This window comes from Carcharodon carcharias, chromosome 2, assembly GCF_017639515.1.
Source record: "Carcharodon carcharias isolate sCarCar2 chromosome 2, sCarCar2.pri, whole genome shotgun sequence".
In the NCBI taxonomy this organism is placed as follows: domain Eukaryota; kingdom Metazoa; phylum Chordata; class Chondrichthyes; order Lamniformes; family Lamnidae; genus Carcharodon; species Carcharodon carcharias.
The window spans coordinates 129014013-129135908 of record NC_054468.1 but is presented as its reverse complement, the minus strand read 5'-3'; the positions used below and the strand labels follow the sequence as shown (position 1 = coordinate 129135908).

General features: G+C 43.1%; 1 protein-coding gene across 3 annotated transcripts; it reads left to right on the top strand.

The window, feature by feature from the left end:
• The first annotated feature begins 2304 nt into the window (after positions 1 to 2304).
• Positions 2305 to 108174, top strand: usta (uronyl 2-sulfotransferase a). 3 transcript variants are annotated; one of them, XM_041182742.1, is made up of 9 exons: positions 2305 to 2594; positions 14378 to 14442; positions 25314 to 25357; positions 39553 to 39708; positions 42125 to 42204; positions 52123 to 52276; positions 72369 to 72466; positions 78319 to 78476; positions 107461 to 108174. In XM_041182742.1, the coding sequence occupies exons 2-9, from the start codon at positions 14427 to 14429 to the stop codon at positions 107727 to 107729; spliced, it is 975 nt and encodes a 324-aa protein (XP_041038676.1). In that variant the 5' UTR covers positions 2305 to 2594; positions 14378 to 14426; the 3' UTR covers positions 107730 to 108174. The 3 variants fall into 3 exon arrangements, with proteins under 3 accessions (XP_041038676.1, XP_041038675.1, XP_041038677.1); XM_041182741.1 differs by lacking the exons at positions 2305 to 2594; positions 14378 to 14442 and adding an exon at positions 6721 to 7012; XM_041182743.1 differs by lacking the exons at positions 2305 to 2594; positions 14378 to 14442; positions 25314 to 25357 and adding an exon at positions 25378 to 25527.
• Positions 108175 to 121896: the final 13722 nt, after the last annotated feature.

The following is a 121896-nucleotide window of genomic DNA, read 5'->3' as shown; positions in this document are numbered from 1 at the left end:
TTCACTTTATGAATCCAGTCTCTTTTGGAAAACATGACTTAATCTGCTTCCACCACACTCAAGACAGTGCATTCCAGATCTTAACCACTCTGCTTGAAAAAACTTTTTCCTCAAGCCTCCATTGCTCCTTTTGCCAATCACCTTAAATCTATGTCCTCTGGTTCTGGATCTTTCCACCTATCAACTCTGCCTAGACCTTTCATGATTTTGAATACCTCTATCATATCTTCTGTTCTCCAAGGAGAAAAGCCCTAGATTTTTCAATCTATCCTCACAATTGAAGTTCCTCCTCTCTCAAACCATTCTCGTGAATCTTTATTGCACCCTATAAAGCTTTCACATCCTTCGGAAATTGTGGTGCCCAGACCTGGATGCGATATTCCTGTTGAGGCCAAACCAGCATTTTATAGGCATTTATCATAACGTCCTTGCTTTTGTAGTGCAGGATCCTGTGTGCTTTATTAATCGCTTTCTGGACCTGCCCTGCCATCTTCGATGGTTTGTGCACACATAGCCCAGTTCCCTTTGTTCCTGAACCCCCTTTAGAACTGTGCCCTTTATTTTATCATGTGTATATAGCAAATGTGTTTATACCCCATTCTTTATACTAAAATGAATCACTTCACACCTCAGCATTAAATTTCATCTGCCACTTGTCCACCTATTCTGCAAACCTCTCCATGTCCTTTTGAAGTTCTAAGTCACCTTCGTCACAGTTCACAATACTTCCAAGTTTCGTGTTATCCGCAAATTTTGAAATTGTGCGCTGTATACCATGTTCAAGGTTTTAATATATACCAGGAAGTGCAGGGATCCTAGCACTGACCCCTGGAGAACCCCACTATAAACTCCTCTCCTGTTGAAAAACATCCACTAACCACTACTATTTCCTGTCACTCATTTCGTATCCATGTGGCTACTGTTCCTTTTATTTCACAAAGTCTAACTTTGCACAGAAGTCTGTTGTGCGACACTTTAACAAATGTCTTTGGAAATCCGCGTTCCCCAAATCAACCGGCGAACATCAACCCTCTCAACTGCCTAATCAAAAGACCCAAACAAGTTAGTTAAGGATGATTTGCCCTGAACAAATTCACGCTGGCTTTCCTAAATTAATCGGCATTTGCCCAAATGACATTTTTTCCTGAAACATCATTTCTAAAGGCTGCCCCCCACCACTGAGGTTGAATTAACTGATCTGTAGTTGCTGGGCTTATCTTTACACCCTTACACATCATATAACGTCTGGCAAATCATTGAAGGTGGCGGGGCAGCTTGAGAAAATGGGATTTGTAAACTATCTGGGATCCTGGGCTTTATAAATAGAGGCATAAATCACAAAAACAAGGAAGTTATGGCAGGGGTGGATTTACAATGGAAACAGACCGTGCTGTGGGCGGGGGGCCCGCAATCACCAGGGAGGGGAGGAGGGGGCCAAAATGATGAGCGAGTGCTGAACTGTTGGGAGTGCCGTCTTTCAGCTGCGTACAAAAACATCTGGCAGTCCCCCGCCCTCCCTCTCAAGACACTGAAACAAACCATCACAGGGAGTCGAGGTAGAACTTGGGCACAAGTCTGCTGAGTCTTTGCAAGAGCGCGACCCAAGAGTCTCAGGACGGCCAGTTAGGGCAAGAGCTGTACGGTCCAAGCCGCCGATTTAAAGAGCTTTAACTCAGCCCACGGGCAGTGTGAACTGCAGCCCCTTGGCTGAGCTGGGAGATGGCGGGTGCGGGGGTAAGGATGAGGAAGTGACCAAGGGAGAGTTGGCAGACGGGCATGGGCTATTGGTTTCCAGGATTGGAAACCCAAAACTCGACCTCACCCCCGCAAGTTAGGAAGCCGGAGCTGACGCCAGACTGCGGGCGCGGTTGAGAAGCGCTAGATTCGACCCGGCTTCACCTACCATTGAATTTGTATCTGAAACACTTACATATCTCTGTCGCTCCTACGACCCCTTTCCCCCTCCTCCCCAGCTACGACCCAACCAGTTTCTTACTACAGAATAAAGGCGCATTTTAAAGTATTATTGGGCAAGGTGACCAAATCAATCTCAGGCAACAAAAACTAATGGCAGGGAGTCTTCTTGGAGATCCTCTTCCTCCCCCACCAAAAAAACACTCTCTTAGACCATTCTGAAGAATCATCTTTCACGTCAATGCTTTCAGAGCAGTTTCAGTAAATAACTGAGAACATGCACACAATAATCAATCGATTGTGTTTTATACAACATTCCTGAAACCAGGCGACCCATACCCGTTCCTGTTAAAACCTCCCAGTCCTGATTTTAACCCTTCACCCTGCGAATTTCCGACGCTGACAGCTTGGAAAGTGGAAGTTGGAGATTTCCATTCGTTGCCGGTTCTCGAATCAGAGGGAACGAGCTGTTTTTATTTTGTTTTGGGCGCGATATTGGATCTACACTGAATGGAGCATGTTCTGGCTGCGGACGGTTATTAGCCATAAGTCTGCACAGCCACAGCCTCACCCTTCCGATATTTCGCCATTGCTGACACTCCGCCGAGCAAGGTTCAGATAAAATAAGCAGAAAGAAACAGGCTCAAACGGCTAAAGGATGAGCAGAAACAGATTTCAAGGTAATGGGTAAAAAAAATCCACAGGTGACAGTGGGGGTGGGGTGGGGTGGGGGCGGGGGGGGGACAGAAAAGACATTTTTACCCAGTGATTTGGGTAGGATTTGGAGTGCACTGCCTGATAGGTGATGGATACAGATTGAATAGTAATCTTCAAAACAGAATTGGATAAATACTTAAATAAGATTCTTAAAAGTTGCAGGGATATAGGGAAGGAAGCAGGTGGCGGGGGTGGGGAAATGGGACCAACTGGATTGCCCTTCAGAGCTGGTGCACACACCATGGGCCGAATGGCCTCCTGTGCTGTATTGATTCATTGGGCAGGATTTTATGTTGGTCAGGCGGGCGCGCGCCTGACCCAATCGGGCGTAAAATCAGGCGGGATGACGTTGGGCGAATGTCCCGACATCTTTCGGTCGGCAGGCGGGCGTGCGCCAACAATTAAAAGGCCCTATTAAGGCACTTCAGCAATTAATTAATTTGTATTTTTTTGCTGCCCGTCCAACCTTTTGGGTTGGTGGGCGAATTGGCCAGGTGGCCTTTGCATTTTTTAACAAAACCTCATCCACGGGCGAGATGAGGATTCCGACAGTAAATGAAAAACACGAGAAAAAATTTCCATGTCATTGTAAACATGTCCCTCGTCGTGTGGGGACATGTTTATATCATTTATTAAAGCTTCATTTTCCCTTGTCCAAATCTTCAGCTCCCTGAGACAGTTCTGCGCCTTCAGGGAGCTGTCAGCGCACGCTCCCCAGCGCGGGCACAGTTTTCTGCTCTCGCCCTCTCCCCACCCCCACCTCGGCAGCACTGGGCCCTTCAGCGCATGCCTTTCACTCTGGCTGGCCATTAATCGGCCAGCCCAGCGGTCAGTTTCGTGGCCATTCCCAGGCCCACCCACCATGCCTATTCAACAATGGGAAAATTCTGCCTTATGTTCTTTCAAGCAATTGTTGCCTGGAAAGAAAGCATTTTACTATTTGGGATAGCCATGTGCCTGCAGATCTAGCACACAGCCCACCCAGATAAAACCAGGTTAAACACATTTTGGAAAGTTAGACACAGATGCTTTCATCGGCACATGTTCCTCACAAGTTATTCTGGAACCAGATACCATGATGGTTGTATTCCTGTTTTGCCAAAATATATTGCAACATTTGGATCTGTGTCGACAGAGCATTGCAATAGAGACAACATCATGCCAACAGTGTCCCTTCCAACTGGGAATCTTTAACTTCCGTATTCCAACATTGTCCCTAGATTGATATCTGATTTAGTGTGATCCATGAAACAAAGACAAGAGACACCACATCTGCAGTGACTTTTTTGAGAACAATTTCCAGTGATATTGTTAAACAGACGTCAAAACAGAAAAAAAAATTATCCTTGAAACAAATTCACCAAAGGTTAAGGGATAAATAAACTGATACATCGAAGAAAGAACCTACTGCTCCAAGGGATTTAGTCTAGGTACATTGACCAACCGTCATAATGATCACATCTTTATTTGTTCATGGGATGTGGCTGTCATTAACAAGGCCAGCATTTATTGCCCATTCCCAACTGCCCTTGAGAAGGTGTTACATGTTTCAGTAAAACACAACCATTATAAGTTAGGATGTCGTTTAACATTAATTTCTTCATTGGACAGATGAAGAACTGGAGAACACACAAATCTAAGTTAGATCACCCTTAAAATAAGCGATTAAGATCCAGCCACGTCCTTGCAGTAGATTGTTGTAAAGGGAACTATGTCTTTGTGCAATGACCTCTGTGCTATTTTAGAGGATAAATAATGTCGGAGGGAATCTTTTGTTACAGCATTAGACCTAATATCACAATTTCATATTGTTGATCATGTAACAAGAACATTGCTAGGAAGTGTGGCAAAAATAATGTTCAGAGGTTTCGATATCAAGGCTGAGATAGACAGATTAGGATCTAAGACAAGGGTTATGGGGAAAAGGCAGGAAAGTGAAGTTGAAGGTTATCAGAGCAGCCATGATCTAATTCATGGTGGAGCAGACTCAATAGGCCAAATGGCCTACTTCTGCTCCTAGGTGTTATATTTGAAGAATTACCATTGACTCTTGTTAGAGCATCTCTATCTCATTTTACTGTTGAAGTAACTAGTTTGGATCCATTCAGTGTATGGTGAGGACCCCAAACCCCCTTGGGGTGAGGCTTTATGGGTTGAACAGTTGGGTGGCGACAACGAGAGAAAGTCTGACCAAATCAGTATTCAAAATGGAAGATAATCCCACTGTATTTATACGGAAATCCCTACAAAGAGAAAACCATCTGATGAGCAATCTCCGGCAAGGGGGTGGCTTATGAAACCCCTGGAGCAACCTTCAGTGTTGGAGCAGTATCCACTGGCTGCAAATGAGTTAAATTTCAAGAGATCCTGGATTCCCTGAATGGAGAAGAAGGAAAGCGGACAACACAATGGGCCTGAGAAACCTGTCCAAGCAAATCATAATCCCGCTGAACTAGGGAGGTGATATTGTCACAGAAACAGGGATGGCCACTGTATATTTGGGTCACTCCTGACCACGGAATAACACAGCCGCTCTCGAAATCACCAGCACATCTGCTGAAGACTTCTCCAGATGCAGTTGATGAGCTTGATGCAACTGAAGTGAAGAGGGGGAAGGGGAGGAGGATTCACAGTCTTGGGTGTGGGGTGCGGCAGCAAAAATGAAGTTGAGCACAGGACCCCACTAACTGTAAATCTGCTGCTGAGTTCAGGTGAACCTTTATAAACCACATATTTGCCTCAACCAGAGCATTGTTGGTGGGCATCACACTTTAGGAAGGATGTGAAAGCATTAGAGAGGGTGTGGAAAAGATCAACAAGAATTCCCCTCATCCCTGGAACCATCAGTTAGGTGGATAGATTGGGCAAGCTGGAGCTGTTCTCTTTAGACAAGAGAAAGTTGAGAGGAGTGAAACAGAAAATGATGGAAAAACTGGGCAGTTCTGACAGCATCTGTGGAAAGAGAAACAGAGTTAATGTTTTGAGTCACTTCAGGGCTCCTCTCAAAGTTGAGAGGATAGACATGTTCAAAGTCATGAGGGGTCTGAACAGAGTTTATCGAAACTGTTCCTATTGACAGAAGGGTCGAGAACCAAAGGATAACAATTTGAGGCAAATGGCAAAAAACTAGAGGCAACATAAGGAAAAACTTTTTTACACGAGTATTTAGGATCTAGAATACGCTGCCTGAGAGTATGGTGGAGGCAAAATTCAATTGTGGCTTTCAAAGAAAAATTGGACGATTATCTGAAGAGAAATATTTTTGCAGGGCTACGGGTAAAAGGCAGGTGAGTGGGTGGGACCAGTCAAGTTGCCCTTCCAGAGAGTCTGCACGGACCCGAGGCGGAATGGCTGCCTTCGGTGCTGTAGCCTAACTTTTAAATTAAGAAATGATCAGGAGAAGGTTGGGTGTTTCCACAACCATCTTTATGTTTATCCATTAGATATGTGCATTTAAAGAGTCAACCACATTGCTATGGGTCTGGAGTCACATGTAGGCCAGACCAGCAAAGATTTAGTGAACCAGGTGGGTTTTTACAACAATAAGCAGTGGTTTGGTTTCATGGTCATCATCAGACTCCTAATTTCAGATTTTTATTTAATTCAAATTTCACTATCTGCTGTAGGGGGATTCGAACCCAGCCCCCAGCGCATTACTGTCAGTCTTTGGAATATTGGGCCAGTGACGCCTCCACTATCCCACCGCAGTGAATGATGAGTGTGGATACGTATCTGCAGAGGGCGTTGCAGAGGACCCGGCGTTGTTGCTATGGCGGAGCCGGAGCAGGAGAGGGCGGTGTAGTTGGAAGATTGGGTGTTGTTGCTGCGGCAGAACCGGAGCTGCAGAGGGCGGTGTAGTTGGAGGATTCGGTGTTGTTACTGTAGCGGAGCTGGAGCTGTAGAGGGCAGTGCAGTTGGAGGGTTGGGCGTTATTTCTGTGGCGGAGCTGGCGCTGCAGAGGGCGGTGTAGTTGGATGACCTGCCGTTGTTGCTGTGGCGGAGCTGGAGCTGCAGAGGGCGGTGTAGTTGAGGATCCGCTGTTGTTGCTGTGGCGAAGCTGGAGCTGCAGAGGGCGGTGTAGTTGGAGGACCCGCCGTTGTTGCTGTGGCGGAGCTGGAGCGTGTTGCCTGTCAGTTTAAGGTTGTGGCCGCAGCGGGTGTGTGGTGGCTGCTGTGGGAGAGCGGCTGCTGCCGGTGCCCGATGGGAGCTGGATCGGTGCGGGTGAGGCAGCTGATCATGGTGCTGAGGAAACTGCTCAAGTGCTCGCAGAGGGACTATGGCTTCTGCCTGGCCTCGGTGCTCTTGTTGAGTTTGGCCTCGCTCTGCTACCAGCTGAACGGCGGGGCCCCGGCCCTGCTCCTGGAAATCCGCAAGTACCTGGGTAGGTGCCGCGACAGGGGATCGGCAGCGCTGCGGCTGGGGGGTCCGAGGCCTTGTCCGGCCAGTTTTGGTCAGACAGATTATATTGTAGGGGAAGAGGCTGAGAGAATGAGGGACTGGGGGCGTTTGAGGGACGGGGGAGGTGGGGGCGTTTGAGGGACGGGGGAGGTGGGGGCGTTTGAGGGACGGGGGAGGTGGGGGCGTTTGAGGGACGGGGGAGGTGGGGGCGTTTGAGGGACGGGGAGGTGGGGGCGTTTGAGGGACGGGGGAGGTGGGGGCGTTTGAGGGACGGGGGAGGTGGGGGCGTTTGAGGGACGGGGGAGGTGGGGGCGTTTGAGGGACGGGGGAGGTGGGGGCGTTTGAGGGACGGGGAGGTGGGGGCGTTTGAGGGACGGGGAGGTGGGGGCGTTTGAGGGACGCGGGAGGCGGGGGCGTTTGAGGGACGCGGGAGGCGGGGGCGTTTGAGGGACGCGGGAGGCGGAGGCGGGGGCGTTTGAGGGACGCGGGAGGCGGGGGCGTTTGAGGGACGCGGGAGGCGGGGGCGTTTGAGGGACGCGGGAGGCGGGGGCGTTTGAGGGACGCGGGAGGCGGGGGCGTTTGAGGGACGCGGGAGGCGGGGGCGTTTGAGGGCAGGGGACTGGGGGTGAGATGGAGCAGGACGCAGAAGGGACAATTTACAGGAAAGTAGGGGAGGGATGGGGGACTTGGGAGTGAGCAAGGGGCAGGCGAATGGGCGCACAAGCGGGTGGTTGATGGGCAGCCGGGGGGAGTGAGTAGGGGGCAGTCGGAGGGGAGTGAGCGCAGGATAATGGTTAGGGAATTTAGTGAGCAAAGGATGGGGGAGTGAGCACGAGGCGCCTGGGATGTTGGTGAGGGAGGGGCAGGTGTGTGTGAGTGGGGAATAAGGGAGGGATTGTATGAGCACGGGGCGAGGAATGTGGGAACAAGTGAACGTGGGGGCGGGCAAGGGAGTGAGCGTGGGTCTAATTGTTGGACTATGCGATGGTGTGATGTGCAGGTTGGTGTGTTTTACATACTTGAGGCACTTAGTGCGAAACTTGGTGTTCTTTAGGAAATGCCATTGTAATGTTGCAGTTTTGTTGTTTTTATCTCTTTGAATCACTAACTATACTTGACTAAAGTTGGGAAAGTGATGTTTAAATAATTTCAAGCTGAGATTCCTTCTTTGGATGTGTTGTGGAGGATGCAAAGCCATTTGAGGAGCTAGGAACAAGCTAGGGAAAAGATGGTAATGGAATTGTTGAGTAAAAGGACGAGAAATGCCAAAAGTGAAGGCACAGATTAACAATGAGCATTTAATTAGAATCCTTTAGAAGCATGACCATGCATGTTATGGGCACACCGTGAAAAGTTAAGACTGGTGATTTTCATCCCAGGAGATTGTGAAGCCTGCTCACTGATATTTTCCAGGACTGGCTGGAGTCTGGTCATGCTCCAGGCAATTCCCAATTAACAGATGGATGAATTGTAAACATTGATTATAAGGAAATTGTTTGGCATCATGATGTGGGACTGTGTAAGAGATCTTGTTAAAGTACAAGACTTAATTAGAAACCAAAAATCGCCTTTGTGAAGAGAGAAAAAGAGGTTAATGTTTGGGATCATGAGTATTGAAAAGGAAATATTTGAATAAGATTGAAACTAAAAGAAGGGCAGACAAACTGACAAATAATCCAGTCATAACAAGCGAATTGAATGACCTGCAAACCATTGGAAGAGCAGGGTTAAAATTGAGCCAGAACCAATGTGAAATGAAATGGAGTCAAGTGCTGGAACAACACAATATTGACTGAAAAAAGGGACTGGTAATCATGGTTGCTCAGAACATGCCATCACTGTAGATCATTCGGGAGATTGTGTCTGTGCAGGCTCTCTGAAAGAGGTATTTACTACATTCTACTCTCTTATAAATTCCCCCCCTTTTAAAAATGCTTATTGATTCCCCTTCCTCCTCTGTTTTTGGCAGAGAATTATTATATAGTAAAAACCCTCTGCAATAATGGAAACTTCTTCACTCAAAGGGTGGTGAATCTGTGGAATTCACTACCAAAGAGGATTGTGGAGGCCAAGCCACTGACTTTGTTTAAGAAGGAAATAGATTTCTATACTCTAAAGGCACAAGGGATATGGGGAGAGTGCAGGAGTATGGTGTTGAGATAGAGAATCAGCCATGATCATACTGAATGGCCGAGCAGGCTCAAAGGGCGGAGTGGCCTACTCCTATTTTTCTATGTTTCTTAACCGGTCTCTTTGTTCTTTTGATTTTAAATGAATGCCAGCCATTTACAAACCCATCAACTAGGGAGCTGAATTTGCTTTATCAAATTCTGAGTATTTAAAACATCTCTGTTAAATCCCTTCTCCTTCATTCTCATGATTCTCATTTTCCTCTAATGTTTCTCATCCATCTAATCTTGGTGAAAATCCTCCATTGTTCCCACTCCATTGATTTGACATCTTTCCTAAAGTAAGGTTGGAAAAGTAGACACAGTATTCTAACAGGTGTCACCAATGATATCTGTAGGTTTAGCATAGCTTCTGCTTTTGGACTCCCTATTCTGATTTCTAAAAGCTGAGAAGATTTGTATACATAAACCTGTGAATTTTGAGCCCTTTTAAAGTTTTACATTTGGTGCAGAATATTTCAGTTCACATTTCTCTGCTTTACATTTCATCTAATATCTATCTACTCCATACATCACCCTATAAACATTATCCTTAGTCAGCTAATCATCGTCTTCACAGCTTGCTTTTGTTTCATCTCTGGCTATTTGTGCTTCCTTTAAATGTGTCCTGTTCATTTGTTATATATTCTTATATGTAAAATTATATAATGTACAGTTCCTATCAATTACAATGGACACGTTGGTGTGAGCACGATTTGGCCATTATACACATTGATCAGTGTAACATAAACGTGCTAAATATATGTTATCGTCGGTATCTGTATCTGCAGCAGTCTGAACCACGACCTGAACTAAAGTCTGTACTGACAGATCCTATACCTGACTAAGGACTGAGTGCTATTCTGTTCCTATCCTTTTGTTGCCTCACATGGGAAGCATAGTTCAATATTGGACAGTGACACTTCATAATCTGAATCGCAACAGGCAGGTCCTTCCCCCACAAGAATCAGATTAGAAACCACAGCTTTAGTGGATATTCCCTAGGATTTTTGGACTAATTCATCTTCTAATGTGTTGCAGATAGGATGTACAACGAGAGTAAAGTTTTTATCCTCTGTTTCATAAATGAATGCATTTAAAAAATGAAGATTGACAGTATCTTCATGTGTAATTCATTTCAGTACCCCAATAAGCACAGCTGTTTCTGCCTAATAAATGCTGCAATTAAGACACTCTATCAGGCAACTTAGAAATTGGCATTAATGCCAATGGTAATCACTTTGTGGCCATAATATGTGACTGTCTGTATTAAATGTGAGCATTATAAGTGATGGGAACTTTAACATAGAGAGGAGGGAGAGCCATGATTCCAACAGTGACACCATTGTTTATATTGCTCCGTTCTCCAGTCATAATCAAATCTCTCTGTTTCTGATCTTCAGCTCACTTCTAATCGATGCCCCCAAATTCCCTTTAATACTAGCAACAACAACTTGCATTAATGTAACACCTTTAACATGGTTAACAAAATATCCTAAGGTGCTTTCACAGGGTTGTTATCAAACAAAATTTTCTATCAAAGCCACTTAAGGTAACATCATGTAGGCAAAGCATTAGGTTTTAAGGGGTGTCTTAAAGGAGCAGAGAGAGTTGGGGAAGGTATTCTAGAGCCTGGGGTCTTGACTGAAGGCATGGCACCAATAATGAGCAGTTAAAATTGGGAATGTGCAAGAGGCCAGAATTGGAGAAACACAAATATCTCAGGAGGGTTGTCGGGCTGGAGGTCATCACAGAAATAGGGAGGGGCAAGGCCAAATAGGAATTTGAAAACATTGAGAATTACAAATTTTGTATGTGGCACCTAATCAGACATGCTTTGAAAATCCAAATGCACTACATCCCCTGGATTTTCCTTCTCATTAAATTGTCATTTTTTAATAAATGCTATTAATTTTATCAGACACAACTTGACTTTGACAAATCCGTGCATGCTGTTTTTAACCCACATGTTTCTGCAGGGTTAATAAATCCCATATTGCGATCATGAGAAACTTACTAATTACCTCAATTAGGTTGACTAGTGTTTAGTTACCTGGTTTATTTCTTTTTCCCTTTTATTAAAAAAGGGGTTAAACTCTCCAATTCTCTGGCACAATTTGTTTTTCCAAGAACATTTCATAGGTTGTATTCAGAGTCTCTGATATTTCTTCAGTCTGTCTGCCATCAGAGCTCCATGCCTTTTTCACTTTCGAGTTCACCATTTTTTCCAGCGCTTCCTGATATGTGTACTACTTTATTTTTTTCATGGGATGTGGGTATCGTTGACAAGGCCAGCATTTATTGCCCATTCTTGAGAAGTGGGTAGGCCAGCCGCTGCCTTGAACTGCTGCAGTCCATGTGGTGTAGATGCACCCACAGTGCTGTTAGGAAGGGAGTTCCAGGATTTTGATCTAGTGATCGTGATGGGACGGCAATATAGTTCCAAGTCAGGATGGTGTGTGGCTTGGAGGGGAACTTGCAGGTGATACTGTTCCCATGTGGATGTTGCACTTGTCCTTCTAGATGATAATATACAGGGGTTTGGAAGGTGCTGTTGATGGAGGATTGGTGAGTTGCTGCAGTGCATCTTGTAGATAGTGCACACTGCTGTCAATGTGCCTCGGTGGAGGGAGTGAATGTTGAAAGTGGTGCCGATCAAGTAGGCTGCTTTGTCTTAGATGGTGTTGAGCTTCCTGACTGCCGATGGAGCTGCATTTATCTAGTCAATTGGAGAGTACTCCACCGCTCTCCTGACTTGTGCCTTATAGATGGTGGACAGGCTTTGGCGAGTCAGGAGGTGAGTTACTCGTCACAGACTTGCTGTTGTAGCCACAGTGTTTATATGGCTGGTCCAGTCCAATTTCTGGTCAATGGTAACCTCCAAGATGTTGATAGTGGAGGATTCAGCGATTGTAATGCTATTGAATATCATGGGGCGATGGTTAGATCCTGTCTTGTTGGAGATGGTCATTGCCTGGCACTGACATATCGTGAATGTTACTTGTCAGTTATCAGCCCAAGCCTGGATGTTATTGAGGTCTGCGTATAGACATCGACTGCTTTGGTATCTGAGTTGCAAATATTACTGAACATTGTACAATCATCTGGGAACATCCCCACTTTTGATCTTATGAGGGAGGGAAGGTCATTATGAAACAGCTGAAGATGGTTGGTCTGAGGACACTACCCTGTGAAACTCCTGCAGTGCTGTCCTGGTACTTAGATGATTGGTATCTAACAAACACAGCCATCTTCTTTTGTAGTGGGTATGACAACCACCAGTGGAGAGTTTTCCCCCGATTTCCAGAGACTCCAGTTTTGCTAAGGCTCTTTGATGCCACACTCGGTCAAATGCTACCTTGATGTCAAGGGCAGTCACCCTCATCTGGTGGAATTCAGCTTTTTTGACCATGTTTGGACCAAAGCTGTCATAAGTTCAGGAGCCAAGTGGCCCTGGCAGAATGTAAGATGAGCATCAGTGAACAGGTTATTACCCTCTAAGTGCTGCTTGATAGCACTGTCAGCAACACCTTCCATCGTTATACTGATGATCGAGAGTAGGCTGATGGGGCGGTAATTGGCCAAGTTGAACTTGTCCTGCTTTTTGTGGACAGGACATACCCAGGCAATTTTCCACATTGTCGGTGTTGCAGCTGTACTGGAAGCTTGGCTAGGGGCGTGGCTAGTTCTGGAGCACAAGCCTTCAGTATTACTGCCAGGATGTTTTAGTTGTATCTAGTGCCTTCAGCCATTTCTTAATATCACAAAGAGTGAACCTGTTTGGCTGAAGACTGACATATGTGATTCTGGGGACCTCAGGAGGTGGCTGAGAATGATCATCCACTCGGCTCCTGATCTTCAGGCTGAAGATGGTCACAAATGCTTCAGCCTTGTCTTTTACGCTGGTGAGCTGGGCTCCCCCATTATTGAGGATGAGGACATTTGTGGACTGGCCTCCTTCAGTTAGTTGCTTAATTGTCTACCATCTTTCATGACTGGATGTGGCAAGATTGCAGAGCTTTGACCTGATCCGTTGTTTGTGGGATTGCCATCTGTTGCATGCTGTTTCCACTGTTCAGCGTTCAGCTGTCCTAATTGTCACCATCTTCAGAAGCACATAAGTTGGAATGGGCAGACTAGTGGCAGATGAAATTTAATACAGAGAAGAGTGAAGTGATTCATTTCGGTAGGAAAAACATGGACAGCCAATATAAAATGGTATAATTCTAAAGGCATGCAGGAGCAGAAGGACCTGGGAGTATACATGCGCATCATTGAAGGACAGGTTGAGAAAGCCATTGATAAAGGGTATGGTATCTTGGGCTTTATTAGTAGGAGCATAGAGTAAAAAAGCAAAGAATTTATGATGAGTCTTTATAAAACACTGGTTTGACCTCAGCTGGAGGGACACCACATTTTAGGAAGGATGTGAAGGCATTAGAAAGAGTGCAGAAAATCACGAGAATGGTTCCAGGGATGAGGAGCTTCAGTTAATTAGAAAGATTGGAGAAGCTGCGGTTGTTCTCCTCCAAGAAGCGAAGGCTGAGAGGATATTTGATAGAGGTGGTCAGAATCATGAGGGGTCTGGACAGATTAGATACAGAGAATCTGGAATGCACTGTCTGTGAGTTTGGTGGTGGCAGATTCAATTATGACATTCAAAAGGGAATTGGATCATTATCTGAAAATGAAAAATCTGCAGAACTACAGGGAAAAGTCAGAGGTGGCACTCGGTGAACTGCTCTTGCAGAAAGCCAGCACAGACACGACTAGCCGCCTCCTGTGCTATAACCATGCTATAATTCTATTTCCTTTACACTATTTATCACCATTATTAGGCCCTCCTGTGCCAGTGCAGGCAAGATAATCGTTTAGCCTGATGGAAGATTGCGAGCTACTATCATGTTTTGAGATTCTTTTCACCACAGAAAAGAATTTGGCAAAGGGGTTCTTTAATTGTTGTGGTTTAAAGTATGCTGTATTCTGAAAAAAACTATTTTAAAAGGCAGTGAAATAATAGATGGTGAATAAACTAATGAAAGTTGTTTTCTCCAAAGACTCTGCAGAGAGCCTACAGCACAGAAACAGATCTAATGTTGGTGTTTATGCTCCACGCAAGCCTCCTCCCACTTTATTTCATCTAACCCTGTCAACATACCTTCTGTTCCTTTCTAACTTAGATCCTTGAGCTCGCGTCGAAGTGGCCACTGCTCGAGGGTTCACGTCGATATGACTAGGCAATCAGGTCAGTGTAGGAACTGCTTTAGGAATTGGAATCAGTGTGGCTGTAGACATGTGGATCAGTGTGGATTGGGCTTTCTGCTGTACGAATCTGCATTAAATGTGAATGAAAAGAGCACAAAGCATGACAAATGTGATGCCCGCTACCAGGTTTTTGGGCAATTATCATGGGAAATCACTTACTGCATCTCACTGCCCATCATTGCTTTGGAAAAAGGGCATACCAAAAGTAAATATTTAACGGTGTATATTTCTGCTCTACATATCTGATCCCTGCAAGGCAGTAATTTCTATCCCAGGAAGTAAATCAGTAATTTTCTGTGCAGGGCAAGAGGCATCAAATGCTCTGCACTCAACAAAGCAAAAAGCAACATTACCATCAGCCATGAAAGTTTTGACAGTGTGTAACCTCACAAGTTAAATTCAACCATTGAATATTTGACATGCCCAGCTTGAGGAGACTTTCCATGTAAATATGTTTTTGAACTAGGTTTGAAGGCTGCCAACAGCAGCCGTGAAAACAAGCTTAACATTTCCAAGATCAATAAATTATTGAGCCTGAAGGACAATTTGCCACGGCATATTCCCTGCACTGTTGTAGTGTTCCTTATAAAGCAGGCTCATGGAGAAGGAAGTAATATATTAGCATGGATAGACGATTGGTTAGCAGAAACAGAGAATAAGGATAAACAGGACATTTTCAATTTAGCAGACTGTAATTGGCATGCTGCAAGGATTAGTGCTGGGGCCTCAGCTGTTTACAGTCTATATTAATGACTTGGACAAAGCAGCTGAGAGTTTACTGATGATACAAAACCGGGTCTTAATGTAAGCTGTGAGGAAAGAGGCTGCGAAAAGAGGGAGGCAGGTTAGATCTGTGGGCAACAAGGTGGTAGATACTCCTCAGATACTGAAGCAGTCCATGTCCATATGCAGCAAGACTTGGACAATATCCAGGCTTGGGCTGACAAGTGGCAAGTAACATTCGTGCCACACAAGTGTCAGGCAATGACCATCTCCAACAAGAGAGAATCCAACCATCGGCCCTTGATGTTCAATGGCATTATCATCACTGAATCCCCTTCTGTCAACATCCTGGGGGTTACCATTGACCAGAAATTGAACTGGACTAGCCATATAAACACTGTAGCTACAAGAGCAGGACAGAGGCTAGAACCATGTGATGAGTAATCCACCTCCTGACTCCCCAAAGCCTGTCCACTGTATACAAGGCACAAGTCAAGAGTGTGATGGAATATTCCCCACTTGCTGGATGAGTGTAGCTCCTACAGTACTCGAGAAGCTTGACACTGTCCAGGACAAAGCAGCCCGCTTGATTGGCACCACACCCACAAACTACCCCTCCCTCCACCACTGACACACAGTTGCATCAGTGTGTACCATCTACAAAATGAACTGCAGGAATTCACCAAGGCTTCTTCGACAGCACCTTCCAAACCCACAACCACTACCATCTAGAAGGACAAGGGCAGATAGATGGGAACACCACCACCTAGAAGTTCCCCTCCAAGTCACTCACCATCCTGACTTGGAAATATATCGCCGCTCCTTCACTGACGCTGGGTCGAAATCCTGGAGCTGTCTTCCTAATAGCACCGTGGATATACCTACACCACATGGACGGCAGCAGCTCAAGAAGGCAGCTCACCACCACCTTCCCAAGGGCAACTAGGGATGGGCAATAAATGCTGGCCTAGCCAGTGAAGCCCACATCCCATGAATGAATAATAAAAAAGATGGAGGGTAGTCTGAGGTTATCCATTCTGGTAATAAGCATAGAATCAATATTTTTTAAAGGGAGTAAAACTTTTAAATATTGATATTCAAGAGAGTCTTGGTTGTACTTGCACAAGAAACATTAAATGTTAGCTTGTAGGTGCAGCAAGCAGCTGGGAAGGCAAAAGGCATGTTGACCTTATTGCAAAGGGATTGGAGGACACAACAGCGTGAGAGAAAGGCACAGATAAAGCAGCATGAGAGGAGGGAACAGATAAAACAGTGCAAGAGCAGCAGAGTAGATAAAACAGCACGAGAGGAGGGAGCAGATAAAACAGTGCAAGAGTGGTGGAGCAAATAAAAGCGCACAAGAGGGAGCAGATAATACTTCTGGTGGTCCCCAGAGCTAGACCAGGAGGCAGTGCAAGAGGAGCGGTGGCCTTAGTAAGATTTAAAAGGAGTGGGAGCTGAGAGTCAGAGCAGAGATTTAAAAAGAGCGGGAGCTGAGAGAGCGAAGATTTACAAAGAGCCGGAGCTGAGAGTCAGAGCGGAGATTTAAAAAGAGCGGGAGCTGGACTTCGGGTTGAAAGCGGCACGAGAACAGAGCGAGAGTCCCGGGGAGACTGGGGGCTGAAAGCAGCGCGAGGATGTCATGATTCAAAAAGGGATGCAATGCAGGGGAGGCAGTTGATTGGTAAGTAGGGTCAGGTGAGTACTTCTAATTTTTCTCCTAATTAAACTGCTGCAGTCCATTAGCTTAAACACAAAAAGTTGAGGATCTTGGACTGTAGTGGGAGTGTTTGGAGTGGAATAAGGCCTCCAGCATTATTAGCATCCTATAAAAGGAGTAACTAGCGAGCTTAATCTAAAGGGAAGTCATGGCAGCAGAGCTCGTACCCTTGATATGCTCCTCCTGCACTATGTGGGAAGTCATGGACACTTCCAGTGTCCCTGGCGACCATGTGTGCAGGAAATGTGTCCAGCTGCAGCTACTGGCATTTTGGAGCTGCGGGTGGATTCATTGTGGAGCATCCACCCTGCTGAGATTATCGTGGACAGCATGTAGTCACACCGCAGGTAAAAACTAAACAGGCAGAAAGGGGTGGCTGACCGCCAGGCAGAGTAGAGGAAGGCAGGTATTGCAGGAGTCCCCTGTGGCTGTCCCCCTCCCTAACAGATATACCATTTTGGATACTGTTGGGGAGACAACTTCTCAAGGGAAAGCAGCAGGAGCCAAGCCCATGGCACCATGGGTGGCTCTGCTGCACAAGAGGAAAGGAAGAAGAGTGGCAGGGCTATAGTGATAGGAGATTCAATAGTAATGGGAACAGATGGGCGTTTCTGGCTGCAAAAACGATTCCAGGATGGTATGTTGTCTCCCTAGTGCCAAGGTCAAGGATGTCTCGGAGAGGCTGCAGAGCATCCTGAAAGGGAAGGGTGAACAGCCAGAGGTTGCGGTACATTTTGGTACCGACGACATAGGTAAAAAAAAAGGGATGAGGCCCTACAAGCTGAATGTAGGGAGTTAAATAGAGACAAATAGGGAAAGGAGGTGGGGTAGATTGTTAGTAAAGGAATAAATCAATGCTATGGTCAGGAAGGATATTGGCTCAGAAAATCATGATGTGGAATCTGTTTGGGTGGAGATAAGGAACACCAAGGGGCAGAAAACATTGATGGTGTCGTCAATAGGCCCCCAAACAGTAATGGAGATGTAAGGGAAGGCATTAGGTAGGAAATTAGAGACGCATGCAGCAAGTGTACAACTCAAATCATGGGTGACTTTAATCTATAAAAAGATTGGACAAACCAAGCTGGCGTTAATACTATGGCGGAGGATTTGCTGGAGTGTGTACATGATGGTTTTTTAGACAATATGTTGAGGAACCAACTAGAGAACAGGCTAACCTAGACTAGGATTATGCAATGAGAAAAGATTAATCAACAATCTTGGGGAAGAGCGACCATAAAATGATAGAATTGTTCATTAGGATGGGGAGTGAAGAAGTTGAATCCGAAACTAGGGTCCTGAGTCTAAATAAAGGGAACTACAAGGGTATGAAGCAGGAGTTGGCAATGATGGATTGGGGAATCTTGGTAAAAGGGTTGACAGTGGATCGGCAATGTCTAATACTTAAGGAACGTATGCCTTTCATAAAAGACATGGTAACGGAACACTTAGAAAGCATTAATGGGATTAGACAAGGTCAGCATGGATTTATGAAAGGGAAATCATGCTTAACTAATCTATTGGAGTTTTTTGAAGATGTAGCTAGTAGAATAGATAAGGGAGAACCATTGGATGCAGTGTATTTGGGTTTCAAGAAGGCTTTTGATAAGGTCCCACATAAGAGGCTAGTGGGCAAACATAAAGCACATGAGATTAGGGTTATATACTGGCATGGATTGAGAATTGGTTGACAGACTGGAAACAAGAGAGTGAGGATAAATGAGTCTTTTTCCGAGTGGTAGGCGGTGACTAGTGATGTATTGCAGGGATCAGTGCTTGGGTCCCAGCTATTCACGATATATATCAATGACTTGGATGAGGGAACCAAATGCAAAATTTCCAAGTTTGCTGATGACACAAAACTGGGCGGGGTTGTGAGGAGGATGCAAGGAGGCTTCAGGGCGATTTAGACAAGTTGTGTATGTGGGCAAGCACATGGCAGGTGCAGTATAATGTGATTAAATGTGAAGATATATGCTTCAGTGTGAAAAACAGAAAGACAGAGTATTCTTTAAATGGTAATATATTGGGAAATGTGGATGTACAAAGGGATCTGTGTGTCCTTGTACACCAGTCAATGAAAGTAAATAGGCAGGTGCAACAAGCAATTTGGAAAGCAAAAGGTATGTTGGCCTTCATTGCAGGGGGGTTTGAGTCCAGAAGTAGGGATGTCTTGTACTCATAGAATAACTGCAGTTATACAGGGCCATGGTGAGACCAGACCTGGGGTATTATGTACAGTTTTTGTCTCCCTACCTAAGAAAGGATATACTTGTCATGGAGGGAGTGCACTGAAGGTTCACTAGGCTGATACTGGAGATGGCAGGACCGTCGTATGAGGAGAGATTGGTTCGACTGGGCCTGTATTCCCTAGAGTTTAGAAGAATAAAAGGGGATCTGATTGAAACGTATAAAATTCAAACAGGACTAGACAGACTGGATGAAGGGAAGATGTTTCCCCTGGTTGAGGAGTCTAGAACCGGGGCCACAGTCTCAGGATACGGGGCCGGCCATTTAGGACCGAGATGAGGAAAAATGTCTTCACTCAGAGGCTGGTCAACCTGTGGAATTTTCTACACAGAAAGCTGCGGAGGCCGGGCCACTGAGTATATTCAAGAAAGGAATTGATAAATTTTTGGATATTAGGGGCATCAAGGGGTATGGAGAGAAAGCAGGAATATGGCATTGAGGATCAGCCGTGATCATGTTGAATGGCGGAGCAGGCTCGAAGGGCTGAATGGCCTACTCCTCCTAGCTTCTATGAGTACAAGAATAAGCAAGTCTTGCTACAATTAAGTAGGGTTTTGGTGAAACCACACCTGGAGCACTCTGCAGCTTTGCTCTCTGTATTTAAGGAAGGATATACTTGCATTGGAGACATAACAGCAAAGTTTTGTTACGTTGGTTTGTGGGTTAAGAGAGTTGGCCCATGATGAGAGGCTGAATAAATTGGGCCAATAGAGTCTGGAGTTTAGAAGAATGAGAGATGATATTGAAGCATGCAAGATTCTGAAAGGGCTTGACCTTCCTCTGGCTGAGGAATCTAGAACATGGGGCACAGTCTCAGGATTATAGGTTGATAATTTGGGACAGAGATCAGGAGAAATGCCTTCACTCAGAGGGTTGTGAATCTTTGGAATTCTCTACCCCAGAGGGCTGTAGATGCTCTATCTTTGGGTATGTTCAAGGCTGAGATTGATTTTTGGTCTCACCGGGATTCAAGGGATATACGGAGTGGGCAGGAAAGTGGAGTTAAGACAGAAGATCAGCCATGATCGTATTGAATGCCAGAGCATGCTCGGGGTGACTTGATCATAAAATATCACTTTCTGCTCCAAAGTGATTCTGTTTCTAAACCAAGATAGCTGTATTCAATTAGCAACTAGTCCACAGCAAGAGTGCCCCTACAGGATGCTGTTTACATTTACTCGTTTGTCTCCATGGGTCTGGTAATTTCCAAACTCCATGCAACATAAGTCATATCCCTTTTCTGTCACTGAGCAGAGAAAATTTAAAAGAACTGTTAAATAAAATCAAATCACAAACCTAGACAGGCATATGGTAGCAGGAGTAGGCAGTATGGCCCCTCAAGCCTGCTGCACCATTCAGTGAGATCACGGCTGATCTGCTACCTCAACTCCTCTTTCCTATCTTAAACCCACTATCCTTGATTCCCTTAGAGCCAAAAAAAAATCTGTTTATCTCAGCCTTAAATATAATCAACAACTGAGCATCCATAGCCATCCACAGTAGAGAATCCCAGAGATTCACAATCCACAGAGTGAAGGAATTTCTCCTGCACTCAATCCTGAATGGCTGACTCCGGCCCTGAGTCTAGGATCTTCAGCCAAGGCCAACAGCCTTTCAGCATCTACCCTGTCAACCTTCTCAAGAATTTTATAAGTTTCAATGAAATCTCCCCCTCATTCTTCTAAGTGGTAGAGAATATAGGCCCATTCTGCTCGATTTCTCCTCGTAGGACAGCCCTCTCATCCCAGGAATCAATCTAGCGAACCTTTGTTCTACCTCCTAAGGCAAGTATAACAACAGATTGCATTCATGTAGTCTTTAACATAGTAAAATGCCCCAAAGTGCTTCACAGGTGTATTATCTAACAAAATTTGACAATTATCTTCCCTTGGGTAAGGATAGTGGATGCACTGGTAGTAATCTTCCAAGAATCCTTAGATTCTGGAAAAGTTCCAGAGGATTGGAAAACTACCAATGTAACACCCTTATTGAAAAAGGGAAGGAGACAAAAAACAGATAACTTTAGGCCAGTTAGCTTAATATCTGTCATTTAGAGACTATTATAAAGAATGGCATAACGGAGCATTTAGAAATACATAATCTAGTCAAGCAAAATCAGCATGGCTTTATGAATGAGAAATCATGTCTGACAAATTTATTAGAATTCTTTGAGGAGGAAACAAGCAAGATAGATAAAGGGGAACCAGTAGATGTATTATATTTGGATTTCCAAAAGGCATTTGATAAGGTATTGTGCATAAGGCACAATAAGAGCCCATAGTGTTGGGGGTAGTATATTAGCATGGATAGATGATTGACTAACTAATAGGAGACAGAACTGGGATAAGGGGGGCATATTCAGATGGCAACCTGTAACTAGTGGAGTACCATAGGGATCAGTGCTGGGGCCAGAATTATTTACAATATATATTAATGACTTGGGAGAGGGAAGTGAGTGTACTATTGCCAAGTTTGCGGATGACACAAAAATAGGTGGGAAGGCGAGTGGTGAGGATGGCACAAAGAGCCTACAGAGGGATATAGACAGGTTAAGTGAGTGGGCAAAAATTTGGCAGATGGAATATAATGTGGGAAAATGTGAGGTTATGCAATTTGGCAGGAAGAATAGAGGAGCTGAATATTATTTAAATGGAGAAAGACTGCAGAAAGCTGCAGCATAGAGGGGTTTGGGGGTCCTCATGCATGAATCCCAAAAAGCTAGCATACAAGTTCAGCAGGTAATGGGGAAGGCAAATGGAATGTTGGCCTTTATTTCAAAGGCAATGGAGTATAAAAATAGGGAAGTCTTGCTAAAACTATACAAGGCACTAGTTTTGATCCCCTTATCTAAGGAGAGATATACTGGCATTGGAGACAGTCCAGAGAAGATTCACTCGGTTGATCCTGGATATGGAGGGATTTTCTTGTGAGTAGAGGTTGAATAGGTTGGGCCTGTACTCATTGGAGTTTAGAAGAATGACAGGCGACCTTATTGAAACTTATAACATTCTTGAGGGACTTGACAGGGTAGATGCTGAGAGGTTCTTTCCCCTTGTGGGAGAGCCTAGGACCAGAACGCATAATCTCAGAGTAAGGGGTTGCCCATTTAAGATAGAGATGAGGTGGAATTCTTTCTGAGGATAGTAAATCTGTGGAATTCTTTACCACAGAGGGCTGTAGAGACTGGATTGTTAAGCATATTTAAGGCTGAGATAGATTTTTAATCTGTAAGAGAATCAAGGGTTATGGGAAAAATGCAGGAAAGTGGAGTTAAGGATTATCAGATCAGCCATGATCTCATTGAATGGGGAAGCAGACTCAATGGGCCGAATGGCCTACTTCTGCTCCTACGTCTTATGGTCTCATGGAGACCAAAACTGCACACTGCTCGCCGAAGCACTGCATAATTTCAGCAAGACTCCCTTACTCCAACCTACTTCCAATAAAGGCCACTGTAACATTTGCTTTCCTAATTGCTTGTTGTACCTGCATGTTAACTTATTGTGATTTTTGCACAGGGGCTCCCAAAGCCCTTTGAATATCAACATTTACTAGTTGCTTACCTTTTAAAAGTATTCTGCTTTTCTGTTGTCCCTACCAATTTTCACATTTCACACATTATACTTCACCTGCCACCTTCTTGTCTGCTCACTCACACTTATCTGTAGCTCTTTGCTGCCTCCTTGTTTCCTCACAGCTTACTTTCCCACCCATCTTTGCATTATCAAGCAAACCTGGATACGTTATACTCTGTCCCCTCACCTAATTCATTGATATAGATTATTAATAGCTGAAATCCAAGCATTGATCCTTGCAGTGCCCCACTAATTACAACCTGCCAACCGGAAAATAACCCGTTTATTCCTCACTGCATGCTAATATACCAACCCCAACCCGATGAGTCCCAATTCTGTGTAACAACCTCTTGAGTTGCAACTTTTCAAATGCCTTTTGGCCTCCCTTATTTACCCTGCTAATTACTCACTTTTTAAAAACTCTAATAGATTAAACACAATTTCCTTTTCATATTAATTGTTTTGACTCTACTGAATCATATTATGATTTTCTAAGTGCTGTTTTACCACATCCTTCATGATAGATTCTCACATTTTTCCTATTACTGATGTCAAACCAACTCAACTATAGTTCCCTGTTTACTTTCTCCCTCCTTTCTTAAATAGCAGGATTACATTTGCTACCTTCTAATCCAGGGGACTGTTCTGGAAAGCAAATACACCCGTTATCTCTGTAGTTGCCACTTTTAAAACCCTTGGATGTAGATCATGGGGATTTGTCGCTTTTAGTCCTATTAATTTTTCAGTACTCTTTTTTTCTTTATTGATATTAATTGATCCTTACTCTCATTAGACTCTTGATTTCTCCACTATTTCTGGTATGTTTTTTCTGCCTTTTGCTGTGAATACATTTAACCAAAATGGATTCTGAGCCTCAAGTATCTTTGGTCCAGGAGAAGACACAAATCGATGCAAAGGAGATAGAGCCCCATGTAAGATTTTAGGTGTGAACTTTGATTTGTAGTACATTCTGGTTTCTTATCTTGCCCTTTCTGCCTTGTTGATCAGTATGGCACTAAAATCTGACCTCTGAGTCATAAAGTTGTGGGCACAAGTGCAGTTGTGAAAGATCCTATGACACTACTTTGGTGAAGAGTAGGCAAGTTCTCCCCTGTGCCTTGGACAACATTTATCCCTCGGTCAACACTGAAAACAGATTAGCTGATCATTATTGCATTGCTTTTTGTGGGTCTTTGCTGTGCACAACAGTGACTGCACTTCAAAAAACTATTGAATTGGCGGTAAAGCGTTTAGGGCATCCTAAGATTGTAAAAGGTGCTATATAAATATAAGTTTTATTTAAATAGAGCTATATTTTGATGGTGCTAGTTATTAGATGCTAATTGAATTATGATTTCCATTTATTGTATATTCCTAAAATTTGCAAGGTAATGTACAGGGCTTTTAGCTTTAATTTTTGAGTTCTACTCTTGTTATCATTTTATCCCTGTGATCAATTTAACAATCTCTCCCTATCTCATTCTAAAATCTCAATGTATGGCTGGTGTGTTTGTTTGAAGAATACATCATGTTAACCAGTGTATCTATTGGTACAGGTAGTAAATATCACTAGTTTAAGAATATTGTCATGTAAAAGTCTCAGCCTCCTAATTCTTGTTAACATGGTGTGGATAATACTTCAAAGTTTAGGGATTTTGCCATCATAGGTTACTATTGTTTTGTTATTTTTCCCCCCTCTTTATCTGATGGGATATTATCAATTCCTTCATCTTGTCTCTGTAAAGTGACAGAAAAGTGGAAGCATGCAAGACTGAAGTGTAAATTATACTGTGGTTCAGCATTTGAAACCAAAAATAATTAATTCTGGAATGACTGGTTCTGGAATGGTATGTATTTAGAATAAATTATTTTTGTCTTCAAATATTGAATCGTGTTAAGATTCAAAATGCTAGAAGGTGGCGAAGAGAAGCATCAGTTTGAGGATTCATAAAGTTTCAGAGGGTGAAGTGAGCTCTTATGGAGCAATATTAATTCCTAGTAGAGGAGGGACTTTAAAAACCTTCCAGTTTATGTGATGTTGGGTATAATTTCCTCTTAAATAATGACAAGTTCATGTCCCATTGTATTCCCACTAACTACTTTCAGCTGTTATAGGCAAGACCATGAGGTTTCAGTTTTCAACAAAAAGACAACCAAACTTGGAAATTTGATCCCAAAAAAAGCTGTAAAAATCCTGAAATACAATATAATAAAAAAGGAATTTCATATCCATTTGACTTGAATCAGTGGCCTTTTGGAGAAATGCATACAGATTACAAGGGGTATTGGAAACCAAGATATTTGAAATAGAGTTCGGCATTAGATTGGAAGAGTTAAGGTGCTGGTATTTCTTGGTTATCACTAGGAACAGATGTAAACCATTCGGCTCCTCGAGGCTATTCCTGAATTCTTATCATTTGTGCTTGATGCTATGGTCACTTCTGTTTTACAAAAAACCTCTATTCTTAGTAAAGTTTGACGACTTTTCAGAATTCCCGCAGCATTGTCACAGCTCACGGTTTTTGTGTGTTTATGTTTCAGTCACCAGATTTATTATAATTTTGGGTTTTTTTTGTCTTTCAGGTAATTCTTCTTTTCTGGATGGGTATCGACATGTACCCGCTAAGGTAAATTTGGATTATTGGGAAGGAAGATTCTGCTGCTACATGTGGGGCAAACAGGAAATTTTCCCCTTGAATGTCCTGTGTATATTTAAATATGCCTGTCTATCTTTTCGGCCTGGAATATTATATTCAATCAAGCCAGGTCACTACTGAAACTGATGGGTAAACATCAGGTAATGGTCACCGTTAATTAATTATCTTCAATTGATTTTTGTTTTTGCTTTCATAATTCAATTGCTGTAGGCCAGTAGATATTCAGAATTAATCAGTGTGTAATATTAATACTTGGAAATTAATCCCTCTGTACTCTGTAATTCAGAATTAGAGAATTTTTATTAATATAGCACCTTTCACATCCTCAAGTCATCACAAGGTACTTGACAGCCAATCAAATACTTTTGGATTTCCTTATTATGTTGCATGGTTACCAAATACAGCAGACGATTTACACAGAGCAAACTCCCACAAATATCAATGAGACAAAGAAAAGTGATAATGAATTCAAAAAAGTAGAAGTTAATGCTACAGTTATATAAGCTACAGTTATACTTCATCTGGAGCAGTGTTCAGCTCTGGGTACCATACCTTTGGAAGGACATATTGGACTTGCAAGGGGTTCAGTGCAGATTCAGCAGAATAATACCATAGTGATAAAGCTTAAATTATGAGGACAATTTGCATTGTCTATGCTTGTGTACTCCCTTGGGTTTAGAAGATGAGAGATGATCTGAGATGTTTAAAATGATTATAGCATTTGATCGGGTAAGTTGAGAGAAATTATTTCTTGTGGTGAGGGAGTCCAAATCAAGCCTTAGAATTAGAGCTAGGCTGTTCAAAGATGCTGTCAAAAAGTACATCTACACACAAAGGATAGTGGAAATCTGAAACACTCTTCCCATCCCCCCAGTTCCCACCAGCCCAACCCACTCTCCAAAACAAAAAGTTATTGAGGCTAATTGAAAATTTGAGAACCCGGGTTGATAGATCTTTGGTAGGCCAGGTTAGTAAGGGTTGCCGAAATGAAGTTAAGAATGTGGAAAAGGCTCGAGGGGCTGATTGGGCTATTCCTATGTTCCTAAGCATTCCATGCTTCAGCACACTCTGCATAACAAAATTTCTCTTGATCTTATTGTTTCAATGGCTCCTCATCACTGATTCCCAAAGAACAAAGTCTTTCCCTATTTACCCTGTCAAAACCCTTTATACTTTAAAAAAATCAAGTCTCCTTGTGGCTAGGCTATGATGTATTCACGAAATATCCATGTTGTTCAGAGGAGAGCTACAATTTAAAAGGGCAAGGACAGCCCCCATCAAGCAACACTGTCACATTTTTGCAATACACAGTCACATTCCCATCTCAGTATCTGTGATACTGCAAGAGACCTCTCAGCAGCTGTTGTTGAATATGCCAGATGTGGAGAAACCTCAGGCCCCACTATTATTGCTAGGTGGTATCATCTGATGGATTGCCTTGCTATCGATTAATACTGGAATATGATTACATTGACACTGCTGGTTTGAACTGGCAAGTCAGGCTATTGACCAAGATATCAGATCTATTATTCTTTGAATAACCTGTTGTAAACTACACCAGTGGCTCATTCACTGGTTATATTTGAGGCTAATAATTCAGGTCAATCACCTTTTGTCAGACCTGTAATGTTCTACCTAACTTACTCATTCCATGCATGCTACCTGACCTCACCAGTGTTTCTTGCATTTTCTATTTTGCTTTCAGATTTTCATCAATCCCAGTATTTTGCTTTTTATCATAATTGCCATATCCCTAATGTCAGCTTTGTCTCAGCGGTAGCCCTGTGCCTCTTGAGACAGAAATCCCACTCCAGGTATTTGAGCATATTATCCATTATCAGACTGGGACTCCAATGCAGTACTGAGGGAGGGCTATATAATCTTTCAGATTTGATATTAAACCAAGACTCTGTCTGCTCCCTAAGGTGGATAAAAAAGATCCCATGGCATTATTTGAAGAAGAGCTGGGGAGCTTTCCCTCGTGTCCTGGCCGATATTCAGCCCTCAACTATCACTAGTACTCAACAATCACTAAAACAGATCTGGTCATCTATTTCGTTGCTGTTTGTGGGGCTTTACTGTGTGAAAATTAGTTGATGTATTTCCCTACATTGCAGCAGTCACTTTGTATCAAAAGTACTTCATTGGCTGTAAAGCACTTTGCAATATTCTTGGGTTGTGATAAGTGTGATATAAATGCAACTCTTTTTTTTTCTTTTTTCTTTCTTTAACTGGCAATGGTATAGCCCAGGGTACAAATCCTGAATGTGCTTTCCCCAACCAAGCAACTAACTTTTGTTTTTAATCTATCGCTCAACGCCTGCTCTGTCGGGCTCTACTTGCTCATCCAGCAGACATCACAGCTCCCAAGCTGTGGCAAAGATGGCAACTGCTAATTGAGGAGTACTACCCAACTGTCAGTCCAGCAATAGGCTGCAAAGATGTTACAAATGAACTTTCATACTAATAATTGCAAAGTATCACTCACAAATAGAAAATGTGGAGCATAACTGGAATTGACTTAGAAAGGGGCACAGCTGATGTTATTGCTGAGTCACTTTTAATATGCAGATAGTGCAGTGAAGAAACAGTTAGAAAAGGGAAGTATAGCAAAATGGTGAATGGTGTATAAATAGAAAGTGAGATACAAGTCTGCAGAACTGTAATTGTTTTGCCAAGGGTATTGAAGGATCTTAGGAATATTCCAGCCTGGAAATGCCTTCCTCCATTTGTCAATCTAAGTGTCTAGGAAGTATTCCATGATATCTCTTGCACCCTTCTATCACATTTTTTTCCTAGATATTTATCCATCTCTCTCTCTCTCTCTCTCTGTGTCATACAATAAGCCACCATGCCACCCCCCCCCCAACCCCCATGGCATTGATTTCAAACATTTAGCACCATCAGCCTAAAGAACTTTAATCTAAATTGCCTTTTCACCTTCCCTCTTCTAAGTTAGAAGCTGTGCCCTCTTGTTGCAAAATCTGCAATGATAACATATTAGGGGTGAATTTCCTCAAACTTTCTCTCGCTGTGATACCATAACAGCAGTGGAAACCCTCGTTGCATGCGTACATTGGCTTTCCACCACAAAGGTGGCGCAGCAGAAAAAGGTCGAAGGGAATTTATCCCATTGACATTAATCTTGCTTGTACCCTTTAGGTTACTCCTGAACCTTCTCTTTAGGGTAAGCATTCCCAGCTTCTTAGAACTTGGGGTGGCTAATCCCAGCTGCCAAGTTAGTTCTCCTTCTCTGCACCTTTGAGTTACTCAAAACAGTACCCAGTGCTCCCTGTTGAAGCTGGACTGTGCTCTGTACAAATTTCCACCGCCTGAGATTTGTGCTCTTTTCCTTTAACTGCCAACCCAACACCCTGTTTGGTATCTCTCCTGCTGCAGCCCATTGTGTTGATGGCTTCAGAAATCAATCCACCAATGTACCACATCATTCTCCTGTTTCATGTCACATTGATCAATACCATTTAGATGATATTGATATATTATCCTTTACAAAACTTTGCATTCATTCACATTAAATACCATTCCTCAGCCCAGCTCGCTATTTTAACCAGACCCTTCTGCATTTGCCCAGCCTGCTGTTTGCAGTCCCTCCCAGTTTAGTATCATCTTCAAACTGAAGTGTTTAGTTTCTGTCTCTGTTTTCAACCAATTTATTTATACGGCAAGCAATATCTTAGGCACCTCCTTTATTGCAATGCAGCTCGCTGTGCTTTAGCCAATTATCAGTCCATTATCAGAGCAATCTAAGATGCTTTCACATTATCTATATATGTGGAGCCTAGGAGACCATTTGTCAAAGTAATGGCTTTTCCTAACTGTAGTATCAGCAATGTATCTATGACCATGAATTTCGCTATGCATTTTCTCAGCTGGGACTTTCCGTTTAGAAAACTTCCCAAAACATACTGCTTCACCCTTCTCTGTGAAGAAGAATTATCTTCAATACCCACCTGTCTGCCCATTCAACTAAACCTGCCTGCTTCCTTTTGTGTTCATCCTCACAAATTGCCATGCCCTCTAATTTGGTATGATCAGCAAATGTTATTCCTCCTGTGTTATTAGAAATCACTTACATAAACGGAAAGCAGGTTCCCCAGCACAGATCCCTGGGGCACCAACCACTACCTCTTACTGCAAATCTGAAACACACCAATTTATCCCCACTCAACGGTTTCTATCCCTACCCATCCCTCGGGTCAAACACGGGCAAGGAAATCTCCAAATTGCCATCCACCACCCTCCCTCAATACTCCTCACGTTGAACACCACTTGGAAGAAGCACTGGGTGTAACAAGGGTTCAGTATGTACTCTCAGGGACTTCATTGTTCATCACTGAGTGGCACAGCAGCACCACAATTAACCAAATAGGCCCAGCACCGAACGACATAGCTGGCAGACTGGGCCTGCGGCAGGTGGCGAGAGACCAAGGGAAAACCTCAATTTGACCTCGTCCTTGCCGATCTATCTGTCACGAATGCATTTGTGTTAATACCATGCACAGCTATCAATGTCCGTATAAAAAGCGGGACACAATTGGTAGAGGTCTTTGTCAAGATGAAGTTCTGTCTTTGCATTGAGGGCACCCTTCATTGTGTTGTATGACACTAGCACTGTGTCAAATGGAATTGATCCAGAACAACATCTTGCAGCACAGAAATGAGCATCCATGAGATGCTATGGGCCATCAGCAGGAGCAGAACTGTATTCACTGCAAGTGAGCATGACTGCCCTTGATACCAAAACAGCATTTGACCTAATAAAATTGAAGTCTATGGGGATTAAGGAAATGAGTTTCCCTGGTTGGAGTCAGACCAGCCCAAAGGAAGATGGCTGTGGTTGTTGGAGATCAGTCACCTCAGCCTCATGACATTGCTACACGGGTTCTTTGTGGCAGTGTCCAAGGCCCAACTATATTCGGCAGCTTCATCAATTACCTTCCCTCCATCATAAGGTCAGAGGTGTTGACGTTGGCTGACAATTGCATGGTGCTCAGATCCATTTAATTCCTGAGGTAATGAAGCAGTCTGCAGCTGCATGCACGAAGCCTGAACAACATTGAAGTTTGAGCTGTTAGGTGCCAATGGTGGTATTACCATTGTTGAACCCCCAACCCTCAGCCCCCTGAAGGTCATCATTGACCAAAACTTAATAGGACAAGGCACATAAATATTGTGGCTACAAGAACAGGTCAGAGGCTGGTTGTTCTGCGACAAGTGACTTGCCTTCTGTTTCTGAATCTTTGCACCACTTACAAGGTACAAGTCAGGAGTGTGATGGAATACGCCCTACTTGTCTGAGTACAGCCCCAACAGTACTTGAAGCTCAACACTATCCAAGACAAAGTAGCCCACTTGAACAGCACCACATCTATCACCTTAAATAATCACTCCTTCCACCACCAAGGCAACATAAGAATGTCAGGACCCTCGAGCTTGCCTTGCCAGTCAAATACAATCAAGGCTAACCTGCCTCATTCTACTTTCCCACCCGCTCTCCATATCCCTTGATTCCCCGAGGGACTAAAAATCTGTCTATCTTGGTCTTAACACCTTTTAAAAATATTCTGCTTTTCTATTCTTACCACCAAAATGAATAACCTCACAGTTCCCCACATTATCTCCTTCTGCCACCTTGTTGTCCATTCACTTAACCTATCCGTATCTCTTTATAGCCTCTTTGTCTCCTCTTCACAGCATACCTTCCCACCTAGCTTTGTGCCGTCAGCAAGCATAGATACATTCCTTTTGGTCTCTTCCATCTGAGTCATTAATATCAATTGTAAATAGCTGAGGCCTCAGCACCGATCATTGCAGCACTCAACTACTCTGACTGACAATTTGAAAATGCCCATTAATCCTTACTCTCTGCTTCCTGTCCTTTAACTAATCCTCTCTTCATGCACCCTTATCTTGTGTATTAGATTTTTGTATGGAACCTTAGAAAATGCAGTTTGGAAATCCAAATAAACCATATCTACTGGCTCTCCTTCATCTATCCACCTAATTGATGTGTGCTTTGCCTGAAGGCAGATCCTGAACTCAGGTCGTCAACTCATTGTCTATTGATGATTCATCCTGATCTGTGTTCTTGGCTGATTTTATTTTTCAGTGGTGGTTTGCTATTGCCTTCCACTTACTACAGGCTAGAGCAAGGAGGCAGATCCAAGTCTGCCTCAGCCGGAAAAGGAATCAAAACTGTGCTGTTGGTGTTTTCTGAACCACAAGCTAGCCACCTAGCCAACTGAGCTATCCAGTCTCCACTGTGTAGTTACATCCTCAGAAAAACACGAATAAATTTGTCAAACACTATTTCCCTTTCATAAGACCATATTGACTTGTTCTAATCATACTATGCTTTTCTAAGTGGATTGTTAACGACTTCTTTAATAGATTCCAGCAATTTCAGGCTAATGGCCTATATTTCCCTGTTTTTCTCTCCCTCCTTTCTTGAATAGCAGTGTTACATTTGGAAACTTCCAATCGCTGGGACCATTCCAGGGTCTAGGGAATTTTGGAAAACTGTAATCAGTGCATCCACCACGTCTGCAGTTAGCTCTTTTAGAACCGTAGGATGTAAGCCATCAGGTTTTGGCAATTTGTTGTTTTTTAATTCCATAAGTTTCTATAATACTTTTCCTCTGCTGATATTAATTACCTCAATTTCCTCACTCTTATTAGCCATCTCTTTCTGGTATGTAATTTGTTTTCTACTGTGAAAACAGACACAAAATATTTGATCAACATTCCTGCCATGTCCTTGTTCCTCATGATAACTTCTCCTGTCTCTGACTTTAAGGGGCCAACATTTATTTTAGCTACTTACTCCTTTTTTAACTTGCAATCTGTTTTTACATTCCTGGCTAATTTACTCTCATTTTATTTTTTCCCTTTTTATCAACTTGTAGGTTGGTTTTTGTTGATTCCTAAAACACACTCAGTATTCAGGTTTACTAAAACAAAATATTTTAAAAATTCATATGGCTGAATTCTTTCCTAGTATTTGTCTTAATATTGCATAACATATTTCTTTCCTGGCACACTGTCAAAATATTACCTGAAAATCCATATGTGTAACATTCCATCACATTGCTTATATTTTCCCTTACTAGTATAGATCTGTAATCAAATGCCTGTGGATAGCTGGTATAAGCTATTGGCACTGTGTGTCTTAACAGTCATGATTAAACTGTTCCTTGAGGCATACCATTAGAGGGATAGGGCAGAGGACCCTGGAAATGGGAAATTTACATGGCACCCACCTGTAAGAAAGAGAGGCTTGCATTTCTTTAGTGCTTTTACAACCTCCAGGCATCCCAAAGTGCTTCACAGCCAATGAATTACTTTTGAAGTGTAGTCACTGTTGTAATGTAGGAAACACAGTAAACAATCACAAACAGCAGATGAGATAATCATAGAATGTTCACAGCTAGGAAGAGACCATTCGGCCTGGTATGTCCTTGCTGGCTCTCTAAGAGCGACTCAGCTTGTTCCACTCCCCTGCCTTTTTCCTGTAACTCTTTCGAGTACAAACACGTTTCCATCTGTTCCTATTCAGATGAAGTTACATTGTTTCATAGTTTGCCATTGTGAGATTTGAACTCTTGATCTTGAGGTTACAAACCCAGTACCATAACCACTTGGCTATTTAGGCCAAGCGCCTTTTTCCTGTAGCCCTACAAATTTTTCCCTTCAGATAATTATCCAATTCCCCTTTGAAAGCCACAATTAAGCCTGCCTCCACCACACTCTCAGGCAGCACATTCCAGATGCTCACCACTTGCTACGTTAAAAAATATTTTTTCTCATGTCGTCGTTGCTTTTTTACCAGTCACCTTAAATCAGCGTCCCCTGCTTCTTGAGCCTTTTGCCATTGGGAACAGTTTCTCTCTATAGACTCTGGCCAAATCCCTCATGATTTTGAACACCTCTATCAAATCTCCTCTCAACCTTCTCTTCTTGAAAGAGAACAGCCCCAGCTTTGGTAATCTATCCTTGTAACTGAAGCCTCTCATCCCTGGAATCATTCTCATAAATCTTCTCTGCACCCTCCCCAATGCCCTCAAATCATTCCTAAAGTGTGGTGCTGTTATGATACAGCGGTTTTTAAAGGCTGAGTTATTTAACATCTCAGGGGGAAACTTTAAACAACTGTCATAACCTATATTTTCAATTGCTAAGTTTTGAGTTGCAGCTGTAAATTCAGGAATAAGACCACCAGTTCTTGAGAGGTTTTTATATCAAACTAAATGAGACACTTATTAGTTTACAACAGGGTATTAAATATATACACATGGCTACAAATTGCTACTGTCATAACTTTTAACAAATTCCCAAACTAATCTCCACTAAGGCAACAACAACCCATAGACTTTAAGCAGACACCAGACAAAACATTTTCACCTTACAGATTCAAATGAGGTGCCTTTCAACTTGGTTCCCTTGCAGACATTTGTAGGCTTACAGGCTATAATCTTACATGCCTGTGCCTTTCACACACAAGCTCCTCTCAGAGTATACCCAGCCTTCCCTTTGGATGCAGATTCTCATTGTATCACCAGGCCCTTTGAACTCCACTTCTTCTAACAATAAAACCTCTTTCATAGTACCAATTTTCTTAGTAATATACACATTGTTTGGTGTCTCCTAGCTAGATGCCAGATTTTACTCCCCTTCTTGACTGCTCTATTCACAAAATGCAAATCTATTCTTTACCCCTCTGTTTACATCTCAAAACTACTATACATCAAAATACCCAGAGTTGCTGGCATTGATCCAATTAACACGCACAGACTAAACCTCTATTTAAAAAAAAAAAAATTCCAATAACATTATATACATTAATAGCTTCATGACAGATGCCCAGAACTGGGGACACAGCTCCAGTTACAGTCAAACTCAGTTTTATAATGGTTCACAATAATTTCCTTGCTTTTGTACCCTTATGCCTCTATTTATAAATCCTAGGATCAAAATGCCTTATTAACTGCTTTCTCAATCTGTCATGCTATCTTCAATGAATCAAGCATGAATACCTCCAGGTCCTATGCTCCTGCACTCCATTTGAAATTCTGTTTTTTATTTTATATTACCTTTCCTCGTTCTCTGCATTAGAGTTCATTTGTCAACATGTCTGCCCATTCCACCAGCCTGTCTATGTCCTCTTGAAGCCTATCACTATCTTCCTCACAGTTCATAATACAAGTTTTGTGTCATTTGCAAATTTTTAAATTGTGATCTGCACCACCCAAATCTAGTTCATTGATAGCTCAAGGAAAGTTAAGGCCCTAATACTGACCCCTGGGGAACCCCACTATATAGCTTCCTCTAGTCCAAAAAACTACCAGTCACCACCAACCTCTGTTACCTGTCCCTTGGCCAACTTTGTCTCCATGCTGCCATGCATGAGCTTTAACTTTGCTAACAAGCCTGTTACATGACACTTTATCAAATGCCTTTTGAAAGACTGTGTCACATCAGCCACATTACCCTCTTCAGCCTTTTCTTGTCACTTCATCAGGAAACTCATATTTTCCTTTAACAAACCCGTGCTAGATTTCCTTAATCCATATTTGCCCAAATGACTATTAATTTTGTCCTCTGTATCATTTCTAAAAGCTTTCCCACTACTGTGGTTAAACTGATTGGCCTGTAGCTACTAGGTTTACTCTTGCACCCTTTTTGAACAAGGGAGGAGCATTTGCAATTTTCCAGACCTCTGGCACCATCTCTTGTATCGAAGGAGGATTGAAAGATTATGGCTGACACTTCCACAATTTCCACCCTTCCTTCCCTCAGTATCCTCAGATGCATCTCATCCAGTCCTGGTGACTTATCAACTTTAATTACAGCCAGCCTATCTAATATCTCCTCTTAATTATTTCTTTAGCCTCCCAGTGTCTCAACTACTTCTTCTTTCTCCATGACTTTGGCAGCAGCATCTTCCTTGATAAAGATAGGTGCAAATTACTTATTCAGTACATCAACCATGTCCTCTGCCTTCATGTGTAAATCCCCTTTTTGGTTGTTAATTGGATCTACTCCTCCTTTTACCATCCTGTACTAATTATATGCCTGTAGAAGGTGTTTGGATCCCCTTTTTGTTGACTGTCATTTTATTCTCATACTCTCACGTCTCATTCCTTTTTATGCTTACCTCTGAACCTGCTAAATTCAGCCTGGTTCTCTCTTCTGTTATCAACCTGACAGCTGTCATATGGCTCTTTTTCTGCTTCATCTTAATTTCTTTCTCTTTTATTATCCAGGGAACTCTGACTTCTTGCCCTACCTTCCCCCTCGTGGGAATGTACCTTGACCTCACTGGAACAATCAACTCTTTAAGACAACCTATTGTTCAATTGGTTTGCCTGTGGTCCTATGATTCCAATTTACCTGAACCAGACCTGTTCTGATCACTGTTCCGTAAAAGCTTCCCAACTGACACTAGATTCACTTGTCCTACCTCATTCCCTAGAACCAGATCCAGCAATGCCTACTTCCTCATTGTACTGGAAATATACTCATGTGGAAAATTCTCCTGAACGTGCTTTAGAAACTATTTTCCCCTTTATGTCCGTTACACTATTACTATCCCAGTCTTTATTAAGATAATTAAAGCCTCGTATTATAACTACTCTATAGTTCTTGCAGCTCTAATTTCCTTGCAAATTTGTCCCTGTGTTGCATTCCTGCTAGTTGGAGGCCGATAGAATACACCCAGTATTGTAATGGTACCTCTATTGTTTCTTAGTTCTAACCAAATAGATTTTGCCCTTGACCCCTCTAGGGCATCCTCTTAGGCATTTTAATAATGTTCTTAATCAACACTGCCACCCTTCTTCCTTTCTTTCCTTCACTGTCTTTCCTGAACACCTTGTATCCAGGAATAGTTAGTACCCAGTCCTGCCCTTTTTTGAGCCAGGTCTCTTTTACTGCCACAAAATCATACTTCATTGTGGGTACTTGTGCCTGCAGCTCACTGACCTTATTTACCACCTTCCGTGCATTCAAGTGCGCACTGAAAACCCACTTTAAACCTTATTGTATTCACTCACACAATCTCACTTTACCTATCTCTCCCAATTCTTTGTACATCTTGTTTTTCCTCTCTAATGTTACTTCCTGGTTCTCACCCTCTGTCATTAGTTTAAACCCTCCCCAATAGCTCTAGCAAAGCACCCCACAAGTGCTTTGGTGCAGGTTCTGTTCAGGTGCAATCCCTGTGGCCTGTACAAGTCCCATCTCCCCCAGAACTGGTCTCAAAGTCCTAGGAATCTTAAACCCCCCCGCCGGCCTCCAGGACCATCGTCTAACACGCATTTATCTGCTGTATCTTCCTACTACTATACTCATTAATACGTGGCACCAGAAATTCTATTTTTAGTGGTGTACTTTGAGGGATTTGTTGGCCAGAACACCGGGAAGAACTCCCCAGCTCTTCTTGAATAGTGCTATGAATCTTTTACGTCCACCCAGGGGGAGAGACGGGTCCTTGATTTAATGATTCATCTGAAAGATGGTACCTCTGATAGTGCAATGCTACCTCAGTACTGCATTCATTTGGCCACAATATAAAAAGGCTATAGAAATTGGGAATATTTTCCCTGGAAGACAGGTTCATAGGAGACTTTAGTGAAGTCTTCCAAGTTTTTTAAAATGAATGTGTATGGAACAGACTGGCCATGGCTGCAAATTCAAGAGGAGACTGTGTAAATATTTGACAGAGAAAGCAAATGAGCACAGAAAATAGAGCAGTGTGGAATGCTTTATATTCTGGATCAGCCTGAGAGACTACGATGGCGTTTTCTGGTAGTGTACATGCTGGGATTACTTGGAAAAAATATGAAAAAACATGAATGCAAGACTGATTTAAGCCAAGGGGAAAAAGCAAAATGTGTCAAAAGGGAAAGACCAGAGGACAGCAGCTCAAAATTAATAAAACATCAAGGCTAGAAAAAGACTAATTAAATAGGGAAGGGCAAATGATTTATGCTAACTCCCTGTCAGCATTTTCTCCAGATGTAAATGGTTTTCTTCCCTTAAAACATGTTTTCTGCTGTTTCCTTGTGCACTGTTGGAGGTTATGAAAATTGTGCCTTTATGACACACTCAGGATATTTTTTTATTACCGCAGTAAACAAAGAATTCAGTTTCAGGGCAAAAGCAGCAGTAAGTTCTTACAACCGGCCAACAAGAAAAATCACAGTCTTGTTCCCTTCGGCCTCAGGTGAGATGGAGACTGTGCACTAGATGGCTGTGTCCATAAATGCTGCCTTGTGACCTCAGTAATCTGTTGCCTTTTCAGCAGACACTGGTTTAGATTTTTTTTAAATTAGCATAGTTGAAACTTTCTGTTTGTCTGCTGGTTCTCAACTCAAATAAAGACGTTCATTTAGCCCCTGCCATGAATGCAGCACATTGGTCTGGAAACAGCAGGTATGCAAACTCCAGCCCTAGATCAGAACAGAGACACAGTGTTTGGTAAGCAGACTGGTTTGACATACGCATTAGGTTGGTTATGGAACTGTGGCTCTCTGTTTCTACATCAAATATTCAAGCCACAAAAGTGACACAGTAATCTTCTGTGGTATTTAATAGTATTGGTTTTTAGGAATCAGCTCACTGTATGTTACTTGTATAAGCTTCAAACACTCTCTGTCTGACTCCTGAAACAAGTCTCGTGAGCATATTTGGGGGTGGGGGGGGGGGGGGGGGGGGGGGGGTAGATCTGGTACTGTGGAAATTACATTTCTCGTCCTGAAGGGGAAGAGAACTTTGCAAAACCATTTCTCCAGTGCTTGTTTTCTTCCTCCTTTTCAGAATTGCATTCAGCTGTGTTCATTGACCTCCTGTGAATCCAAGCAGTGAGTGCTGTGGAGAGAGGGTGTGTCTGAGAGATTGGGCATAGGGCGAACATTACAAGTCCAGCCTTGTACCTGATGTTCAGCAGGAGTCATCTAATGGAGATCAGGAGTGGTGATCAGTCTAATTTTATTTTCCTCTAGCGTAGAGGCATTAATATCACTTGTATTCCAACTCTTCCCCTCCGTGTTTCACCCAACCTCCTCCAGTCCCCTTCCCAGAAACGCAATATAAAGCTATGTTTACCAAGGTAGACTAACTCGATGCAGAATGAAAATCTAACTTGTGATCTTCTGGTCATCAGGGATCTTAGAAAATTCTTTATAACTTGAAGTCACGGTTTCTCGGATCTAAACACATAGCCGTTTTGATTTTTAACTGATCATAAAGTAGTCTTAAATATTTCCCGCTTCAAATGTTATTTTGATTCTGTCCTTTGACCCAGCTGTAGGACTAAATTGAAGAGCTCCCGACTAATTTAAAATAGAACTCTTGAGTCTCATCCAAATTGCAGATGGTGGAAATCTGAAACTAACTAGCTCTCTTTCATTCTGTTGTCAAACTAGAGTAGGCAGAGTGATTAGGAACACATGGAAGATCAGAAAAAAATTGAAGTTTGGAATTTGGGAGTGCATGGTTTTGAAATTAAGTGTCAGATGTGAATTTAGTTCAAATAATATGAAGTAAATTGTACTCTGCAGTCTGTTTATTGTATCTAAAGTAATTCTCAAGGTGACTGGAATTTCTCATCAATTCCATCAACATTACACTTACCTCACTTCATTGGTTATGGAGACCTATGTGCCTTCAATGCAGGAGGAAGGCAACGTGAAAATTTTTATTATTCGCTCGTTGAATGTAAGCATCGCTGGCAATCCAGCATTTATGGCTCACCCTTAATTACCCTCAAGAAGGTGGTGGTGAGCCGCCTTCCTGAACTGTCCATGTGCTGTTGATACCCCCAAAATGCTGCTATATCTGTTAACGGTTCCATGCAACTGAGTAGCTTGCTAGGCCGTTTCAGAGGACCTTTGGTGATGTGATTGACTCTTGATCCGTAGTCTGTGATTGACTCTTGATCTGTAGCCTATGTGTATAGCCTAGAGGTAACGGCTGGGCCAGTTCAGATATTCTGTATTGTCAAGTAGCTGGCTGATATTTAAGTATGAAGACTGACCAAGAGATGAAACAGTGAACAGAGCGCCAAATTATTTCCTGCAATATTACATGGCTGAGGTGCTGATAGAGCAGCTGTTTAATGTGCTGTGCTTTCCCATTCTGAACAGGTTCTGCCATTCCCCAGCCAGCTGGTTTACAACAGAGTTGGAAAATGTGGAAGCCGGACTGTGGTGCAGCTACTGAGAGTCTTAACGGAGAGAAACCATTTCAACCTCATAAATTCAGATGTTCACAACAAAACCAGGCTAAATAGAAATGAACAGGTCAGCATCCCTTTTTTGAAAAGAATGAATTTAACTTCCTTCACCATTGCCAATAACTTAGGATCCTGATACCCAAGATAATTTTCAGTACACACCTCTGCAGTGCCTCATTGGCAGTGAATGATGAGGTAACTAGAACTGCATACAATTCCCTAGTTGGATTCTGGCCAGCAACATTTCCATCCCTCTGCTAATGTTGGCCTAGCTTTTTCTCACTGCAGCTAAGCATGGGGCTGATTTCATGATTTTATCCACCATAATTGCTCGGATTTTTTACCTAATTGGCATGCAATATATTGCTCCATTTAAAAAGATACTCCCTCCTTACTTCTATAATGATTTTATGTTTATCTGTACTGAACTGCATCTGCGATCAATTGCTGATGATGTTAGGCCTGCTTTTTTTGTTTAATTAAGTCATGGGATGTGGAGGCTGCTGGCTAGGCCAGAATTTATTGACCATCCCTAATTGCCCTTGAGAATGCGGTGAACTACCACCTTGAACCGCTGCAGCCCATGTGGTGTAGGTACACCCACAGTGCTGATAGGGAGGGTGTTCCAGGATTTTGACCCAGTGACAGAGAAGGAACATCAATATAGTTCCAAGTCAGGATAGTGTGTGGCTTGGAGGGGAATATGCAGGTGGTGGTGTTCCCATGCATCTGCTGCCCTTGTCCTTCTAGGCAGTTGTGGGTTTGGAAGATGCTGTCAAAGGATCCTTGGTGAATTGCTGCAGTGCATCTCGTAGGTGATACACACTTCCGCCACTGTGCGTCGGTGGTGGAGAGAATGAATGTTAAAGGTGGTGGATGGGGTGCCAATCAAGTGGGCTTTGCCCTGAATGGTGTTGAGCTTCTTGAGTGTTAAAGGAGCCGCACTCATCTGGGCAAGTGGCAAGTATTCCATCCCACTCCTGACTTGAATATGGTGGACAGGCTTTGGGGAGCCAGAAGATGAGTTCCTCACTGCAGAAATCCCAGCCTCTGTCTTGCTCTTGCAGCCTTAGCATTTATAGGGTGGGTCCAGTTCAGTTTCTGGTCAATGGTAACCTCCCTCCCCCAACCCAGGATGTTGATATTGGGGGATTCAGCATTTGTAATGCCACTGAATGGGGCGATGATTAGATTCTCTTTTGTTGGAGATGGTACTTGTGTGGCATGAATGTTATTTGCCACTTGTCAGCCCGAGCCTGAACATTGTCCAGGTCTTGCTGCATATGGATATGAACTGCTTCAGTATCTGAGGAGTTGCGAATGATGTTGAATGTTGTGCAATCATCCATGAATATCACCACTTCTGACCTTATGATGGAAGGAAGTTCATTGATGAAGTAGCAGAAGATGGTTATGCCTAGGATACTACCCTGAGAAACTCCTGCAGTGATGTTCTGAGACTGAGATGATTGATCGCCAACAATTTCATCAATTTTCCTTTGTGCTAGGTATGACTTCAACCAGCGGTGAGTTTTCCACCTGATTCCTATTGATTCCAGTTTAGCTAGGGCTCCCTGATGCCACACTTGGTCAAATGCTGCCTTGATGTCAAGGGTAGGCACTCTTCTTTCATCTCTTGAGTTCAGCTCTTTTGTTCATGTTTGGATCAAGGCTGTAATGAGCCATGAGCTGAGTGTCCCTGGTGAAACCCAAACTGAGCATCAGTGAATAAGTTATTGCTGAGTAAGTGCTGCTTGATAGCACTGTCGATGACGCCTTCCTTTACTTTGCTGCTGATCAAGCGTAGACTGATTTGGTGGTGATTGACCAGGTTGGATTTGTCTTCCTTTTTGTGGACAGGACATATCTCGGCAGTTTTCCGAATTGCCAGGTAGATGCCAGTGTTGTAGCTGCAACGGAACAGCTCAGCTAGGGGCACGGCTAGTTCTGGAGCACAAGTCTTCAATACTCTTGCCAGAATGTTGTCAGGGCCCATAGCCTTTACAGTATTGAGTGCCTTCAGCCATTTCTTGATATCACGTGGAGTGTATTTGCTGACACGTGCACCCAGTGATGGGATTACAAAATGGCAAGTATCTGGGTATTAGGATGTAATGTATAACAAGGTTCAAACTTGTTCTCATCCATTGTCTGTTGACCAACCAGTGACTATCCCTTAGGGAAGAGAGGTCCTTTTGGTGGTCATGCTGGCTTTGTGGTGCCAACCCTCCATTGTCAGACTCAGTAAGCTGATCCCTGAGCCAGGCAGGTCCGCAGTAGTCCTGGGCACTGTCCGTAATCGGTCAGCCTGTTGTCACATTAACAGAAAGCTGCTGTGGGATTTTTATTCCCACTTCTAATAACCCTAGAAGCTGTTGCCCTCCTTGGATAGGGCTGTGATTGCACAAGCAGAGGGAAAACGGCAGGAGCTAAATGACGTCTGTTTTTAAAACACATGATTTTTTTGTCTTCCGTTTTTACAGATGGAATTAATAACCAATATCAGCCTTGGAGAACAACCTTACTTGTATACACGGCATGTTCATTTCCTTAACTTTACAAGGTAATAAATGCAGTTTATTTCTTTGTTTGCACAATTGTGAAATCTTCTGTTAATGTAGTACGGTTCTCTTCTGAACTTACTACCACAAGTGGTCAGAGTTACTAACAGTTGATCCTGCGTGTATTGTCTTAAGTGTTAGCCTTGAGAGGTGGTAACTCTCCTCCCTCAGAAGCTAGTGAGTTCAAGCCAAACTCCAGGTGTTGAGCATAACATCTAAGGATATTTCAGTTTCCCTATAACTGCATCTATCCTATTCACCTTACCACATTAAGTAGTGATGAGTGCCACATTCTAGCCACTCGTTGGTTGAAAGTTTCTCCTGAATTCTCTATTGCATCTATTAGTGACTATTTTATATTCATAGAATCATTGAATGGCCTCCTTTTGTGCTGTAACCATTCAGCCCATTATGTTGGTGCTCGCCCTCTGAAGGAGCAATTCACCTAGTGCCACTCCCCTGCTATTTTCCTGTAGTCCTGAAAATTTGTCCTTTTTCGGATATTAATCCAATTCCCTTTTGAAAGCCTCAATTGACCCTGCCTCCACCATGCTCTCGAGCAGTGTATTCCAGACCCTAATCACTTGCTGCATGAAGAAGATTTTCCTCATGTCGCCACTGCCTCTTTTGTCCATTACCTTGGATCTTGATCGATCCACCAATTGGAACATTTTCTCCCTATCTACTCTGTCCATGCCCCTCATGATTTTGAATACTTCTATCAAATTCCTCTCAACCTTCTCCAAGGAGAACAATCCTAACTTATACTATATTATGGGCCCTAGTTTTTGATTCTCCATCAAGTGGAAACTTCTTTTTACATTTATCTTATCAAACCTTCTCATAATTTTTAAAATCCCTTTCACATCATCCCTTTATACCTCTGTTTTCTAAAGAAAAGAGCCCTAACCTGTTCAATCTTCCCTGATGTGTATAACCTCTCCATTCTTGTGTTGTTATCCTTATAAACCTTGCTTATATCTTCTCCAATGGATATATTACTTTTTTTAGAATACGAAGACCAGAACTGTGCACAATATTAAATACTGAATGCTAGTTGACCTCCCTTGTCATTGTACGTGGGGCATCAAGGACAAATCCAGTTTTTGGGTCCAGCAGGTCATAAAGCAGTGGAAAAGCTGGACCTTAATGGGACAAGCATGTTCAGGCTGGAGAGCAGAAGGAGGGAGATAGGAGGGGGAGATATCAGGCTAGACAAAGAATGGAGAGATATGTATTAGAAAGGGGAAAAGGAGGGGAATAGGACAGGAGCAGAGGGAATGACAGAAGCCAGTAAATGAATATGTGACAGTAGACCAGAGCCCATTTCTTCACAGGTAGTGGGGAAGGAAAAGTTATAGTCAGAAGATAGACAGTGAGGGTGAGGGCAAAGACGCCAGCCCAGAGGAGTAAATAGAGGGGCAGAGGTGGATGGAGGAAGGTTGAATGCCAGCCAAAGCTGAACCACAAATAATTTTCATCTTCAATTGTGCCGAGGGTCCAATTCCACCTCTGAAGGAGGAGGAAGGACCAAGAACATTTGGCTCTGTTGGGTCCAGTGGGGGGGATGCATATACAGAGAGTAGCTTTTCAGCCTCTGGTTTGGGGGTGGTGCTGTTTCCTTGCGCAAGAGGCTGGAAAAGGTTTTTCAGCGTGTAGGGAGGGGGAATTTGCTTCTAATTGGATAGGAAATGTGTTATTGATTATTGCAGGCAAGAATTACATGGGATGTTACAGAACTTGTTCATCCCAAAAGATTGGTGTTTATACTCCACCCGCATCTCCCACCTTGCTTCATCTCGCCCTATAAACTTAATCCATTTCTTTCTCCCCTTAAATCAATGCTATTTACTCCAACTTCTTGTGTTAGCGAGTTCCACTTTCTCACTACTCTGTCCCCATGATTAACTTGAGTATTGTTAACCCAATGTGTGCCTTCCTTTTAAGTTTCAGTTTAGTCTTTCTCTCTCATTCCTTTTGAAGTATCCCCTTTAAAGGGATATATTCATTTTGTGCTCCGTCTATTTTAGACTTGAAGATTTCCCACAGACCTATTGAATGCTTGGCTTGAATTTGTTCGAAGCAGAGGTTAATGGAGGCAAGCTTCTAGATTTGTTCTTTGCAGTAAAGGGGAAAGCTTATTGGGGATAGGATACAAAGCCCAGTTTGCTCTCAGAGTTGAGGGTGTAACAGACTTCTATTGTAAGCTACAACAGGACAGTTAGGATCACCAGAAGAGCTTCCTACTCCTCTTCAAATAGTGCCATGGCGTCTTTTACATTTATCTGAGAGGGCTGACTTAGGTTTAACGCCTCACCCCAAAGTCCGTGCTTCTGAAAATGCAACGTCCATCAGTCCTACACTAGGACTGTCGCTTTGGATTATGTGCTCAAGTTTCTTGAATCTGTGACCTTCTTATTCACTGAGCCGAAGATAGCATGTTAAGAACTCTGCAAATCTTAGAAAACTTGATTTTTTAATATTGACACCTACGTTGAATTTGCCCAACATTCCGTGGAGGTTCATTAAGAACTGGTGCCAACCTATTGAAGGAGTCCCAGTTTCACAAATCTATAGGATGTTTGTGCTCAAAGCTTGAATTTTCACCCCACCTCTCCCTGAAATCCCACCCTAAATAATTGTGACTTTTAAAAAGAATAGTTTCAGATATTTAATGCAGAACAGATATTTATCATTAGTTGGTGCTTAAATTGTACCTTTTGTGTGTGGCTTTAAATACAATGTGTCTCAAAAGGCTATGTTGAGATATAAATAGCAATCATCTTGAAGCAATCCTCCTCCCATTTGCTGCTTTGTTGAAACTGTAGCTTATTGTAAACAACCTCCAATAAAATTTTTAAGTTAATTGGCAAAAGTCAATGGGAGATGAGAATTTTTTTTTTACAGTAAGTTGTTTTGATCTGGAATATGCTGCCTGACAGGGTAGCCAAAACAGAGTCAATAGTAAATTTCAAAAGGGAATTGGATAGATAATTGAAAATGAACAATTTACAGGGCTATGAAAGGGAGTGGGATGAATTGGTTAGCTCTTTCAAGGTACCGTGGGCTGAATCATGTCCTTCTATAATATATGATCCTAAAAGTCAGGGCATTTGCACCCTGTTGTGATGTTTGGGGTTGGATGGGCTGTTGTGCTGTGTAGATGTGTGTTCAGAGAGTGGCATGGGATAACACTATATATGCATTATTCAAAAACGACGCCCTAGGTTTGAGGTATACATTGAGGAAAATTCTGAGCTTGATTCAAGTAATTGTAAACCTTCCTGATAAGATAGTGTTAGGAAAAAGAGATAGTTTAAGTAAGTTATATTTATATTTGTGAGCGTTAGGAATGAGTTTTAGCTTTAAAGTTTAAGTTTGATTTGTATTTCTGTATTTGTGTGTTAAGAAAAGGTCAAGTTGAGTTTTAGTTTCACTTTAAAAGATGCCTGCATTTCTGGTGAGAGTTTAAGACTCCTAAAGAGAAGTTAAGCAAACAGAAGAGTAGACAACAGTCCAGTTTTTTTTTTCTAGCAACAGGGATCCAGAGATGCAGGCAACACACACACAAAACTAGAAACAACAGTTTGATTTGGAAGCTGTTTGAGTTCAGTTGGCTTTGAAGACAGCTGCCAAGCAGAAGCAACCTAGAAGAGGCAGATAGCCAGTCCCAAGCTAAAGTTGGTTGAAAGTAGCTGCCAGAGAGAGACTGGAGCAAAAGGGACACATAGCCATTCCCAAAGCTAACGAAGAAAGTCCCCTAGAATCCAGGAGAATGGAACAGGCGAAAGACCTTCTAGTCGAAGGAAGGACAGGAACCTAGAAAAGGTCATGTTCTGTGTAAAGAAAAGTAAGGAGCAGAGGGAAAGGCTTGAAGCTTAAAGAGATAAAGCCTTGGGAAAAGTCAGAAGGCCCAAAGAGACAACTGAAGGTCTGTAACTCTTTGCCATGGGCATGTGAAGCAGTGGTGTACTGATGATGGCTGAGTCAAAGAGAGAGAGAGTGCATGGAAGAAAGCTTGAATGTATGTGGTGACCCAGGGGAGAGGAACATGGGAAAGAGAGTTCGAAACCCTGGAGGTGACCCCTTGCGGAAGATGTCGGAAAGAGAGCATCAGTTTGGGAGAAGATTCCGAAGCAAGTTCTTGGACAGTGGAGATTGGGAACCTTTGTGTGAAAGATGGAGTTCAGTGAGACTAGTTGGCTCACAGTGTGACAAGCGCCTGGGGGGAGCTGAGGAGAGATCCATAGCATCTGTCTGGGGTGGCATCAGTCACTTGGTTTCAAAGTGTGGTGTGTCTGAACACAGGTTGCCTTACTTACTGTGTACTTACTTTGAACATTAGTGTATAAGATAGTTTTAGTAACTTGTGTTATCCTTATAAATCTGTATATAGCTGTAAAGGTTTGGTTGTGGGTGAAGGAGTATTGTAATATAGCTCATCTTTTCTTGTTTAATAACTTTTATTCTTTTTTTAAAACTTCATTAGCTGACTCTGTTCAGTAGCTACTCTCCACTCATTTAAACAAACTAGAGTTAGGGTCTATCAAGCTGGGTTCCACCTTAGGATCAGGTTTCTCCAGTGGTAACCTCAGCTGGGGATCATAAACAATAGTCAGGATGTATTAAAAACAAAAAACGGCGGATGCTGGAAATCAAAAAAACAAAAACAGAATTACCTGGAAAAACTCAGCAGGTCTGGCAGCATCGGTGGAGAAGAAAAGAGTTGACGTTTTCAGTCCTCATGACCCTTCAACAGAACTGGGTGAATCCAAGGAGAGGGGTGAAATATAAGCTGTTTTTTTTTTTTGGGGGGGGGGGGGGGGGGGGGGGGGGGGAAGAAGTGGAGGGGGGTGGTGTGGTTGTAGGGACAAGCAAGCAGTGATAGGAGCAGATAATCAAAAGATGTCACAGATAAAAGAACAAAAGAACACAAAGGTGTTGAAGTTGGTGATATTATCTAAACGACTGTGCTAATTAAGAATGGATGGTAGGGCACTCAAGTTACAACTCTAGTGGGGGTGGGGTGAAAAGGCTAGCAGGGCATGAAAGATTTAAAAATAATGGAAATAGGTGGGAAAAGAAAAATCTATATAAATTATTGGAAAAAACAAAAGGAAGGGGGAAGAAACAGAAAGGGGGTGGGGATGGAGGAGGGAGTTCAAGATCTAAAGTTGTTGAATTCAATATTCAGTCCGGAAGGCTGTAAAGTGCCTAGTCGGAAGATGCGATGCTGTTCCTCCAGTTTGCGTTGGGCTTCACTGGAACAATGCAGCAAGCCATGGACAGACATGTGGGCAAGAGAGCAGGATGGAGTGTTAAAATGGCAAGCGACAGGGAGGTTTGGGTCTTTCTTGCGTACAGACCGCAAGTGTTCTGCAAAGCGGTCGCCCAGTTTACGTTTGGTCTCTCCAATGTAGAGGAGACTGCATTGGGAGCAACGAATGCAGTAGACTAAGTTGGGGGAAATGCAAGTGAAATGCTGCTTCACTTGAAAGGAGTGTTTGGGCCCTTGGACAGTGAGGAGAGAGGAATTGAAGGGGCAGGTGTTGCATCTTTTGCGTGGGGAGGTGCCATAGGTGGGGGTTGAGGTGTAGGGGGTGATGGAGGAGTGGACCAGGGTGTCCCAGAGGGAACGATCCCTACAGAATTCCGCCGGGGGGGGTGAAGGGAATGTGTGTTTGGTGATGGCATCATGCTGGAGTTGGCGGAAATGGTGGAGGATGATCCTTTGAACGCGGAGGCTGGTGGGGTAATAAGTGAGGATCTTTCTGGGAGGGAGGAGAAGGCGTGAGGGCGGATGCATGGGAGATGGGCTGGACAAGGTTGAGGGTCCTGTCAACGACCGTGGGTGGAAAACCTCGGTTAAGGAAGAAGGAGGACATGTCAGAGGAACTGTTTTTGAAGGTAGCATCATCAGAACAGATGCGACGGAGGCGAAGGAACTGAGAGATTGGGATGGAGTCCTTACAGGAAGCGGGGTGTGAGGAGCTGTAGTTGAGGTAGCAGTGAGAGCTGGTAGGCTTGTAATGGATATTGGTGGACAGTTTATCACCAGAGATTGAGACAGAGAGGTCAAGGAAGGGAAGGGAAGTGTCAGAGATAGACCACGTGAAAATGATGGAGGGGTGGAGATTAGAAGCAAAATTAATAAATTTTTCCAAGTCCCGACGAGAGCATGAAGCAGCACCGAAGTAATCATCGACGTACCGGAGAAAGAGTTGTGGAAGGGGGCCGAAGTAGCACTGGAACAAGGAATGTTCCACATACCCCATAAAGAGGCAAGCATAGCTGGGGCCCATGCGGGTACCCATAGCCACACCTTTTATGTGGAGGAAGTGAGAGGAGTTGAAGGAGAAATTGTTCAGTGTGAGAACAAGTTCAGCCAGACGGAGGAGAGTAGTGGTGGATGGGGATTGTTCGGGCCTCTGTTCGAGGAAGAAGCTAAGGGCCCTCAGACCATCCAGGTGGGGGATGGAGGTGTAGAGGGATTGGACGTCCATGGTGAAGAGGAAGCGGTTGGGGCCAGGGAACTGGAAATTGTTGATGTGACGTAAGGTGTCAGAGGAATTGTGGATGTAGGTGGGAAGGGACTGGACAAGGGGAGAGAGAAGGGAGTCAAGATAACGAGAAATGAGTCCCGTGGGGCAGGAGCAAGCTGACACGATCGGTCTACCGGAACAGTTCTGTTTGTGGATTTTGGGTAGGAGGTAGAAGCGGGCCATTCGAGGTTGGGCGACTATCAGGTTGGAAGCTGTGGGAGGAAGATCTCCAGAGGAGATGGGGTCAGTGACAGTCCTGGAAACAATGGCTTGATGTTCAGTGGTGGGGTCATGGTCCAGGGAGAGGTAGGAGGAAGTGTCCGCTAGTTGACGCTCAGCCTCCGCGAGGTAGAGGTCAGTGCGCCAGACAACAACAGCACCACCCTTGTCAGTGGGTTGATGACAATGTTGGGGTTGGACCTGAGAGAACGGAGTCCAGTAAGTTCAGAGAGAGACAGATTAGAATGGGTGAGAGGAGCAGAGAAATTGAGACGACGAATGTCACACTGACAGTTCTCAATGAAAAGATCAAGAGAAGGTAAGAATCCAGAGGGAGGGGTCCAGGTGGAGGAAGAATATTGGAGGTGGGTAAAAGGATCCGTTGTACGGAAAGAGGACTCCTGCCCAAAGAAGTGAGCCCGGAGACGAAGACGTCGGAAGAAGAGTTCAGCATCGTGCCAAGCCCGAAATTCATTGAGATGAGGGCATAAGGGTATGAAACTAAGTCCTTTGCTGAGTACTGAACATTCAGCATCGGAGAGGGGAAGGTCAGGGGGTATAGTGAATACACGGCTGGGGCTGGGATTGGAAGATGGCGTGGGGACGGAGGGACAGGCAAGGGTGGAGGGTCCTAGATGGGTGTTGGTGTCGATGCATTCCAGGACTGTCACTGACCTCATCTCCTCTGGAGATCTTCCTCCCACAGCTTCCAACCTGATAGTTGCCCAACCTCGGACGGCCCGCTTCTACCTCCTACCCAAAATCCACAAACAGAACTGTCCCGGTAGACCGATCATGTCAGCTTGCTCCTGCCCACGGAACTCATTTCTCGTTATCTTGACTCCCTTCTCTCTCCCCTTATCCAGTCCCTTCCCACCTACATCCGTGATTCCTCTGACACCTTACGTCACATCAACAATTTCCAGTTCCCTGGCCCCAACCGCTTCCTCTTCACCATGGACGTCAATTCACTCTACACCTCCATCCCCCACCAAGATGGTCTGAGGGCCCTTAGCTTCTTACTCGAACAGAAGCCCGAATAATCTCCATCCACCACTACTCTCCTCCGTCTGGCTGAACTTGTTCTCACACTGAACAATTTCTCCTTCAACTCCTCTCACTTCCTCCAAATAAAAGGTGTGGCTATAGGTACCCGCATGGGCCCCAGCTATACCTGCCTCTTTATGGGGTATGTGGAACATTCCTTGTTCCAGTCCTACTCCAGCCCCCTTCCACAACTCTTTCTCCAGTATATCCGCCTTCATGCCTTCTCCTCCCTCCCAGAAACATGATAGGGTCCCCCTTGTCCTCACTTATCACCCCACCAGCCTCCGCATTCAAAGGATCATCCTCCGCCATTTCCGCCAACTCCAGCATGATGCCACCACCAAACACACATTCCCTTCACCCCCCCGGCGGCATTCCTTAGGGATCGTTCCCTCTGGGACACCCTGGTCCACTCCTCCATCACCTCCTACTCCTCAACCCCCACCTATGGCAACTCCCCATGCCCACGCAAAAGATGCAACACCTACCCCTTCACTTCCTCTCTCCTCACCATCCAAGGGCCCAAACACTCCTTTCAAGTGAAGCAGCATTTCACTTGCATTTCCCCCAACTTAGTCTATTGCATTCATTGCTCCCAATGCGGTCTCCTCTACATTGGAGAGACCAAATGTAAACTGGGTGACCGCTTTGCAGAACACTTGCGGTCTGTCCGCAATAAAGACCCAAACCTCCCTGTCGCTTGCCATTTTAACACTCCACCCTGCTCTCGTGCCCACATGTCTGTCCTTGGCTTGCTGCATTGTTCCAGTGAAGCCCAACGCAAACTGGAGGAACAGCACCTCATCTTCCGACTAGGCACTTTACAGCCTTCCAGACTGAATATTGAATTCAACAACTTTAGATCTTGAACTCCATCCCCACCCCCTTTCTGTTTCTTCCCCCTTCCTTCTGTTTTTTCCAATAATTTATATAGATTTTTCTTTTCCCACCTATTTCCATTATTTTTAAATCGTTTATGTCCTGCTAGGCTTTCCACCCCACTCCCACTAGATCTGTAGCTTGAGTGCCCTACCATCCATTCTTAATTAGCACATTCGTTAGATAATATCACCAATTTCAACACCTCTGTTTTCTTTTGTCTGTGACATCTTTTGATTATCTGCTCCTATCACTGCTTGCTTGTCCCTACAACCACACCACCCCCCTCCAACCACACTACCCCCCTCCACTTCTCTTCCCCCACCCAACCACCCCACACCCCCCAACCCCTTTAAACCAGCTTATATTTCACCCCTCTTCTTGGATTCACCCAGTTCTGTTGAAGGGTCATGAGGACTCGAAACGTCAACTCTTTTCTTCTCCACCGATGCTGCCAGACCTGCTGAGTTTTTCCAGGTAATTCTGTTTTTGGTCAGGATGTAATGTTGTTCATTAAGATCATTTTCCGTACTAGGTGGTTTAACGAACTGACCTGATCAGTGGAGAGATCTGATAGCAAACAGAGCTGTAGGGTCACATTTGTGTTGAGGGACAAGCAGTGACTCCTTCAAGTGGTCTTCAGTACAACAGTATGAACCATATTTATACATGGTATGATAGTGCACAAGAAGTGAGAAGACAGTGGTATAGTGGTAGCACCACTGGATTAGTAATCCAGAGGACCAGGCTAATGCCCTGGGGGCACAGGTTCAAATCCCACCACAGCAGCTGGTGACATTTAAATCAATTTAATAAAATCTGAAATTGAAAGCTAGTATCAGTGATGGTGACCATGAAACTATCATTGATTGTTGTAAAAACTCATTTGGTTTACTAATGCCCTTTTGGGAAGGAAATCTGCTGTCCTTACCTGGTCAGGCTCCAGGTAGACTCATGTGACTCCTGACCCAAAGCAATGTGGTTGACTCAACTGTCCTCTGAAATGGCCAAGCAAGCCACTCCATTCAAGGGCAGTTAAGGATGGGCAACAAATGCTGGCCTTGTCAGCAATGCCCACGTCTCATGTAGAATAAACTTTGAAAAGAAGATTTTTTTTCTATAATTGAGCGGTTAGGCTGCGAATTTGCTGACATTTGAGAATCATGCTGTAAAAAGCATTGTAAGTTTTATATTAGTATTTGATGGGCTAAGGTTAATTATTTCTTGACTTAGGTTTGGATTGGAGCAACCTGTTTACATCAATATAATCAGGGATCCGATTAACCGATTTGTATCAAACTATTTCTTCCGACGTTTTGGGGACTGGCGGTCTGAACAGAATCATCAAATCCGGACACCAGGGATGAAAGATGAGGAGCGCTACCTGGTAAGTTTGTATTTCTGTGAATAAGGAAGTCATGGGATGGCTTTTCCTTCAGTTCAAGTGCCGCCAGCTGCATCCTTTTGTATTTATTCTTTCACGGGATGTGGGTGTCGCTGACTAGGCCAACGTTTGTTGCCCATCCCTTTTGCCATTGAGAAGGGGGTGGTGAGCCGCTGCCTCAAACCCCTGCTGTCCATGTTGTGTAGGTACACTCAAGTGTTAGGGAGGGAGTTCCAGGGTTTTGACTAAGCAACTGTGCAAGAATGGCGATATAGTTCCAAGTCAGGTTGGTGTGTGGCTTGAAAAGGAACTTGCAGGCCATGGTGTTGTCATGCATTTGCTATGTCCTTCTAGGTGGTAGAGATTGCAGATTTCGAAGCTGCTGTCAGAAGATGCTGCAATGCATCTTGTATATGAAACAAACTGCCACTTCTTTAGTGGTGGATGGGGTGCCAATCAGGTGGGCTGCTTTGCCCTGGATGGTGTCGTGCTTCTTGAGTGTTGTTGGGGCTGCATTTATCCAGGCAGGTGGAGAGTATTTTGTCACATTCCTGACTTGTGCCTTGTAGATAATGGAGCCAGCAGGTGAGTAACTTGCTGCAGAATTCCCAGCCTCTCACCTGCTCTTGTAGCCACAGTCTTTTGACTTTTTCCGAAGTTTAGTTTAAATAACTTCATGTTGAGATTCTTGCTTTGGATGTGTTGCAGAGGGTGGGAGACCATCTGAGGAACAAGATATAGGGAATGGAAAAAGATGGTAATGGAACTGTTGAGTAAGAGGATGAGAAATATCATAAGTGAAGGTACAGATTAACAATGAGCATTAAATTAGAATCCTTTAGAAACATGACCATGCATGTTATGGGCACACCATGAAAAGTTAAGACAGGCAATTTTCATCCCAGGAGATTGTGAAGCCTGCTCACTAATATTTTCTAGGACTGGCTGGAATCTGGCCATGCTCCAGAGAATTGCCAATTAACAGATGGATGAATTGTAAACATTGATTATGAGGAAATTGTTTAGCATCATAAGACCATAAGATATAGGAGCAGAAATTTAGCCATTCAGCCCATCGAGTCTGCTCCGCCATTCAATCATGGCTGATAAGTTTCTCAACCCCATTCTCCCACCTTCTGCCCATAACCTTTGATCCCCTTACCAATCAAGAACCTATCTATCTCGGTCTTAAATGCACTCAATGACCTGGCCTCCACAGCCTTCTGTGGCATTGAATTCCATAGATTCACCACTCTCTGGCTAAAGAAGTTTCTCCTCATCTCTGTTCTTAAAGGTCTTCCCTTTACTCTGAGGCTGTGCCCTCGGGTCCTGGTCTCTCCTACTAATGGAAACATCTTCCCCACATCCACTCTATCCAGGCCTTTCAGTATTCTGTAAGTTTCAGTCAGATCCCCCCTCATCCTTCTAAACTCCATCGAGTATAGACCCAGAGTCCTCAAACATTCCTCATATGTTAAGCCTTTCATTCCTGGGATTGTTCTCATGAACCTCCTCTGGACCCTCTCCAGAGTCAGAACACCCTTCCTGGGATAAGGGGCCCAAAATTGCTCTCAATATTCTAAATGTGGTCTGACCAGAGCCTTATAAAGCCTCAGCAGCACATCCCTGCTTTTATATTCTAGTCCTCTCGAAATAAATGCCAACATTGCATTTGCCTTCCTAACTACCAACTCAACCTGCAAGTTAACCTTAAGAGAATCCTGGACTAGGACTCCCAAGTCCCTATGCACTCCAGATTTCTGAATTCTTTCCCCATTTAGAAAAAAGTCTATGCCTCAATTCTTCCTACCAAAGTGCATGACCTCACACTTCCCCACGTTGTATTCCATCTGCCACTTCTTTGCCCATTCTCCTAACTTGTCCAAATCCTTCTGCAGCCTCCCTGCCTCCTCAATGCTACCTGTCCCTCCACCTATCTTTGTATCATCTGCAAACTTAGCCAGAATGCCATCAGTTCCTTCATCTAGATCATTAATGTATAAAGTGAAAAGTTGTGGTCCCAACACTGACCCCTGCGGAACTCCACTAGTCACCGGCCACCATCCTGAGAAGGACCCTCTTATCCCCACTCTCTGCCTCCTGCCAGACAGCCAATCTTCTTTCCATGCTAGTATCTTGCCTCTAATACCATGGGCTCTTATCTAACTGAGCAGCCTCCCATGCAGCACCTTGTCAAAGGCCTTCTGGAAGTCCAAGTAGATAACATCCATTGGCTCTCCTTTGTCTAACCTACTTGTTACCTCCTCAAAGAATTCTAACAGATTTGTCAGGCATGACCTCCCCTTGTTGAAACCATGCTGATTTTGCCCTATTTTATCATGCACTTCATGATGTGGGACTGTGTAAGAGATCTTGTTAAAGTACAAGGTTTAATTAGAAACCAAAAATCCTGGAAATACACACTCTTTGTGAAGTGAGAAAAAGAGGTTGACATTTAGGATCATGAGTATTGGAAAGGAAATATTTGAATAAGATTGGAACTAAAAGAAGGGCAGACAAACTGACAAATAACCTAGTCATAACAAGCAAGTTAATGGGTTGAATGACCTGCAAACTATTGGAAGAGCAGGGTTAAAATTGAGCCAGAACCAATGTGAAATGAAATGGAGTCAAGTGCTGGGACAACACAATATTGACTGAAAAAAGGGACTGGTAATCATGGTTGCTCAGAACATGCCATCACTGTAGATCATTCGGGAGATTGTGTCTGTGCAGGCTCTCTGAAAGAGGTATTTACTACATTCTATTCTCTTATAAATTCCCCCCCTTTTAAAATGATCATTGATTCTCCTTCCCCCTCTGTTTTTGGTACGGAATTATATAGTTAAAAACCCTCTGCAATAACAAATCCCTTAAACTCACTCTTCTTGTTTTGATTTTAACTGACTGCCAGCCATTTATGAACTCACCAACCAGGGAGCTGAATTTGCTTTATCAAATTCTGAGAATTTAAAACATTTCTGTTAAATCCCTTCTCCTTTATTCTAAGGAAGGGAGACCCAAATTCTCTTTGAATACTTCTGATCCCTCTAATCATAGTGAAAATCTTCTGTTCCCTCTCCATTGATTTGACATCTTAAAGTAAGGTTGGAAAAGTAGACATCGTATTCAAACTGTGGTATAACCAATGATCTCTATAGATTTAGCATAGCTTCAGGTTTTGGACTCCCTACTATGATTTCTAAAACCTGAGAAACCCATTTTGTTTTAGTGTAAGTCCTCCTGCAGTACATTCTTACTTAAAGTTGTGGGTGCCTTCCTGAAAATCACAACTTTTAAGTGAAACATTGGTTCCCATAGGAACCAATGTTAAAACTGTAGTTGGGTTCTGTAGGACCTTCCTTATCAGAAAACAACAAATATTAAACATTATACCCTCTAAGTTGCAATATTTTACATTGCTAAATCCCTATATTAGTAAATGAAATAAGTAATATTTTTAAACTTACATTTTTCTTTTCAAATAAAATAACTCTACTTACAGTACCTCCTGCCCCCCCACTGATCCCCGCTTCTCAAACCTCCCGGTAGCTGCAGATCCAACCCCTTCCCCGACCCTCCAAGGTGCAGCCCCTGGCTGCGTTCCCGTTCAAGATCCTGATCCGATCCAGAGTTTTGATGTTGTGAAAGTTTGAGTGCTGCTGGTGCAGAATTGCCATGCTGAGACTGCTACTACCATGGTTTTTTTTTAAATGGTCCCACTCGCCACTTCCATCTCCTGAACCCTCACTGTGAGTGGTGGCTCGGGAGAAAAGCAATGAAGCAGGAGCAGTTTCGATAGTCATTTTTTTAAAAAATGGATTAGAGCAGCCCTAGCTCAGCAATTCTGCACGAGCGGGGCTCACACTTCCATAACATCCGAGCCCCCGGCATCAGATCGGATCTGGATCTTAAATGTGAACGCAAGTTCATGTTGTAATCCCCAGCTGAGGTTACCACTGGACAAACACGATCCCAGGATGGAACCCATTTTGATAGATCCTAACTTTTATTTGTTTGTTTAGATACGTGGGAAGGGGCTACTGAACAGTCACTGGAGTCAGATAATGAACTTTTAACAAAAGTATAAAATGTGTTAAACAGGAAAAGATGAACTATAGCACAATACTCTTTCACCCACAACTATACCTTTGCGGATATGTACAGATTTGTAAGGATAACACAAGTTATAAAAGCTATCTTATACTCTAATGTTCACAGTAGACACATTCAGTGTGAACCAATTGGCAACCTGCGGCCCAGTGACAGATGTCACCCCAGACAAGTGCTATAGATCTCTCTTCAACTCCCTCCGGATGCTTGTTACCCCATGAATCAACCAGTCTCATTTAACTCAGTGTTTTACTCAAGGGTTTCCAATCTCCACTTTCCAAGAACTCACCTTGGAATCTTCTCCCAAACTGCGCTTTCTCTCAGATGCCTTCCACAAGGGTTTACCTCCAGGGTTTCAAATTCTCCTGCTGATGTTCCTCTCCCCTGGGTTACCACGTGCATTCATGCTTTCTTCCACGCGCTCACTCTCATTGACTCAGCGGTTAACAGTACACCACTGTTTCATATGTCCATAGCAAAGAGTTATAGACCTTCAGTTATCTCTTTGGACCTTCTGGCTTCTCACAAGCCTTTATCTCCAAACTTTAGCTTGGGACTTCCGATCTATCCCCTTTTGCTCCAGTCTTTCTCTGGCAGCTACTTTCATCCAACTTTAGCTTGGGTCTGGCTATCTGTCCCACCTAGGTTGCTTCTGCTTGGCAGCTGCCTTCAAAACTGACTCAAACTGCTGTTTCTAGTTTCTTGTGTGTCTGTGGGAGGGACCTGCCTCTCTGGACTCCTGTTGCTAGGCAACAGCCCAGTTTTTCTGCTCTTGTGTTTGCTTAACTTCTCTTACGCTTTCATTAGCAATGCAGGCACCTTTAAGGTGAAAGTAAAACTCAACTTGATCATACACTCAGAAGTACAAATTAAACTTGAACATTAAAGCTAAAACTCATCCAAGCGCCCACAAATACCAATATAACTTATTTCGACTGTCTCTATTTCCTAACATTCAGGAGAGGGAAGTGGCAAGAGGGTGTGGTGGGGAGAGGCCACACCAAAATGGCGCCAATTGGGTCACATGGGAAACAGCATTCACACAGGAAACAACCTTGAAACAAATCATGCAACGCTCAACACAATTATAGGCCCCATTAATTTACTGATGTTAAAGGGAAACACGGACTTACTGTACTTTCAAAGATGTATGTACACGAATCCATAAATTTCAAGCCCTTTTTAAAGTTTTACATTTGGTATATGCTTCCCCTCTTTATTCTTTGCAGAATATTTCAGTTCACATTTCTCTGCTTTACATTTCACGTAATATCTATCTACTCCATACATTACCCTGTAAACATTCTCCTTAGTTAATCATCATCTTCACACTTATCTGCTCTGCTTGTTTTTGTTTCATCTGTGGCTATTTGTGCTTCCTATAAATATGTCCCTCATTTGTTATATATTGTTTATATGTAAAAGTATATAATGTACAGTTCCTATCAATTACATGGGGCACATTGGTGTGAGCATGATTTGGCCATTGTACACACTGATCTGTATAACATAATTGTGCTATATACATATTATCGTCAGTCATCTGTATCCACAGCTGCCTGAACCATGACCTGAACTAACCTCCGTACTGACAGATCCTATACCTGACCAAGGGCTGAGTGCTATTCTGTTCCTATCCTTTTGTTGCCTCACATGGGAAGCATAGTTCAACATTGGACAGTGACACTTCATAATCTGAATCGCAACAGGCAACATTCACTCATTCAATATCTCAATAAACACAGCTGTTTCTGCCTACATAAATGCAGCAGTTAAGACATTCTATCAGGCAACTTGGAAATTGGCATTAATGCAAATAGCCAATGGTTATCACTTTTTTGACCATAATATGTGACTGTCTGTATTAAATATGAGCATTATAAGTGATGGGAACTTTAACATAGAGAGGAGAGAGAGCCATGATTCCAACAGTGACTGCATTATTTATATTGCTCCATTCTCTAGTCATAATCAAATCTGTTTCTGATCTTCAGCTGACTTCCAATCAATGCAGCCAAATTCTGTTTAATACTAGCAACAGCAGCTTGCATTTATGTAACACCTTTAACATGGTAAAAAAAAAATCCTATGTTGCTTTCACAGGGATGTTATCAAACAAAATTTTCAAATTATCAAACAAAGCCACTTAAGGCAACATCAGGTAGGCAAAGCATTAGGTTTTAAGGGGGCGTCTTAAAGGAGCAGAGAGAGTTGGGGAAGGTATTCTAGAGCCTGGGTCCTTGACAGCTGAAAGCATGGCACCAATAATGAGTAGTTAAAATTGGGAATGTGCAAGAGGCCAGAATTGGAGGAATGCAGATATTGCGGGAAAGTTGTCAGGCTGGAGGTCATCACAGAAATAGGGAGGGGCAAGGTGAAATAGGAATTTGAAAACATTAAGAATTACAAATTTTCTGTGTGGCACGTAATCAGACTTGTTTTGAAAATCCAAATGCACTACATCCCCTGGATTTTCCTTCTCATTACATTTGTTGTTTTTTAATTAATGCTATTAATTCTTGACTTTGACAAATCCTGTTTTTAACTCATATTTCCAAGGGATTAATTTATCTCGGATTCGTGAGAAACATACTAACTGCCCCAATGAGACTGACTGGTGTTTAGTTACCTGGTTTATTCCCTTTTGTTTAAAAAAAGGTTAAACTCTCCAATTCTCTGACACAACTTGCATTTCCAAAAACATTTCATAGGTTGTATTCAGAGTCTCTGATAATCCTTCAGTCTGTCTGCCATCAGGGCTCCATGCCTTTTTCACTTTCGAGTTCACCATTTTTTCCAGTGCTACTTCCTGATGTACCTTTTTTTTCATGGGACTATGGGCATCACTGGCAAGGTCAGCATTTATTGCCCATCCCTTATTGTTCTTGAGGCAGTGATTGAGAGTTGCTGCCTTGAACTGCTGCAGTCCACCTGGTGTAGGTGTACCCACAGTGCTGTTAGGAAGAGAGTTCCAGGATTTTGATCTAGTGACAGTGAAGGAATGGCAATATAGTTCCAAGTTAGGATGGTGTGTGGCTTGGAGGGAACTTGCAGATCGTGGTGTTCCCATTCGCTGCTCCTCTTGTCCTTCTAGGTGGTAGGAGAATGTGCTGTCAAAGGAGACTTGGTGAGTTGCTGCAGTGCATTTTGTAGGTGTTACAGACTTCTGCCACTCTGCGTCGGTGGTGGAGGGAGTGAATGTTGAAGGTGGTGGATGGGGTGCCAGTTAAGCAGGCCGCTTTGTCCTGAATGGTGTCAAACGTCTTGAATATTTTTTTGGTGTTGTACTCATCCAAGCAATTGGAGAGTCATATCATACTCCTGACTTGTGCCTTTTCAATGGTGGGCAGACTTTAGGGAGGCAAGAAGTCAGTTACTCTGACCTACTCTTGAAGCCAGATATGGCTGGCCCAGTTAAGTTTCTGGTCATTGGTAACCCCAGGATCTTGATAGTGGAGGATTTAGGAATGGTATTGCCATTGAATATCAATGAGGGATGGTTAGATTTTCTGCTGTTGGAGATGATCATTGCCAGGCATTTGTGCAGTGTGAATGTTACTTGCCACTTATCAGCCCAACCCTGAATGTTATCCAGGTCTTGCTGCACATCGACATGGACAGCTTCAGTATCTGAAGAGTTGTGAATGGTACTGAGCATTGTGCAATCATCAGTGAACTTCCCCACTTCTAACCTTATGATGGAAGGCAGATCATTGATGAAGCAGCTGAAGATGGTTGGTCCTAAGACACTATTTTAACAAACCACTGCAGCAGTGTTTTGGGACTGAGGTGATAGATTCATAATTTGTCTAGAATTACTCAAAATAGCAAATGAATTTTGGGTAATTTTTGTGAGCTCTGTTAAAGAGAAAGGAAAGACCTTACATTATTGTAGTGCCTTTCATGGACTTGTGATGTTCCAAAGCACTTTACAATTAATGAAGCACTTTGGAAGTTCAATCACTGTTGTGATGTAGAAAATGGGGTACAGCAAACATACAAACAGCATTGAAGTAATGATCAGATAATCTATTTTAAGAATGTTGCATGATGGATAAAGACTGGAGCAGACACTAGAAGAACTCACCTGTCCTTCTTTGAGTAATGCCACAAGACCCTTAACACCTTTCCAAGAGTCAGCACTTCAATTTAACGGCCCATTCAAACGATGGCATCCCCAATATTGCAGCACTCCTTTGGTACTGCACTGAAAGTGTTAGCTTAGATTTGTGTGCTCATATTCTCTGTTGGGGGACTTGAACCCACAACTTTCTGACTCAAGGTGAGAATGCCACCAAATAATCCACAGCTCTCATTGTAGTGCCAGGTCAGGAGGTCTTATCAATTATTGTGACATTTCAACTCTCTATGGTTTCAACTCTCACTGACATCACCCCATTACATTGCTCACCATTTCCTATAGTAAGGTTATAACACAGTATACATAGTGTTTACCAAACAGAAAACGGATCAGTTGGCCCAATAGACCTGTGCTACTGTTCACATTCCACACCAGACGCCTTCAACTAGCTCCCATCAACATATCCTTCTATCCCTTTCTCTCTCATGTATTTATCTGGTTTCCCTTAAATAGTAGTCACCTCAACTCCTCGTGAGTTCCACATTTTAACCACTCTGGGTAAAGAAGATTTTCCTGAACTCCTATTGGATGTATGAGTGGCTATCTTTTCTTCACCCTCAAATTCTAATGATCTCTGCAAGTGGAAACATTTTCTCTACATCTGCCTTTCACAATCTTAAAGACCTTTATCAGTGCACACCACCTCCTCCCACCCCTCCGCCCAAGCCCCCGTTTTCTCTTTTTTAGAGAATAGAGCCCCAGCCTGTTCAATCTTTCCTGAGATCTTTTTTGCAACTTCTCCAAGTGCTACTATGCCATTTTTATAAAATGGAGACAAGAACTGTGCAGAGTACTCCCATTTGTAAACGAACCAAGATTCTAAACCAATTTAACATTTCTCTACTTTTCAAATCTATCCCACCCAAAATAAATCTGTGCTTTCTCTTTTGGGCTTATTCATCTACATCATTACTTTCAGCAATTTGTGTACCTATATCCCAGGACGCCTCTGCTTCTCTACCCTATTTAGACAATTTTCCAAAGATTATGTCCTTTTCCTACCAAAATATACCACCTCACACTTATCTATATTGAAGTTAATTTGCCAGTTACATGCCCATGCCCATTCTGCAACTTTTTTTTCTCAGTGTACTTCCATTATCCATGCCACCTAATTTAGTAATATTCACAAATTTTGAAATTGCACTTCTGACTGCCTGGTCCAAATCGCTTATGTAAACGGTGGCCAGCCATGCTCCCAGCATTGATCCCTGTGGAACACCATTTCTGGCCCCTTATCAGTTTGTGTAAATACCCTTAAACTCTGCCCGTTGTTTTCTGTTTTGTAGCTAGCTTGCTATCTATTCTCATATTTGTTCCCTGGCTCCACGTGTCCTTGCCTTAGTCATGACTTTACTATGTGGTACCTTATCAAAGGTCTACTAAAAATACAAATATATTAGGTCTACCACAGTACCCTTATTTGCCTGTTTTGTTCCTACTTCAAAGAGTTCAGTAAAGTTGCTCAAATGCAAATTTTCCTTCTGAAATCTAAGCTGACGAGCTTTTATTGTATTTTGATTTTCTAGATGGTCTTCTGTGGGGTAAGTATCTTTGAGTAAGGATTCCATTATATTTTATACCACTGACAAAAAAGCCTGTAGAATTGAATGTGAACTTCATCGCACAATTAGCCTGATGAGTCACATTACTAAGATCTTCTTGGAGTACTGATGAATAGGGGCCAGGAACAAGATAAAGCCAGAAATTTCAGCTCTTCAGTGTGGTTTTGTAGAAGATAGAGAAACAAGAAATGCTGTCCTTATAGTACACATGCTATCAGAAAGAACCATAGAGATGAAAAAAGATGCGTTCATGTGTTTTATTCATTATAATAAGGCATTTGATAAGGTGAAACATGAAGAACTGATGAGCATGTTAATCTCTTGACCTTAATGCAAAGATCTTAGATTGATAAGTAATCTTTATTGGGAACAAAGTTGAGAATGAACTGAGCGATTTTGTGAAGATTAAAAGAGGGGTTATATGGGTGTATTTTCTCCCCAGATTTATTCAGTTTGTATTGTGAAAATATTCTTAGACAGATTGAAGACCTTCCTGGATTATTACTTGGAGGCTACAACCTTATTAATACAAGAAATGCTGATGACACCATTCTTATTGCTGACTCTGAAGAGAAACTGCAAAAGATTTTGCAAAGATTATTAAGTAAAAGTGAGAAGAAATGGCTGAACATAAATTGTAAGAAATCAAAATGTCTACTTGTGTCCAAAAAGAAAATGTTACCCAAATGTAAGATCACAATGAAAAGTTCAAACAGGTGGACAAATTTTATTACCTAGAAAGTTTGTTAACATCAGACAGACAGTGCGACCAAGAAATAAGATAAAGGATTGGAATGGTCAAAAAGATGCATTTCAAAAAATGATAAAGATTACGATCAACTCAAAATTAGCCATGAAAACAAAGCTGAGAATCCTGGAATATTACATCGCATCAATTTTGACATACAGAAGTGAGTGTTGGAAGGTCAGTGAAGCAATAGAGAAGAATTGAGGTCGCAGAGTTATTGTTTTTGAGGTGAAAAATGAAGATATCTTGGACAAATCACAACCAGTAGAAAGATGTTGGTCAAATCTGAGACCAAAAGAACTCTGCTGATCAAGATCAAGAAGAGAGAGTTGGAATTGCTTGGACACTTAATAAGGAATCATGATTTAGAAAGTCTGATGCTGATGGGAAAGATCGATGGTAAAAGAGATCAAGATAGGCAACAATCTTTTTAAAGAGCCTTACAAACTGGATGAATGTACCACTGATTAAGAGGATCCACACCTCTAGCACAAGGTTGACATGGACGTCCATGTTAACCTTCTTAGGACATGGTACCTGAAGCGAGAGTTGGTTCCCTAGACTTGCTCTATCTTCCTTTTTAAGTGTAGGATTAATCTTAAGTGTTCACCTGTCCTCTGGCACTATTCCCCTTTTTTAAAGAGTTTTTAAAAAGGTATAATAGTGCCTCTTTCCTAACTTTATTAATATGCGTGGATGCAATCCGTCTGGACTAGGGGTTTTATCCTCTCTCTTGTTTTTGTTTGCAAGCTATCTTCCCCCTTTAAGCAGACTATCCTTAGCATTGCTCCGGTTATGTCAGCATGTACCTTTTTTGCTATTAGGGTGCACTGATAGATCAAATGGATGAAATTGCAATTTTATCCCAAAGTATTATTTGGAAGAATTGTTGCATTTTAGGGTTTAAATTACATGACAATTTTGTGAATATTGTAAAATTAGTGGCATCAGTAATTTATAACTTTATCTAGTTTTGCAATGAATTTTACATTTTGCCTTTTTTAAAAATATTCCTAGTTTAAGGCGAGTAGCTTTATTGGAGCAGGGATGTTTTTACAGCAGTGTTGGGATGGTGCTAGTGAAGTTGAAGGGTACTGGAATAATGGGAATTCTCTAGGTGCAGTGTATTGGGACAATGGGAGAGGGTATTGGAGCATGCAAGAATGGTCATGGCACAGAGATATCAAGGTGTGAGAGCCTTGCAGGAATCTGGTTATACCACTAAGGGAATCTCAGGGATGGGAGCAGTGGGAAGAGAAAAAGATTTTCATTTTTACAGTACCTTTCACAACTTGGGGATGTCCCAAAGTGCTTCAAAGGCAATGAAGTGCATTATTTTTAAGTGTAGTCATACTGTAATGTAGGAAATAAGACAGCCAACCTCATGCAGTAAGACCCCGCAAGGAGCAAATTTATCACCAGACAATCTGTTTTAGTGATGCTGGTTGAGGGATTAACATTGGCCAGGACATTAGGATGAGATCTTTTACATCCACCTAAGAGGACAGGTTTAACAGCTCTTCGTGAGATAACTGGTGGTCACTGTCCATTTCCTGAAACTAATTTTTAACAGTCTTCCTGAATCGGAGAGCAACTTCCTAGAATTGTCTATTCTCACTAAATTAGTCTTTTTCTTTTGCCTTTCTCAGGACATGACATGACTATTGGCAGGTATGGAGCATTGTGGGAACCCTGTTTCCTAGTTGCAACTTGACTGTGAATGGGACCAATGGACCAGCAGGTCTTTCTCTGTTGCCTTTTTCATATAATTTTGATTCCTTATCTTTAGCTCATGCAATTCTTAAGGTTTCAATTGTTAATCATTTCCACTTGGGGAACCTAAAATTAGTGACTATCAATATAAGGTAGTCATTTATAAATCCAATTACAAATTAGGAGAAAGCTCTTTCCTAGAACAGTGATGAGAATATGGAACTTACAACCAACCACATGGGGCAGCAACAAGCTTAACTGTATTTAAGGGGAAGCTAGATAAATACATGAGGAAGAAAATAACAGAAAAATATGTTGATTGATTTAGATGAAACAACGTGGGATAAGGCTTGTGTGGAACATGTAAACCAACACAGACCTGTTGGACCAAATGGCCTGTTTCTGTGCTGTAAAATACTGTGTAACTCTATGTAATGTAATTCCATCAGAACCATTCTTCTGTATTGCCTTGGAAAAAATGTTGCTTCAGTTTGAAGCTTGGTTTCATTTCACGCCAGATTTCAATCCTGCAGATTGGTTGCAGGCCTTTCTACCAACCCCATAATCATTCCATTTTGCAGCATAACAGGAAGCCATTCAGCTCACCATACCTGACCATTTCTCCATTTCTCTTTTACAAACTATGAAGGATTCTGCATCCATCACTATTTCTGGTAGATTATTCCTTGTCCTAACAAAATTTTTCCCTTCTTTTGATTATCTTAAACGTATCCCCTGTAGTAAGGACTTGTCAATCAGTAGAAATGATTAGGTCAGTTTCCCTTGTCAGTATCCCTCAATTAAAAACGCTTTTATCGGATCTTCTCTGAACCTTCCTTCGAATGAAATGAGCCCTATTTCTCTATTTTCTCCTTATAAAAGAAGCCTCTGATTTTTTTTTTATTGTACATTTATGGGATGTGGATGTTGCTGGCAAGGCCAGGATTTTATTGCCCATATCTTAATTTCCCTTGGGAAGATGGTTGTGAGCCACCACCTTGAACTGCTGCAGTTCATGTGCTGTAGGTACACACTGTGCTGTTCGGGATGGAGTTCCAGAATTTTGACCCGGTGACAGTGAAGGTGGTGTGTGACTTGGAGGGGAACTTGCAGGTGGTGGTGTTCCAGGTGGTATAGGTTGTGGGTTTGGAAGGTGCAGTCGAAGGAACATTGGCGAGTTCCTGCAGTGTATCTTGTTGTTGGTATACACTGCTGCCACTGTGTGTAGGTGGTGGATGGACTGAATGTTTAAGGTGGTAGGTGGGATGTCAGTCAAGCAGACTGCTTTGTCCTGGAAGTTGTCAAGCTTCTTGAGTGTTGTTGGAGCTGCACTCATCCAGGCAAGTGGAGGGTTTTGTATCTCACTTGTCATGGAATCCATGGTTTCAAAGCTTGAATTTTTTGAGACAAAACCTGATTGAAAAGAGAAACTGACCCTTCCAGTTTCTAAGGAAACTAAGACTGAAACTGAGATTGGGAACCAAAACTTCTGGGGAGACTGCAACTGGTTGAAACCATATGAAAGGACACCAAGCTGTCAGAGCTCAGATGGTGATCTCAGTAATGCAGTACCGGCAAGCTGAAGAAGACAGAGGCTAGATCCGTAAGCTGAGAATAGGCAAACATACAGTTTCTGCAGCTGTTTCTGTTACTTCAAGGTAACATTGATGGATCTATGCCATCCAGACTGCCGTAAGCAGAGTTGCGGAAGTTCTGTGGTTGAGTGCCATTTTTGGTGAAGATTGTGCCCATGGAGCTCTGGTTGGTTTGTGCTGCTGTCAACTGAGGATCAGGCTAAATCCTAGAAGAAAAGGGGCCAAAATTCTTTGTGAGGAAGACAGAGTTTTGAAGAACTTTGTGACAGAGAATGAATAACATACATGCAAGTCAATTCGTAAGATCTGTCTTAGTTGTATCTGCCATTTAATGTGTAATTTATAATCGACTGCCTTTTTCCTGTTAATATTTAATATGCGTTTCTGGGTTTTAGCATATAGATGGTTACCTATGATAGTATTTAGTATTTGCTTTGAGTAGCAAATTGGGTTCACATGGGATGGGAATTTGCTTTGGTATACAAGAATTATTATAAATTAATTAAGAAAGTAATTAAATTAAGCCAACTAAACAACAATAGAGAGGCCATAACGCAGCAGGAGTTCAAAGAGAGAGCTCATAAAACAGTGGAGAGTGCAAGCCGTAGGTTTGCTGATAAAATCTGAAAGTGATGTCACAGGAGTCCTGTAAGTTGATCGGTTGGTAAGTAGACCTTCTGGACTCAACACAGAGGGAACACTTAGTGAGTGACAGGTGAGTTATTACATTATACCATACTGTAGTAAGCACTTTATATAAAGTTTAAGGTATGTCAGTGCAACTCAGCCATGTGGAACGTGCATCCTGTGAGATGTGGGAAGTAGTGCAGGCACAAAGTGCCTTTGATGACGACATCTACAGGAAGTGTCACCAGCTGCAGAAACTTGAGCTCCAGGTTGCAGAGCTCAAGCAATGGCTGGACTCGCTTTGGTGCATCCACAAGGCTGAGGTTTAGAGAAGTAGTCACACCGCAGTTAAGATGTACACAGACAGAGAGGGAATGGGTGACCACCAGAGTATCTAAGAGAAACAGGCAGGTAGTACAGGAATCCTCTGAGGTTATCTCACTCTCTAACCACTTTTGCAGTTGGATACTGATGAGCAAGATGGTGCCTCGGGATTGTAGCAAGAGCCAAATTTGTGGCATCATAAGTGTCTCAGCTGCACAGGAAAGAAGGAGGAAGAGTGGAAGTGCTTTAGTGGTATGAGATTCCATAGTTAGGGGAGCAGACAGGTACTTCTGCAGCCTTGGATGTGATTCCAGGATGATATGTTGCCTCCCTGGTGGGTCAAGGATGTCACAGAGCAGCTGCAGGGCATTCTTTTGGGGGAGGGTGAGCAGCCTGAGGTCATAGTCCACATTGGGACCATAGGTAGAAAAAGGGATGAGGTCCTGAAAGCAGATTTTAGGGAGTTAGGAAGGAAATTAAAATGCAGGACCTCAAGAGCAGTAAATCAGGATTAATCCCAGTGCCATGTGGTAGTGAATGTAAGAATAGGAAGGTTGAGCAGCTCAGCGTGGTAGTGGCAGTATTGATTAAAGATGGCATTACAGTACTGGAGAGAGAGGATGTACCAGAGTACAGAATCTCTCTGGCTAGAGGTAAGGAATGAAAAAGGTGCAATCACAATGATCAGTGTAGTATATAGACCACCAACTAGTGGAAGGGATGTAGAGAAACAAAATTGCAAAGAAATTACAAAGAGGTGGAAGAATTTTAGAGTAATTATAATGGGGGACTTCAATTATCCAAATATAGACTAGGATAGGAATAGTGCAGAGCGGTAAGAATTCCTGGAATATGTTCAAGATAATTTTCTGCAGCAGTATTTTTCCAGTCCAACAAGAGGGAAGGCACTGTTGGACCAGGTTCTGGGAAATGAGTTGGTCCAAGTGGATCAAATAACAGTGGGAGAACATTTAATGGACAGTGACCATTGTATCATAAGGTTTAGGTTGGCCATGGAAAAGGACAAGGAGCAATCCAGAGCAGGGATAATTAATTGGTGGAAAGCCATCTTCAGTGGGATGAGAATGCACCTGAGTCATATAAGTTGGAATCAAATGTTGGGAGAAAAGGTAGTGGCTGAACAATGGACTACTTTCAAAGTAAATGTATTGCAGACAATGTCAAGGTATATTCCCTTGAAGGGGAAAGGTAGGACAAATAAGTCCAGAGTGCCCTGGATGATGAGAGAGATAGAGATGAAAATGAAAAGGAAGAAGTGCACATACAACTGATGTCAGGTAGAAAATATAATAGAGAATCAGGCTGAATATAGAAGGAGCAGAGGGGAAGTGAAAAAACTAATAAGGAAAACAAGGAGAGGGCATGAAAAGAGACTGGCAGCTAATATAAAAGGGAATCCCAAGGACTTCTATAAGCATATAAATAATAAAAGGATGGTAAAAGAGAGAATAGAGCCTATTGGGGATAAAAAAAGGAGACTTGCATGTGGAGGCAGGAGAACTAGTGGAAGTATTAAATGATGACTATGCATCTGCCCTTAAAAATGAAGAAGATGCTACCCTGGCCGAGGAGAGAGAGTAGGTAACTGGTACATTGAATAATTGAGAAGGAGGAGACTTTAGAAAGGCTATCTATACTTAAAATGGATAAGGCACCACGACAGGATGAAATGCATCTGAGGGAAGTGAGGGTGGAAATTGCCACGGCATTAGTGATGATCTTCTAGTCTTCCTTGGACCTCGATAATCCAGAGGACTGGAGAATTACGAATGTTACACCCCTTGTTCAAAAAGGGATGCAAGAATAAAGCCAACAATTACAGTTTGACTTCATTGGTAGGGAAACTTCTGGAAATATAATTCAGAACAAAATCAATAATCACTTAAATAAGTGCAAGATAATTAAGGAAAGCCAGCATGGATTCATTAAAGGAAAATCATGTTTAACTAACTTGCTGGTGTTTTGTGAGGAGATAACAGAGAAGGTTGATGAGGGCAACGCTGTTGCTGTGGTGTATATGGATTTTCAAAAGGTATTTGATGCAGTGGCATGCAACAGACTTGAGTAAAATTCTAACTCATGGAAAAAAGGGAAAGTAGGCACTTGAATAAGAAATTGGCTGAGTGACAGGAAACAGAGTGTAGTGGTTAATGGATGTTTTTCAAATTGGAGGAAGGTTCGTAGTGTAGCTCACCAGGGATCAGTGTTGGGGCCCTTGCTCTTCCTGATCCATATTAATGACCTAGACTCTGATGTTCAGGACATGATTTCAAAATTTGCAGATGATGCGGAAATTGGAAATGATGTCAGCTGTGATGAGGATGACCTTGAACTTGAAAAGGACATAGACATGTCAGTGGATTGGGCAGACAAGTGGCAGATGAAGTTCAATGCAGAGAACTGTGAGGTGATTCATTTTGGCAGGAAGAATATGGAGAAACAGTATAAAATAAAGGGAGAAACTCTAAAGGAGGCGCAGGAACAGAGAGATCTCTGTATATATGTACATAAGTTATTGAAGATGGCAGGGCATGTTAATAGAGAGCAGTTAATAAAGCATATCGTATCTTCAGCTTTATTAATAGGGGCATTGAATGCAAGAATAAGGAGGTCATGTTTAACTTGTATAAGACACTAATTAGGCCTCATCTGGAGTACTACATCCAGTTTTGGGCACCATACTTGAGGGAAGATGTGAAGGCAATGGAAAGAGTGCAGAGGAGATTAGAAGAATGATTCCAGGCATAAAGAACTGTAGCTATGAGGATAGATTGGAGAGGCTGGGACTGTTTTTCTTGAAGAAAACAAGACTGAGAGGAGACTTGGTAGAGTATTTAAGATCCTGAGCAGCATGGACAGGGTAAAGAGAAACTGTTCCCACTCAAGGAAGCATGAAGAACTAGAGTATGCAGATTCAAAATAATTGGCAAAAGGAGTAAATGTGATGTGAGGAAAAAAATTTTCAGAGGATGGTTGGAGTCTGGAATGAACTTCCTGAGTGGTAGAGGAAGGTGTGATCGAGGTATTCAGAAGGGAATTGGATTGCTAAATGAAAAGAGAGAATATGCAAGGTTATGGGGATAAGGCAGGGGAGTGGGACTAGGTAGAATGCTTTTTTAGAGAGCCAGTGCAGATTTGATGGGCTGAATGGCCTTCTGCATTGTAAAGATTCTGCAACATTTTTTAAAAAAACAATGGAATCTTGTAGCTTCCCTCTTTCAGTAAATAACTGGGATTTATGATTTTTTTTATTAAGTAACCAGCCTCGACCAACGTCATAACATATGCCTTATGTCTTAGAAATGGTGGGTGTGCTTCTAGGGGAGGTGAGTTACTTCAGAATTTCCAGCCTGTTAACCTGTTCTTGTAATCACAGTATTTACATGTCTGGCCCAGTTAACTACATGGTCGATGGTAATGCCCAGGATGTTGATGGTACAGGATTCAGTGATGGTAATATCGCCGAATGTCAAAGAGGGGTGGCTATATTCTTTCTTTTTGGAGATTGTCATCGCCCACCACTTGTGTGGCGCACATGTTACTTGCCACTTCTCATCCCAAGCTTGAATGTTTTCCAGGTCTTGCTGCATTTGGGAGTAAGCTGCTTCATTATCTGAGAAGTTGCAAATGGAACTGAAAACAGTTCAATCGTCTCATTGATCAATGCCAAGGGCAGTCACTCTCACCTTCCCTCTGGAAATCAGCTCTTTGGTTGTGTTTGGATCAAGAGTCTGATGAGGCTGGAGCCAATGTAAACAACCAATGTAAAAGCTTCAGTTAGTTTCTGTAGGACCTTTTACTGTCAAAAACAAGCACTTTAGATTACTGATGATATTGTCAGAGAAAGTGTTGTAGTAAGTTCTTTTAAACAATTATCTTGCCTTTGAGCTACTCCCATTGCAGAGATTTAAAATTAAAATCTAGGCTGACAGGGACTTAGTGCGATTCAGGGCAAGGGCAACCAAGTTTTGGATGACCTCAAATTCACAAAGGCTAGAATATGTGAGCCGATCAGAACTGTGTTGGAATGGTCAAGCCGAGAGGTAACAAGGCATGGATGAGGGTTTCAGCAGCGGTTGAGGCAGAGGCATCATTAAAACAGATAATCTGGTCATTACCTTATTTCTATTTGTGAAATCTTGCTATATGCAAATTGGCAACAGTTTTTCATACACTACAACAGTGATTACACTTCAAACGTACTTAATTGACTATGAAGCACCTTAAAACATCTTGAGGTTGTGAAACTTGCTAGAGATATGCAAGTCTTTTTTTAAGTATGTTTGGTAAAATGCTTTGGAAAGAATGTGCACCCCCAATCCTCCTCATTTAATGGCCTTGTAATTTACTTGCAGCTCAAATAACCTCAGTTGTGCACAAGAAGACTGCAGGTGTGGTGAACCATTAAGATAGAATGATGATTTATGACAATGAGCCTCACAGCCAAGCATTCCATTACCTGGAGAATCTTGTCTTCCTTTATTAGTGAAAAAGAAGCTTGTAGAATTTAGCTGTGTCATTTTATTTTGAAAAGTTTTCTGGCCTTTACAAAGTATGCCGGTTAGTTTTTGGTCAAGCTACAGCAACATGTTTTCTTAGAGTCCTCAGTTAGAGCATTGTGTTCCATTCTGGGCACCATACTTTAGGAAGGTGTCAAGGCCTTGGAGAGTGCACAAAGGAGAAGAGTCATACGGACTCAAAACATTAATTCTGTTTCTCTCTCCACAGATGCTGCCAAACCTACTGAATTTTTCCAGCATTTTCTGTTTTTATTTCAGATTTCCAACATCCGTAGTATTTTGCTTTTAGCACAAAGGAGCTTTACAGGAATGATACCAGGGATGAAGGTATTCAGTTCTGTGGAGAAACTGGAGAAGCTGGGATAGCTCTCCTAAGAGCAGAGAAGGTTAAGAAGAAATTTGAGTTGGTCATTATGGTTATTCAGTTGGCAAAAGAACCAGAGGTAACACGAGGGAACATTTTTATTAAACACAGCCAGTTGTGTTGTCGAATGCACTGCCTGCTGGGTAGTGAGAGCAGAATTTGATAGTAACATTCGAAAGAGAATTGGATAAATAATTGAAAAGAAAAAACTACAAGGCTTGGTGAAAGATCAAGGGCATGGAATTAATTGGATAGTTCCACCAAAGAGAAAGCATATACATGATGGGCCGAATGTTCTACTCCTGTGCTGTATCATTCTATGATTCTGCCTTCCTTTATCTTGATCTTTTCCTTTGTTCTGCAGGACATCAATGATTGCATTTTAGAAAATTACCCAGAATGCAACAATCCTAGGGTGTTCTACATTATTCCATACTTTTGTGGGCAGCATCCCAAATGCAGGTGAGATAAATTCAGCATTTTTATTCATTTTCAAATTTATTACTACATCTTTTACTCAGCTTTGAACAAGCAAGCTTGAATCATATGAGAAGGCACTAGAATGGATATGCAAACTTAAGACACTGGGTGTCTTGGGTAAAGCCTGGACTTGGATAAGGAATTGGTGGAACAAAATAAGCAAGCATATTGAGTCAGTCATTTTGGGCTGGAGCAATATACTAAGTGGAGTATCCCAGGGATTGGCGTTGAGGAGACTACTGAATAGAGTATCCCAGAGATTGGTACTGAGTGGAGTATTGCAAGAGTAGGTTCTAGTATAAAATGTCATGAACAGATACAGAGGATAATCAAAAAGGCTAATGGAATGCTGGATGAGAATACAAGGGGATAGAAGTTGTGTTACAGCTATACAAAGCCATAGTTAGACCCCAACTGGAATAATGTGATCAGTTCTGGACATTGCATTTTAGGAAGCATGCATTGGTCATGGAGGGAGTGCAGCATAGATTAACTAAATTGATACCTGAATTCCAAGCATTACATGATGCAAACAAGGGTTATATTCTTTAGAATTTCGAAAGCTGAGGAGATTTGATTAAAGTTTCAAGATATTGAGGGAAAAAGAGAGGATAGGTGGAGAGAAATTATTTCAGCTGGTTGGGGAGTCCAGGATGAGGGGACATGCTTTAGAAATTAAAGCCAGACCTTTCAAGAGTGAAGTTAGGAAACACTTCTAAACATAAATGTTGATTGAAATTTGGAGCATGTTTTCTCAAAGGGTAGTTGATAGATCAATTGTTAATTTTAAATCTGATATTGACAGATCTTTGACCAAAGGTATTAAAGGATATAGAGTAAAAGACGATATGTGGAGTTAGGTCACAGGTCAGCCATGATCTCATTCACTGGTGGAATAGGCTTGAGGGACTGAGTGGCCTATTCCTGTTCCTAGAGTCTGTAGTCTCTGAGGCATTATGAAAAGACCTAGACAATTGATCGGAACCCTAGAAGGTAAAATTCAATGCAAATAAGTGTATGGCCTTAAGGAATGTTCAAAACAAAAATGGGAGAAATGTCATATTAGTCAGAGGAGAGGGTGGGAACCTTTTGAGACTGATCATTGAATCAACACTCAGCATGTTAAGTCATTGTAGTGAAGCAATCAACAAAGCAAACAGAATGCTGAACTATTTCACCAGTACAGTCGAGTATAAATCTCTGGCCACCAAGCTGAAGTTGTTGTATAGTACTCTCGTCAGGCAACACCACAAATACTGTAACAAAAACAAAAATTGCTGGAAAAACTCAGCAGGTCTGACAGCATCTGTGGAGAGGAAGACAGAGTTAACGTTTCGAGTCCGAATGATTCCTTATCAGAACTAAAGAGAACTAGAAATGTGGTGAAATATAAGCTGTTTAAGGAGGGTGGGACAGGTGGAGCTGGATAGAGGACCAGTGATTAGTGGAGGCAAAGGAGAGATTGCCAAAGATGTCATAAACAAAAGATCAAAGGGGTGTTGACGGTGGTGATATTAGCTAAAGGATGTGCTAATGGTGACATTAAGGGTAGAAAGCAGGATGAGCAAGTGACAGATGGCCCTAGTGGGGAAATGGATGGGGGGAAGGGATCGAAATAGGCTGAAAAGTAGAGATAAAACATTGGATGGAAATAAATTTTAAAAATAATAATAGAAATAGGTGGGAAAAGAAAAATATATATATAAATAATAATTATTAGAAAAGGGATCAAAAAGGGGGTGAGGATGAAAGAGAGAGTTCATGATCTGAAGTTGTTGAACTCAATGTTAAGTCTAGAAGGCTGTAAAGTGCCTAGTTGGAGGATGAGGTGCTGTTCCTCCAGTTTGCGTGGGGCTTCACTGGAACATTGCAGCAGGTCAAGGACGGAAATGTGGGCATGAGAGCAGGGTGGTGTCTTAAATGGCAAACGACAGGAAGGTCTAGGTCATGCTTGTGGACAGACCAAAGATGTTCTGCCAAGCGGTCACCCAGTCTGCGTTTATGTCCATGAATACTGTGTTCACTCCAGGTCACAGGGAGAATCTCCAAGCTCTGCTAGGGGTGCTGATCACTTGTGTCAGAGGGGCTGAGTTATGGAGGAAAGGTTCAAAGAGAGCTGATTCTTTGGTCATGAAAGGAGGAGGATGAAAGTGGAATAGAAAAGGTTACTCCTGATTGTGGCAAGGGCATGTGGAAATAAAACAGGTAAAAACAAGTTAGTGGTCAAGACCAAGAATGGGCTCCAGGGACGGAAGCAGAAGCAAAACCTGTGTCGTTCAAGAGGCAGGTGAATGCTGTTCTGGGAGATGAGGAAACTTAAGATTACAAGTGAAGTTGGACCAAGTTAGGCAGAATGTCCTCCATCATCTGGACTGATCTTGTGATCTAAAACTTATGTTCTGTAGTAGAAAATGCCAGTGGATTCCCAAAACTGAGAAAAATTTCTGGGGAGGCAATGATGTTGTGGTATTGTTGCTAGACTAGTAATCCAGAGACCTAGAGTAATGCTCTGGAGACCGGGGTTCGAATCCCGCCATGCCAGATGGTGGAATTTGAATTCAGTAAAAATCTGGAATTAAAAGATGACCATGAAACCATTGTCAATTGTCCCTAATGTCCTTTAGGGAGAGGAAGTCTGCTGTCCTCGCCTGGCCTAAATGTGACTCCAGATCCACAGCAATGTGGTTGACTCTTAAGTGCCCTCTGAAATGGCCTAGCAAGCCACTTAGTTGTATCAAACCACTACAAAGCCCCAAAAAAGGAATGAAAGTGGACAGACCATCGACCTAGGCACTGCAACAACAATGGCAAACTCAGCCCTCTCAACACTGCAAAGTCCTCCTTACATCTGGGGGCCAGTGTCAAAATTGAGAGCTGTCTCACAGACTAGTCAAGCAACAGCCTGACATTTTCATCCTCTCAAATCATACCTTACAGATAACGTCCCAGACACCACCATGATCATCCCTGGATATGTCCTGTCCCAGCGGCAGGACAGACCCAGCAGAGATGGTGGCACAGTGGTATACAGTCAGGAGGGAGTTGCCCTGGGAGTCCTCAACATCACTCTGGACCCATGAGGTCTCATGGCATCAGGTCAAATGTGGGCAAGAAAACCTCCTGCTGATTTCCACGTACTGCCCTCACTCAGCTGATGAATCAGTGCTCCTCTCTGTTGAACACCATTTTGAGGAAACACTGAGGGTGACGAGTGCAGAATGTTCTCTCGGTTGGGGTCATCAATATTCATCACCAAGAGTGGCTCGGTAGCACCACTATTGACTGAGTGGCTGAGTCCTAAAGAATGTAGCTTCTAGACTGGGTCTGCGGCAGCCGGTGAGGGAACCACCAAGAGGGAAAAACATACTTGATCTCATCCTCACCAACCTGCCTGCCGCAGATGCATCTGTCCATATCATTGTTGAGTCAAAGTCCTGTCTTCACATTGAGGTTACCCTCCATGTTGTGTGGCACTACCATCGTGCTAAATAGGATAGATTTCTAACATATCTAGCAACTGAAGACTGGGCATCCATGAGGTGCTGTGGGCCATCAGCAGCAGCAGAATTGTACTCAAAGACAATCTGTAATCTCATAGCCTGGCATATACCCTACTCCACCACTAGCATCAAGCCCAGTAGGTCAGCCCTGGTTCAATGAAGAGTGCAGAAGGGCATACCAGGAGCGGCACCAGGCATATCTAAAAATGAGGTGTCAACCTGATGAGGCTATAACACAGGACTACTTGCATGCCAAACAGCATAAGCAGTAAGTGATAGACAAAGCTAAGCGATCCCACAACCAATGGATCAGATCTAAGCTCTGCAGTCCTGCCACATCCAGTCATGAATGCTGGTGGATAATTAAACAACTCACTGGAGGAGGAGGCTGCACAAATATCCCCAACCTCAATGATGGGGGAGCCGAGCACATCTGTGCAAAAGATAAGGCTGGAGCATTTGCTACAATCTTCAGCCATAAGTGCTGAGTGGATGATCCATCTCACCCTCTTCTGCAGGTCCCCAGCATCACAGATGCCGGTCTTCAGCCAATTCGATTCACTTCACGTGATATCAAGAAACAGCTGAAGGCACTGGATACTGCAAAGGCTATGGGGCCTGACAACATTCCAGCAATAGTACTGAAGACTTGTGCTCCAGAACTTGCCGCGCCTAGCCAAAGTGTTCCAGTTCAGCTACAACACTGGCATCTACCTGGCTATGTGGAATGTATGCCCAGGTATGCCCTGTACACAAAAAACAGGACAAATCCAACCTGGTCAGTTACCGCCCCATCAGTCTCCTCTCCATCATCAGTAAAGTAATGGAAGGGGTCATCAGCAATGCTATCATGTGGCACTTGCTTAGCAATAATCTGGTCACTGACACCCAGTTTGGGTTCCGCCAGGGCCACTCAGCTCTTGATCTCATTACAACTTTGGTTCAAGCATGGACAAAAGAGCTGAACAACAGAGGTGAGAGTGACTGCCCTTGACATTAAGGCTGCATTTGACCGAGTGTAGCATCAAGGAGCCCTAGCAAAATTGGAGTCAATGGGAATCGGGGAAAACTCTCCACTGGTTGGAGTCATACCTAGCACAAAGGAAGATGGCTGTGGAGGTCAGTCATCTCAGCTCCAGGACATCACTGCATGGGTTTCTCAGGGTCATGTCCTCGGCTCAACCATCTTCAGCTGTTTCATCAATGACCTTCCTTCTATCATAAGGTCAGAAGTGGGGATTGTGGGGATGATTGCACAATGCTCAGCACCATTCGCAACTCCTCAGATACTGAAGTAGCCCATGTCCAAATGCAGCAAGAACTGGACAATATCCAGTCTTGGGCTGACAAGTGGCAAGTAACATTTGTGCCATACAAGTGCCAGGCAATGACCATCTCCAACAAAAGAGAATCTAACCATTGTTCCTTGATGTTCAATGGCATTACCATGACTGAACCCCCCACTTATCAACATCCTGGGGTTACCATTGACCAGAAACTGAACTGGGCTAGCCATATAAATACTGTGGCTACAAGAGCAGGTCAGAGGCTAGGAATCCTGTAACAAGTAACTCAACTCCTAACTCCCCAAAGCCTGTCCACCATCTACAAGGCACAAGTCAGGAGTGTGATGGAATACTCCCCACTTGCCTGGATGAGTACAGCTCCCACAGCACTCAAGCTTGACACCATCCAGGACAAAACAACCCGCTTGATTGGCACTACAAGCATTCACTCTCCCTCCAGCACCGATGCACAGTAGCATCAGTGTGTCCATCTACAAGATGCACTGCAGGAATTCACCAAGGCTCCTTCGACAGCACTTTCCAAACCCACGACCACTACCATCTAGGACAAGGGCAGCAGATAGATGGGAACACCTGGAAGTTCCCCTCCAAGTCACTCACCATCCTGACTTGGAAATATATTGCCATTCCTTCGCTGTCGCTGGGTCAAATTCCTGGAACTCCGTTCCAAACAGCACTGTGGATGTACCTACAGCACATGGTTCAAGAAGGCAGCTCACAACCACCTTCTCAAGGGCAACTAGGGATGGGCAATAAATGCTGGCCCAGCCAACAAAACCCATATCCCATGAATGAATAAAAAAAAACCATTTTCTCGATAGTGAACATTGGAATGTACAACCTGTCTACACTTCATTTTCTTACCTATTTAATAATAAATATTTATGAATTCATGCCAGATGTTCTGTATATTAATTACAATGACTCACGTTCAAATTAAGAGAGTAACGGGATAGTAATCAACACTTAGGCTGTTTGTAATGTTACTATTTGTGCCTTGATTCAACGTTCTCGCTTCATTTTAAAGGGACCCAGGGGAGTGGGCTCTGCAGAGAGCCAAAGAGAACATGAATGAGAATTACCTGATTGTGGGAATTCTCGAAGAGCTGGAAGATGTACTGCTTTTACTGGAGCGACTTTTACCTCATTACTTCAAAGATGCTAGTGCTGTGTATCACAGTGCAGGTAATTGTTGCCACTGTTTCTATTTCATTAGACTGTTGGAGAATTGCAGTAGCATTCCTGCACAAATGTTTATTTAAAAGATGTAACTAGTGCAAAACTAGTGCCTTGTTTCATTTCTATAAATTCCACATGTTGCAAGCATTTTACTTGAACTTCACTTAAAATCTGTCTTAATTAGATATTTTACCCATCTCCCAGAAAGTTGGAATAAATTGTAAGTTTGTTTATCAAGGTTACTCTTTGGAAGAAAGAATGTCCAAAGCCTGACATGTTTAAAAGTACTGGCTGAGTGAGGGTATCTGAGATAAGTGGTTTTCAGCAGTGAAATGGTGGGATAATTTAAATCCATTGACATAAAGGAACATTACAACCAGGTAGTTTGTGCGCTGAGCTGGCAAAAAAGTTTACAAGCTGATCATGGATGTAAGGAATTAGCTGGAAGATTTCTAGTTTAAAGGATCAGCAATTAGCCAAGGAAAAGGAGGCAGAAACCTACAAATTAGGGCTAGGGCAAATGGGGGCATATCAAAACAGTGGAAAAAGTGCAGTAGAGGTTTCCTAGAATATTATCAGTTATGAGAGAAATCATCTGGGACAGCTTTGAAATTAGTCATTCAGCCCACCAATTCAATGCTCGTGCTTTCACCACATAAACCATCTGGACTAAATTGCAATCGTCTTTCTCCCCATACCACTTTAATATTCCAGATCTAATCGCATTCTTCTCCTCTCTCACCATAATCCTTTAATGTCCCACCCAATCTAATTTCACTTTGTTGCTCCCATCCCATACCCTTTAATGTTTCCAGCTCGTTTTGTTCTGCTTTGCTCAAAATTCTGAAGATTTCTGATCAGATAAATGGGAAATAAACTATTTCCAGGTTTTGGTGAATTTGTAACTTGAGGTCATAAATATACAAGTATCAAACAAACAAAAGGAAAAGCTAGGAACATATTTCCTTGTGTAAAGAATTCTTAGGACATAGAAACAGTGATGAGAGCAGAATCCGTAATGACTTCTAAAAAGGAAAATATTTGAAAATTTAAAACAAATTAAAGGGCACGGGGAAAGGACTCTGGAATGGTCCTAGCAGATTGGAAAACCACAAATGTAACACCACTATTCAAGGAAGGGAGACAGAAAGAAGGAAACCATAGGCCAGTTAGCCTACCGTCTATAATTGGGAAAATGCCAGAATCCATTGTTAAGGAGGTGGTGGTGGGATATTTAGAAAGTCATAGTACAATCAGATAGAGTCAGCATGGTTTTGTGAAAGAGAAAATCATTTGACTAATTTATTAAGAGTTATTTGAGGAAGTAAAAAGCAAGGTGGACAATGGGGAACCAGTAGATGTACTGTACTTGGATTTTCAAAGGCATTTGATGAGGTGCCACATAAAAGGCTACCGCACAAGAGCTCATGGTGTTTGGAGTGATATGTTAATATGGATAGAGGATTGGCTAACTAACAGAAAACAGAATCGGGATAAATGGGCCATTTTCAGGTAGACTAGTAACTAACTAGTGGAGTGCCGCAGAGATCAGTGTGAGGGCCACAACTATTTACAATCTATATTAATGACTTGGATGGAGGGACAGACTACACAGTGGCCAAATTTGCTGATGACACAAAGGTAGGAAAGGAAGTTGAGGAGGGTGCAAAGAGTCTGCAAAGAGCTATAGATTGTTTGAGTGGGCAAAAAAAGGCAGGTGAAGTGTAATGTGGGAAAATGTGAGGATGTCCATTTTGGCAGAAATAGAAAAGCAGAATATTAAATGAAGTGGATTGCAAACACTGCAGTACAGAAGGATCTGGTGCCCTTCAACATGAATCACAAAATGTTAGCATGCAGGTACAGCAAGTAATTAGGAAGACAAATGGAATGTTGGGCCTTATTGCAAGGGGGATGGAATATAAAAGTAGGGAAGTCTTGCTAAAGCTGTAAAGGAGCATAAATGGACAAAACTTGACACAGCCAAATTGGGAGATGTTAGGAGAGGAACTGAAAGCTTAGTTAAAGAGAAATTTTAAGGAGCATCTTAAAAGGGGAGAGAGGTAGAGAGGCATGGATGTTTAGGGAGGGAATTCCTAAATTCTGACGGGATGTGCTAAACAGAGTAATTGAATTCCTCGTGAAGGTTTAAATTTGGCAATCCTTGAGAATTCCATTCCAATTAGTCCCTTTTATTCAGACATGCTTAATTTGAATTGTCTGACAATTCAAAACGTTTTTAGTGTAGAAATTGGCCTGAATAGGCAGAAATCAGTGCAAAGGTTTCTCAACTTAATCTAGGGTTCCGGTTTTTTGAGGAATATAATGCATGCTATCATTCTTCTCTGTTACATGCCCCTATAATGCAGACTTATATTAAGATCTGATTGTGTGCTATCAGTTTTAACCTCCCCCATCCCCTCCACCCTTGTTTCTTAGTAAGATTGCAAAAGGAGCCATGTTCAAACAAGTGCATCTTCTTATATTTTGTGTGTTTGGTATAAATAATTACAAATTAGCAGGACAGTGAAAATCTGTATTGTACTAGTCTTACCTTTGATGCCTACTTTCTTTAGGTGAGGCATATCCTAGGTGGAGGGGTTCCTGTTCACCAGTTATCTCGTAAATTAATGTATTAATGCTCATTTGAAACTGTTCTAGTGCTAAATGCCCATGTATAAAAGTTACAGTAAAGACACCAATTTAGGTTTGGAAATATCAAGTAGCTAGTGTTTGTGCCTGAGGAGAAAATATGAGTTAAAAGCTCTGTTGAAGAGTGCAAGCTCTATATTATCTCTTGCTACAACTTACTTGTTACTTTAATAACCCACTCCTGTAGTTTATAACATATGACTAAGTCTAATAGAATGTTTAATTTTCTATCCTCTGAAGTCCAAGAGACAACAAGAGATCTTGTGGCATATACCATAAGTTAAAAACAGTGAGTTTCTGTTTGACCCTTCAGCAATGCCGCAATACTAGATATTGTATGTATAAATTTGCTGTGTTCCTCTCAGAAGCAAGGCTCACTTACAGGAATTAGGTTTAGCACAGAGAATAAGAAAAATATGTGCCAAAAAGCTGAGATGTATTAGAAAGGGTTCACAGAAGAGTGACCAGACCTCAGGGAACTAAGTTATGAAGAAACTATTTTGTGTTGGAAAAACATGAAGTGAAACATAATACAGGTAAAGATAAGGCTCAACTAAACTCACTGTTTAACTTGGATGTTGGAGACATGGCTAAAGGACATGGGTCCAAAATTCACATTCCTCAAACAGGGTTAAAGGTTAGAAAACCCTTTTACCCCACCTACAGGATAGTGGAACAGACATTTGAAAGAGCCTAACTGGATGTGGAATCAGTTGGAACCTTAAAAGGAATTCAATTCATGTCAATAAACTTGCTCTGGCTTGTAATTTAAAGGGAGATCTTTCTGTGGTACAGGATCAGAGACTGGGAGACTAGAAAATCTGCCTTGGTGTCAGCCATGGCTCAGTTGGTACCACTTTTGTCTCTGAGCCAGAAGGTTGTGGGTTCAAGTACCACTCCAAATACTCGAGTGCAAAAATCTAGGCTGACAGTCCAGTGAGATACTGAGAGAGTGCTGTATGCCAGACTTTTGGATGAAATGTTAAAATTGAGACCCTGTCTATTCTCTGAGGTGGGTTTAAACCATTCCTTGGCACTATTTTGAAGAAGAGCAAGGAGTTATCCTTGGTGTCCTGGCTAATTTACCCCTAAATCAGCATGACTAAAACAAATCAACTGGTAATTATCACATTGATGTTTGTGGGAAGCTTGCTGTGGGTAAATTGTTTCCCTTGTTTTCCCTTATATTACAACAGTCCCTACACTTCAAAAAGCACTTCATTGCCTGTAAAGCCCTTTGGATCATCCTGAGGTTGTGAAAGGCACAAGTTAAATGCAAGTTGTTCATTCTTTCTTTAAATTCAGATAGCCGGACTGTGTCACATTAATGTTGAGCGTCATTTTCCAGTAAGCATTTTAAACCAAACACAACACTCTAGCCAAAAAGCATTTTAGCTTCATGTAAATATTATAATGAATTTAAACAAACCCTAGCTCAATTTCTGTCCATTTACTATAGGATTGAATGGGTGCTGCCTACCTGTAGTGAGACCAAGGGAAGCTCTGTGAACAGTGGAGCCTTTAAAAGTGTCCAAAGTTATTTTAATCAAACTTTAGGACTGGCTGCCGCTATCGATTCTTGTAACTTCAGTAAAATAATTTTCATATTTTGTAGAAACTTTTATCTCTTCTTCCTCTTGATCTGGAAGAGTAGGAAGAGGCAGCAAGTGCAGAGTCTTCTGGGTGTGTGCCGCTCTCAACCAGCACCCAGCATTGGTGGCTGCTGGGAGTGATGACACCTTGAAGTACAGTCCAGACCATGGCAATGATAGGCAAGGCCCTGAATGGGGGAGCAGCAAAGCGTGGAAATGCAGTCATTCAGAGATTCCAAAGTTAGTGGGTCAGGCAGGCATTTCTGGAACCACCTTTGTGAGCCCCGCATGCTGTTTTGCCTCTCTGGTGCCAAGGCAAAAGACGTCATGGAGAGGGTGCAGAATATTCTGCAGGGGAAGGGAGTGAGACAGATGTGTATACATTAGTACCAACAACATCAAAAAGGTAGATATTGAGATTCTAGGATCAGACCTTGAGGAGTTAGGGAGCAGTTGAAAAGTAGGACCTCGAAGGGAGTAATCTCTGGACTTCGGGAGTGGAGTCTGAGAGATAAAACAGCACGGGTCCGGGCGCAAAAACAGCGCCATTCCAGGAGTAAAAACAGCGGGAGTGGAGAGACAGCCGGGAGATTGAAAACAGTGCAAATACAGAAATGTAAATTGCTAAACAATCACAGGGAAAGTAAGAATTTATAAGCACTGGAGAGGAAGCTGAATTGTGAGTAAGGGCGAAGAATTTCTACTTTCCACTAATCTCCAGTTTATACTTAATAATACAAGAGTAAGGTTAAAGTAAGTAAAAGTAACTAAAGTTTAAGTAAAAAAGTGATTTAAAAGTTTAGGGTTAAGGCAGGGCAGGACAGCTCAGCCAAGCAGAATGCCCGTCACATGGCATGTGGTGAGTCGTGAACACTCCTCATGACCCAGACGAGCACGTGTGCAGCAAGTGTCACCGATTGCACAAGCTTGAACTCTGCATTTCAGAGTTTGAGCAGCAGCTGGAGTCACTGAGGTGCATCTGTGAGACAGAGAACTACATGGATACCACATTCAGAGAGGCAGTCACACCGCAAGGGGTTACAGGCACAGATTGCCTTGTGGGATTATGATATTGTGGTGATAACGGTGACCTGGCACAAGGAACGGCAGATCTGGGTGTTAAATGTTCCTGGTTACAAGGTGTTCAGAAAAGATAGGAAAGGGAAAAAAGGAGGGGTGACGTTTTTGGTTAAGGAGAGTATTGCAGTACTGGAGGAAGACGATGCATCAGAGAATTCAAGGACAGAATTGATTTAGCTAGAGCTAAGGAATAAGAGGGGTGCAATTACATTGCTCGGTGTAATATATAGACCACCAGCTAGTGGGAAGGATATAGAGGAACAAATCTGCAAGAGAATTACAGGGAGGTGTAAACATCATAGAGAATATAATGGGGGACTTTAATTATTCATATATAGACTGGGATAGTGGTAGTGTAAGGGGCAGTGAGAGACAAGTATTCCTAGATTGTGTTCAGGAGAATTTCCTACAGCAGTAAGTGTCCAGTCCAGTGAGAAAGGAGGCATTGCTAGACCTGGTTCTTGGGAATGAGGTGGGCCAAGTAAATTAAGTGAGCGGTCTTCAGTGGGTCAAGAACGGAGCTGGGCTGGATAGACTGGAACCAAAGGTTGGTGGGAAAAACAGTAGCTGAACAATAGGCTACCTTCAAAGAGGAGATGGTTTGGGCACAGTCAAGGTTTGTGCCCTCAAAAGGGAAGGGTAGGACAAACAAATCCAGAGCCCCCAGGATGACAAAGGGGATAGAAATTAAGTTAAAGAAGAAAAAGTGTGCTTACGCCAGGTGTCAGGAAGCAAATACAATTGAGAACCAAACTGAATACAGAAGTTCAGAAGGGATGTGAAAAAGCAAACACGAGGAGCACAGAAGGATTAAAAAAAGACTGGCAGCAAACATAAAAGGAAATCCCAAAGTATTCTATAAGCACATCAATTGTAAAAGGGTGGTAAAAGGAGGAGTAGGGCCTATTAGGGACTAAAAAGGGGATTTATACATAGAAGCAAGAGGCATGGCTGAGGTGTTAAGTGAATACTTTGCATTGTCTTTACCTATAAGACAGATGCTGCCCAGGCCATGTTGACAGGGGAGGAAACTCAGTCACTAGAAGGGTTTAAAATTGATAAGGAGGAGGTATTGGATAAGCAGCCGGTACTTAAAGTTGATAAGCCACCGGGACTGGATGAGATGCATCCAAGAATATTGAAGGAAGTGAGAGTGGAAATTGCAGAGGGCATTGGATGATTATCTAAATAGAAACAATGTGCAAGGTTATGGGGAAAAGGCAGGAGATTGGCACTAAGTTAAAATGCTCAGAAACGGTGCAGCCACAATGGACTGAATGGCCGCCTCCTACACCGTAACAATTCTGTGGTTCTGTAACGAGACAGAGCTTCCAAAACTTGGGGCCACTTCTGGTGCCTATTAAAAAAGGACAAGTTGCACCTCAACAGGACTCAGACCAATGGCCTTGCGGGGAGGTTAACTAGTGTGATTTGGGATTTAAACTAAATTGGTAGGAGGTGGGTGTTGAATAGAAGTAGAGAAGGAAGTAGTGACATATTAGAGAGGAGCAGACTGAGAATGATAATCTGGCATACAAAGACAGCTTTAGGATGCATGTATGTGAATGCACAGAATGTGGTGAATAAGGTTGGTGAACTACAAGCACTGATAGCTTTGTGGGGAGTATGAGGTTGTGGCAATAACAGAAACATGGCCTAAAATAGTGAGGACTGTGCACTTAATATTCAGTGTTCAGAAAAGATAGAGAAGGAAGAAAGGGAGATGGGGTAGCAGTACTGGTTAAGAATGATGTAATGTTGGAAAGAGAGGATGATGTCATAGATGGACAAAGGACAGGATCCATTTAGTTAGAATGGAGAAGCAAAAAGGATATGATCATGGATATGATAGACCTTCAAATGGCGAGAGAGAGGAGCAAAACTGCAGGGAAACTGCAGAGATGTGTAAGAACTGTAGAGTGGTGACACGGGGACTTGATTGGGGTGATGTTCAAGTAAAGGGTAAAGAGCAGAGAAAATTCTGAAAACTTGAGAATTTCCTTGATCACAATATCTTCAGTCCAATTAGGAAGGAGACTGGTGCTGGATCAGGTGCTAGGGCGTGAGATGAGCCAGGTGTTTGTGGGGAAGCACTTGGGTAAGAGTGATCATCGTATCATAATGTTTAGATTAGTAATGAAAAAGAGCAAGGAACAATCTAAAGTAGAACTTCTAAATTGGAAGAGGGCTGACTTCACTGGAATAAGAGATCATGCCAGAGTAAAATGGAACCAAAAGACTGAGATGAGAAACGGTAACAGAACAATGGGTGATCTTTAAGGTGGAAATGTTTCAGGTACAAGCTAGGTACATTCCAACAAGAGGGAATGGCAGAGGAACAAAAGCCAGAATTCCTTGGATGGCGTAGGAGATAGAGAATATGATGGAAAAAAAAAAGATGTATGTCAGGTGAATTCCCCAAGCAGGAACCAGGACACACAATAAGTTGAGGGAGAGTGTGAAGAGGAAAATAAGACTGGCAAAGAGAGAAAATGAAAATAGAGGGGCACTTAAAATAGAAACCAAATATCTTCTACTGGCATGGCATGTAAATAGTAAGTGGGTAGCGAGGTGGGTGGGGCCTATTAGGGACTGAGATGGTGATGTATGCTTAGCACAAGGGAAGGCTAGAATGCTTAATGAATACTTTGTATTGGTGTTCACTAAGGAAGAGGATGCTGACAAAATATCAGTAGAAGCAGAGATAATATAGATAATGGATGGAGTGAAAAGGCAGAATGCTTTGGATAGGCTAGAAATGCTTAGAGTGGATAAGTTGCCTAGTCCAGATGACTTGCATCTCATTGCTAAGGGAAGTGGGGATAGAGATAGCAGAAGGGCTTGCCATAATTTTCCAACCTTCCCTAGATATGGGAGAAGTGTCAGAGGATTGGAAAGTGGCAAATGTGATAATGTTATTCAAGAAAGAGCGTGAGGACATTCCTAATAACTAAAGGCCCGTCAGTTTAACGTCAGCGGTTAAGGTTTTAGAAACAGAGATAAAACACGTCAACTCTTTTCTTCTCCGCCGATGCTGCCAGACCTGCTGAGTTTTTCCAGGGAATTCTGTTTTTGTTAAGGTTTTAGAAACAATAGTTAAGAAAAAAATTAGAGGGGCTTGGATAAGTTTGGATTAAGGAGAGACAGCACGGACTTGGAAAACGCAGATTGTGTTTGACTAATCAAATTGAATTTTTTCATGTAGTAACAGAGAAGGTTGATAAGGGGAATGTAGTGCATGTTGTCTATATGGATTTTTAAAAAGCGTTTGACAAAGTACCATGAAGGCTGATTAACAAATTGAGGCTCACAGAATAGAAGAGGGTCAGTGTCAGCTTGGATTAAAAAATGACTTAAAGACATCCTGCAGCAAGTCGTGGTAAACGTTTGTTTTTCAGACTGGAGGACCACTTGAGTAAGTGTTCAAAATTTGCCCATGATACCAGACGTGGAGGTGCAGCAAATAGTGAGGCTGATAGCAATTGACTGCAATGGGCTTAGATAGGCTCGCATAATGGGCAGACAAGAAGCAGATGGAATTTAATGCAGTGAAGGTGAGGTGGTGCTTTTTGGCAGAAGGGATAGGGAGAGACCATACAGGAGCAGATGACTTAGGGGTACACGTGCATAGATCTTTGAAAGAGGCAGAACATATTGAGCAAGCAGTTAGCAAAGCATATGGGATCGTGAGCTTCATAATTAAGAGATATTGAGAACAAAAGCAGAAAAGTTATGCTGAAACTTTATGCAGCTCTGTTTAAGCCACAATAAAGAGTGTTATATCCAGTTCCAGTCACCACATATTCAGAAGGATGTGAGGGTCCTTGAGAGGGTGCAGAGGAGATATACCAGGTGCAGGTTCCAGGGAATTTTAGCCATAAGGTTAGATTAGGGAAGCTGGGGTTGCTCCCCTTAGAGCAAAGGAGATTGAGGGGAGATTTGATATAAGTGTACAAGATTATCAAAGGTTTTAGATAAGATAGACAAAAAGCTGTTCCCATTAGCTGATGGTGCAAGGACTAGGGGATGCAGATTGAAGGTTTTAGACAAGAGATACAGGGCGGATGTGAGGAAGAACTTCTTTACTCAATGAGTATTAATGAACTGGAACTTGTTATCTACGAGGGTGATGGAAGCAGAGGTGATCAGTGATTTCAAAAGGAAATTGGATGGTCACCTGAGGGAAATAAACTTGCAGGGCTACAGGGTTAGAACAGGGTAAAGAAATTTATTAGATTGCTGTACAGAGCCAGCATGGAGGCAATGGGCCGAATGACCTTCTCCTTTGCCGTAATAACTCTATAACTCTAATGTTTACATGGAATCTAAAGTCATGGAATATCTTCACATTAACAAGGCTATCATAGATGACTAAAAACAAAAAACTGTGGATGCTGGAAATCCAAAACAAAAACAGAATTACCTGGAAAAACTCAGCAGGTCTGGCAGCATCGGCGGAGAAGAAAAGAAGAAAAGAAAAGTTCTGTTGAAGGGTCATGAGGACTCGAAATGTCAACTCTTTTCTTCTCCGCCGATGCTGCCAGACCTGCTGAGTTTTTCCAGGTAATTCTGTTTTTGTTTTTATCATAGATGACTGTTGATATCCTTGCACTGACAAAAATCTGGATTATGGCCAGCCTTTCTTTCCCCCAACCTGAAAGCTCCCTGCCTGGATACACATTCCATCACTGATCACACCCAATCCATCCCAGTAGCGGTGTTACCCTTGTTCTGAGTCCCACCTTCATTTCTGCCCAAATCCTTAGCACCTTCTCTTCCTCTAAACAATTCGCCATGCTCCATTCCTTTTGCCCCTCATTCAAAATCTTTGAAATCTACAATCCTCCCTAAGTCTCTCACTCCCTTCCTTCCTTCCTAAGATCTCCTCTCTTATTCTCTGCATCAAGTGTCTTCTTATTGTTGATTACTTCAATTCACTCTTCATGTGAATTCTCACATTCTTATCTGTAGTATAAGGGTCTGGCATAAAAAGAGTTAACATGGGATTGGGTACAGTACCACCCACAATGTGACGTAAAGGAACGCATGACCCGAGTGTAGAAGGCAGTCTTGTACTAGACAGAGACATGTGTAGAGGCAAACATAGAGACAACTCCAAGCTTAGATCTTATATTGTGTATATGTGTATATAACGAGCAGTTAATAAACTATACAAGACTCAGAACCTCTTCGTGAGACCTACCAAACTGGACACAGCATGGTGACAGCTATTGAAACAACTCAAAACCTCACAAAAACTGTAGAATAAATTTAAAACCTGGAAGATTGAATAAGCAGTATTGTGACCTAATGAAAAGCACCAGAAATGAAGGCGCAGAAGGAAATTGCTAGAGAAAAACTCCAAAGCAGGTTTGGAAGCAGAATGCAAAAATAAAATTCCACACTTCAGCAGAAGATTCAATTGAATCCCTTGGAAGTCCAGCTTCAGTACCCAAACAGTTCAGAGTCAGAAGACCTAGCAGGGGTGAGCAAAGAAACTTAAGATGTTGGCCAGAACATGCTTTAAAAAGCTTTTAAGTCATCAGCAGTCAGAATTGCCATTTTAAAATGCACCAGGAATAGCCTGAATCCCAAATCAGCACCTGACCACATGGCGTCCGAGATTGCTCCAGACGAAAAAATTAAACAAATAATCAGCAGTTAAAAGACCCAGCAAAATCTGGGAATCGAGAGTTTCATGATCCGGAAACATTTAGATACTGTGAGGTAGACTCAAAAATGGTCTATCCAGGGAGTCGCTGCTGAAAATTTAAAATGCAAATCGCTACTCCCATTAGTGCGGGAGCCTGCCAAAACCAACAAGTGCGGGAAACCTCGCTGAGAACAAATGCACAGCAGCACAGAAACACCTAAATGATAACCTTGTAGAAGCAAATTCAAAAAGGGTACATCATCGAGTTTTAATTGAAGAACTTCAGACCAGAAGTTTCTAGTAAGCATTGTGGAAAATGCATGAAACAGAAGAAAGAATTGCTGCTGCATCAGAACAGTTACTTAAAATTAGAATTAACAACAAAAATGTTGAAATTCGTGAACTTCGATCCAATCTGAACATGAAGGGTGAGATGCACAGTATGGAAGAGCAAATCCAGACTTTGAAAGCAGACAAGGAAAACTACACAGGTTGAAGATCTAACGAATTAATTGAAAGAGTATAAGGAGCAGTCAGTGACCATGGAAGAAACATTCCAAAAGGAACTGTGTGCCCAGGTGAAGTTCATTAAACTTCTACAAGATTTCCACAGATAAGTGTAAAATAATGACAATTGAACTTAACCAGAGTAGTTGCTGAGCTGAATGAAAAGATTTATAAGCTTGAAGAACAATTGAAAAATAATAGCGATCAAATTTTTGGCGAAAGTTGTGAAACAAGTGAGAGTGAAATTTAAACTTCCGCATGCGTCACAGTGAACCGTACTTGGGAAGAGAAACAGATTGAGCACTACAGATGTGTGGAAAGTTCATTCTCCCCATAGGGAACGGGACAAACTAATGACCATTGATAACACCAGTTGAGAGTTGAGATTTCGGAAATTGAGAAGGAGCAGTTCAACTCCAATGAACAGAAAAAGAGAATGAGGATCAATAGAACATATGCCAGAATGACTACATCCAAAACAACCTCCTATTGATCAAGGTTTGCCCAGTACAACAGTGTCTACCGCTCCTTCAACTGTTTTAAAGACAAGATCTGGAAGAATTATAAAGCTGCAGCAGACCACCTGAACCTGTAAGCATGAACTTGGGGTGGGGGGGGGTGGTGGCAGAGTGGGGCGGGTAGTCGAAATAATGTAAATGTGTTGGGTAATCAGGAATGCATTATACATATGTTGGATAAAGATTTGTGGGGAGGTATAGGATAAAGATCTGGCATAGAAAGGGTTAACTTAGGACTGGGTACAGAACTGTTTATAGTGTTGAAGTACAGGCCTGAGTCTAGAGGGCACTCTTTGTACTGGACAGAGATGTGCGTAGAGGCAAGCATGGAGACAGCTCGTCGATTAGACTTTACACTGTATATATGTATATAGTTACAAGTAGTTAATAAACACTTATTGTTCAACTATACAAGACTCAGAACCTCCATGAATCCTACTGAACTACGCACATCTTATAACACTATCCACAGGCACCCTCTTGCCTTTACCATCTTGTGAACTCGCTGGACCCGAAGACTTAACTGTCAATCATAGTAATAATCTCTATTGGCTCCCTTTTCTCAACCTTCCACAATTCCTCTCCCCTTGCCAACCAGTTATGCAAGAAACTCAGTCCTGACCCCCTCACAAACTCTCTGACTAATATCCTCTGTTCTGGCCTTCCATTCAACACAACACCTTTGATGCCTTCAAACACATAGATTGTTCTCTTATCTCTTGTTGTTTCCCACAAATTGTTAATTGTCTCCCACCCTTGTTGCCCTCAACCCACCCCTCCTAACCATGTACAACCCCCAACCCCAGATGCAGCATATCTTCTGCATAACCAGCTTGGTCATCAATCATTACGTTTAGAATTGTCAAAAATGTGCAACATAGACGGAGGCCATTCAGCCCCTGGTGTCAGTGCCAATTGAAGAAGAGCTATCCAACCTAATCTCACCTTCCTGCCCTTGGTCCGCAGCCCTGCAGGTCGTAGCTCTCTAAGTAGACCTTCAAGTGCTTTTTAAATGCGATAGAGTGTCACCTGTACCACCCTTTCAGGCAGTGTTCCAGGTCCCTGCCACTCCTTGGGTGAAAAATTGTTTCCACATCTTCCTCCTGATCCTTTTACCAATTAGTTTAAGTCTATATCTTCTAGTTTTGACTCACTTGCTACATAGATCAATTTGATCTATTTTTACACTCATGAGATTTAGCCATGGTGTATTCTGAGGAAGTTGGATTTTTTGAAAGTTAATTTTAGATGTCATATTTATTGCCAATTTGATACAACTGAGTGGTTTGCTAGCCATATCAGAGCACAGTTAAGAGTCAACTACATTGATGTGGGACTGGTGTCACATGTAGATCAGACCTGGTAAGGGCGGCTGATACCTTCCCGATAAGATATTAGTGAAGCATTTTGGGTTTCTACAACATCCAATAGCTTCATGTTCATTTTTATTGAAGCCAGCTTTTTTTTTTAAGAATTTTTTTCAACTGAAGTCAAACTCTCAACCTGCTTTGGTAGGGATTCAACTCTTGTTCTTTATATTAGCAGTCTAATATGACCACTATACTACCCTAGATATGCAGCGGTAGTTCATCAGCTATTATAAGAATTTGCGTTACATGCTTCCTGAGTAGTTTGATATTAAAACCTTTCCAAAGATGGTCGCACAATCCAAGTTTATATCTTGTTCTTGAAACTTGTGAATTGACAGCTACCCAACAGATGCGCAGACAAAGCTCTTCTAATAGAAAGAACACTGCGTTTTAATTTACGTTTTCTTCACGCTTCAATATTTTACTTAAACTGACATTCCTTTAAACTTTAATGAATTAACTATGCAGAGAACAACAGTGATCTGTATAATGTACAACACAGAAAAAGGGCTGTTCAGTCCAGTTGGCTCATGGTATTTATGTTGTACATGAGACTCCTTCCAACCCTTTTTCATTTAACTGAAACAGCCTAACTTCTTATTCTTTTCTCCCTTGTGATTTACCTAGCTTTCTCTTAAGTGCATTTAAGCTAATTGCCTCAACTGCAATTTATTTTTTGAGGATATGGCTAGTATTTCTAGAATCAGAGGATGTTCCAGCATACAAGTGGACCACTTGGCCCATCAAATCTATGCCAGTTGTTGCCTCCGCGACCTAATCTAATCCTACTCTCCTCATTTACCCTCCCCCAGCCCCGTGCCTTTCAACATTACTTTTTTCTGAGGATTTTATAGGAATTTAAGTATTCTGCTTCAATAGCAGTTTGTGGAAGAGGATTCTACATTCTAACCAGCCCTTTAATTCTTTTTCATATTTTCGATTTACCAAGGCACAAGGGGAAACCTCTGAGCAGTGGAGGCGATGCAGAGAAGGGCCACGAGGCTGATCCCTGGTGTCAGAGGACTGAGTTGTAAGGAAAAGTTAGAAAAACTTGGACCCTTCAGTCTTTGAAAGTAGGTGAATGAGAGGACGCATTATCGAAGTATAGGAGGCACTAAGTGGAATAGAAACCATTCATCCTGAGCACTATTTCACAACGATGGAGGGCAAAAAGACAAAGATACAAACTGATACAAGGACCAATATCAAGAATCACTTCACACATACAGTGATCAATAATTGAAATGGTCTCTGGAGGTTGAAGTGTCGATAAAAGCTCAGGAGCCATTCAGGCTCTATTTAGATGTTGAGACAGAAGGGACCGTAGACCCTTCAGGAAAAATGAGGTAGATTGACCAAATGGCTCCCTCATCTGTATTAACCTATGAGCACAGTTAGGAAGGCCTAGCATTAATAAAAACAAAAATACCTGGAAAAACTCAGCAGGTCCGGCAGCATCTGCGGAGAGGAGCACAGTTAACGTTTCGAGTCGTAATGACTTTTCAACAGAACAGTTCAAGAGTCATACGGACTCAAAACGTTAACTGTGCTCCTCTCCGCAGATGCTGCCGGACCTGCTGAGTTTTTCCAGGTATTTTTGTTTTTGTTTTGGATTTCCAGCATCCGCAGTTTTTTGCTTTTATACTAGCATTAATATATCCTTTTCCCATCCCCAGGGCATCTCAATGTTTGGCAGCCATTGGGTTGCTTTTTTTCAAAAAACAGTGCAGTGATGTCCTTATGTGGGTGAACATGGCAGCTGTTTGTAAGATGTAAATGAACAGTTGATCTGTTTAGTGGTTCTTAGTTGAGGGATAAGGATAGGCCAAAATGCTGCTCTTCATGAGTGTTATAGGCATCTCTGACAATGCAATACTCCGTCAGTACTGCATTGAAATGCCAGCCCAGATTAAGACCTGAATTGGGGCTTGAACCCACAACCTTCTGACTCGAGGGTAAGAGTGCTACAAATAATGGAGTTGATCTTCATGTAATAGTGGGAGCTGCAAAACACCATGTCCCACGATAAGATCAATATCAGGTTGTCTTCTGTATCCCATGCAAGTTGTCCTTTACAAATAGATGGCTCTTGAGCAGTCCAGTCTCTTTCCTTTTGCGCACCCGTTGCATGTGGGATCTTGCAAATTCAGTATTATAATAGAACGACTGTATGGATTAGCGCTTTACAGAACAGTTGAATTGAGAAATGAGCCTAGAGTTTGCTGTCAGTGTAGTAAAACTTTAGCGTTAATGGTGTAATTTTGGCCAGTGGTTTTGAGGGTACTGCATGGTTTCCAATCATTAAAATTGTAGTGATCCATGCTATGGCACACACTGTATTGCTTTGTTTTGCATGCTAATCGGGGCAATGTTTCTCATTGAGGGTAGTCATTTCTGCCTTCACACAATATGCTAATTTTGCTGTAATAAATAGGTGTTAGAACCCAGGCAGGTTCTCTCAAATTGGCAACAGAAGAGAACTGCAGCAGTTTGAACATTTGGAGAGACTGCTTTCAGTGCTCCCCTGTCCTTTCACTTAGTGAATTTAGAGCAGAAGAGATGGGATGCCACAGATGTTAGCTGACACCAGAGGCAGACTGTCTGCATCAGCCATTATGTTATCCATTGTACCTAAACAGACCTAAGTGGAGCTAGCAGGCAATAACTGAACACTTTCTCTACAGACCCAGATTTAGCAAGAAGGCAGTTACAAACCTTACAGAAGACCACAAACATAGCAATTATACTGCCAGTGGCTCTCAAACTAACCATGCCCTTTATTCTCTAGTTCTTTTTGGATTAGAATGCACAGAGCAAGATAACACTACTACACAAGATAAGGGCATATATTTTTGGAAGTGATATATTAGCCTAGATAGAGGACTGGCTAACGACCAGAAATAGAGAGGTGGGATAAATGGATCATTTTCAGGTTGGCAGACTGTAACTAATGGAGTGCTGCATGGATCAGTACTGGGGCCTCAACTATTTATGACCTATATCAATGACTTGGATGAAAGGACCATCTGTATTGTAGCCAGCTTTGCTGCTGATATGAAGATAGGTGGGAAGGCAAGTTGTGAGGAGGATACAAAGAAATTGCAAAGAGATATATTTAGGTTAAGTGAGTGGGCAAAAAAATTGGCAGATAGAGTATAATGTGAGGTTGTCCACTTTGGCAGAAAAATAAAAAAGCAGTGTATTATTTAAATGGAAGAGACTGCAGAATGCTGCAGTACAGAGGGATCTGGGTGCCCTCGTACATGAATCACAAAAGGTTAGCATGCAGGTACAGCAAGGAATTAGGAAGGCCAATGGAATGTTGGCTTTTATTGCAAGGAGGATGGGTACAAAAGTAGCAAAGTCTTGCTACAACTGTACAGGGCATTGGTGAGATCACACCTAGAGTACTGGGTGCAGTTTTGGTCAACTTAAGGGACGTACTTGCATTGGAAGCAGTTCAGAGAAGATTCGGGTTGATTCCTGGGATGAAGGGTTTGTCTTATGAGAAAAGGTTGAGCGGGTTTGGCCAATACTCATTGGAATTTAGGAGAATGAGAGGTGATCTGACTGAAACATATAAGATTCTGAGGGGGCTTAACAGGGTAAATTGTAAGAGGATGTTTCCCCTCATGGGGGAATTTAGAACTAGGAGACAAAGTTTCAAACTAAGGGGTCTCCCTTTTAACACACATGAGGAGGAATTCCTTCCCTCCAAGAATCATTAGTGTTTAGAATTCTCTCCCCCAGTGAGCAATGGAGGCTGGGCTGTTGCATATATTCAAGGCTAAGTTAGGCGGATTTTTGATTGACAGGGAGTCAAGGGTTATGGGGAACAGGCAGGAAAGTGGAGTTTAGGCCACATCAAATCAGCCATGATCTTATTGATGGCAAAGCAGGCTCAAGGGGCCAAATGACCTAATTCTGCTCCTATTTATGTTTTTATAGTGGAGCAGAGTGATGTAACAGAGCACATAGATCACTACACCAGAGCATACTAATCACTAGATCACTGGAACAAAGCTCTACAGCAGAGGGTGCAGATTACAGAACAGAGTTCCCAGATCGCTGGAGCAGAGTGCACAAAGCTTTTGAGAAGAGATCTGTAATAGAGCGCACAGCTCACCATATCAGCCCGCAGATTGCTGGAACAAAGACCGAAAATAATCTGCATATCACTGGAGCCAAGTCCATGTTTTGTTTTATTCATTTACGGAATGTGGGTGTTGCTGGCTGGGTCAGCATTTATTGCCCACCTCTAATTGCCCTTGAGAAGGTGGTGGTGAGCTGCCTTCTTGGCACCCTTTAGTCCCTGTGCTGTAACTACACCCAAAGTGCTGTTAGGGAGGTAATTCCAGCATTTTGACCCAACTACCATAAAGGAGTAGCGATATATTTCCAAGTCGGATGGTGAATGGCTTGGAGAGGGACTTGCAGGTGTTGGTGTTCCCATGTATCTGCTGGCCTTGTCCTCCTAGATGGTGGTGGTCGTAAGTTTGGAAGGTGCTGCCTAAGGAGCCTTGGTGAATTTCTGCAGTGCATCTTGTAGATGGTACACACTGCTGCCACTGTGCGTCGGTAGTGGAGGGAGAGGTTTGTGGATGGGGTGCCAATCAAATGGGTTTCTTTGTCCTGGATTGTGTTGAGCTTCTTGAGTGTTGTTGGAGCTGCACTTGTCCAGGCAATTGGAGAGTATTCAATCACACTCCTGACTTGTGCATTATGGATGGTGGACAGGCTTTGGGGAGCCAGGAAGTGGCAGGATTCCTAGCCTCTGACCTGCTTTTGTAGCCACAGTATTTATATGGGTAGTAACCCCCAGGATTTTGATAGTAGAGGATTCAGCGATGGTAATACCATTGAATGTCAAGAGGCAATGGTTAGATTCCCTGTTGTTGGAAATGGTCATTGCTTGACACTTATGTGGCACGAATGTTACTTGTCACTTATCAGCCCAAGCCTGGATATTTTCCAGGTCTTGCTGTATTTGGACATTGACTGCTTCCGCATCTGAGGAGTCGTAGATGGTGATGAACATTGTGCCATCATCAGTGAGCATTCCCGCTTCTGACCTTATGATGGAAGGAAGGTTATTGATGAAGCAGCTGAAATGGTTGGGCCGAGGACACTATCCTGAGGAACCCCTGCAGTGATGTCCTGGAACTGATGTGATTGATCTCCAACAACCAAAACCATCTTCTTTTGTGCTAGGTATGACTCCAGCCAGCGGAGAGTTTCCCCCACCCCGATTACCATTGACTGCAATTTTACAAAAGCTCCTTGATGCCACAGTCGGTCAAATGTTGTCTTGATGTCAAGGGCAGTCACTCTCACCTCACCTCTGAAGTTCAGCTCTTTTGTTCATGCTTGAACCAAGGCTGCAATGAGGTTAGAAGCTGTGTCACCTTGGCGGAACCCAAACTGAGCGTCAGCGAACAGGTTATTGCTAACCAAGTGCCACTTAACAGCACTAGCGATGACCCCTTCCATCACTTTACTGATGATCAAGTGTAGACTGATGAGGTTGATTTGTCCTGCTTTTTGTGTACGTGACATACCTGGGCAATTTTCCACATTGCTGGGTAGAAGCCAGTGTTATAGCTGCACTGGAACAGCTTGGCCTGGGGCATGGCAAGTTCTGGAGCGCAAGTATTCAGTACTTTTGCCAGAATATTGTTAGGGCTTTTGCATACCCAGTGCCTTCAGCTGTTTCTTGACATCACGTAGAGTAAATCAAATTGGCTGAAGCCTGGCATCTGTGATGGTGAGGACCTCCAGATGAGGCCGAGATGGTTCATCCACTTGGCACTTTTGGCTGAGGATTGATGTGAATGCTTCAGCCTTATTTTTTTGCACTGATGTGCTGGGCTCCTCCATCATTGTTGATGGGGATATTTGTGGAGCCTCCTCCGGTGAGTTGTTTAATTGTCCACTGCCATTCACAACAGGATGTGGCAGGACTGCAGAGCTTAGATCTGATCCATTGGTTGTGGATTGCTTAGCCCTGTCTATCACTTGCTGCTTATGCTGTTTGGCATGCAAGTGATAGACAAAGCTAAGCATGATGTTATAGCTTCACCAGGTCGACATCTAATTTTTAGGTATGCCTGGCATGCCCCCCCCCCCCCCCCCCCCCCCCCCCGCAGTCTTCATTGAATTGGGGCTCACCCCTGGCTTGATGGTAATGATGGAGTAGGGTATATGCCAGGCCATGAGGTTACAGATTATGTCAGGGTACAGTTCTGCTGCTGCTGCTGATGACCCACAGGACCTCAGATGCCCAGTCTTTAGTTGTTAGATCTGTTTGAAATCTATCCCAGTTAGCACGGTGGCGGTGCCACACAACACGATGGAGGGTATCCTTAATGTGAAGATGGGACTTTGTCTCCACAAGGACTGTGCATGGTTACTCCTACTGATACTGTCATGGACAGGTGCATCTGCGGCATGCAGGTTGGTGACGATGAGGTCAAGTATGTTTTTCCCTCTTGGTTACCTCACCATCTGCCACAGACCCAGTCTAGCAGCTATGTCCTTTAGGACTTGGCCATCTGGACCTGCAGTGATGCTACCGAGTCACTCTTGATAGCTTCCTTGCCCACGAGACTTCATGGTATCCGAAGTTGATGTTGAGGACTCCCAGGGCAACTCCTGCCGCTATGTCTGGAGGTTTGGTGATGGGGTCTGGGACGTGATCTGTGAGGTATGGTTCCATGAGTATGACTATGTTAGGCTGTTGCTTGACTAGTCTGTGAGACAGCTCTGATAAGCCTCCAGATGTTAGTTGCTTTGCAGGGTCTGCAGGGCTGGATTTGCAATTGTCTTTTTAGCAGTTTGATACAACTGAGTGGCTTGCTAGGCCATTTCAGAGGGTATTTTAGAGTCAACCACGCAGATCTGGAGTCATATTATAAGCAGGTGAGGGTGGCACATTTCCTTTCCTAAATTAGTGAACCAAATGGGTTTTTACGACAATCGACTTTTAGTTTCAGATTTTTATTGAATTCAAATTCCACCATCTGCCATGGTGGGATTCGAACCCCAGGTGAAATTCTAAGATTTATTTCACACAGTAGACTTTGAGAAAATGTAATGCTACTGGACTATAACTTATAATTTAAAAGGGATTGGACATCTTTGAAAAAGAAGAATGTAGAAGAATACTAGAAAAATTTGGAGAAATCGAACCAGAATGGACAGCTTAGTTGGATATGGGCACTATGGGCCAAGTGGTCTCCTGTGCTGTATTATTGAGGAATTTTTCAAATTATTAGATATTTCCTGAACAACATGCAATACCTTTAAACACAATAAAATGCCTCAAGGTGTGTAAATTGGACAGAAATTAACATTGAGTCAAAAATTGAGACATTTTGGCCAGGCTTTTTGTGTCCACCTCTCTTAGAGATCAGAATTAAAAGAGAGAGTGGCGGAGAAGTTTAGTAAGAAATCACCACAGCTTGAGACTTGGATGGCTAAAACCAAGGCTGCCGATGGTGTCTTGACGAAAATAGGGTAACGCAGGTTGCCAATTTGCTTAAAGACCACTGCTAATCTTAATCTGACTATGAACTTTTAATGAGAACTGGGATGTTAAACTGAGCTACCTGAGAGATTCTGGTCAATTGTTCTTTTAGCTGCTGATTGATGGGTATTCTGTTTGTCTTCTTAGTAAAGAAGAAAGAGAACTTGCAATCCAAATTGAAGTAAATAACTTGTTTTGATGTTTTGAGTCCTCATGACCCTTCAACAGAACTGAGTGAATATTAGAAGAGGGGTGAAGTATAATACCCCTCTTCTAATATTCACTCAGTTCTGCTGAAGGGTCATGAGGACTTGAAACGTCAACTCTTTTCTTCTCCGCTGATGCAGCCAGACCTGCTGAGTTTTCCCAGGTAATTCGGTTTTTGTTTTGGATTTGCAGCATCCGCAGATTTTTGTTTTTATATATAACTTGTTTGTTGGTTCCTGCTGTACTTGAACTTTCCCTAAACTCTTGCTGCCAGCACCCAAGCTTAATGTGTGACCCTTTGATGTTATGCATACATTGGAATCGTAGAATCTTGCAGAACAGAAGGAGGCTATTGGGCCCATCTTGTCTGTGCAGCATCTTTGAAAGAGCTGTCCAATTTGGTCCCACATCCCCAGTTTATTCCACAAGTCCAGTTGCTTTTGGAAAGTTCCAATGGAATCTGATTACAAGGCCCTTTCAAGCAGTGTGTTTCAGATCTTAACAACCCTCTGCGTGGAAAAATCATTTTTATTTAATGGAGATTTGAAATATTGTGATCAGAGCTTCTGCCATGTTCATCATAGTTTTCCTCAGCAATGTAGGATGCATTCCACCTAGACCAAATGACTTATTAACTGAGTGGTGCCAACCTACATAACACCTTTTTGTTTCTACCCTATCCAAAATCTCCACTCTTCTCTCCTTTAATATGACATTAGCTCCATCATCCTCTTGTGAAGACAGATACAAAGTACTCATTCAAAACCTCAGTCAAGCCCTCTTCCTCCACAAGATGATTTCTTTTTTCAGTTCCAGCCTTTCTTTAACTATTCTTTTACTTCTAATAACATTATAAAATATGTTTGGGTTCCCTTTTATGTTATTCATTAATCTTTACAAATTATTTCTCTTTGCCCTTCATATATTCTTTTTCAATATCCCATGCGCACTGTAGTTGATATTTGTCGTAAGCCTTTTTCTGTTTTATTTTGACCTCTATTTCCTTTGTCATCCAGGGAGCTCCAGCTTTTAATGCCCCGTCTTTCTTCTTTTTGTGAATATACTTGGTTTTTACCCGATCTACAAGTTGAAGATGTGCCATTGCTCATTTACTCTTTTCCTGGCCACTCTGTGTTTCCAGCCCATCCATGGTAGATCTCTAAAACCACTGAAGTTGATCCTCTTCCATTTGGGTATTTTCAGCTTTGATTTTTTTTCAATCTGATTATATTATCACTATTACCTAGATGTTCTCCTAATGAAATACATCTCCACTTGTCCTACCCAATTCCACAGAAATAGACCTACCACTGCTAGCTTCCTTCCTCACTGGGCTGGAAACATAGGCCAGGATTTTACAACCCCTCCCACCTGGCGGGATATTATGCTCCCATTGAACTGAATGGAGATTTAATGGCTTGCTGCATCCACGGGGGGGGGGGGGGGGGGGGGGGGGCGGAATGCCACAGCAGGACTAAAATCCTGGCCTTGCTGATTAAGAAAGTTGTCCTGTACACATTTTAGGAATTCTTCAACATCCTAGCCCTTTAATCTTTTATTCTCTGGTGTTCCATCTGGAGCTTTTGGATACTTGAATCCTTTCACTTCTGCTGCTGGATCATTTCTTATTGCCTTCTGCTGCTATACCATTGTTTCTCCCTTGTGACTGCTTTCCTTTGCATGTCGTTTTATTTCCTTGCTCTGTTATCCCCTCCCTTTCTTTGCTACTGTGTCATTCAGTATCCCCTCTGTTGCTATCTGTTTGTATTGTTGGTATATTATTACTTATCCTTACCATTGGTATGAGCTCTCACTTCATTCTTTTATCAAATCCTTCCATGACCTCGCCCCTCCCTATCTTTGTAACTTCCTCCAGCTGCATTTCCATCAGGAACCCTGGATTCATCCAGTTCTGTCGTCCTCTGAAAGGATTTACCGTATCCAAAAGCTCCAGATGGAACACCAGAAAAAAAAAGATTAAAGGGCTAGGATGATGGAGAATTTCTAAAATGTGTACAGGAGAACTTTCTTAATTAGCATGTTTCTAGCCCAATGAGGAAGGAAGCAAGCTCCAATGGCAACCAACCCTAAGTTGTGGAAGTCCCTCCCTAAACCTCATCTGCTTTCTTTCAAAATGCTCCTTAAAGCATACCTCTTTGCTCAAGCTTTTACTTACCTGTCGCCTTGTGTGGCTTAGTGTCAAATTTTATTTGATTACCTTCCTTTAAAGCATGTGACATTTTACTATGTTAAAGGTGTTGCATAAATGTAGGATTTTGTATCGTGGATGTTGTTGACCTACTGGGCTTTGTCTGAAACTTACCCCATTACTGGAGCTCCCTCACCTGCCCCTTATTACCAAGTCATGTTTCGGCTTCTTCAAGCACCTCGCCCTTTAAAATCTTCTTTGTCTCCCACCTGACAACTCCTATCTCAAGTTTTTCCATGCTTCACCCTCATCTAATAACTGCCAATCAGTTCCTCAAATCCCTCTCTCCTGTCCCTTCTACCGTGATCAACAATATAAGGAGCTCAAAAATAAAAACAAAAACTGCGGATGCTGGAAATCCAAAACAAAAACAGAGTTACCTGGAAAAACTCAGCAGGTCTGGCAGCGTCGGCGGAGAAGAAAAGAGTTGACGTTCCGAGTCCTCATGACCCTTCAACACTTCTTTGTTCCATTGTCTGTGACATCTTTTGATTATCTGCTCCTATCACTGCTTGCTTGTCCCTACAACCACACCACCTCCCCCCCAACTTCTCTTCCTCACCGACCCCCCCCCCCCGCCCCCAACACCACCACCACCACCACCTTAAACCAGCTTATATTTCACCCCTTTTCTAACATTCAGTCAGTTCTGTTGAAGGGTCATGAGGACTCGAAACGTCAACTCTTTTCTTCTCCGCCGATGCTGCCAGACCTGCTGAGTTTTTCCAGGTAATTCTGTTTTTGTTCTTAATATAAGGAGCCCACCAGTTTCTTCTTCCAAACTAAGATCATCCATTCAGCTGTCTCATCTGCTTCCCATTCCCTTGCCCAAGTCTCTGGAGTTAATTCAGCTCCAGCTCACTGCATGCCTTGCCAATGAGACATACCACTAGCTCTCTTGGTACCATTGCAACTCACCACCTGATCACTTCCTTTTCTGGCCCCTCTGCAAGCTGACATTGTAAATGGTTCCCCCATGGGTACAATACTCTACAACTTCAGACCTGAATCCACAATAAAACCCACCCTCAACTCTTCTTTTCCTGCAATCTAGTACCACATCTCCTACTTGCCTTTCCTCTCCAAAGCCCTTGACGCGTCACCTCCCAGAACCACGCCCATCACTTCTGCAACTCCCTGTTTTGGATCCCTTCAATCAGGTTTCTGTTCCCCATGGCATAGAAAGGGCCCAAACCAAAGCATTATCCTTTTCCTATTTGCAGCTTTTAACATGGTCAACTATACCATCTGTAATAGCTTTCATTCCTGTCCCCACACTGTTACCTCAAGAGTCCCTGCAAATATCTTTTTTTTTATTCATTCACTAAATGTGGGTGTCACTGGCAAGGCATTTATTGTCCATTCCTAATCTACAGTGAGAAGGTGTCGTAAGTCGCCTGCTTGAACCATTGTGCTTTGTGTGGTAAAGGTACTTCCACAGTGCTGTTGAAAAGGGAGGTCCAGGATTTTGACTCAGTGACTGAGGTAGCAGCGATATATTTCCAAGTCAGGATGGTGTGTGGCTGGGGGTTCCCTTGTCCCTTGTCCTTCAAGATGGGAGAAGCTGCGGGTTTGGGAATTGCTGTCAAAGAAACCTTACCAAGTTTCTGCAGTACAGCTGTGTGCCAGTGGTGCAGGGAATGATATTTTAAGGTGGTAAATGGGATGCTGTTTAGCAGAATGCTTTGTCTTGGATAGTGTCAAGCCTCTCGAGTGTTGGAACACCACTCATCCAGGCAAGTGGAGGGTATTCCAACCCATTCCTGACTTATGCCTTGTACGTGGCAGAAAGGCTTTGAGGAATCAGGAAGCGCCACTGCCACAGACTACCCAGCTCTGACCTGAGCTTGTATCCACACTGGACTGGCTAATCCATTTATGTTTCTGGCCAGTTGTGACCACCAGGATGTTGATAGTGGAGTATTAAATGATGGTAATGCCATTGCATGCCAAGAGTAATTGGTTATACTCTCTTGTCGGAGATGGCCATTGCCTTGCACTTAATGTAAATGTTAGTTGCCACATGGCAGCCCAGACTTGGATGTTGTCCAGGTCTTGCTGCATGCGCGCACAGACTGGTTCATTATTTGAAAATTGCAAATGGAACTGAATACAATGCAATCGTCAGCAAAGATCCCGACCTCTGACCTTATGATGGAAAGGGAGCCATCAATAGAACAGCTGAAAATGGTTGGTTTAGGACATTACCCAAGGATCTCCTATAGCATAGTCCTAGAACTGAGATAATTGGCCCCCAACAACCACAACCGTCTTCCTTTACGCTAGTTATGACTCCTGCCATTGGAGAGTTTTCCCTTCCCATTGACTTCCATTTTACTGGGTCTCCATGGTGCTAGAGTCTGTCAGATGCTGTCTTGATGTGAGAGGCAGTTACTCACACCTCACCTCTGGAATTCACCTCTTTTCACCATGTTTGGATCAAGGCTGTAAGAAAATCTCAAGCCGGAACCCAAGCTGAGCATCAGTGAGCAGGTTATTGTTGAGTAAGTGCCCCTTGATAACATTATCGACAAGCCCTTCCATCATTTTGTTGCTGATTGAGAGTAGGCTGGTGGGACAGTATTTGGGCAAATTTGATTTGTCCTGCTTTTTGTGGACAGGACATACCTGAGCAATTTTCCACTTTAGCAGGTGGACACCACTGATTATAGCTATACTGGAGCACCTTAGCTAAAGAATCGGTTAGTTTTGGAGCGCTTCACTGCAACTGGAATGTTGTCCAAGCTTATATCCTTTCTGTGTTTAATACACTCAGCTGTTTCTTGATATCAGGTTGAGTGAATCGACTTGGCTGAAGACTGTTTTCTGCAATGATGGGTACTTCAGGAAGAGGCCAAGTTGAATCATCAACTTGGCACTTTGTCTGAAGTTTGTTATAAATGCTTCTGCCTTGCCTTTGCATTTGTTTGTAGGACTCTGCCATTATTGAGGGTGGGGACGTTTTTGGAGTCGTCGTCTCCTGTTGTTTAATTGATCACCACCCCCCCCCCCCATCACAGGAGTACAGTTTTGACCTGATCCCTTTGTTGTGTGATGGTTTAGTTCTTTGTTGCATTATGCTTCCACTGTTTAACATTAATGTAGTCCCATGTTGTAGCTTCACCAGGTTGGCACTTCATTTTCAGGTATGCCAGTTGCTGCTCCTGGCATGCTCTTCTACACTTCTCGCTAAACCATGGTTGGTCACCTGGCTTGATGGTAATGGAAGAGAGAGGAATATGCAGGACTATGAGGTTAGATTTGAGCTGCTAGTTCTGTTTTGAATCTGCCCATTTAGCATGGTGGTAAGTCCCACACAACATGATGGAGGATGTCCTCAGTGCAAAGATCAGACTGGCTCCATAAGGACTGCAGTCATATCTACCAATATTGTCATGAACAGATGCATCTGATACAAGTAGATTGATGAGGATAAGGTCAAGTAGGTTTTTTGCCTTGTGGTGTTTTCACTATTTGTCATATATCCTTTGGGACTTGGCCAATTAGTTCATTCACAGTACTATCGAACAGCTCTTGGTGATGGACATTGAAGTCACTCACTTAGAGTACATTCTGTGCCTTTGCTGTCCTCAGTGCTTTTTCTGTGGTGTTCATCAGCTGAAAGGACAGAAGATGGCAACCAGCAGCAGGCTTCCTTGCTCATGTTATCCCCAATGCCATGAAACTTCATGGGGTCTGGAGTCAATCTTGAGGACTCTCAGGGTCACTCCTTCCTGACTGCATAATATTGTGCCATTATCTATAGTGGGTTTGTCCTGCCAGTGGACAGGATGTATTCAGATATGGTAATGGAGGAGTCTGTGATGTTGGCTGAAAAGTATGATTCGGTGAGTATGACTGTCAGGCTGTTGCTTTGCCAGCCTGTGGATCACTCTCTGGAGTACCCAAGGGTCAATTGGGCTGAATATGTCTTTGTCGTCTTCAAATCTGACGCTAAGGTAGATGCCGAGGAGTCTATCCAATTTTATTCGTAGTGTTATTATTTGTTAGTGATTTGAAACATCTTAAGTGGCTTGCTAGGGCATTTCAGAGGGTCATTAAAAGTCAACCACGTTGCTATGGGTCTGGAGTCAGACATAGACCAGACAAGATATGGACAGTAGATTTCCTTTCCTCAAGGTCATTATTGACCCAATTGGGTTTTTTCAACAATCTGATAGCTTCATGGTCACCATTACTAATGCTAACTTTTTTTTTCAGATTTACTTGGTTAACAATTCAAATTCACAACTACCATGATGGGATCCTGAATTATTAGCCCACACTTTGGATTACTTGTCCATTAATATTACCACTATCTATTCTGGGAACCCCTCATCTTCATTTTGTCCCTAAGCAGACAATCCACCGGCATGGGGTTAGCTTTCATGTGTATAGTGACAGTACCCCTGTACCCCTACTACCTCACTGCAGCCTTTCTTCATTGCCTTTATGCTGTCAGGCTGCTTATTCCAAGATCCAGTTTTGGAGGATCCACAATTTTCTCCCACAAAACATTAGGAAAACTAAAACCACCACCTTTAATCGCCATCATTAGCTCTGTACCCTTGCCGCTGACTCCATTCCGCTGCCTGGTCACTGAGCTAGGCTTTTGACAAACTTTGTCTTTTTTGACCCTAAGTTGAATTTCTATCCCCATATCCTCTCCAAGACAAAGACTGCTGACTTCAACTTCTGTAACATTGCTCATCTCCACTTCTATCTTAACTCATCTGTCACTGAAACACTCACCTGTGATTTTGTCACCTTCAGATTTGATTACTACAATTTTCTCCTGGTTGATCTCCTTTCCCTTTTCAGCCCATCCAAACTCTGCAGCCCCTCTTCTGCTTGTCCCAAGTTTCACTCACCATTGTCCTCACTAACCTACATTGTCTGTCAACCTTTTAACACCTGGAATGAGAATTTGAAATTTATGTTCAAATCTGTTCATGCCCTTGTTGGTGCCTTACTTTGTAACCTTTTCCAGGCCTAAAAACTATTCTAAAGTTTCCATTTCCCCGATCCATTTCCCTATAATCTTCTTGTACTTCACCCCTTCCCCTCATCCCACCATTGGCAACCATTCCTTCAGCCATATTCTGGAATCCCCTCCCTAAACTTCAATCTTTCAACTTCCCTCTGCTCTTTTAAGAACTTCCTTCCTTAAACACGATTCTTTTGTAATGTACATTTTTATTCTATATCCACTGTATTTCTCATCCCCTATTGGTGCTCTTTCCATCCTTGCTATCACTGGTATTATCATTTCAAATTCCTTCTGCTGTGGCACTCCTTTCTTTGTCATTGCTTTATTCTCCCTTATTCTTTTACCTTATTTTATCTTGGTGTGTATTTTGTGGTATTGTTTATTATGTATTAGCTGATTGTCTTACCATAGTGTATGCAGATGCAAATATGGTAGGACTTCCAAAAGTGTTCTGAAATCTATTTTGGTTTAATTTTAAAACAGAATTGGAAAATCTGAGTTCAGTTCAGTTGGCAACAAATAGTTTGTTGATTTGAGAATTTTTTTTACATAACTTAATTGCAGCGTTTTAGCTAGGAGTATTATTAAATAGTTTTTAGTAAATAGCTTATTGTAATAATTCTCATTTGCAACACATTTGATATTTGATTTCTTAGAGCAGCTGACGATACTTTACTTTCTTTGCAGAGTATAGGAAACTCGGAAATGGGACGATCACTGTGAAGAAACAAGTGCCCTCCCCGGAAGCACTAAAGGTGCTGTATCAACGAATGCGATATGAATACAACTTTTATAACTATGTCAAGGATCAATTCCATTTATTGAAACGGAAGTTTGGCCTGAAGACTCGAGGCAGCACACCAAATAAAAAGTATGAGATTTCATCTCGGCTGGAAATTGCAGGACCCAACCATGAAGATGATGACGATGCATGGTTGAAAGATATTTACCGATGATAACAGTGAGCCACTTTTTTGGGGCTTGTATGTGTCCTTTGTATTGGACATTTCACAAGGAACTGTAACTTGGTCAGGAGATACTGCAGTGGTGGTCTGTTCTGGAGATTAGATTAACACATTCAAAATTGCAGTCAGTCTTTGCCAGGCAGATGTTTGTAACTTACACTTTTCATGCTATTGCATGATTTTTATTTTTTTATTTCTGATGTTTCTTTACCAACTGCTGTACCAGCAGGTGAGACACTTTCAATTACTATATCTGCATATTAAAATATATATTGAATGATTTATTTAGTTACTTGTTTAAAAAATGTAAAGAAGATAACACATTATATCTGAGAAAGGTACTAATCCAGTTAGACAGTAGCTCATTTTCCTAAACTGCTGCACCTTCAGATGGAAGATGCCATCCAAGGAAATAAAATTGAACAGGGGCATTTAAGGAAGTGGATTTTGTAGTCTTTGCAGCACTGTACTCACATTTGTGATTTGTCACAAAATAAACAAATTGAAAGCATTATAACAGCAGTAAGACCAGACAAAATCCAAGATCATTTGTTAGTCACATTACCCTTTTCTTTTTTGGCTTATGTAAGTGAAAACATTTTCTATTGACAAATTTAGGCTTGATTGGATAAAATTTCATAGAATCACATAACACCACACCACATGGACTGCAGCAGTTCAAGAAGCAGCGCCCCATCACTTTTTCAAGAGCATTTAAGCATGGGCAATAAATGCTGACCTTGCCAACAACATACACACCCCAAGAGCAGATAAGTAAAATATATACAGCACAGAAACAGGCTACTTAATCTAGCCAGTCCATCCCTTTCATATATTCTCCACTCAAGCCTCCCCCGTCCTTCCTCATCCAACTCTTATCAGCACAATCTTTTATTCCCCCTTAGCTTTTGTTTTTAGCTTCCCCTTAAATGCATCTATACTATTTGCCTCAATACTCCCTATCTTTCGCATTCTTATCACTCTCCTGAATTCCCTATTTGACTTCTTGGTGACCCTCTTATATAGATGGCCTCTAATTTTACTCATCTCCACAAGTGAAAACACTCTATCCGCCTCTACTCTATCAAAACCTTTCATAATTTTAAAGATCTCTTTTAGGTCAGGTATCAGCTTCCTATTTTCAAGAGAAACCTGGTCTGTTCATTCTTTCCTGATAGGTATTACCTCACATTTCTGGTATCCCCCTTGTGAATCTTTTTTGGATCCTCTTCAGTATCTTTTTATCTTTTTTTATAATAAGGGAACCAGAACTGTGTGCGGTACTCCGTGTGGTCTAATCAATGTTCGAAACAAGGTTAGCATTGAATTACCTGCACATAATATCAACGTACAGTGTCAAATGAAGCTTTGTCAGGGCAGATATAACACAGTTGATGCAGAGTAAAACCCCCTCTACACACACACATTGTAATTCCCAGGGCAAGTATACCACTAGTTAGTTCACTTTACTCTGCCTCAGCATGTGATTTAGCCCAGATCTCATAACAATGCTGCTATTACAGCAATGTGACAACTTGCTATTTCATAACCAGTCATTCTATAGTTCCTTCGACATAATTAACAATTTAGTACCCTGCAGAACATGGGGGAGGTTTAATCTCATCACTCACTGGATTTAAACCTAAATCTGAGCTGAAGCGCATGACAAAATCCTTGGTAATCTTCATTTCTTCATTTTATCACAGTTAAGGCGTCAGGTCCTGCTGGCAAAAGGAGTAGCTACTTTTGCATAATTTTGTATCTGGAAATTATTCTCACCTCTTAGCTCGTGCAGCAGCTCTCCAGTTGTTTCTTCTCTTATCTCACGTAAACTACAAATCTGCTCCTTGGCATGGAAACTCAGCTTTCCAACACTTTGATCATGCTATTTCCATGGCTTGTTGGGGATGTTCTTAGTCTGCTTAGAATGCCTCGGTGTCCTGGAGTTATGTCACACTATTATTATCACTGCCTTGAACTCCATTTCCTTTGAATCTTCAGCTACTTTAACTTTTTCAATGCCTCAAAAACAGGCTTTTATTCCTCCTTTAACCTGTGGACTTTGAAAATGCAAATTTTCATATAATATCATATAGTGGTATCATATAATCACCCCACTTCTGATTTATCTACCACTAATCTTGGACCTGTGGCCCTTAACCCACCATGGTTTCTCTTTTCAAAACTGAGAAAGTGTTAATCTCTTGATTTGTAACAAGACCTGGTTCCATATTTTGCACTAAAAGCACAATTTTCTGTCTGCAGCAGCAAGCCCTTGATTTTCCAACTTATGGGATCAATGCCATCAGTCTGGAATGTGCAAACAAGGGCTGGGAACTCTGGCAGATATCACCAGAAAGCTGCCTGTAGCATATTCATTCATGTGTGCCCTGTGGAAAGGAAGGTCCTCATCTGTTAATGCTTCATCATGAGCGATTTTTTCCAGTGGTGGTTTGTCTTTGCCTTCCATTTTCAGGGGTAGGGCAAGAAGGCAGGTCCCAAGTCTACCTCTGCTGGAACAGGAATCAAACTTGTGTTATTCTGAACCACAAGCTATCCATCTAGCCAACTGAGGTAACCGGCTCCCTGTTTTTATAGCGCATACAAGACAGCAAATGATCATATTTCTAAGTGAAAGCTGAAGATCCAATGCTGGCCCCAAATCAAGCTCAAATTAAGAATGGGGTTTGGTTTCTAAATCATTCCCAAATACAATAATAGTCCACAGTTGAAAATGAAACAAGATGAAAAAAGCTTGCCACCAAAATCAGCAGTCACCAGTGCTGGGCTGCCTACAGTTGGTACTATGTAGTCAATGGTATCTGCACAACAACCCACTGATAACAGAGCTGTGCCATTTGCCACAAGATGTGGAGCCCTCCTACATCATAGAGATGGCAATGCCATTGTTCATCAAGCTCATCAGCGCATCAGTTTTTCCAGGCAAGCAGAGATTTGCTATTCTATCAACCAATGTTTCAAGTAGGTGACTCATGCATTAGGACTGCATTATGTGAACAGTGAGACTCCTGGATTGCCACATGGTCAGGAAATGTCTCTTGAGTCATAGCCTTTGAGCTGGAGTGTGAATTAAAGGCACTCCAACACATTAAGGATGGAGAGGAATTTCTGAATTTGTTTTTTCCGGAGTGCTTTCCCATCTCAGAGAAATGTGCCGGAAGGAGATAGTGTGACTGTCAGTCAACAAGGTAGTAGAACCATGGGGAAATAAAGGAGGTCCTGCGGATCCTTTTTTAAGTGCCTGTGGGGATAAAGATGAAGGCTGCAGAAAGAATAGCTAGAATTCTAACAAAGCACCGTGGAGTAAAATAGGTTGTAGTCAGAGCGAATTTGATAATTTGAGGTATAGATAGGGTCCTATGCAGGCACAACCGAGAGGAGGGTGTGTTGCCTACCTGGTGCAACAACAATTTGCATTAATATCATGCCTTTAATGTAATGAAACACATCAAAACGCTTCACGCAAGCATTACAAAACAAAATATGATGCTGAGCCACATTAGGATTATATTGGGTCTGATGACCAAACGTTTGGTCAAAAAGATAGGTTTTAAGGAGTGTCTTAAAGGAGGAAATTGGGGCAGAGAGGTGGAGAAAGAGTATTGCAGAGCTTAGGGCCTAGACACCTGATGGCACAGTCACCAATGGTAGAGCAATTAAAATTGGGATGCTCAAAAGAATTCAGCATTAGAGGAGCACAGGTATCTCAAAGGATTGTGAAGCTGGAGGAGATTACAGAGCTTGGGAAGGGCGAGGCCATGGAGGGATTTGAAAGCAAGGATGAGAGGTTCAAGGACTTGGAGGGGAAAGGGATGTTGGAGATGGGTCAGTAGTTTGCAAGGTGCAAGGATAGAAGATTTCTTGGAGTAACTGGAGAGGAACTTAAAAAGAGAGGGGGAGCATTCAGCTGTCCATGTTGGGACCAATGATATGGGAAGAAAAGAATAAAGGTCCCATAAATACCTGATACTGTGAATTAAGTTAAAAATTACTACCTGAGTGATATGGTAATTGGCATAGGGATAGACAGATCAGAAAGGTGAATGTGTGGCTGAAAGACTGTGGTGGGAAAGAGGGGTCCCATTTCATGCATCTACACTGGCACAAGATGAAGATGTGCTTCTAGTATGGGCTCCGCCTGAATTGGAATGAGACCAATTTCCTAGCAGAAAGGATAAATGCAGCTGTGGATGAAATTTTAAATTAATAAGATGGAGGTGGGGAGCATTAAATGAAGTATGATGAAAAGCTGAGGCTGGCAAGAAGACCTGGATAACGGCCAAATGTCTGAAGACCATAAGACTTCGGAGCAAAAGCAGGCCATTCAGCTCATTGAGTCTGCTCTGCCATTCAATGAGATCATGGCTGACCTGATAATCCTCAACTCCACTTTCCTGCCTTTTCCCCATAACCCTTGATCCCTTTACTGATTAAATATCTGTCTATCTCAGCCTTGAATATCTCAATGACCCAGCCTCTATAGCCTTCTGCAATAGAGAGAAAAAATTCCTCCTCATCTCTGTTTTAAATGGATGCCTCCTTACTCTGAGATTATGCCATCTGGTCCTAGACTCTCCCACAAGGGGAAACAGCCTCTCAGCATCTACCCTGTCAAGCCCCCGAAGAATCTTATATGTTTCAATAAGGTCGCCTCTCATTCTTCTAAACTCCAATGAGAACAGGCCCAACCTACTCAGCCTCAACCTAGTGAACCTTCTCTGGACTGCCTCCAATGACAGTGTATCTTTCCTTAGATAAGGGGGGGGGGAGAACCAAAATTGTTCACAGTATTCTAGTTGTGCCCTGACTAGTCCATTGTATAGTTTTAGCAAGACGTCCCTATTTTTATACTCCATTCCCTTTGAAATAAAGGCCAACATTCCATTTGCCTTCCCTATTACCTGCTGAACTTGTATGCTAGCTTTTTGTGATTCATGCACTAGGACTCCCAAATCCCTCTGTGCTGCAGCCTTCTGCAGTCTTTCTCCATTTAAATAATATTCAGCTCCTCTATTCTTCCTGCCAAAGTGCATAACCTCACATTTTCCCACTTATATTCCATCTGCCAAGTTTTTGCCCACTCACTTAACCTCTTTATATCCCTTTGTAGACTCCTTGTGTTCCCACCTGTTTTAGTGTCATCCACAAACTTGGCAATATTACGTTCACTTCCCTCATCTAAGTCATTAATATATATTGTAAATAATTGAGGCCCCAGCACTGATCCCTGTGGCACTCCACTAGTTACAGGTTGCCATCCAGAAAATGCCCCCCTAATCCCAACTCTGTCTTCTATTAGTTAGTCAATCCTCTATCCATGCTAATATACTACCCCCAACACCATGGGCTCTTATCTTATTAAGTAGCTTTATGTGCTGTACTTTATCAAACGCCTTTTGGAAATCCAAGTATATTGCATCTACTGGTTCCCCTTTATCAATTCTGCTTGTTACCTCCTCAAAGAATCCTAATAAATTTGTTAGACATGATTTCCCCTTCATGAAGCCATACTGCCTCTGCTTGATTAGATTATGTATTTCTAAATGCTCTGCTATTACATCCTTTATAGTAGACTCTAACATTTTCCCAATGAGATATGTTAAGCTAACTGGCCTATAGTTACCTGTTTGTTGTCTGCCTCTTTGAATAAAGCAGTTAGAAGAGTGCTGGTGAGCAAAGCAGATGGACCATCAATGAGTGGATGTCAAAAAATCTGTGCATGAAAATGGTTGCAGAGCAGCCAAAAGAACCTGGTTGAATGAAAAAGCACAGACAAGAGAAGTTGCAGGTTGATAAGGGCATCCAAAACAGTATTCAAGGTTGTCACAGCTCTGTCAAAGTAAAGTAGTGTAACAGTTGGCATTGATTTGAAAGGGGCAGGCAGAAATATGATCTATGAGGCTGATCAGATCAAGAAATGGTGGCAGCAAACCCGGCTCTTTAGACCAGATCTGAATGGAGCAAGTACACATCCTGTAACTTGGAAAGAGATGGAACCAGAAGTGCTGATTTGTGAACACGCAATTAATAAGCTGGAGAAGGGCAAAATAACAGGCCTAGATGACTTACCTTCTGAAGCTCTGGTAGGTAGAGGAGCAACAACAGTCAATGTCATGAAAGAAATCATTGACCTGATGGAGAAGTGAAATTTGGCCAGAACGTTGGCTAGTTTTAGAGATGGTGATGTTGCCAAAAGTTAATGACACCTGAGATTGCTCAATTAGCCTAATAAGCCATGCCTCAAAAGTGCTCCGAAAATTTATCAGACAGAGGCCTCATCACATCAGAAACAGACAAGGAACGGTTTGTTTCACGAAGGTAAAGGGACATCAGATACTATTCTAGTGCTGTACAATACAATTGAGAAGTCTGTTCAAAAGCAAAATGATGAGGAATTGTAGGTAATCTTTGCAGACGACACAAAGGCTTTTGACTCGGTCAATCATGCAGAGCATTGGAAAACCCTGAGTGGGTTTGGAGTACCACATCACTTAATCTGGCTTATTCAGAGATTTTACAAACAGGCGACAGGTGCAGTGCGTTACTTGGAGACAAGACAGAGCCATTCAGTTTTGGCAAAGATGTCAGACAAGGATGGCTGTTTTCACCACTACTTTTTGATGCCATAGGAGAAAAGGTCACAAGAAAAGTCAGCTCTGCTCTCCTGGAACATCTTGAGATCAGAACATCTGGAACATCAGATATGCCGATGACACTGCCCTGATGGCCAAAGAGAAGCAAGAACTATCCATGATAGCAGAAGAGCTGAGAAAATCAAGTCTGAAGCACCGAAATCTGAAGACAAGGTTGTAAATTGACCACTTCACAGGCAGAATCCCAGATTTGCACTAAGTGCTTTAGAGGCACGAAAAACGATGTTTGACCCATTGACCGTAATGACGGATTTTCATGCCATATTATCCCCTTCCTGCCTCATAAATTATGCAGTCACGGGAAACATGTCAGATCTCTGGCGCTGGGCCTCAGATTTGCATGCCACGCCATTACCTCGCCGCTTCCTCACTCCAGGTGCCATATTTAAACTGCAGCCGTGCACACAGTTCTCAATGCTTGCAGCCCAGGACTGCTCCAGTGAAGACATGGCCCCAAAAGCCAAGAAGAGGGCAGCCTCCTGATTCAGTGATGCATCCCTTAGAGGCCTTTTGGACACTGTGGAGGCCCACCTCAATGACCTCTATCCCCACTCTGGCCACGGGAGGCCCATCAGCCTTACCACTTCAGCTTGGGAGGCAGTGGCAGAGGTGGTCAGTGCCAATGCTGCACACAAGAGGTTGGCCATCCAGTGCAGAAAAAAGATGAATGATCTCATCCGTGCTGCCACAGTAATGCAACTATCTCATCACTCGCAACTCACCCACTCATCAGCCCATCACACATTCACTTGCATATTACTCACTGCCAGCTCAAGGGACATCACCACTCTGTCTCACAACCTACATCTCCATCTGGCCTCATCTCTTCTGGAGATCACCGCCTCATCCCATCCATGGTTCCACTCAGCACACACGGCTACCTGGCATCCTCATTTGGCCTGGCATGCGCCTTGCTCACACTCTCCCCATCTGTCTTTATGCAGGACAGGATCACACAAAATCAACAGGAGAGGTCCCAGACCAGGGGTGGAGTGCTGGACATCAAGGTCCTTACTCTATATGGGAGTCGCAGTTTGGAGCTGGCTGGATAGGACATTGATCGTTCCTGTAGCGACGGTGAGGTAGGCAGCAAGCATCCACGTGAAGCTCCTGCACCACATCATCCCTCTGTCAATGTTATTCTGAGTCCACTGTTCTGCGTTTAACGTGGCTGCCAAACACTAATAATCTCCACTTTCTCTCCAAGGCACATCTGTCATGCCGCCCTCGGGTAACCTTGACCCTGACCCCAGTGCTAAGAGCACCTCGGATGAGGACCCTGAAGGCAGCACTGACGAAGACCCATCACAGCACTCACGCGCACCCTCCAGCAGCACAGCAACACACACCTCGGTGGGACCTATATGTAGAGCAGCCTCGGGATCACAATCTGGTGAACACAGCACACATTTTGTTCCACAGCATGCGGAGGCAGGGATATCTGAGGTAACAGGCACTTGGAGAACTGCTGAAGGCAAAGAATCTGCTGAGTCTGAGTCAGATGATGAGCTTCTGGATTTGGTTCCCAATCAGTTGCTGGAACTGCAAGGACAATCACAGGAACATCAGGGAGGGATGTCTGGTGCACTCCTCAAATTGCAAGGGACAATGGAGGAGTCCATCCGCCGTCAGTCTGAGGTGATAGCACCGGCATGCCACTGCACCGATGCCAACATTGGCAGGATGGCAGCTGCCATGGTGACCTTGGTCCAGGACATCGGTCCTGCACTGTTGCATGGGCTGAACTCCATCACTGAAGCAATAGTTGGCATCCAACAGTGTCAACAGGAGAGGGGTGCAGGACAACTCGATCTCACTCCAGCTTCCCCTCCTCAAGGAATCAACCGTCGGGCACCCATAGGGAGGAGGACCAGCAGCTCGACACCCAGGGGCCATCCACCCAGGTGACTCCGGGAATGTCCAGCCAATCCAAATGCCCTGCGCCCATAGCCCCATCATCTCCAACTCCACAGGCAGAGGAAGGTGCAGCTGGCCCACAGTAGGATGCCCAAAGCAGGCCGGGGCCCTCCAGGTCTCAGCCCTCCAGAGGACGCCCGCCAAAGTCATCACGGACAACAGGGCGCAGCAGTCAGCAGGCTGCCTCCACCTCTGCTGTGGCTGCTGGGGGAGCACCAAGATGTAGCGGCAGGGTTAGGAAGGTTAAGAAGATGTAACTCTTTCGAGTTAAAACCAATAAAACCAAATTAACAAAATTGGGATAAATCAGGCACAGCCCCTAATTCAGGTCAGCAGTAAAACCAAGAACAAAGTTTAAAGGAAACTTACAAACTTTAAATCAAAATGTGATTAAAGGGGTCAACAAAACACCCCAGTCCCCGCGGTGCCCACCGGGCACAGAAGGCCTCAAGAGTGCCAGCAGACACCGCGTGCTCCCTCTCCAGGGACATCTGGCCGCGAGCGTAGCCGCAGAAGAGGGAAAAACAATTGGGCAGGACTCCCCCGTTGATCGCCCGCTGCCTGGACCTGTTAATGGCCAACTTGGCCAGGCCCAGGAGCAGGTTCACGAGGAGGTCCTCCTCCTTCCCGACCCCCTTCCACACCGGGTGCCCATAGATCAGGAGCGTGGGGCTGTAGTGCAAACAAAACATCAGTAAAAGGTTTTTCAAGTAACTAAAAAGGGAGTGCAGCCTACCACACCCTATATATGCATGGTCCACGGACTCCACAAGACCGCAAAAAGGGCATGTTTGCTGGGAGTTCGGGAACCTATGCATTCTCTGATTATAAGGAACTGCTGCGTGCAACACCCTCCAACCCAGGTCTCCGATAGAAAGGGGGAGGACACCTCCGTAGAGGGCCTCCCATCGGGGGCCTCCGCCGCCGGACGGCAACAAGACACGCCAGGGCGTATCCGGGTGGCAGACAAGGGCGAGAAAATGGAAGGTGTGCAGCAGCAGTCCATACAAAAAGCTCCTCTTTGCCTTGCCAAAAGGCACAGAGGGCATGTCCCCGAGGCGGCTCAAATTGTGGGGCACCAGCACCCGAGGGAGGGTTCGGGGCTTGGGGCCAACGTGGAATTCTGTCCGAACAGGGGAACGCTCAGATGGAAGACCACCGCGCACCTGGGCCACCTCAAGACCCAAAATAACATCGGGTCCGAGCACGACCGTTCTCAGGTCTTGGATGGCATCAGCTGCGACTTGGACACTCACAGATGCGCGACGCACCAACTCCTGCGGGAGCATCCAGCCCAGTCCTCCGCCACCCAGCACGTCCCCGATCCTGGTTACCCCTGCGGCCACAGCCCTCCTCTCCGCCAACCACTGAAAAGGACAGAGGGGCGGATTCCTGAGCAGCGGCTCTCTGACGATAGCCGCTACTCCTGACGGGGGAGAGCTGCGTCGCGAGGTGACCACGTTCCAGACTTTGATCAGGTCCTGATAAAAGACGGGCAACGCCTGCAAGGAGCCACCGAGGCCCAGCTGTTCTATAAACAGGAGCTGCACGTCATAATTCAGGCCGTGCACCTGACGGAAGAAATACATCGTCAGGGCACACCATCTAGGAGGAGGCTCGACGTAAAGGTATCGCTGCAGGGTCTGAAGGCGGAAAGTCACCACCTGTGTGCGTAGGCACACTAGCGCCTGACCACCCTCCCTAAGCGGGAGACTCAGAACCTCAGCAGTGAACCAGTGCAATCTTTTGTCCCAGAAGAAGTCGAATAACAATTTCTGGATTCTTGTGACAAAGTCCGGGGGAGGGGTCAAAGTGACCAGTCGATACCACAACATGGCGGCGATCAGCTGGTTTATGACCAGAACTCGACCCCGGTAAGACAGCACTCGGAGCAGTCCTGCCCAGCGCCGCAGGCGAGCGGTGACTTTTGTCTCCAGTTCCTGCCAGTTCGCCGGCCAGGATTCCTCAGCAGGGCAGAGATGGACCCCCAGGTAGAGGAGGCTGGTCCTGCTCCAGGTGAAAGGCCTGAGCTCCTCGGGTAGGGGGTTAAGAGGATGTAACTCTTATAGAGTCAAAACAATTAAACCAAATCAACAAAATTGGGATAAATCAGGCACAGCCCCTAATTCAGGTCAGCTGTAAAACCAAGAACAAAGTTTAAAGGAAGCTTACAAACTTTAAATCAAAATGTGATTGAAGGGGTCAACAAAACACCCCAGTCCCCGCGGTGCCCACCAAGCACAGAAGGCCTCAAGTGTGCCAGCAGACACCGCGTGCTCCCTCTCCAGGGACATCTGGCCGCGAACGTAGCCGCGGCATAAGCTTTGTTATACCATCTTTTGCTGCAGTCTGAGGCGCCGCAAGGGCGTCATCAGCCATTTCCCCTGTGGGCAACCCTTGTCTCCGAGGGGCCAAAACTGCAGCCTCTGTGGACTCTGGAAGATGTCAGGGATCTGAGACCCGCTAAGGATGTAGGAGTTGTGGGCGCTCCCTGGGAATCGTGCGCAGACCTGTAAGATGAAAGATGTGTTTGTGGTCCTCGCAGGCCAGCTGAATATTCAGAGACTGGACACCCTTGCAGTTGATATAGTTGACTGTTTGTCGGCCATGGAGATCTAAGCACCACATGAGTGCAGTCGCTGGCACCCTGCACCTGTGGAAAACCAAAGATCTCCGCATATCCCAGTGCTCTTGCTTCCTAGCTTTCCTGATCACGGGAGAAATGCACAAAGTCCTGTGCCTTCGTGAAGATGGCGTCCATGACTTCCTGGATGCACTTGTGGGTGGAGGCTTGAAAGATCCCACACAGCTTTCCAGTGGATTCCTGAAAGGAGCCACTGGCTTAAAAATTGAGTGCCGTGTCACTTTTAAGGCAACTAGTAGTCGATGCCCTCCCCCATGGCACCAAATCCTGCAGCAGGTGGCATATGTGACTGACCAGTTCCCTAGACATGCGCAGTCTTCGGTGACACTGGTTCTCAGTCATCTGCAGGAATGACAAGCGCCCTCTATAGACCGTGGGTCTAGCGAGGTGCCTATGAGCGACAACTCGCTGTGGATCCTCAGATCCTCAGATCCTCAGCTGCATGCACAGGAGGCCACGCCGCACCTTCATCTTGATGGTGGTGCTCCTCCCATTGATGAGCCAGGCGCCTCTGTCGCACTCTTCTTCTCCTTCTCTACTCCCTGTAAGCCATGAGGCATAACTCTAGATCACCAGGCTCCATGATCTTGATGTTCTCCTCCTCCAGGATCAGAGAGAGACATGTGGGTTACTATATGTGTTCTAAGGACCTCTCTTGGATATGTTTCAAGGCCCTTTCACACATACTAGCGAGCGCTGACCACCATTTGGATGACCAGTGCATAGTGCGCTTCATCGCTGTCCAAAACTCCACCCAACTCTGCCCACTTCACTTGACCGATTGGCAGCACAGCTGCTGGGCTGCATGCTGTGCCCTCAGCTTAGACACAGGCATTCTCCTAACCTGCACTGCAAGACTGTGCAGTTGCTTGAACCATAAGGGATACTGGTCCAAACCTTAATAAAGACATTGCAAGGGGTTCTGAGGGCCTCCACCAATGACTGCGCCGTGGCCACCTACAACTTGCCCAGTTGTCCAATCGCTCTGCAGCCCCCTTAAATACACATTAATTTGCAGTCTGCGACTGAGGAGTGACAAGTTCTGGGGCATTTGTTCGCACATTCATGCTTTTACATTGCTTGAGTCGGCAGAAATGCTTCAGAGGCCTGACTCCAAGCATTTCAATGGAGCTGCTGCTGAATGGTGTAAGCTGTGGAAGAATGCTCACTTTTGCCAAGCTTTTCCAAGTGTGTGGCAGCTTCCCTCACCCTCCAACCTCACCCTCCAACCACACCACACCACCACAACCACCGCGCCCCCCCACCCCCCCCCCACCCCACCCCCTCCGACGTAGAAGGTAAATTTGACATGGGGGGATGATTCCAGCATGTGGGCATAATGAGGAGATGCAAATGCAATAAAACTAAGTTCCTAACGTTGGACGGTGGGAAATGCAACCCACCATTGACAGGCAGAGCAGACGATTGCAAACTGGTTTCACAATGGCATAAAACTGATTTTCAGCTCCATTGCCACATTGTCCACTCATGCTGCCAAACGTGCCCACCACCAATATGAGCAGAAAATTCCAGCCTACAACACATCAGCTGGATGAAGTATGGAGGACACCCAACATTGTCCTGAACTTGTAAAAACATTGCACTGTATCGGTACGAGGGCTGACCCTTGGTAAGGTTGATGAGAAGTGGATTACAGCTTTTGAAATGTGGCTCTTGCAAAAGGTCCTGAGAATTATCTGGACAAAGTGAAGAACCAATGAATATGTCGACAGGAAAATCTGAGTCCCAGTATCTCTCGGGCTTTTAGCTGAAGTGAAGAAGCAGAAAGTACAACCACTGGAAAATACAGGGTGAGAGCCTAGTGTTGGTGACAATCAGGAAAGAATAAGCCAGGTCAGCAAAGGACTGGATAGGTGGACAACAGCGAAAACTGGATGGAGGGAGAGCTGACAGCTGTGCACAGAATTGCAGTGGCCTATGCCTATGGCCTCTCATGGACTATGGCTAATTATAGATATGGAGCGTGGTGGAGAGTGCTGCTGCTGGTGGGAATTTGGTGAAAAAAGCATAAGCCTGAAGATAAAAGAAATAGCAGTTGAGAGTAAAGATCAGACCAAGATAAGGAATAAGAATAATGTAAACAGTTATGGAGCACAAACAGTTACAGAACATAAATATATAGTGGCTATTAAAATTAAAGTGAATGAAAACAAAAAAGCAAATCCTTGACCCCACCATCCTTGCAAACTATCATTCCATCTCATTTTCCTCTCCAGAGGTCCTTAACACATTGTCGCCTCTTAAATCTACTTCCCATCATTCCCGGAATTCCATGTTTGAATCCCTCTAATTAGGTTTCCACCGCTGCAACAGCATTGAAACAACTCTTGTCAAAATCACAAATGACATCCTATATGACTGTAACAAACGTAATCTTGCCCTCTCCATCCTTCTCAATCTGTTTACAGCCTTTCACATGGCTGACCACACCATTCTCTCCACTGTCGTCCAGCTGGATGGGATTGCTCTCACCTGGTTCAGTTCTTACCTATTTAATAGTAATCAGAGTAAAATTTGCAATGGCTTCTCTTCCTGCATCTGTGCCATTAATTCTGGTGTTCCCCCAAGGATCTATCCTTGGCTCCCTCCTATTTCTCATCTGCCCCTTGGTGACATCATCTGAAAACAATGTGTTGGTTTTCACATGTACTCTGATGACACCCAGCTCTACCTCACTGTCACCTCTCTCAACTCTTCCACAGTTGCTAAATTATCAGACTGCTTATCTGACATCCAATACTGGATGAACAGAAATTTCCTCCAATTAAATATTGGGAAGACTGAAGCCATTATTTTCAGTCTCCACTCTATTTGCACCATCATTAAAGACTGCCTATTTTCACCTCCATTGCATTGCTCAACTTTGCCCCAATTTCAGCTCATCTGCTAATGAAGACTTCAT

Coding starts and splice junctions, on each gene's coding strand:
- usta (XM_041182741.1), top strand. CDS start 6,832: ATGGGAGCTGGATCGGTGCGGGTGAGGCAGCTGATCATGGTGCTGAGG. Junction 7,013..25,313: donor GGAAATCCGCAAGTACCTGG/GTAGGTGCCGCG, acceptor TTTGTCTTTCAG/GTAATTCTTCTTTTCTGGAT. Junction 42,205..52,122: donor CATTTCCTTAACTTTACAAG/GTAATAAATGCA, acceptor TTCTTGACTTAG/GTTTGGATTGGAGCAACCTG.